The sequence below is a fragment of the Setaria italica genome, chromosome V (assembly GCF_000263155.2).
Source record: "Setaria italica strain Yugu1 chromosome V, Setaria_italica_v2.0, whole genome shotgun sequence".
Lineage (NCBI taxonomy): Eukaryota > Viridiplantae > Streptophyta > Magnoliopsida > Poales > Poaceae > Setaria > Setaria italica.
In genome coordinates, this window is record NC_028454.1 from 9,009,505 (window position 1) to 9,150,404 (window position 140,900).

Here is a 140,900-nt window from a genome sequence, read left to right on the forward strand (position 1 = left end):
TGGATCATACATTGTGATGGGGCCTGGTGTGACAAGGGGGCTGGGGTGTTTGCTATCATCACCTCACATTGGGCGTCAAAATAAGATACGCTGCAAGGCTTGATTTCACAAGCGAAGCAAGGTCCACGAACAATACCACCGAATATGAAGCATTGCTATAACAACCTAGCCTAATTAAACCATGCTCAATCTTAAGTAAAGTCATTAGAGCATAAAGAAGAACAATTGGCAGTTGTGAAGACAAGTAAAAATGACACTTTTGCCCTCACAAGATAAACAAATTTTTAAACCATAACTCAAATTTTTGCTTGAGAACTTAAAAATCTATCCAACTAAGAGTTGTAGAACTCAAATTTCCTAACAACTTTTTTTTTGGTGTTTTGCTTGAATCCAAGCAAAAGACCTTCAAAAACTTAAAGTTCAAAACTATGTCAATTTAAGAAAAACAGATAAAGCCCAATTTCGGAGCTCTTTATCTAAAATTTTCCAAAATAAACTCAACCTCAAATCTCTACAAAGGTTTTAGAGCTTCAAGCCCTTAACAACTTTGACTAAAGGAGTATGGTCGAAATCTGCACAAAAGGCTTCCAAAACCCAAGTCAAGGTCAGCTAGTTTGGAAACCCAGCCCCAATCAGCAATCTAGGCATAGTCTGGAATCAGTTCAACCATGCATTTTGGCTTAAGCTTATCTCACAAAACTTGAACAAAATGCCAGCAAAACCCTTTCTAAGAGTTTGAGAGCTAGGTTTATACAATAACTTCCTCAATTGGACTCTAGTCAAATTCACATCAGAAACTTTTCAAATTGGGGCTCAAGTCAGCCAAAAACCTAGAAATCTGCCAAACTGCCGTTTTTGCCTAAGTCTAAAAATCCGGCATTCCTCCAAACTTTGAAGCTTTGTATCTTCAAATCTGCTATGAATTTGAACTCAGTTCAATTACAAAAGTTGAACTTGGATCTGAGGACTACAACTTTTGCAAAGGGAGTAAATGCTGCGCAGTTCAAGAATCGGGAGTTAATCGCGCTTGAAGATCGGCCCGGTGATGCAATCCTTCAAATCGATCGGCAAGAGCGTGCCAAAGCACACGCGCCGCACGCTCCATAGCGCTGCCGCCGCGTGGCACGGCTTCACCAGTGAAGCTGTCTTGCCCGGTCTCCGGCCCCGGCAAGATGCCGCCTCGCACGCCCCGCCGCCAGTAAGCGCCGTGGTCCCTATGCTTCCATCAGCCCCGCCTCGCCCGAGGGCACGCCCCGCCTCCTGCAGTTGCTTTGCCCGCACGCGTGCCCACGGACGCCTGCTCGATACCGCCGCCTCCGCCAACCGCCACCCCGACCGCGACGCCTCGAGCGCCCGCCTCGCCAACCCGATGCCCCGGCAAAGCCGTTCCCCACGCGCACTCTCGCTTCGCCCAGAGCCTGCCACCTCGCCTGCTGCACCCCGCCGGTCGCCTCCTCTATCCGCCAATGGCGCCACCGCCATTAATAGCCGCAACAGTGCCCCGGCTCCCCTCCGACCCCCAGCTACCAGTCCCGGCTCCACCTCGCTCGCCTGCTTCACCTGGCCCTATAAATAGAGTGCCTACACCGCCTGAGCCCCCTTCCCCACTCGCCCTTGCCACACGCTAAGCTCCCCTGCTCCGCGTCCAAGCGCCGCTGCTCGGACCTCCCGTGGAGAGCCCACCTCCACGCAGCCTCGCTCTCCGCCGCCACCGCAAATCGCTCCGCCACCACCTCGCATAGCTCGAGCCGCTGACCGTTGCCGTCACCAACCTTCAACGATGCCGGAACACTGCCGCCCAGCTCCACCGCAGCCGTAGCGCCGCCTTGCACTGTTCCGCCTCCACCGAGCCCCCTCTACGCCCCAACCGCCGCTAATCGACTCCTGGTGAGCTCCCATGCCTTTCCCGTGACTTCTTGCCCTGGATTGGCTGGCGCATCGCCGGAATTTGGCCGGACCGCCACCGTGCGCGCCGGTAAGTACACACTTGTGTCTTTTCCCTTCTTCCAGGGACCTTAGCACTAAAGTCAGGGAACTCTGCGCGTTTAACCTATAAACCTAAGGGCTAGACCGTAAGTTTGCCGCGGTTTTCTTTTAATTTCGGCAGAAAATGATCCAAATTTTGAAAATGCACCATAAATTGTAACAAAAAAAGGAAAAATATCAAACCAATTTTGCTAGACTCAGTTTAAAGTCTAGTTTCTAATAAAAATACTTTTGACATGTGTCTCTGTTGTAATTGATGTTATATGTTTTAATCCTTATTTAAGCCTTTTAAATCATAGTAAATTGCAAAACAATGCTAAAATGGTAAACCCAACTCTCAAGTGTTTGTTTCAGGAAATGGAAGCTTATAAAATGATGTGGAGCCTAGCTCAGATGTTGAAATCTCTGTTTTAGTTTTATCATGGAAATCTGAGGTTGCTTTTGTCTTTTTGCATAATAATTAAACCAGAGATGGTAAAAATGTGAAACAAATTGGAATAAGTCAGTGGTGTAGTATAGTTTGTGGGAAAAATATACAACATGATGAGAAGCAAAAATAAAACCACTTTCCTTTTTTGGGGAAGAATAATTAGGGCAAATGTATGGAAAAAGATGCCCTTCATTAAAAATTATGAAAAATTCACCAAAGGCTCTATTTCACCGCTGGAACCTATTGTTAAAATTTCATACCCAGATTCGTTATGGTTTTTGTCTTAAAAATAGTGAGGCACACACTACCTTATCATAATGAAATCATTTTAATTATTTCATTGCAACTCTAATAAGCCTCAAGTTTGTGCAATAGCTTAATCATGGCAAGATTAAGTTGCTGGTAAAGTTTCAACTTCATAGCTTACTGTTGAAAATAGAAACAAAATTTGGAGATGAACCAAATTAAATGGAAGAAAGAACCTTAAGTAAAGGTAATAGTCTTTTTCGGAAGAGGTACAAAAAAACATTCAGAAATAGGATAACTTTCGGATCTAAAGTTTAATAAAGTTAAGTTGTATATATGTACACAATCACCATCAAGTCAACCCCGGTTGTATACCATAACACACCTTACCTTATACAGATAAAGAAGGTGTAGAACCTTGTTTAGGTGAATGCGGTCATAATGTAATTTATACTTCAGTGCTAATTCGTGTTTTGCATCCTATATGAGAAAGCATGGAAGTTGAACTTGATGCATTTGCATTTTGTGTAGAGCTGAACCTTGCTGACGGAACATACGAGCTTCACCCGTCGCCGGAAGAAGAAGCCATAGCGGATCTGCATCAAGTCGGAGCCGAGCCCGTACCGAAGCAAGCCGAGGACCAGTTCGCTAACTCCCCGTGTGAAGGCAAGCCCCGGAGCATGATTTCCTATCTTTAAATACTTGCAATACAATTGATTGCTTTGATTGCGCATTTACGTTCTAGGAGTTGATTGAAACCATAAATGCATGAATATAGTACCCTTGATCTGAACACGAGTATGTTAAGTCGAGTTGTTGCAATGCTTAATAGGACTCGGTAAAAGTCGAGTGCTTAACTATCACTCACAAGTTATAGGAGTTGTTTGCTTTCCTTTTGTTGTAACTATAAGGACGATGGACGGGGCCGGGCTTATGCTCGGTACTCGGTGGTTTGCCCCGTCTGTCTACATGAAACTAGACTAAGGTCGAGATGTGATAGTGTTCGTGATCAAGTGTTTGAAAGTACTAATCTCAAAGCCTAGTACCTGATTGAATCGAAACGTGAGCGAATCGTTCCACTATCTCTGGAACGGAGTTCCCTTGCGGCTGCATGTGGTGACAAGTGCGGTCATAGAACGACAGAGGCCGGGTCTATGGAGCCTTGTACCAAGGGAAGTGGGCCCGACATGGGTCTGGGAATTGATGGGGACGACTGACAAATGAAGCAACCACTCGTGGTGTGCGGATGTCGTGGTATTAGGTTCGCCATGCATGGTTAAGAAATTCGAATCAATTCGTCTGCCTCTCACAGCTTGGGACTACTTGATCGCTATGCTACACTGAGTAAGAATGAAAGATGATGATGATCTAATATTGTTACCTGCATTAATTACTTGGAAACTATGCTTGTTTAGTATAGTTGCTAACTTAGAATGGTAAACAACAATAGAACTTGTGGCTAAAATGTTGAAAGTAAGGACCTACACTAGTCTCTTTTGGCAAAAACAAACCCAGAACCAAAAAGCTTGCATGTCTAGGTGTTGGTGGAGTAGTACCACCGGTCAGTTATGTCTTGTTGAGCGTAGTCGCTCAGCCTTGTTGTGGCACATCTTTTCAGGTGATGTTGATACCCCTGAGCTTGCTACAAGTGGCACTTGGCCTCCCCAACTTCCTCCTAGTTGGACGGTTGAGTGCGATCCCTCCTTGGACGACGAGGACTGGGATCATTGATGTCATGACTGGCTTCTTCATGATATCATGCAACGACGTCTAGCTTCCGCTTATTTATTTCCGCTGCTTGAAAACCTACAAAATATGTTTGAATTTCGAAACTGATGTTGTAATAAATCAATGCACTTTGTTAAATCTGGATGGACTGTTGTAATCTCTATAACCACTCACCATCGTGTGAATCTTGCTTTCTAAATCCTGAGATAAGTGGTTTATCGGAGAAATCTGACGGATGACTAAATTGATTTGTTTAAAGTACATGATTGCGTATTAAGCGGCGTAAGTGTGCTTTAGCCAAGTTAATTTGGGCGGTTCCACCACAGCTGATACCAGAGCTTGAAAGCAGGACAGAGAAAACAATAGATCTTAAACACCTTTTCTAAATAAAACTTGCAAGAAATTAATTTGAAAATCTTGTATGGTCGTTACGGATGAACTTAGTGCGAGAAGCCCTAGGGGAATTTTGGGTTATTTAAGGCGGCTATTACCTATTGGTTAGTTGTACTGACTCCCAGCACTTTCGCCCATGTGTATCATACGTGCGCAGAGTTCCGCATCACGAGTATGCGAGGGGTGATAGGAATTCTATTCCACAGAACCTGTCATCACGGTTGTTTTCGCCCACATTTATTACACGTGCACAAGGTTTCGTATGTAAAGCATGCGAAGTGTGGTATGGTTCAATTCCAACAAGCCTATCATCACAGTTGTTCGCCCACGTCTATGATACGTGCGCATGATTCCGCATCATGAGTATGCGAAGGGTTATATGGTTCTATTCAAAGGGACTTAGTTCCACGGTTGTTGCGCTGTCCATGTAGTGTTAAATGCATGGGTGTCATTTCTATAGCAAACGGTAATGAATGGGGACGCTTTAGTGAGTGCTAGCACAAAAGGTTCAAGTTATATTGTGTTTTTCTGCAAGTACACTAACCACGTTTACATAGAAAACGATATTAGAAACCCAACTAGTTATTATAGGGAGAGACGAAATTGTTGCTTACCACCGGCACTAACCACGTAAGTCCAAACCTTTTTGGCAATTGTTTCGGTTGAGAGGACGATGTATGTTGTGCATGCATCATGAAATAAAATCCCTGAAACCAAAACGCTAAATTATCCTCGCATATGTGTTTAAAGTTTTATCCCGCGTTAAGGATTTTCTAGCTGTCCTTTTCAGCAAATGATCGCCTTGTAAAAATGTTTTGGGTTCTTTTCATGTGTTATCTCCAGAATCTTTATATAAAAAAGTTGTGTAAAAACCTTTAATTAGGATGCTGGTAAAATTTGTTAAATTTTGCCCAAAAGAATTGTAAGCTATGGTCAGTGTCATAACTCCTTGATGTTGAAAAATCCAGTTTGTATACCTGTTGAAGTTTTACTTTTTCGACTTCTTTAAGGACATTTTCTGCTAGGCACTGCTTAAGCAATGTTTTGAAGCACTGAATGGAGAATATTTTTTTAAAATTTCGGCTTATTTGGATCTCTGGTTTGAGAGTTATGCTCAAATTTCTGCTATACTGTCTCTGAAATTGCTGCATGTACCACCTGTTAAAAACCTAAGCATATCATCCTGTTAGGATCTGTTTTCACTCACCTCTGAATACCAAACTTGCTACCAAATTTCTGAAGAACATGCTGGTAAAATTTGAGAATTTTTGGATGAATGCTTGTTGAGTTATGAGCTTTTCTCTAACTTACCAGAATCTGTTGCTCGTTTTCGAGTTTTTAATCCCATGTCTCACTTATTGAACTTTGGTTCCAGAGGGCCACTCCTAGGCATGTGGTTTTCAGCACGGATGGCACCTCCCACTCCATGTGCCTACACTTTGAGGTCTTTCCCGCTATCATGTGGGATACCTTGCGGTGATTTGGGTACCAGTCGACGCCTATCTATGCGGGACGTGAGTACCAGGAGCACGGGGTTCAGAGGTGCAGCGTACGCGTGATTGTACCCCCGTCCCTGGAGCAGCCACAGCGGCCACCGATCGAGGTTTTGGCCTATGGACAGACACTTGAGGACACATGGGAGTCTACTGCCCTGCAAGCACTAACTCAGTTTTGTAGGCTACACCCTTTTGAGATTTTCTTGGATCCGATTGGCTTGTTCCCCATTAGGGACAAGCGGGATGCGGATTGGATTGACAGGATGAATAATATGGAGGTGTTCGCTGCCATAAACCTGCAGCGCACGATCTTCACCTCAGCTCGGTGCATGAATGCGCTATTCTGACTGGACGAGCTACAGGGTAGAGCTATGGCTACCTTGGCTAGGTTGGTCATGGACTCCCAAGAGACTCTTACCACCACTAAGAGAGACTTAGTGGACCAGTCGCTTGAGCTCATTCAGAGGGGCATACAGATTTCTGACATGGAGACACGGATCACTGAGCTGGAGGGAGAGGTAGCAGATATGGAGCATGACATGCAGGTACTCACAGAGGAGAAGTTGGATGTTGAGATGGAGTTAGCTATTGCCAACGCGCACTTGGACGAGCACCATGCCGAGTTAAATGCGATCCACGCGCTTGAGCAGTAGGGGGAGAATGAGCCGATGGAGGAGGAGGAGGAGGAAGAAGATCTCGAGGAGATCGAGGGTGTCTCGACTATGGACTTTCAGGGCGTTCAGTCTCAGCCCCGAGTTGGTGACGCTCCTTCTCCGGCGCATAGCGCTACCTCCGTGGGCAACTTAGATGACTTTTAGGTGTTTGTTGTTTTGAGTCAGTCTTTTTGTTTAGTCCTTAGCAACCTATATTTTGGATGGTGATGTAATAGGTTAGCCTCAAGTTGAGTACCCCTCTTGTATTGAAGAACTTGTCGCAAGCCCGGACTTGCTTTGTCATGAAGTAATTGTAATGTTCGGAATCTTGGCAGATTTCAGTTGCTGTTTTGATCTCACTTTTACTCCCACTTCTGTCCACTTTTGAGATGAGTTTTGAATACCAAAGTTGTGCAAAAACTTGTGTTCTAACCGCTTGTAAAATTTTGGCTCCTTTGGAACTGTTAAACTCGTGTTAGAACCAAATTTCCACCGCTCAGCTTGCTGAAAAACAGCATGCATAGCAACGCGCTAACCTCGCTCTTCGACCATGATACTTTCTAGTTCGGACAGCAAGCGTGAGATGAAACTCACTGAGTACAGAGTGATCTAACCATTGACCAAGGATGGGAAGAAGAGATATGCACCTACTCAATAAAAAATAAGAAACCATGTGCATAACAAAGAAGAGATATGCACTTACTCAATAAAGGATCTTATTGCTGTTTTTCTTACTATTGGCAAGATGGATGCTTATGATTCAGCACACAATTTTTACTTGTGATTAAGCAAGCTTTGAGATTATGTGACTAATGGAAAAGTACACTCTTGTAGATGGTGCGCAGCACTCGTTCGGGATCACTCCCAATTGGTGGTGGGGATAACCAAGCACCACCTCCACCACCGCCCCTTCCGCCGTCGCTGGCAGACATTCTGCTATGCAAACTGAGCTCTTACGACACCTGGTCTAGGGGCAGCAGCAGCAACAGCAGTAGCCCTAGGGAGGATGAGGTCCCCCGTAGCCCTAGGTCACTCGTTATGAGGATTTCCTGGGCACACAACCCCAACATTCCACAAGTCGGAGGACCCTCTGGATGCAGATGCTTGGACTCACACGATTGAGTCAAAATTTGAGCTTCTCACTGCTCCATGTGCGGATCTAAACAAGGCCCGGTTCGCAGCCCAGCAGCTGCATGGTTCCGCCCGCCTCTGGTGGGACCACTACCTCGCCATGCTGACGGCTACCACGTCGTCAGCTGGAACGAGTTCAAGACTGCTTTTCAGGGGCCACCATATCCCTGAAGGCCTACTAGAGCGTAAGCTCAATGAGTTCCTGGCTCTTACCCAGGGAACCCGTGACATCCTGTATTACATGCAGGCCTTCAACGACCTGTGTCGCTACGCCGGCTATCACGCAGATTCGGATGAAAAGAAAAGAGATCGGTTCCGCAGAGGCTTGAGTCTTGAGCTCAAGGAAAGGCTAAACCCCACCAACGTGGACTCCTACAACGAGCTGGTAAACCTGGCGATTTCCTAGGAAGACTGTATGAAGGCCCTCAAGGCCAACATGAAGCGGAAGGCTCCAATGCTATCACCTAGCCCGCCTGCTCGGAAGTTCAGGATGGTTCCCCCTTCAGCACTTCATAGGCTAGCATAGCCTGGGAGATGCGTTACTCGTCCTCCACCGCCGGCAGCACCTCGTTTCCCCGGTTTCCAGCCACAGGCACCTCGACCCAACCTTCCACCACCGTCATGCCCTGCAAACGGTAACTGTTGCTTCACCTGTGGCAACGTGGGACATTTTGCCAAGGACTGCCCCAAGAACAAGAATCAATGCCCTGGTCAGAGTAATGCCATGGACAACAAAGGGAAGAAGCCCAAGGTGCAGATTCGACAAGGAAGGTTGAACTTCACCAATCTGGCAGAACTCCTAGAAGGTGCGCTAGTAATGACGGGTACATTCCTTGTTCATAATCAACCTGTCCTTATTTGTTTGGTTTGGGAGCGTCTTATAGTTTCATTGGAAATAAAATTGGTGATAGATGCGGGTTGAGTGTTTGTCACACAAAAGGGTCGTATATGATTTCGACCCCAGGTGGAAAAATAGCCTCCGACCAAATAAATCACTTTGTACCTATCAAGTTAGGCAAAATTATTTTTAAGGAAAACCTCATCATTCTTGACCTAGGGTGGACAGATATCATCTTGGGTATGGACTGGATGACTCGACACCAAGTGATGCTAGATACCTCTGCCCGAGCTATCCACATAAACTCACCCCTACACGGCAGCTCTACCTTACACTTGCCCCACCAAGAGTGCGTAAATTCTTGTGCCTATTCAGTAATGGAAACCCGGTTGGAAGATATCCCTATTGTCTATGAGTATCCTGATGTATTTTCAGATGACCTGCCAGGCATGCCACCAGATAGGAATATTGAGTTTGCTATTGAGTTACAGCTAAGCATGGCACCGATATCAAAAAGGCCATATCGAATGCCACCCGCGAAACTGGCAGAATTGAAGACCCAATTGCATGAACTATTGGAGAAGGGTTTCATTCGACCAAGTACATCACCATGGGGCTGTCCAGCATTGTTTGTGAAGAAGAAGGATGAGAGTCTATGCATGTGTGTGGACTACCGACCTCTCAATACGGTCACTATCAAAAATAAGTACCCTCTTCACCGCATTGATGTGTTGTTTGATCAATTAGCTGGAGCCAGAGTATTCTTTAAGATAAACCTTTGCTCCGGTTATCATCAAATCAAGATCCAATCGTGTGATATTCCCAAAACGGCTTTCTCTACACGGTATGGACTCTATGAGTAGTAGTTATGTCTTTTGGGCTCACTAATGCACCTGCTTATTTCATGTATCTCATGAATTCGGTGTTCATGCCCGAATTGGACAAATTCATCGTGGTATTCATTGACAATATCCTGGTATACTCGAAGAGTGATGAGGAACATGCCGAGCATCTTCGCATAGTTCTTCAGCGCCTAAGGGATCATCAGTTGTATGCCATGTTCTCCAAGTGTGAGTTCTAGTTAGAGAGTGTTAAATTCTTGGGACACACTATCTCTCAAGATGGCATTGCAGTCGACCCCAGCAAAGTGCAAGAGGTCATGGATTGGAAGCCACCCACCTTGGTTCATCATATCCGAAGCTTTCTCGATCTAGCAGGCTACTATCGGCGATTCATCCTAGATTTCTCAAAGATAGCTAAGCCTATGACTGAGTTGTTGAAGAAAGGAGTCAAATTCAAATGGAGTGACAAATGTGAAGAAGCTTTCCACACCTTGAGAAGACTTTTGACTTCCACCCCGATCCTAGCTCAACCTAACACTACTAAGCCGTTCGACGTTTATTGTCACACCTCTGGCACTGGACTCGGATGTGTTCTTATGCAAGACAACCGAGTCATTGCCTATGCCTCACGAGCGTTACGGCCACATGAGCTGAACTACTCTACACATGATCTTGAATTGGCAGCCGTAATCCACACTCTAAAGATGTGGAGACACTATCTTATGGGCACTCACTGCAATATCTACACTGATCACAAAAAGCCTTAAATACATCTTTACTCAAGCAGATCTTAATATGCGGCAAAGAAGATGGTTGGAATTAATCAAAGATTATGATTTAGAAGTGCATTATCACCCCGGCAAAGCAAATGTAGTTGCGGATGCTCTCAGTCGCAAGGCCCATCGTAATTGTTTGTCGGCAACAAAATTTGCAGAAACCTTATGTCATGAGATGAGAAAGCTCAGTTTGAAAATTATTCCCAATGGCACATTAGGTCATATTTCCATTGAATCTACCTTAGAGGACCAAATTGGACCAGCACAATTAGAAGATAAGGAAGTAAAGCTCATTAAGAAGAAGATTGCACTGAGAGATGAGGGGTATAAGCATTTTTGAAAGGATCGGAAGGGAATAGTACATTATGAAGGTCGACTCTTGGTTCCATCTAACCCCGACCTTAGGAGGCAAATTATGGATAAAGCACATCTCTCCAAGTTCTCAATTCATCCCGGTAGTAATAAGATGTATCATGACCTCTGGCAAAATTTTTGGTGGAGTGGCATGAAACCAGAAATTGCGCGCTATGTCTTGGAGTGCGACACGTGTCAACGTGTCAAGGCAAACCACTTGAAGGTAGCTGGCACCTTGCAACCGCTACCTATTCCATCTTGGAAATGGGAGGATATCACCATGGATTTCAATGTGGGATTACCCATTACCTCTCAGCGCCATGACTCTATTTGGGTTATAGTGGACCGCCTCACTAAGACAGCGCATTTCCTTCCCATTCACACCACCTACGCAACTCGGAAATATACGGAGTTGTATCTTGACCGTATTGTTTCCCTGCATGGTATCCCAAAGACGATCATCTCTGATCGAGGTGCTCAATTTGTGGCACGCTTCTGGGAACAATTACAGTCATCACTTGGCACCAAACTAATTCGTAGCTCCACTTACCACCCTCAGATTGATGGTCAAACGGAAAGGGTGAACCAAATTCTAGAAGATATGCTACGTTCTTGTGTCATACATTTTGACAAAAATTGGGACAAGTGCTTGCCTTTAGCAGAATTCTCTTACAACAATAGCTACCAGTCTAGCTTGAAAATGGCACCATTTGAAGCCTTGTATGGCCGAAGGTGTCGAACACCTTTGAGTTGTTCACAAGCAGGAGAAAGACGGACCTACGGACCTGATCTAGTGATTGAAGCTGAAGAACAAGTAAAGATAATCCGAACACATCTCAAGGCCGCTCAGTCACGATAGAAAAGTTACTCCGACAAAAGGAGAAGACCCTTACAGTTTGATATTGGTGATCATGTATACCTCCGAGTCTCCCCGACGAAAGGTGTACAACGGTTTGGGGTCAAAGGAAAATTGGCTCCCCATTACATTGGCCCCTATGAAATTGTGAAGATATGCGGACCCGTCGCATACCAGTTCAAACTTCCCGAGAAGCTTTTAGCCATTCATGACATCTTCCATATCTCTCAACTTAAGAAGTGTGTTCAAACCCCAATAGAAATTTTGGAGCAAGAGCATCTCGAAATCGAGCCCAATTTATCCTATGCGGAGTATTCTGTAAAGGTCCTCGATCTAAGGAGAGATACACCCGAAGACAAGTTGAGGATGTATAAAATTCAGTGGAGTAACCACACGAAAGATGAAGTGACATGGGAAATAAAGGAATACCTTAATAATCACTTCCGCGGTTTTCTTTTTGACCAGGGAAGTAAGGCACGAAAGCCACACTAGTTCATATTTTCACTCGAATCTCAGGACGAGATTCCTTTTAAGGGGGGTAGGCTGTAACAACCTAGCCTAATTAAACCATGCTCAATATTAAGTAAAGTCATTAGAACATAAAGAAGAACAATTGGCAGTTGTGAAGACAAGTAAAAATGACACTTTTACCCTCACAAGATAAACAACATTTTAGACCATAACTCAATTTTTTGCTGAAGAACTTAAAAATCTGTCCAACTAAGAGTTGTAGAACTCAACTTTCCTAACAACTTTTATTTTTGGTATTTTGCTTATCCGAGCAGAAGACCTTCAAAAACTCGAAGTTCAAAATTGTATCAATTTAAGAAAAACAGATAAAGTCCAACTTTGGAGCTCGTTATCTAAAATTTTCTAAAATAAACTCAACCTCAACTCTATACAAAAGTTTTAGAGATTCAAGCCCTTAACAACTTTGACTAAAGGAGTATGATCGAAATCTGCACAGAAGGCTTCCAAAACCCAGGTCAAGGTCAACTATTTTGATCATCCCAGCCCGAATCAGCAATCTAGGCGAAGTCTGGAATCAGTTCAACCATGCATATCGGCTTAAACTTATCTCACAAAACTTGAACAAAATGCCAGCAAAACCCTTTCTAAGAGTTTGAGAGCTAAGTTTATACAACAACTTCCTCAATTGGACTCTGGTCAAATTCACATCAGAAACTTTTCAAATTGGGGCTCAAGTCAGCCAAAAACCTAGAAATCTGCCAAACTGCCGTTTTTGCCTAAGTCTGAAAATCCGGCGTTCCTCCAAACTTTGAAGCTTTGTATCTTCAAATCTGATGTGAATTTGAACTCAGTTTAATTACAAAAGTTGAACTTATATATGAGGGCTACAACTTTTGCAAAGGGAGTAAATGCTGCGCAGTTCAAAAATGGGGAGTTAATCGCGCTTGAAGATCGGCCCGGCGATGCAATCCTGCAAATCTCTCGGCCAGAGCGCGCCAGAGCACGCGCGCCGCATGCTCCAGAGCGTCGCCGCCGCATGGCATGGCTTCACCAGCGAAGCTGTCTTGCCCAGTCTCCGGCCCCGGCAAGATGACGCCTCGCGCGCCACGCCGCCAGTAAGCGTCATGGTCCTCCCATCTCCCGTCAGCCTCGCCTCGCCCAAGGGCACGCCCCGCCTCCTGCCACTGCTCTACCCACGCGTGCACCCACGGACGCCTGCTCAAGATCGTCGCCTCTGCCAACCACCACCCCGCCCGCGACGCCTTGAGCGCCCGCCTTGCCAACCCGACGTCCCGGCAAAGCTAGCCCCACGCGCACGCTCGCTCCGCCCAGAGCCTGCCACTCCCCGTCGGTCACCTCCTCTGTCCGCCAATGGTGCCGCCGCCATTAATGGCCGCAGCAGCGCCCCGGCTCCCCTCCGACTCCCAGCTACCAGTCTCGGAATGAGAAAGCATCCTATATGAGGTGAATGCAGTCATAATGCAGGGACACCCCAGTTCACCCTTCCTCTCTACCCGTATAATGTTCTCAGCTGAAGGATAGTTTGTTTTATCTGTCAGAGGATCCTTTCTGAGTTGTTGCACTTGTTTGGCACAGATCCTCCAAGGGGGAGCAAGGATATTATTTTTTGGAGAAGGGGCAAAGAGAAAGCAAATGATCCATCAGTGCAGCCTAGGAGATCTCATAGGACCACCGTCACATGGGAACTATCCAGAGGGACCATTCACATTGAAAATCCCAGCAATGATGACAGTGACACATCTAGTGATGATGAGGAGACTGAGGATGACACATATGTGGAGCCACCTCGTGAGAGTTTGAAGAGGAAAGGCAAAGCCATAAGGACCAGCAGCCATGAGGACAGTCAAGGTACAGGCAGTAGTAACAATGAAGAAGAAGGTGATGATTTTGATGTGCCTACATCTTGTTCTCAACCTTCTCAATCAGATGTCCTTAGAGAAGCAAGGATGAGAGAAACTCAAGCAGCTATTTACAGAGTAAAAGTAAACTACAAGACTGCAGGAATGACTAAAATTTGCTGGAAAGAAAGAGCAAAGAATCCCTAGAAAATTGGAAAGGCAAATGTGGATTATAGATTCTACACGAATTTTCACCAAAATTTCTATGAGAGTACTATTCTTGCTAAAGGTATTCCCATTGCTTGCTCTCAATTCAATGATTGGTCTCACTTGGCAAATTTGGGAGACCCCATGGTAGATGAAGTAATACAAGCTTGCAAGGACAAAACTATTTATCACATCATGGGCTTTGAGCATAGTTGAAATAGTGAAATCATTGCTCAATTCTATGCCACTTGCTACTTTACTGAGAAGAACAATGTGAGGTGGGTGTATTGGATGACGGAAGGAAATTGGTATGAAATATCCATAAGGGATTTTGCTACTCTCCTTGGCTTTCTCACGGATGATCTTGACCTTGTGAGGATTCACATTAGTAAAAAAACTCTCAAAAGGAGAAATGTTCAGAGTGTATCTCACATCTCAACTGGTCAACTATGGAGAGACACACAACATGATCCCATTCTATGGCTGTCTAAACCGGTTGTTTAGAAAGACACTCGCACCAAGAGAAGGTGATGCTAGCAAGATAACCTTTTATGGTCAAAATTTGCTTGAGGCCATGTCACCTAGTGCAAGTGATTTTATTGTGGTGGATTACATTTGGGAGGAGATAAAAGATATTGCTAGCTCTCCACCAAAGTGTTGTGGATATGCTCCCTATCTTATGCATGTGATTGAGCATGTGACATGGCTTAGATTTAAATATGATCATCCTCACAAGCCTTATCATTTGAAGCATGACATTGTTGGGCCAACACTTGAACAGTTTTTCAACCCTCCCAGAGGTGTTTCTAGCCCATCTATTGAGCTGGAGGAACCTTCTAGTGTTGTTGCCCCTTCCGATGCTCCTTCTAGGGCTGCTGCACCATCTAGGGCAGCAAGGACTACATCTACACAAGGTGGTGCTAATGGCTCTCAAGAAAGGTATAAGCCTCCCTCCCCTCTTTGCAAGATGTTCAATTTCTTCACGGGCAAGTGCAATTCTATGAATATCAAGTTGCACAAAGAGAGGCAAAAGAGAAAGAAGGACACCATTTGGCGCAAGCAAATGCAAGAGCTCAACAGGCCAAACAACCCTCCCTCTCCCATTGGCTCGGATGGTCAAGAAAGTGAGCCGAAAACAATTGAACAACAGTGGGAGAATGCTCAATCCACTGATTATTGGGGAAGGACTTTTGGTTACCATAATCTCACTTTTGGAACTATGCCAAGTGGTGGTGGTTCGTCCTCCGGTGATCCTTTTCTTGGTACAGGGACTCCTCAGCCCTCCACTATTGATCCTAACATCCCAAGAGATGCAGCACAGCAGCTTACTTCCATGATATTTGGATTTCTACAGCATCCTCCTCCTCCTCCTTTTAGCGGCCAGAGTGGAAATGATGGTGATAAGGAACCCCATAATGCTCCAGCTGAAGACTAGAACCTGAGAAAAGCCCCCAAGAACTTTTGTGGTGATGGATGACAAAGGGGGAGAAGAAGTTACGATTAAAGCTTCGGGTTCAAGTTTCTATCAGTAGCTGTCTAGCAAAACCGGAGGTTCCGGTTTCCAAAACCGGATGTTCCAATTTTTGGCTGTTGGATGCAACAGGCCCTTGTAATACATTCTATCCTAGCTCTTATGGACTTGAGAATTTATGCGATGTGTGCTACTATGTGTCTTGAACCTGTTTAAGATTTGTTAAACTCATTTGCATGGTAGTGTGATTTTATTGATTGATGAATGTCTTTGGTAAGTGCTGTCACGTAGAAAACGGTAGTTCCGGTTTTTCAGAATCAGAAGTTCCGGTCTTGGCCTAGCAGACAACACCACTTTCTCTCATTTTATTTGATTTCTGATTATATGCTGCATGCATGACATGTTAATTGTTCACACACTTGTTTTGCACCCCACGGATGCTGAGATTTAGGGGGAGTTCCATGCTTGTCTTGAAAATGTGCAAATTGGCATTTTAGGCTAAAATTTATGAAAAATAATTCTATGGACATGTTGAGGGGGAGCACTATCTAAATCTTAGTACTCAAAAGCTTTAATAATATATCTTTTGTAAGCTTTAATCAAGGTTGTCATCAATCACCAAAAAGAGGGAGATCGAAAGAGCATGTAGGTCCCTAGTTGATTTTGGTGTGTTGAATGACAACGTGATTAAAGGTCTAATGAACTTGTTAAGTCTATGAGCAGGTGTAATTCTATTGATAAATAATCTTTGTGGAAAAGATTGTATTAAATAGCTCATACAATGAAAAGAATAAGTATGGCATATGGCATTGTTCATCCAAGCAAGCAATGATGTAAAAGAGAGATTATTGGTAGGTAGCCTCACATTGCAAGATTGCTTGAGTTGAAGATGAATGTCATAAAAAGGAATATTATGTGAATCCCATGATAGTTATATGCGATATATGACAAGCAAATTGAAGAAAATATAGAGGCATGATGGCATTGGGATATTGGTTGGTCTCTAAATAAAATAAGAAGCTTGTCATAAATAAATGGGATATAGAAGTCAAAAGAAGATATGATCTCAAGAGTGTTTCATTCATAATGTCAAAACATTGCTAGACTCAAATGTGGCAGCGATGGGATGAAGAAATCAAGCAAAGTGATTAGCTACGAGATACTAAGCAAGATTTGGTCAAGTAATGACTTGGGCTATGAGCTTTGCTAGGGTGCAGTGGCTAGTGCTTAAAGGATTTTGAGGTATGAAGTCAAGCCTTACCAAGTATAGTAATGGGATGCATCAAATGTTTATTGAGTCGTATGAAGAAGTGACTTGTGATATTGGGTTTCATTCATATGTGGTTGAATATTGATCCAAGTCACTAGCTCAAAGTTGAAGTGCTCAAACCAAAGAGCCAAAGATCGATGCAGCTCTCAAGTGGATATGCTTATCAAGTATGGTACGATTCATGGTAATGAAGCACAAGAAGATGAACATGATGTTTATATTTTGATCTTGAGTATAGATATGCCGTACTATCAATAGGGATTTATCACATGGTCATTTGACATAGTCTCTGTGCTCAAGTATCCTATGTGAGGGAAGAGAGACACAAAAGCCGCACGTACACACTAATGGTTAGAAAGTTCCGAAAGTTTCTAGAGAAGTTTCTGGAAGTTCTAGAGTTTCTGAAAAAAGTTCTGAAAAATTCTGGAACTCAACTCTTAACGGCTAGTTGGTTTGAAAAACCGGAGGTTCCGATTTTGGGAAACCGGAAGGTCCGGTTTTGGTCTGACACTTCTAACGGTTAGTTTTTGGGGAGTAGAATATTTATACCCCATGACCCCCTCAGTTGCTAGTGTGCTTCTTGCCTGTTCTAAGCTGAGCAAAAGCCAAACAGATTTCCCCAACCCCTCTTTGTGAGTTAGTGTGATCTTTGCTAAGATCCTGTGTGTTGGGTAGTAGAGAAGAGTTATTTGAGAGCAGTAGAAGAGTACTCATACGCTTGAGCACTGGTGTGCCTTGTCAAGTTTCAAGTGAAGCATTTGTTACTCTTGGAGGTGTTTCTCCTAGACGGCTACGCGTCGCCCAAAAGCTCCTAAGGTGTGGTAAGCCACGAGACAGCTTGTGCAGGTCAAGATTCGCCTCCGAAAGGGAAGAAGCTAACTAGTGAAGTGGGTAAAGGGTTGAGTGCAATCCGGCTTCTTTGGAAGCACCCAACAGAGATGTAGGATTTGCCCGGAGGTGAATCTAAACTTCGGTGAAACAAATCATTATGTTTCCTCACTGGTTTGCTTACATTTGCCTTGCACTTCCACTTCATTATTGATCTCGTAACATTAGTTGATCTACTTGGGTGTTAGTGTTTGTGAAGTACAGGAGCTTAGTGATCTTGCTAAGATACACCATCTGAGCATACTCTCTAATCTAGTTTGATCTTTACCTCACTTGCATTGCATAAGGTTTAAGGGGTTCTGTCTACCCGAGTTAAAATCGGAGGCTCCGGTTTTGAAACCGAAAATTCCAATTTCCAAGTAGACAGATTTTATTCCGCTGCTTAAGGTGTGTGTTTCCTATCTTCGGAGATTCCATAATTTGCGGAATCTCCGGAAGTATTTTCGGAAAAATTCGAAAGTCTCTGATAAACTTGTTTTAAGGGGCGACGATTTTCAGGTGACCCCTATTCCCCCCCCCCCCCCCTCTAGGCCGACATCAAGATCCTTTCAGCGTTGCGGGCATAGAGCTCTTAACAACCTTGGGTTTCTTGCCAAAGATGCGTAGCTGTTGATCATTAGAAGAGCCTTGGCCGAGCAAGCCCTTCTTTTTAAGAGCCTCGAGGCTGAAGATCTTGGACTTCTTGCTAACCTCGTTCCCAGGCTTAGAGGCCAAGTCCTCAGATTTCTTCTTATTCCATTTGCAACCATTCCCACCAATTTCAAGTGAGCCAATTGTTGGAGGTATGCCCTAGAGGCAATCATAGAGATGATGATATTCCATTTGTATCCATGATTTGTATATTGTGTTCATTGAATATCCATTAAAGGCTACGTGAATTGATTTGCAATTATGTGAATTGTATGTGAAACTCTTTACTTGTATGGTTATTCTAAAGTTGTCCCTAGTCGGAGTTCATGTGAGGATACACATGAATATTAGACTAGCACATGTATTAGTTGATGACTATGTTTCACAAGTCATGGACATGAAGATGTTAAACTAATAATGTGGGCACATGTGGAGACATGTGCTAGGACTGACCCAACACGAGAAGTAGTTCTCTCTTTACACGACATGTACGCTTTGTCCTTAGACCTGAGATTGTCGCATGTACTCAAGATATGGATCGACTTACTTAGGGGCTATCAAACGCTACACCGTGACAGGGTAGTTAAAAAGGTAGCTTTCAGGTTTGTCAAGAAGCATGCTATGAGACATGGTCAATCAAGATGGGATTTGCTCCTCTCTGATTGAGAGTGATATCTCTGGGCCCCTTGAGTGATCGGATCCGAAAATGCATGGTCATGCTACGTACGGTTAAGAGTTAACCTACAAAGGGATTCTGAATCACAGGATCGAGAAAGAGCGGTCGGCTTGGAGCTAGACCAAATATCATGAGGCAAAGGGAATAGCATGTACATAATGTTGTGATGGTTCGTCTGATATGATCTTCGTGTGCGTATAGGAGTTGGTACGTCTTGCTAGAGGCCGCTACCGACTATTGGGCTGAGTAGGAGTACTCGGGCCATGTCTATACGTATCCGAACCCATAGGGTCACACACTTAAGGGGCTGGAAGCCCAATTCGGATGTGATCCGAGTTGGATTAGGTTTGGAAGTACTAATGGGCCTCGGACCCAGAGGCCCGTTAGGAACCTCTATAAATAGAGGGGTGGGGGCGCCCTAGGGTTCACACCTTTTGGTGAAACACATCTGCCGCGCTTCCCACACCCTCGCCCTGTTGCATCTCGCGGACCTAGCAGTCCGGCTTGCGACGCTTCCTCCCTGCACGTGTGGATACCTTGGAGGTGTTGCGCCTGCAGCACTTGGACGAGCCGCCGACGAGCCACGACGAGCCGACGACGAGCCGCGGCACGATCTTGTTGCACATGGACGAGCTGCTGGGATGTCGACGTGATCGACTACGTTCGACTACGCGGATTGACTTCGCTGCATCGACGCAAATCTACATCTTCCGCATCAGTGCGTCGAGTGGTAATCCCGTGATCCTTATACGACAGTTTTCCTGGTTTACGCGGTAGAAATTTTTGATTTGCGCTAGTGTAGCCTACCTCGTATCCCAACACCAGTCATGCCAGCCTCGCACATCTGCTTGGAGGGCTTACGAGGCTTGGCGTGAGGCTCGACCTCAATACCCATCTCCAATAGAACACGGTTTACTCGGAGACCATCTGTAATAAACTTACAAGCAGACAAGTATTCACTCTCATGATAGGGTCCAATAATATCCATGGCCCGCCTTTCAACCTCGTTGACAAAAACGCCGGCGTTAACCCCCTCCGGCAAACTCAATCCAAATATGGGATAAGGGAGTAGCCTAGGGTACCACAGTACAGGCTTCATGACAATTTCCTTTGGTGCCTATCTGCTAGAAAGGGGCCAAATAGGCACCAAATGTCTACCACCAAAAATTCCTCAACTAAATCTCGCCCAGCAATTGACGAGGAGGCAAGGACAAAAGCATCTTTGCATTCTCGGATATCTTTTGACCTTATGAATGGAGGAGCAGTTGTAACATCCAAAGGCAACAACGAGGTAAAAAATGGATAAAATGGCTGACCATAGCCGGAAGTCTCGGACATATCCATCTTAATATAAAACCAATAGCTAAGCCACTCATAGTCCCACCTATTCTTTTGTGCTGAAGAAAGCTCAACTCTGGAAATCTTTCTACTTTGATTCTTCCTTCGCATCGTGAACGTGCAACAACCAAATTGCATTTCAAAAACACCATCCTCATCATCAAACTCAACCCTTTTCTTCTGTGCATGAAGCTCAAACAACCTCGCAAATCCATCAACATCGATCACACCTCCAAAAGTACGTTGCACCTAGTAAAACTTGGAAAGTGCTATGACGTTGCACCTAGTAAAACTTGGAAAGTGCCATGAAAGAGTTAGGGGTAAGCTGGTGAAGCTTGGCATTATATCTTTCCAAGATCACAGGTAATGTTTTCTCGCAGGGAAATCGCATGCCAGCGGTAAAGAAGTCCCTAAATACCACAGCCTCGCCAATTTGTGGTTTCGACACAACCTTATCACCAGGAGACCTAGCAACACCCTCGGGAAAGTATCCTTTGCTCACATAGAAATCAATAGTGTTCTGCGAAGCCAATGATCGCCCGAAGCGCAGAGTAGGAGGGTAATCGTCCTTGCTAGCCATTAATTCTGATGGGTCAGCCTCTACATTTGAAAGATCCTCCCCACTCTCAATATTGGAAGAAACCAAAACTTCACCAACCTCACCAAACCCTTGTCCCTCAGTAGCGTCGTCACGTAACCTCGTTTATTCCGCTTATTCTTCGAAAGACATCAACCTCGCTTTTTGCATAATCCGAGCCAGCTGAAAAACATACGAGCAGAAAATCAAAACAACATAATAAAACAAAAGTTAAGCAAGAATGAAAAATATAGATAACATCAATACCTTTGAAGCTTTGAAGATCAAGGAGAACAGCAGAAGAAGCACGAATCTTAAAGCGGACAATGCGCAAAGTAACAGGAAGATGCGAGGGTAGTCCAAGGAGACTCGCACCCCTGCCTTTTATAGGCACGTTACGGGTGCGAACGAGCATCTCTAACCTCGAACGGAAGCCAAAGCATCAGCCAATCAAAAGTCGACGCGTAAGGTGCAAAAAGTAACCGTCGGCTCATCTCTTCTCCGACGCTCGAGGGTGACGTTTTTTGGTAGAGCGATCCTTTGTCACGGGTTCGGCCTGTCGAAGTCAACCCTCGCCCACGAGGGGCCACTATTGGGGATCGCCCAAAAACTACACAACTTCGAGTGCCATTAGTAGGCAAGAATAGCTTAACCTCGCAACTTCTTAGTCAAAATTCGAAACTCCTTAACCTTGTTAACTCTGGACTAACAAAATGAACTCACCTAACCTCGCACACTCTTTGCTATTTTGATACTTCGAAGCTGACAGCTATTGAGCTACAATCTAACTTACCCTCAAGTGTTCGAAGCTAGTCTTGAGCACCGAGCTTTCAACTCTACTTTTTACTCGGATTGGAATTGAACCAGGCGCCACAAGGTTAAGCACCTCTCATGGGCCAAGGAAGAAGGCACGAGGGTAAGGGCTTCGCCCAGCTCGAGGGTGGCGGTTCGAAGCTTAAAACTCGATCTGCTGCAGAGAAAAAGTCTCGAGGTTAAAAGAAGATGATGGCGTGAGAAACGTGACTACATGAAGGCGTGACAAGCGTGACTACATGAAGGCGTGACAAGCGTGACTACATGAAGGAGTGAGAAGCGTGACTGCATAGGAGAATTCAATTTGTACACGTTACTCCAATGAGTGACTGCATAGGAGAATTCAATTTGTACACGTTACTCCAATGAGTGACTGCATAGGAGAATTCAACCTTTATGATCGGCATATCCTATAAATATAGTAGGTGATAAAGGATATTTTCAGAATATAAAATAGCTCACGGGTCACTATAAAAGGGAGCCCCACGTGGGATTGATTGTTTTTCAAAGTTACAAGTTTTTTCCCATTCCACCGGCTAAGCTCGAATTTCTTTGAGATCAAGATTGACGTGGCGCTGTCCGTGTGCGGTATGCACAGCAAACAAATCTAAGGGAAAAAAAAAAAGCTTTTGTCTTCATGAATTGTAGTTCAGGTACGCAGGAAACCGAGCTGCTTGTTAACCAACCTTGTGCTAACCTGACTGATAAAAATGCATTGCTCCCAGTATATATTTTGGAAAAAAAGAATATGCACACCAGAAAAAGCTTTAGTTGCCCGGCTGAAAATAGAAATTATAAGGATTCCTGATAAAGTTCAAAGATGTACTTATATGCCTTTTTGCGTTTTGCAATTTTCTGAAAATCCGCCCGGCGCAAACTGGGAAAGAAAAACAGCGGCCACCGCCCACCAGCCCCAGTGTCACCGCCACCGCTCATAGTCCAGCAGCTAGCGCCGACGACGCCAGCCGAGCGAGCGGTCGATCGAGGCGTCGCAGAGGTTTGCCCATGACGCCTGCTCTCCCCATTGATCTTCCTCAAATCTTCCTATTCTGCATCTCCCCAATCCATGCCGGCCGCCACTTGCTTCCGCCGACGGCCCCCGCAGAGGCGTGCACGCCCGCTCCACCGAGCGACTTCGTGGCCTAGCTAACAAGCTCAAGCTTCGGCGGCGGTTGTGCCCGGCCGGCCGCTTCATCCAACAACTTGCTTGTGGAGGCCCAGATTGTGCCCTCCTCAAGACTTGACTTTGCCCCAATCCTCTTCCCCCATCACAGCCCCAAATTCACAATCGATCCCCTGCTTGGACGGCTATTTTGTTGTTAATCCATTTTCACTACTTTTGCATATCATCTTTTCAAATTGATGCAGAATCTGCCCCCCAAACCATCGCCGGCTACAGATCGATTGTGGATTGGGCAACCTTTCTGCGAATTTGGTTGTAATCTGGGGTCTTGAGGCTAATTACAGGTAATCTGATACCTACTCTTCTGTCCCCCTTCAATTATTTTGTACATTGCTCTGACGACTGAGATGTATGGTTTGATTGCTTCAACTCATTAGCAAGATTTCACCACTGACCCCAAGCTTTTCATACTCCTAATCAATTGACTTGCTGACCTGTAGGTTTTTCTTCTTGATTGTATGGCAGTCATATACCCAGATTACATATGTTTGATTCTTAAATTACATTCTACATTTTCTGGAGCGGTCTACAATTTCTTAGGAAAAATATTTTCTTGCTAACCATTTTGTTAGTCACATTAAGCTATATGACCATATGGATGAGAAAAAAAATTCCAGTTCTTTTCCTTAATGCAGAATCATAAAGTGGGCAGATATGAGTATGCTAGTGCCATTATTTTCTGAAAGCATGTACTGGTTTCCCTAAAAAAATGTTGCATAGTTTCACAGTATTAACAGGTTATGGATTCTGTTTGTTTTCATTCTTGCCATTTTCTTGATTGATTGTGCATGTTCTTCCTCTTGCACACCCTTTGCACCCAAGCTGTTTCTATGTTGGAAAGAAAAGCTACTGACAGAATTACTATCCTTTCATCTAGTAATAGATGCCAGTTCTTCAAGCAGATTGAATTGCTACTGTATCATTTTCGTGTCCAACTTTTTTTTCTGTCCAGGCTTTTATATTTGCCATGAAGCTATCTAACAAAATAACACCATGTAGCTGGAGGACAATATTTAATGTTAGTCCTGCTCGATCCACTTGATAGAATGTCCGTTGATGGTCCAGCAACCTATTATATGCTTTATTTTTCCAGTTAGAGGATGATTAAAAATGCACACATCTCAGTCTACACAATATCTGCTTCCAGCTAAAACCATTTCCTTTTGTTGGACTTAGTAGTTCATTGCTTGAAGGCTGCAGTATTGCGATTTTTTTTCCTCCAGTTCTCACTGCAATATGTGGTGTTTTTAATGTACTCATATCGCTAGTTCACATTGCTGCATCCTGCTAGGAATCTACTAGTCTACTGAAGTTCTATAAGCTTTAGGCTTTTGGGCTGAGGTGAATGTCTCATTTGGGGTTTTGGAGCTGAAGGTACATCAATCCAACTCTTCATGCAAATCTGAGCTAGGTGAAGATACAGAGCCTAAGTGGTGGTAAATTGATGCCTATGTTCCATATAACATTGTAGCAAAATTTCATACACAACTTGCTGGAACTTTTTGTCAGTTGTTTTTCTTCAGCTAAAGAGATCAATATGTTTGTGTTTCACAGCTGAGGCTATTTTGGCTATTGATTACATTTTTTCATGGAAGACCCAACCTTATATTTCTTTAAATCGAGAATATTTGTTGGAGTAATAATAAAAAATGATTTTCTTCTTGTGCTACATAGCATTTTTGAAACTTCCAATCATGGAGGAAATCCCTGATGCTTGTTAAATGAAATTTCAATATTTTTCCATCTTCTAATGGCAGGCAGAACATGGCTTCCTTGCCATTGGCCACCGCCGAAGCATGTGATGCTAATGCTGGTTTAATTCTGAATGGCGATCTTCGTGCCCTCCAACCAATCTTCCGTATCTACGGAAGGCGGCAGATTTTTGCTGGCCCTGTTGTAACACTGAAGATCTTCGAGGACAATGTTCTGCTGCGTGAGTTCCTCGAGGAGAAAGGTCACGAAAGGGTCCTGGTGGTCGATGCTGGTGGGAGCATGCGGTGTGCTGTTTTGGGCGGCAACCTCGCCCAGCTAGCACAGAACAATGGGTGGGCTGGCATTGTGATCAATGGCTGCATCAGGGATGTCGATGAGATCAATGGCTGCGACGTTGGTGTCCGGGCTCTAAACTCGCACCCAATGAAGTCGAACAAGAAAGGTGTGGGCGAGAAGCATGTCCCTGTTACTTTTGCAGGAACCAGAATATGCGACGGTGAGTGGCTCTATGCTGATTCTGATGGCATCCTTCTCTCAACGTCGGAATTGACCGTGTAGACCCGTTCCATACCTTTAATGCATGTATATGAATTGAGAGCTTAAAAGTAGGGCATGTCTCTTGTCATCTTGGTGTTATATATCGTCTGAACTTTTCGTAACTAGTATTTCTGTTGAATCGCATGACTACTGTGAATAATTCATGCTTCCATAGTTACTAAGTTTTTTTCGCTTCGATGTATTTTTGAACTTTGTTCTTGTTCCCCTGCTTTCATTTTTTTTCCCAGCACGGCCACTTTCATGTCTAGGACTAGGAGTGAATTTGTAATTGAATTTTGGCAGACCACAAACTGGGCTTGGTTTCTTTGGCCAACGATTTGGTAGGAAGAAAATTCCGTGCCTGCAATGGAATCCAGGTGTTCCTTGTCACAAGGACAGAAAAAGAAAAGGATGAGTGTGGTGCACAAAGCAATAATAGTACTGGTGAGTCGTGCATGTCTTATTCGCACGCTACATGTGCAGATCAAAAGGTATCCAAATTCTCGATTCCCAGAGCTTTCCACTTGGGCAGCCATCAAGCTCCACTACAGCATTCGTATTCCCGGCTCAAGAATGCAGCGCAACAAACTACAATGGCAGTATGCATGTGCATGCACAGAGACACTACACACTGTGAACACTGAAGACACCCTGAAAACTGAAGCAACCAGCATGGCAATACGCTCAACGCTGCTGCTGTTGCTGCTGCTATCGGCCTTCGCCTTCATATCGGCCCTGGCGGTCGGAGAAGCCGATGACGACGTGGCTGCGCTGCTGGCGTTCAAGGCGGCGGCGATCGGCAGCGGAGACGACGACCCGCTTCCTTCGTGGAACGGCAGCGGTGTCGGCGGCATCTGCGGCTTGGAAGGGGTCAGCTGTGGACGAAAGCACCGGCGAGTGGTGGCGCTGACCCTGCCCTCCTACGGCCTCGCCGGCACCCTCTCTCCGGCCATCGGGAACCTCAGCTTCCTCCGAGCCCTGAACCTGAGCTCCAACTGGTTCCATGGGAGCATCCCTTCAAGCATCGGCCGCCTAGCTCGCCTGCAGCGGCTTGACCTGAGCTACAACACGCTCACTGGAGAGCTGCCTGCCAACCTGAGCTCCTGTGCCAGCTTACTCAACTTGAGGATCCGCAGCAACCATCTCCATGGGCGTATCCCTGCCGAGCTTGGCCACAAGCTCACGAGCCTCAAGGAATTGTCGTTACCAAACAACAGCTTCTTGACGCGGACTATAGCGGGATCAATAGCCAACATGTCATCTCTCCTCTTACTTGATCTCAGTAGAAACAAGCTTGAGGGTTCCATCCCACCTGAGCTCGGAAGCATGGCGGGCCTGATGTCCCTTGGGCTATTCTGCAACGAGTTTTCCGGTGTGCTTCCAAACTCCCTGTACAATCTGTCCTTGCTGAAGGCGTTTCAGGTAGGCTGGAACATGCTGTCAGGAACCATCCCTGCTGATATCGGCGATAGATTCCCTGCCATCGAAATTCTTCACTATTCTGACAACTGGTTCAGTGGGACCATCCCGCCTTCAGTCTCCAACCTCTCTGCTACTCTCACATGGCTTCTCCTCGATGTGAATAGCTTCAGTGGATATGTGCCTCCTGGTTTGGGGAGGTTGCAAAGCCTCACTCACCTGTGCTTGGACGTCAACAAGCTGGAAGCAGATGACAGGCAGGGATGGGAGTTCATCACGTTCCTGAGAAACTGCAGCCAGCTTCAGTATCTGGTTCTTAGTAACAACTCTTTTACTGGAAAGCTGCCCGGTTCAATCACAAACCTGTCGGCAAGTCTCCAATCTCTTTATTTGGGAGGAAGTAGGATTTCTGGGGTTATTCCACCAAACATCGGCAATTTGGTTGGTCTAGAAATACTGGACATAGGGAATTGCTTTGTATCTGGACAAATTCCAGATAGCATTGGTAAGCTAGAAAACTTAAGCGAGTTAAGACTCTACAACACTGGCTTGTCAGGCATCGTACCTTCCTCACTAGGAAAATTTGGAGGGCCCAATTCCAGCAAGCTTGGGGAACTTAAAGAATCTGTATGTCTTTGACCTCTCAAAAAACGGACTCAATGGTTCGATTCCCAGAGAGGTATTGAAACTTCCTGCACTTTCCTACTACTTGGACTTAGCATACAATTCGTTGTCTGGGTCACTTCCTACTGAAGTTGGAGGCTTGGCATACCTTAGCATACTGTTACTATCAGGTAACCAGTTGTCTGGCAACATGCCTGATAGTATTGGAAATTGTATATCATTGGAATGGTTGATGCTGGACCAGAACTCATTTGAGGGAGGCATACCCCAATCTCTGAAAAATGTAAAAGGTCTTTATCTACTGGACCTGACAATGAATAAGCTGTCTGGCAATATTCCTGATGCCCTTTGTAGTATTGGTGCCGAAACAGTTATATCTTGATCACAACAACTTGTCAGGTATGATACCTTCGTGTTTACAGAATTTGACGTCGTTGAATAAATTGGATATATCCTTCAATGATCTGCATGGTGATGTACCAAAAGGGGGTGTCTTTGCAAATGCAATTCCGTGTTAATTTATGGAAACAATGAGCTTTGTGGTGGAATACCTCAACTTCATTTAGCTCCCTGCTCCGTGCCTGTTCACACGATTAAAAGGAAACTGTCAAAATCCCTTATGGTTACCCTAACATCAATAAGTGCATCTATGTTCTTGGTTTTAGTTGCTTTGATTTGGTTAATCCACAAGAAGCTCAGAAAAAAGCATGAAAGTCAGCACACACCTACAACTGAGGAACAATATGAGAAAATTTCTTATCATGCATTGTCAAATGGGACCAATGGATTTTCAGAGGCCAATTTGCTTGGACAAGGAAGCTACGGTGCGGTTTATAAATGTACTTTACATGATCAAGACACTATTGTAGCTGTAAAGGTGTTTAACATACAACAATCTAGGTCTACTAGAAGTTTTGTGGCTGAATGTGAGGCACTAAGAAGGGTGCGTCATCGTGGTCTAATAAAGATCATCACCTGCTGCTCAAGCATCAATCACCAAGGGATGGAGTTCAAGGCACTGGTTTTTGAGTTCATGCCAAATGGTAGCCTAAATGGTTGGCTTCACCTAGAGTCTGACATGCACACTCGGACAAATACTCTTAGCCTAGAACAAAGGCTACACATTGCCGTTGATATCATGGATGCTTTGGACTATCTCCATAATTACTGTCAACCACCTATAATTCATTGTGATATCAAGCCAAGCAACATCCTTCTTGCATTAGACATGAGTGCCCGAGTTGGAGACTTCGGTATATCAAGAATCCTTCCAGAAAGTGTTAGTAAAACCCTGCGTAATTTAAATAGCACATTTGGAGTGAAAGGCTCCATTGGTTATGTTGCCCCAGGTAATTGAAATGGTTGATTTTGGTATTTGACCATTTGTTCACATTCCTAATTCTTATAGAAACATGGCATGCTGATTTTTTTGTTGTGCATTTGTAGAGTATGGTGAAGGATCTTCTGTCTCAAGTCAAGGTGATGTTTTCAGCCTCGGCATATTGCTGCTCGAGATGTTTACTGGAAGGAGTCCAGTGGATGACATGTTCAGTGGTTCATTTGTTTTGCACAAGTTTTCGGAGAACGCTCTTCCAGAGAGAATATGGGTGGAAGGAGTCCAGTGGATGACATGTTCAGTGGTTCATTTGTTTTGCACAAGTTTTCGGAGAACGCTCTTCCAGAGAGAATATGGGAGATAGTTGATCCGACAATATGGATGCACATCGATGCCCATAACAACACTACGAGAAGTGGAATTCAGAATTGCTTGGTTTCTGCCATTGATCTTGGAGTATCCTGCTCGAAGAAACAACCTAGAGAGAGGATACTGATGCGGGATGCAGCTATCAAGATGCGTGCTATTAGAGATTCGTATCTAAAGTTTGCCTGAACTCTACTGGTGGAACATGGAGTAGCAACAATTATGAAGTGATTTTCGAAAACAGTAAATACGTCGGCTTGAAAATGGGCAAGATGCCTGCAGGTGGTCACTGAACTGATGAATGAACATGCTTCAGCTCTATCATTCTTTCCTTTATATTCTTATATTATTTGTTTACACAAGATATATATAAGTATAAAGGACATTTAGAAAACGTGTCAAATAAAAAAGATTAGACCCAGAGTTTTACATGTTGTCTGTATGACACGATTTTGTATAGAATTCAGTAAGATGTATGAGTCAAAATACAAGCAATGCTCTGCAAAATCTGAACTTACATATCATGATTGGAATAATGGCTCCATTGGTTACTATGTTGCTCCAGACAACCCAGATTATTGTGTTGATCCCTGTGGTTTGCTCCATCGTACACATGATCTTCATGATCGGTTGTGTTTGCATATTTTGCAGAGTAAGGGGAAGGCTCTGAGGTCTCAACTTAGAGGCCCACTGGATCTGCATAGTCTCTCACCAAGGATGCATCCAGGGAACGAAACAACAGTGAACCCCCCCCCCCCCCCCCCCCCCCCCCCACAGAGGTTTCATCTTGAACAGACAAATTGAAATGTTTTTCGTTATCTGTTGGCCGGCAGAACAGGACTGAAGGCAACATGGCTTCCTGCCATTGGCCACTGCCCAAGTCTGTGATGGTAACTCTGCTCTAATTCTGAATGGTGACCTTCGTTCCCTCCCAGACAGTCTTCAAAATCTGCGGACGGCAGCAGATTTTTGCCGGCCCTGTTGTGAGACTGAAGATCTTCGTGGACAATGTTTTACTCAGCGAGTTGATGGTGGCGGGAGCATGCGCTGCGCCGTTTTGGGTGGCAACCTTGCCCAGCTCGCACAGAAGAACAGGGACTTACATCGTTGAGATAAAATGCTGACGGTTGGCACCTCTTCCATCAATGTGTGTGTGCATAAGAACCGGGCGTTCCTGTCCTCTTGTGTTCTAAGTATGGACCTGTAATGGTGCATTCTGTTTTTTTTTAAATATATACGCATGAGTAAAGTCCAGCGGTCCTCAAAAACTGTCTCGTTGTGTCATCCTGATCCCTGAAGTTGCATTGCAACTTCAGATTTAAACCTTTAAACTTAGCTCCGGATGTCAGTCTCTAAACTCGCAAATTGCAAATTTAACTTCCTAAATTTAATTTAACTTAATTTCAGTATCATCTCAGTCCCAGATGGAGTGGGTTGAATGCGTTAGACTCAGATAGACCAGCTTTTGGTTTGGGATAAACCAGGAGGGAATATTTGGTTGCATTCCTCCGGATTGGTACGGACCAACCCACTTCGTCTCTGTCGTTTCCGTCGTTTCCTCCGTCACCAAATCGAGCGCAGAGGAGGTCGCGGGGAGGCCGCCGGCAAGCTCCGGCTTCACCCAGGGGACCTCTGCCGGCTGGCCGGGGCGAGCTCGGGCTCCACCCACCGGTGCTGGGCCGAAGGCGGGGCCGCGGAGGCCGCCGGCGCTGGGGCCGAGGGAAGGCGGCGGAGCAGGGTGGCCGTCGGCGCTGGGGCTGAGCGGGCAGGAGGCCGCGGGAGGCCGCCGGTCGCCGGTGCTGGGGCCGAGGGGAGGTGGCGGAGCAGGGCGGCCGCCGGCGCTGGGGCCGAGCGGAGGCGGCGGAGTAGGGGGGTGCCGGTCGCCAGCGCTTGGGCCGACAGGTGGCGGCGGAGCAGGGGCCGGCGGTGAGGTTGGTGGAGGCGGAGGAACAGAGGCGGCAGTGGATGGCGAGACAGGAGGCAGGCCTCCGCTTGATGAAAGAGATAAGGCTCGGGTAGTAGGTGGATGACATGCGGGCTCCATGGATGACATGTGGGGTCCACCGGTGGCTGCTGCTAACACCATTAGGGCACGTACAATCCATAGACGGCTGCCATCTTTTTTTCCGCCACGCAAGCAAACCCATCCTCCGTGGCGCCTCGTTCAACCCTCGCCAGCGTCTCGTTCGACAGCACGAGCTCGTGCTCCCACGCGAGGCGACGGCTCCTGGGGCGCGTTGTAGGAGTCGTTGCCGTTCGTTGCCGGCGGCGGGGATCCGATGCGCTCAGCGCCGCACGCGCGCTTTTCCCTTTCGCGCCAGATCCCTCGTCAGCAGTCATCCCTATCCCCGCACAACCGTCGACCGGCCGGCCTCCCATCCCATGGCGGGCTACCACGGCGGCTCCTCCTCCGCCAACGGATGCTGCTCCACTGGCGCGGCGGTATGCGGGACCCGGTCGGCGCCGCATGGCCCGCCGAGACACAGCCCGCTCGGATCCTTGTCCTCCGCTGGGGGAGGAGGCTCCTACTTCGCCGTCTCCTCCTCCTCCTACGTGGTAGCAGACTGAGCTGAGATCCTCAACCGAAGTGATTGGGGAAGTAGTAGTCTCACTCTCACATCGATCCCACCTCCCATCCGCTGACTGTTCTTGGTTCCTGTCTGTTCTTGCAATTTGACGTGATGCTAGCTGATTTCAGAATCTCGATCTGTGCCTGAGTCTCTAGCAATACTACTGCCTTGGTCTAATTTCAGAATCCAACCACATTGTGGCATCGATTGTCAGCAAACACATGAGAGCAAATTATTTTTGAACCTGCTAGAGCATATGGATGCTAATTTACTTTTTCATTATGAACCAAGAGAACCTGCTGGAACTAACTAAAAGCATGCAGTAGTTATGAATGAACTATTTCATAGTTACTGGATAAATTTTTTGGTAGTAGCTTATAATTGTGTTGGTTGTCTTGGTGATAGACTGGTAATAATATTTCCCTAGCTATGAATGAACTTGTCAGTATGAATCTAATATGTGATCTGCTAATTCTTATTTGAACTGACTGAAAGCATGTAGTCTTGTGCAGAGATAGTTATCTGCTCCATTAACTTCTAAAAGTGTGGGATATTTCTAATATGGTGTACATCTAAAGGATATTTCTAATATAGTGTACATCTAAAATTTTGTACTAAGAACCAAAATGTACTGTGTTTGGTCAATTTCTTCTTGAGAGTTGTTTACAGTTCAGTTGAGTTACAGAAGTTCAGATTGTCTAATTATTCTCCTGTTGTCCTGTATACGCCTTTAACTTACAAAATTAATGTCCACTTCATTTTTACTGTTGGTTCTTGAGTGTTAATAATTGTTACTGTTGGTTCTTTGTAACATTAGTGGAAGCATGTGGATTCTGGAATGGTTCTTGGTTGGTGATGCTGATTTTCTGGTTATATATGTCTTGGCTGGTGATGCTAATTTTCTGCTTATATATGTAACAGAATTGTCCCTTATTAAGTTGTTGTAGTATCCATTAGTTAACGTGAAACAATTTTTACCATGGGAATAGGATATAGATATGTCATTTCAGAAACAATTAGGTAGTATTATTTCCCTTTTGCCAACTGGAGGTTGTAACGAAAAAATCATTTGAGTTAACTACCTAAACATTTATGTTTTCTCAAAAATCTAACAATCTATTTTTCATTGTTGTATTTGGAGTACCGATTGATATAAATATATATTATATTTATGTTTTTTAAAGATTTTATGCGATTTAATTTAATATCATGCATTCTACCAATTGAGTACCGAAATGGCTACAAAGATCAAGTGTATATTTGATCACCGTTTCTGTGAATCATTTAAATAGCTTGCAGACAGCTAAATAGACAGCTCACTGTACAAGCTCACTATACAAGCTGTCTTTTTAGCTGTTTGAATCTGACATGGCAAATCAAATAGACAACCGCTGTCTAAACTGTTATACGTGCCCTTAAAATAGCATCTATCTGATCCCTCTCAACCCCTCCAACCAAATAAAAAATTAGAATGGATCCATCCCTCCTAACTAAAGGGATGTTTAGCAACACTCCACTCAAAAAACACAGCTCCACTCTACCAACTCCATCCTTTTGCAGCTCCACTTTACCAACTCCGCAAAAATATGAAGTTATTTTACGTGTTTGGCTGATTGCAATACTCCAGATTCAGAAACATGAGAACTTGTCGTGAATAATTTATTTTACTTTTTATGAATGGTCCCACGTGTCGGTCTCTCATCTTTTCCCCCTTCCTCTGCTAGCGCTTGCCTTGCGGACGACGACGAACTGCGCGTGAACCGCCGGCAAAACAATACACGCAGCTGCAAGACGAAACAATCTGTCGACGCATTTCAGGAGCAGCTGGGAAAGATCGATTCGAAGAAGCTTATCCGCAACCTTTGGGATTGTCGTCTGCACGAACAGTCTGCGGCCAGACCGGCAGAGGCGAAGCACGTAAAGACCGGTGGCCGCCGGCGAGCATCTGAGCATGACGAGTCGACGATGACGATCACCAACTCCAAAGTGCCACTCACCAGTCTGTTTTGCAGACGCCCGGCCTGACACCGATCCAGGCAGCGAAGAAGAATCACGAAGCCAGCGGAGCACCGCGCCACGGCCGCCGGCGTCGACTCTGACGAGGCAGAGCGCCTTTGGCCTCCCCGTACGCGATTGAGCCGATCTGGACCGCCAATGCCGCATCGGACGGCAGGTAGGCAACCAGGGTTGGACGGTATCTCAAATACAGTCCACCCATTGGGGGTCCTCCTCCCGCCGCGGCTCACCGGAGCGCCGCCGTGCTCAGGCGTATCTGGCTTCCGTCCCCTTCCACTCCATCCATCCCATGTCCTGCGGCCGCTGGAGATACGGCGCTCTAGTGATCCCAGCCACCGGCAGCCTCCAGTCCTCCTCCTACTCTTCCTCTTGACGCCGGCAGGAGCCCCGCGGGCCACGGCGCTGCAGGGGGCCGCGCCTGGGGGACAGGGGGCAGGGGCGGCCCAGCCTGACCTCGCCGCAGGCCGCAGGGGACAAGGGCGGCTCGGCAGGGGGCCTCCGTTGGGGCCTATCGCTGCAGGGGGCAGGGGCGGCGCGCCCCTGTGCAGCCCGGCGCCGCCGCAAGCCGCATGGGCGGCGCAGCCCTGCAGGCATGGTCGACGGGGTCAGGGGGCAGGGGCGGCGCAACCTCGGCGGTCGGAGTCTATTTTGGGGGTAGCGGGCCGGTGGGGTTGCTCCAGCACCGTCTATAGCCGACGGCGGCGCCCTCCTGCAGCTGGTTCGGCCTCATGGTCTTTTCTCCGTGAGGCGCGAGGAAGAAGAGGAGGTCGGAGAGTCTCGGGAAAATAGAAACGTTGTCGTGGGTAAATACGCATCAATTCCGTCTGAAATTGGAGTTTTTGAACCGCTCGTTCTTCGCTATAATAGTATTTGTTGTTAACACATGCGGGAAAATAGAAATATTGTGTAATCATGATGGGTAAATATGCATCAACTTCATGAGGATATCTGAAATTGAAAGTTTTTGAACCACTCGTTCTTCACTATAATAGTATTTGTTGTTAACACATGCAGTTCATAAATTTTCTTTGTTCTAAGTATAAATTAAGCCATGTAATTACTGTAAAATAACGAGATACTAATTCAATAGAAATTGTTTGCTATCTTGTCTAAAGATTATGTGAGAATGTAGAAAATCATTATTAAACAACGCCAATGCAGTGGATTCCCTGCTAGGCAGCGTGCTATTTAACTCGACAGTAAGTGCGACGCGTACAATTGCCCACTTCAATTTAATTTGACAGCCATGCGTATCAGTATTTTAACTTTCGGAGAATCCGCACAAATCTTCGGAGAATTCGCATCTACATAGTTTCCGAAAAATTCTCCGATGAATCCGTAAAAATCTCTCGAATTTTCACAACTCCAAAAACAGCATGCGTGAAGAAGTTGGAAAAATCCAAAACTTAATCAAACGACCTCCAAACCTCACAAAATTTGAACCGTAAGCTCATAACAACATACCAAGGCTATTCCCAAATGCTCACTTCAACAAGTCCAAGAATTGATTACCAGATTCAAAGTATTCGGAGAGGGGCGCAAAGAGTTCAAGAACTTGAAATTGAGTCAAACAGGATTCAAAACGAACGAAACTTCAGCTGTATCTTCACATATACATGGTGAATCTTTGTCCAAAAGATCTATCCAAGAAAATAAAGACTTCATCATGAATTTCATATGCTTGGCCAAGAACATAAGAGAAAGAGAGTTTTGGTGAAAACCAAATCGAGCCAAGTCTGAGAGGGATTGGAGGCGGGAAATACTTCAATTGTGAGCAACAACAAAAGTCCCCAACAAATCTCACGAATTTCGCAGCCAAACGCGAAGAATGAAAAAACTCAAAAAATACCTTCGAAAATACCAAAAAGATAAATTTCAGATTCAAAGAGGATGGAACAAGATGGCACGAAATTGATCTTTGGATTACTCCACCATATTTGGTTACAAGCCACTCTTAAGCACAATCAAAGCTAAGATGGTAAAAAGATCAAATCAAAGATCTCTCATCTCTCTCCCTCTCTCATCTCCCAAAGGCTCTCAAACACAAATGAGAAGCCCACCACCTAACAATCTCTGAGATGTGGCTGCCCTAACAGCCCACTCCTCATATATATAGATATTTCGCAAATGTCCAAAATACCCTTACATTAAGCATACAATCCAAATACCCCATAGGGGTAAAAACGTCCAACTTTTTATCGATACATCGGACGGACCCGATACTTTCACGACTTCGCTTCACCTCGAGGCAAGCTTCGCGATGATGCCACGCATCCTTCGACTCGACGTTGTCTAGCCGCACCGGACTCGTCCCCCGGTTTTGAGGTCAAACCGGTCAAACCCTCTTGCACACCCCGCAAGCATGACTCACCCCGGTTTTGAGGTCAAACCCTCTTGCACGCCGCACACGACGTGACTTACCAATGTCGACACGTGTCCGGTCTCCGCCAAGCCTTCACGCCTTCAAGTCTTTCGCTCCCGGCTCCCGGGCTGCCTACTCGACTCGCCTCCGTCATGTTTGACTCGACCGACGCCGTCTCCATCCCGTCCGTGTACTTTTGCTCTTCTGTGCACCATGTGGATCACCCATAACTCCGTCCGAACTCCTAGAGTCTCTCGGTCCAAGCCTACTCGTGTCCACCCTTCACAACCATAGTACATCGGCATGAATCTTTCGCTTGACCTTCACCTCATGCCGTCGATGGCAATGTCACATCCTACACCTGCACGTCACAAGTCAAGAGACACAACACAGAAGATATGTTTTACACACACCACAACACAACATCTCCGGTTAGCCTTTAGCATAAATATTCACATATGAAATATGGACACAACCGAAAAACCTCGAATTATCTAATCAATCATTTATCATAAATAGACCAAGACACCCAACTTGTCTCGTGCGAATACAGGGATCTCTGGTAGCATCACTGCATCCATCGGCAATTGTTCAACCTCGTCTTACTCGTTCTGCGTGATACTTCCATGTCCGGAGCCATTCCAAAGAGCATCGGCAAACCGGCAAACCTGGTTGGTTGGGTTTGTACGACACCGATTTGTCAGGCCCCGTACCTTCATCCATTGGAATTCTCTCAAAGTTGACAGACCTTTCGGCATACAGTACACACCTGGAGGGGCCAGTTCCTACAAGCAAAGGGAAGCTGCAGAATCTATATATCCTTGATTTGTCGAGGAACCGCCCGAACGGATCAATTCCCACCGAGACTTTCAATTTGACACGCCTCTCTTTCTACTTAGCCCTTGTTCACTTTACTCCCAACTCCCAACTTTAACACTATGCAAAAAGAAGATTCCCCATCACATCAAACTTGCGGTACATGTATGGAGTACTAAATGTAGATGAAATTAAAAACTAATTGCACAGTTTTGTTGTACTTTGCGAGATGAATCTTTTGAGCCTAATTAGTCAATGTTTGGACAATAATTCACAAATACAAACGAAACGCTACAGTGTTGCTACAGTAATTTGGCACCTCCCAATTTGACCAAGTAAACAAGGGCTTAGACTTATCATACAATTCACTGTCAGGATCCCTTGGTTATGAGGTTAGTAGCTAGGTGAACCTTAACAACTTATATATCTCAGGAAATCAAGTTGTCGGGTGAGATACCTGAGAGTATTGGGGGCTGCACCGTCCTACAACTTATGTTGGACAGTAACTCATTTGAGGGGAGTATACCTCAATCTCTGAAGAACCTAAAGGGTCTCAGTGAACTCAACCTGTCCGTTAACAAGCTGTCTGGTACAACTCCTGATGCCATAGGAACTATAGATAACCTACAAGAGTTGTATTTGGCACACAACAGCTTGTCAGGGCCAATCCCCACATTTCTACAGAATCTAACATCATTGTCAAAAATGGATCTCTCCTTCAACAACAATCTGCAAGGTGAAGTGCCCAAAAATGGAATTTTCACAAATTGGACTAACTTTATAATCACAGGAAATAGACAAATAGAATACGATATCTTCAATTTAACATGACACAGCATGTTTTCATGTTAGCTCAGAAGACATCAGTAGAATACGATATGTTGCAGATGCATGCAGTTACTTGAAATAATTGAAGCCATACATGCTGTATGAATTAGGTCTTGTTTGGTTCTTATAGACTAAACTTTAATCTACTATTTTTATGCACTTTTAGTCCTGAACATTCAAACAGGTGGACTAAAGTTTGAACTAAACACTTTAGTCCTCCTGTCCACGAAATTGGAATAAACTGGACTGAAAGCGTGGGGACATCCCTACCCCTCGTTCGCTGCCCTTCCTCCCGCTCGGCTCCCTCCCGCCGCCTCCCGCCCAGCCCCCGCCGCCATCCCGCCCGCCGCCGGCCTCCCTCCCCCCGGCCCCCGCCGCCGCGGCGGACTGCTTCCTTCGTGCCGTCGACGACCCGCGCCGCCTCACGTCGCCGTCGCCTGCGGCCGTCGGGAGCCCGCGCTGCCTCTCCTCGTCCTCGTGGTCCTCCTCCACCACGGCCGGGAGCGGCGCCGTGCAGGTCGCCATGGTGCGGCGCGAGGATGCCGCCGCATGCCGGGAGAAGCGCCGCCGCTGCAGCTTGCCCGTCCACGCTGGACCTCGCGCCGCCACCGCTTGCCCGGCCGCAGCTCACCGTGTTCCGGCCCACCATCGATCCGAAGCTGGCCGCCTTGTGTGCGAGACTGCAAACCTGAAGAGGGTCTCCGCGGATTTGCCAGGGCTGCAGAAGACAATCTTGCTCTTGGTGCGCTGAGTCAGGAATGGGCTCATCACCTTGTTTGCCGCAAGGTACCACCACGGCACATTGATGAACACCTGCAATTGATCAATGATCCGACCAAATCAATTTCCCCGATTCAGAAGCTCATTCAACACCTGAGTGACATAGCTGAAATCACAGTAGCCTCGCAGCAGAAGTATCTGAATGCCATTTTGTGGCAAGAAGCATGTGGGGGAAAAGCAGTTACACAAGACTGGCAAGCAGCAGTGTGTAAAAGAAGGAAACGGGAAGGGGGTGAAAATGATTTCAGCTCTGCTTGCACCGCCGTATGTGGTTATGGTACTAGATTACTGAACTTTACTAGGCAGAAAGAAGCAAGACGGAATGGAGAATGAAAGATCCTATTAAGGATAAGGGAAGATAGATGAGAGGTGGGAAATTGTAAAAGGGTCTTTGTTCAATTGTATTAATTGACTTTAGTCCATAGAACCAAACAGGTGTGGACTAAAGTTTAATCCTTGGACTAAGTAACCATACACCACCTTAGCATCTCTCTTTTGGATCCCTATTTCTTTTCATAAGTGTGAACAGAAGAGTAAAATGCATGCACATGAGCTATTTAATGTTTGAATCTGCACATCGACATAAATCATAAATGAAAAGCATTAACTAACCAATGACATTTTTGGATGGGAAGAGCATTAACTAACCAATGACTTTTGTGTGTTCGCGAGAGGCCGCGGATCTTCCTATCTCAATCACGGCCCATCCCTGTGCAGTGCGCCTTGACCTTTCGTCTCTCCACCTAATCACCTTCTTTCGGACCGGCCATGCCAATTGTCAAAGAGCTGACAACTTTCAAAGCTGGCGAGCAGCCCTACACATGTCCCTGACAGTACGTGTCATGACCACGGCGTCCCGTACAAATCGCATCAGCAACAAAGCCCCATTTCAGTTGCCGATGACCGACAGAGGCCAGCCGACGAGGTCGAGCTCGAGCACCTACCTACCAAAGCAACCGGAATGGCAACGCGCACAGGAACAGTGAGCTCGCTGCTGCTTCTGCTCCTGTCCGGCTCGATGTCCGTCTGGACCATCTCGACTCTAGCGGTGGCGGCCGCAGAGGCCGACGACGAGGCCGCGCTGCTCGCCTTCAAGGCCGCGGCGATCGGCAGCAGCGGCCACGGCGACCTGCTTCCTTCGTGGAACGGCAGCAGCAGCACCAGCGCCGGCGGGTTCTGCGGCTGGGAGGGGGTGACGTGCGGGGCCAGGCATCGGCGGCGAGTGGTGGCGCTGCGCCTTCCCTTCCACCGGCTCGCCGGCGTCCTCTCCCCTGCCATCGGCAACCTGTCGTTCCTCAGGGTCCTCGACCTGAGCTCCAACAGCTTCGCCGGAGAAATCCCCTCGGCCATCGGGCGCCTGCGCCGCCTGCGGTCCCTCAACCTGAGCAGCAACGCCTTCGCCGGCGAGCTGCCGGCCAACCTGACCTCATGCGCCGCACTAGAGGTGATGACCCTCCAGACCAACCAGCTCCGCGGGCACATTCCCCCGGAGCTCGGCAACAAGCTGCCGCGCCTCGAGGTGATCGTGCTGTGGCAGAACAACCTCACCGGCGCCATCCCGGCGTCCTTGGCCAACTTGTCTTCGCTGAGGATCTTCGCCGTCGGATTCAACCAGCTCCAGGGCACCATCCCTCCGTTCTTTGAAGGTACCCTGGGCCTCCAACACCTCGACCTTGCATACAATCGACTCTCCGGTGAGCTCCCGCAATCCCTGTACAACATGTCTTCGCTGAAATCGCTGCAGGTTCAGGGGAACATGTTCCGTGGACGCATCCCGGCCGACATCGGCACCAAGTTCCCCAACTTGCCGATCCTTAGTTTTGGTGTCAACCAGTTCACCGGATCCATCCCTGCTTCACTCTCCAACCTCACCAATCTCCAAGTGCTCGACCTTTCAAGAAACAGGCTTAGTGGATATGTGCCTCGCACACTTGGGAGGCTGCAAGCTCTGCGTACCTTGAGACTGCACAACAACAGGCTAGAAGCAAACAACAGGGAAGGGTGGGAATTCATCACTTCATTATCAAACTGCAGTAACCTCCAGGTATTGGAAATTAATGGGAACACTGATTTCACCGGGCAGCTCCCAAGTTCAATAGCGAATCTGTCGACAACCTTGCAAATCCTCCTTCTGGGTAAAACTGGGATCTCAGGAAGCATCCCCTCTGCCATAAGCAATCTGATCGGCCTTCAAGTCCTCGCTGTGACAGATACTTTTATGTCAGGAGTTATTCCAGAGAGCATAGGAAAGCTGGAAAACTTGGGTTCACTCGGCCTATACAACACTAACGTGTCAGGCCTCATACCCACATCCATTGGAAATCTCTCAAATTTGATTGAATTGTATGCAAATAATGCCAACCTAGAGGGAGCGATTCCAACAAGCTTAGGGAAGCTCAAGAATTTGATAACCCTTAATCTGTCCCTAAACCGCTTCAACGGTTCAATTCCGACTGAAATTTTCAAACAACCCCAGCTCTCTAGATACTTAGACTTGTCATACAATTCGCTGTCGGGACCCCTTCCTTCTGAAGTTGGTAGCTTACAGAATGTTAACCAACTATTTCTTTCTGGAAACCAATTGTCTGGTGAGATACCTCATAGTATCGGGGAGTGCACCGTGCTGCAGGAACTTTGGTTGGACAATAACTCATTCGAAGGAAGAATACCTCAATCTCTGAACAAGATAAAGGGTCTGAGTACACTCAACTTGTCCATGAATAGATTGTCTGGTTCTGTTCCTGACGCAATTGGAAGTATCCAAAACTTGCAACAATTAAACCTGGCACACAACAATTTATCAGGGACGATTCCTACAAATCTGCAGAAGTTGACATCACTGACAGAATTGGATCTGTCCTTCAATAATCTGGAAGGGGAAGTGCCAAAAGAGGGCATTTTCAGAAATTTGGCTAACTTATCGATCATCGGAAATAATGGGCTTTGTGGTGGAATACCTCAGCTTCACTTAGCTCCATGCCATATGACCTCTGTGAAAAATAATAGAAAGCGGCGGTTGGTGTCTCTTCCAATAGCTCTGACAGTAATGGGTGCACTCTTGTTCTTAGTGTTTGTTGTTATCCTCATTCTGTTTAACTACAAGAAACTTAAACAAAAGCAGAAGAACCAATTCCAACCACCAATGCTTGAGGAACAGTTTGGTAGAATTTCTTATGATGCATTAGCAAATGGAACCAATGGCTTTTCAGAAGATAATTTGCTTGGAAAAGGAAGCTTTGGGGAGGTCTATAAATGCGATTTTCAGGATAACAGAACTATTGTTGCTGTGAAGGTTTTTAACCTCAAACAATCTGGATCTGCTAGAAGTTTTATTGCGGAATGTGAGGCACTGAGAAGCGTGCGTCACCGTTGTCTCATAAATATCATCACATGCTGCTCAAGCATCGATCACCAAGGTCAAGAGTTCAAGGCACTAATTTATGAGTTCATGCCAAATGGTAGCTTAAATGATTGGATTCATCCAAAATCTGGCATGCCCACAGTGAGTAACACTCTCAGCCTAGCACAAAGGCTCGATATTTCTGTTGATATCATGGATGCATTGGACTATCTTCATAATCACTGCCAACCACCAATCGTTCACTGCGATCTCAAGCCGACCAACATCCTTCTTGCAGAAGACATGAGTGCCCGAGTTGGTGACTTTGGTTTATCAAGAATCCTTCCAGAAAGTGCAAGTAAAACCCTGCAAAATTCAAATAGCATGACTGGCATAAGAGGCTCCATTGGTTATATTCCTCCAGGTAGCTGAAAATTCTATAGTTGTTTCCTTGTACCTTGCTCCATGCTACAGATAAAATTTATGATAAGATATTTTTGCAATTTTTGTAGAGTATGGTGAAGGCTCTGCAGTCTCAACTATAGGTGATGTGTATAGTCTCGGTATATTATTGCTTGAGATGTTTACTGGAAGGAGTCCCACAGATGACATGTTTGGAGACACGGTGCATCTGCATAAGTATGCCGAGCATGCCCTTAGAGAAAGAATCTTGAATATTGCTGATTCAACCATCTGGCTGCATGTAGAGTCAAAAGATAGCAATATAAGGAGCAGAATCAAGGATTGCTTGGTTTCTGTTTTCAGGCTTGCCATATCCTGCTCAAAGCAACATCCAAGGGACCGGATGATGATGAGAGATGCATCAGCAGAAATGCATGCAATCAGAGATTCATATACCACATGTTTTCCTGCTAGCTTGAGATCACAAAAACTGCAGTAATTTACAAGAGCAATGATCTCAGCTATAGGTAGAACAGGATACACGGTATATGTAATCTGTTACCTGAAATAAATGAAGCCATATATGCTCAGAGCCGTCATTCTTTCTGTAAGAGAGGTGAAAACTAAAAGGTAACATTATGCAAATTTTACATACTTAGACATGCAATGTTTGAAGCTACAGAACAGCATAGGAGAAAGCATAGCAAACCGACACTATTTCTGGGATATTTAAGTTAGCTATACATGGACCAGCATGCAAGAGAACTATGTGCATTTTTCAGTTCAAACCTACCTAGCCATGCGAGCACTATGTGGCCTTTTTAGTTCAAGCCTAGTCATGCGAGTAGCAAGCAAATAACATTCTTGCCCAGATATTTGCCACACAGTTCATTATGCAATAGCTTACAATCAAGTTCATTCACACAGTCAGACCATTATATAACAGAAATCACAAAAGACAAAACCATAGAATAAGTAACATTAATCACAAAATCCATGAGGAACTAGTGGCCCGTAAGCACGACCACACTTCTTATCGCAAGGCACACAGAAACCATCATCCATCCATCCAATTTCATTCACACTTCAATGCTGCTGCAATCAGACAAAATGCACCACAACAATCAGCAGCGCCCAACAACCACTACAAGTACCAGTGGCGAGAGGGAGGCAACCTAAGGGGATGTGAACCTGGTGACAACCTTGATGCCCTCGGAGATGGCGTGCTTCACGAGCTCAAGGACAATGTTTACACTTTAGCTCCGGTAGTTCCTCGAGGGGAAGCAATCCCTGTGTGCGGGATCCACATGACATGGCTAATGGGAACAATAGGACACTTGTAAGTTGTAACAAAGTATCTTCAGTTGAATTTTCTTTAGTCATGAACATTATTATTCTTGTGAAGCTTCATGTAACATGATTAGTCGTTGAACTTGATATCTTCTATCATGCATGTATAAGACCAGGCTGAGCTGGAGACACTTTGTTTTCAATTTATTTCTCATTCTCAAATCCAACTAACCAAATACTGGTGGATAAGCTAATAAAATACATGGGGATAAGGCTAGCCATAGCACGCTGGTTTGACTTGTATGCCTGGTCAGCATTAGCTCAACACTCAATCATTAACTATAAACAATCTTACACTAACACGCTACTCCACTAGTTTAATTACTAAAAGGGTGTCGATCCTAAAACGTTGTCCATCTATAGTGATTGGGCTTTGTCTGCAGTAATTGGGAAAAGAGAAACAAAAAAGGCAGGAAAAAAATGATACTTCTACTCCCTCCGTTCCAAATTGGAAGTCGTTCCAAATTGGAAGTCGTTCCAAGAATCTTGAAGAGTCAAAGTATCTTAAGTTTGACCAAATTTATATGATAATATAATAACATTTATGATGTCAACTAAGTATCATTAGATTCTTTATCAATTATATTTTCATAGTATATCTATTTGATGTCATAAATCTTTATATTTTTCTCTATAATTTTGGTCAAATTTGAGATGCTTTGACTCTCCAAGATTCTTAGAATGACTTACAATTTAGGACGAAGGGAGTACATAGTTACAAATACCAGGCCTGGAGTGGGAAGTGTGGGTCTGCGTATGTGGGACCAAAAAGGAACTGCTACAACCGGAAAAATGTGGAATGCCAGCGTGTAGAAAATGCCACGCGGACTCTGTCCAAGTCAAGAGTAAACGCTATGCGGTGATCACTATAATATTTTGCAAGCAAATGCACGTGTCATGATGGTACGATCAAGGCTTAGTATAAATAGTAACACCAGCAAGGCAGAATCAACTTACCAGATAGCACCCAGACACCAATCACTGCCCTTCGATCATCCTCGCGTACAAAGCAACCGGCATGGCAATGGGCTCACTGAGCTTGCTGCTGCTCTTGTTGATATCCACCGCATCAGCAGACGACGAGGCCGCGCTGCTGGCCTTCAAGGCTGCGGCGATCGGCGGCAACAGGTACGGAGACCCACTTGCTTTGTGGAACAAGAGCAGCGCCGGTGGGTACTGCAGCTGGGAGGGGGTGAGGTGCCAGCAGCGACAAGTTGTGGAGCTGAGCCTGACCTCCCGCGGGCTAGAAGGTGTCCTCTCGCCAGCCATCGGTAACCTGTCATCTCTTAGAGTTCTAAACCTGAGCAACAACGCGTTCCACAAGGACATACCCGCGAGCCTCGGGCGCCTGCGCCACCTCCACACCGTTGACCTAAGCAGCAATGTTTTCTCCGGTAAGATCCCTGCCAACCTCAGCTCCTGCCCCAACCTAACCACCCTGTTATTCTACTCCAACCAGCTCAGTGGGTCCGTACCTTTCGAGCTTGGTGACAAGCTAACACGCCTCAAGAATCTCATAGTGTACAAAAACAACCTCATCGGCGGCATTCCAGCGTCGTTGGCTAACTTGTCATCATTACTTGTGCTGTCTCTCTCATTCAACCAGCTCGAGGGTACCATCCCTCCGGGCCTTGGTGGCATCCTCAGCCTCCGGCACCTCGACCTCGCCTTTAACAGACTCTCTGGTGATCCCCCAGCCTCACTGTACAACCTATCTTCATTGGAGATGTTGCAAATTCAAGGAAACATGCTCCGTGGAAGCATTCCTGTGGACATTGGAAAAAGGTTCCCCAGCATGTTGATTCTTAGACTTGCTACGAACCAGTTCACCGGGTCCATCCCTGCTTCACTTTCCAACCTCACAACACTTAAAGAACTTGAACTTCAAGAAAACGGGCTCAGTGGACATGTACCTAGCACCATGGGGAAACTTCAAGGGCTGCGACGTCTGAACCTGCAGCACACCAACCTAGAAGCAGACAATAAGGAGGGGTGGGAGTTCATGACTTCACTATCAAATTGCAGCCAGCTCCAGCATTTACTTATCGGCAGTAACACTGCCTTCACTGGGCAGATTCCTAGTTCAATAGGGAACCTCTCAACAACCCTGCGAACCCTCATGTTGGCCGACACTGGAATATCAGGGACCATACCCTCATCCATTGGCAACTTGGTGAACCTTGAATACCTCCATATGGCGAATAATACCATATATGGTGTGATTCCTGAGAGCATCGGTAAGCTAGGAAACTTGGTTATGCTAGCTTTATACAACACAGATTTGTCAGGCTTCATACCTCCATCTATCGGAAATCTCACAAGGTTGATTAGCCTTAATGCATACAGTGGCAATTTGGAGGGGCCGATTCCAGCAAGTTTAGGGAAGCTGAAGAATCTGGTAGCCCTGGATCTATCAATGAATCGGCTAAACGGTTCCATTCCCATAGAGATATTCAGACTGCCACTTCTTTCTAGGTACTTAGCTTTCGTATACAATTCACTATCAGGACCTCTTCCTTCAGAAGTTGGTAGATTACGGAACCTTAACGCCCTGGCTTTGACTGGAAATCAATTGTCCGGTACGATACCTGATAGTATTGGGGAGTGCACTGTGCTACAAAGCCTTTGGTTGGACAATAATTCATTCGAAGGAAGCATACCTCCATCTGTAAGAAATTTGAAAGGTCTGACTACACTCGATCTGTCAATGAATAAGTTATCTGGTATTATTCCTGATGCCATCGGAAGTATCAGCAACCTTCAAGTGCTATTTCTTGCTGACAACAATCTTTCAGGACCAATCCCTACACTACTGCAGAATGTAACGTCACTGATAGCATTGAATCTATCATTCAATAATCTGCAAGGGGAAGTGCCGAAAGAAGGCATTTTCAGATATGTGGCTAACTTTTCAATCACTGGAAATAGTGAGCTTTGTGGTGGAATACCTCAGCTTAATTTAGCTCCATGCAGCACAATATCTGTTAAGAATAATAGAAAAGGGAGGTTGCAGTCCCTTAAAATAGCTATGCCAATCATCGGTGCACTCTTGTTATTAGGTATCATTATTGTACTCTTTCATCTGACCAATAAGACTAGAAGAAGGCAGAAGAGGCCATTCTTATCACCAATAACTGAGAAACAAAATGAAAGAGTTTCTTATCAGGCACTAGCAAATGGTACTGATGGATTTTCAGAAGCCAACTTGCTTGGTAAAGGAAGCTTTGGGGCGGTCTACAAATGCACTTTCCAAGATGAGGGAACTATTGTTGCAGTGAAGGTCTTTAACCTCGAACAATCAGGATCCACTCGAAGTTTTGTGGCTGAATGTGAGGCTCTGAGCAGGGCACGGCATCGGTGTCTTATTAAAATCATCACCTGCTGCTCAAGCATTAATCACCAAGGTCAAGAGTTCAAGGCATTAGTTTTTGAGTTCATGCCAAACGGTAGCTTGAATGCTTGGCTTAATCCAAACTCTGACATGCCCAATCTGACAAATACTCTAAGCCTAGAGCAAAGGCTAGACATTGCTGTAGATGTCATGGATGCTTTAGACTATCTTCACAATCACTGTCAGACACCAATTGTTCACTGCGATCTGAAACCAAGCAACATCCTTCTTGCAGAAGACATGAGTGCCCGAGTTGGAGATTTTGGCATATCTAGAATCCTTCCAGAAAGTGCAAGTAGAACCTTGCAAAATTCAAATAGCACAATTGGAATAAGAGGCTCCATTGGTTATGTTGCGCCAGGTAACTGAAGTCCCTTTGTTGTTTCCTTTTAATTAGCCCCATGATATAGATGAAATTCATGATTAGGTATGTTTGCAAATTCTGTAGAGTATGGTGAAGGCTCTGCGATCTCCACTATTGGCGATGTGTATAGTCTCGGTATATTATTACTTGAGATGTTTACTGGAAGGAGCCCCACAGATGACATGTTCAGAGAGGTGGATCTGCATCAGTATTCCAAGCAAGGGCTTAGTGAAAGAATATTGGATATTGCTGATTCGACAATCTGGCTGCATGTAGAGTCAAAGGATAGCATTATAAGGAGCACAATAAAAAATTGCTTGGTTTCTGTTTTCAGGCTTGCCATATCCTGCTCAAAGCGAAATCCAAGGGACCGAATGATGATGAAAGATGCAGTAGTAGAGATGCACGCAATCAGAGATTCTTACCACAAGTTTTCCTGCTAGGTTGAGAAGACACACCACTTAGGTCATTTGCATGAGAAATGATCACAGCTGGAGGTAGAACAGAATATGCTGTAGATGTAATCAGTAACCTGAAATAAATGAAGCCTTATGTTCTCTGATCTGTAGTTCTTTCCATATGTGTGAAAACGAAAAGGTAAATTTTATGTCATATTTTCCTTCTTAATGCATGCAAATATGCAGTGCTTGAAGTTCTGCAACAGTGGGTATAACATCCCTCAAATAAAATGTGAAGCAAACTAAAACAGATGATTGGTCTGAAAATTTAATGATATATGACTACGGTTCAAAATAACCACCTTGCACAAAACAACAGCACTGCCCACCGAAATTTGATCACTAATCAAGTAGGCAACGTCCAGCTCAAACTGACATTATGGCAATCTGGGTGTGCACAAAAGCCAATAGTAGCACTAAAAGATGCTTAAATTCAGGACCATTCTGTTCTCTTTTGACTTGCAAGAGAGATTATAAGTGATCGATGCAGAGGTGGAGATTACTGCAATTAAATTACCAATTAGCAGGTAGGAGAATATCGAGAAGAGAGAGAGAGAGAGAGAGAGAGAGAGAGAGAGAGAGAGAGAGAGAGAGAGAGAGAGAGAGAGAGAGTATAACTCAGCAGAGAATCACAATAGCAGAAAATCTATACGAAACAAGTATCACCATGGATGTCCACAAGAGCACCTAGGTTAAATATCTTTTGCATGTTCTCAAGATTTCAGAATGCAAATGTTGCCCAAATTTATCGCTCAATTCACAAGCATTGCCTTTTTTTCTAGAATACGCAGGAGAGCTGCGTATCTTTTCATTTAAGAAGAAAGTTTTGTTACAGCGCGGACTAACCGGACGCGCGCACACGGGATAGTGGTAGATGTTCGGTGTTACATGGTTACACGACACAACGGTTACAAAGATCAACAAAAGTACAAAGCTAGCTCCCTAGTGGCTCGGTACTGCCGGCCAACTGAAATGCGTTAGGATGCTGGCCCGGCCGCACACCTCGAGTCAGCTCTGCGGGATTCTTCTCTGCTGCACGATCAAAGACGCGAATGTTGAGATTCGTCGTATCCATGGAACCTGATCACGACCAATTGTGTTGCTTGCCGCGCCGGCGGTCACACACTCACCGTTCCAGCGCTGCTCGCGATCTGCATGAGTTGATCATTAGTCAGATCGTTAGCCAGCGGAAAGATGTCCCGTAGCGCTGTAAAATGTTGCGGCTGCATCGTTGTCTTTAGAAACTTGTTAGAATCTTTTGCGGCAACATGGTCGGCGTCTGCATAGCGATCGATTATCCCAAATTTGCGCATGGCGAGCACCTCGCCCTTCTTTGAAGGTCGGACAGTGATGTTCAACGGCTTGCTAGCGAGGCGGCCGCTTCGTCTTGGCGTCGGCGCCGTGCTCTCAGCTGGCGCCCTGGCTGGCGGCCTGTCCACGAGAGGGAGCTGTATTGCTAGACGGACGGAGCTTATGAAAGCCGCTGTCTTTTCTTTGGCAATCGTGGAGGAGCCTGGCGCCGCCGTCGGTAGTGGGGTGGCCTGAGCAGCGGTTAGAGTCCGTGGCGTGTTTCTTGAAGCGCTTCGTGATTGCGACGCCGTCGGCCCCCGGTTCGCCAAGGGTGTCCAGGAATCATTCTCCGTGGGCGCCTGCGGGGATGGCTGACCGGCTTCAACGTGCCTTTCGCGTTCCGCACCACAACGTGCCCGGCAGCAGTAGGTTCGAATTGGCGTTGCAAACTTTGCTAACTCGGGAATCACACGGAGAGAGGCAGCGGACCCGGTCGCGCTCGGGGTGGCCGCTGGGGCCGGTTGGATCCGGAGGACCGCTTCGAATCTCATCGGGTCCACAGCACGGCTATCTGAGCAGCGGCGTGGCGGCAGGAGCTGTTCAGGCGCTAGCTCAAGGCCATATTCCGTAGGTCCCCGTGACCTGCCAGTACGCGTGCACCGTGGCGACGTGGGTGAGGTAGGGGATGGGCTCGGCGCAGACTGGGGTGCGCCGGTCGTGCACGTCGCGTCGCGGCACAGGCGGGGTCACGGGTTGCTGCAGCGGAGCGGCGCATTTCAAATTGCCGCCGAAATGGCTTGTCACGTTCGTTGCCCTCGGGGATCGAGTCAAGGATCGTTGCCCCGCCATCGTTTCCGTTGGTGAGCGTCTCCTGGTTGCGGAGGGGTAAGCTGCGCCTGCCAGCGGCGCCGTGCAAGACGGCGGCGGCCCAGACGCAAGCCCCCTGGAGCGCTCCCCCGCCGACGCACCCTCAACAGCGGCGCAACTGTCCGCCACGCCGGCTCTGGTGAAGAACCCATGCAGACGAGGCCCGCAACCCCGAGACTCACCGTAGCCACGGTCAGGGTCGCCATCATGGCCGGAGTCGCCGTCGCTCGACGGCGGTGATGGTCCCGGCGACGGAGACGGAGAACGGGAACGAAAGTCGGCGATGTGGCGTAGGCGGACGATGATGTCGTAGGCGAGGACCTTCTTTTGCCGTAGGTATGGGGGCAGATTACCAAACACTCGCCGCATAACCGGATCATCGTACTCGATCTGTTGCTCATGCATGCTCCGCGATCAACAACTTCACCTCTCTTGGTATGCGTCTGGGGTCATCCGTCCATGCCTGGACTTTCAGCTTGCTCATGTCCGTGCGCTCTTCTTCCACTTGTTCAACTCGCTCGATCCAACAGGACGTAGAGAGGAGCTTTCGAGCGGTGCGAGCGCAGCAGGCATGTGCCGGCACGCCGTCGAGCTCGAGCGAGACACGGAACTGGAGCGTCCGCGCGTCTGCCCGAACAAGGCGCGTCCACGGCCGAAAAAAGAAGCGAAGCTCGCCGACGGGGACACTGCCGGCGCTCATGGCGGCATCCCGCGCCCGCTGTGTCGTGAAGGTCACGATGAAGCTCTCCGGCCAGAATTTTTTGATGCTGAACTTGTCCGCCCCCGCGACTGGTAGCTCGGAAATGGCGCGGCGTAGCCCGTCAATCGACGCATCAGGCGGGGCACCTGGCGCCGCCGCCAGCAGCGAGAGCCGCAGTCGACCTTCCTCGGCGTCTAACGCGGCGTCCCGGCTAAGGTAGCATACTTCCTCCGTCGGGCGAGAGTCGGGATGACCAGGCGGCGTGTCATCGTCGACGTAGAAGAGCGCCCCCCCGTGTCGCCGTCATCGCTTCTAGAACCTGACGGCCCCTCCCTCAAGGGCGGCCGCGGCAGGTTCGTGGTTTGATGCGGTGGCGCGAGCCCGCCACGCTGGGTGCGTGCAGGGCTGCCAGCGCCGGAGCGAGCACGGACACGGCCAACCTGGCTAGCGTGGCTAACAGCCGGGGAGTGGGTCCTGCCGAAGGCGTCCCGTCCTTGTGGCGTTGGCGGTGAGCTGCGTCTCTGCCGGATAATGCGTCGTCCGCCACCCTCTGCTGATGAAACCGAGATGACGGGGCTGCGCGGGCGTTTGCAGTCGCGGGCGAGGTGCCAAAAGCCGTGGCAGCGGAAGCATCTCGTCGGCCGGCGGCATTGCGCAATGAAGTGGGTGGACGAAAGGCAGTTGAAGCATCTGCCTGAAAGTTCCGGCGGAATGCGCTTCACTGGCGGCTGCGCTTGTTCTACCGCCATCCATTGTTGCTGAGCCAGGATCTGGTGCGTCTGCTTTCAGCCTTCGTCCAGCCGTCCTCGTCGGTCTCTGGGGCAGGCGCAGGAGCGGGCTGAGCCAGGACGGATTGAATCCGGCCGTGCTTCCTGGCGTGCTCCGTGATTCACAAGCATTGCAGCTGCAAGAAACAAGAATTTATCATCTCCATAAAAAATCAGTACAATCAAAACCAGTGCATATTGCAAAACCCCACAAATGCACAGACATGGACCAGCATGCAAGAAGAACCACAAAAATTGCACATTTCTTATAAGCATTAGAGGAATTTCACATTTCAATCCAAGCTCATAAGAATCTTGATACCAAAATTTGCCAATCATGTTGTATAATAATCACCATTTCAGTAACAATGATGACACAATCAGAGCAATCTATCATTAATCTTAATTTTTGTTTTTTTGCATAATAGTCATTAATGTACAGAAATCGCGCACTATCACAGATGCATAATAGGGACCAGTGTCTAATAGCACAAAACTACAAAAGCCAGAATGCCAGATAGAGACCCAGTTACGCACAAACCATTACCCATCAACTTCCATTTCCATTAACTTCTGCCACTTTTGCTAGCAGATAATCTGCGCTACCGCTAGAAACACCACCCTGCTACTGGCCTACTGCAACAAGTACCAGAGGGGGGGATTGGGGAAACCTAAGACGGTGAGACTTGAGAGCACGCCCTTGTAGATAGCGAGGACGAGGCGATGCGGGCGGCCTCCTGGCTGACCACCTCTCGAAGAAGTCTCCGACGAAGGAACTCGAGATGGTTGGCGGTGAGGTAATGGGCATGGAGCCCGACAATTTTTTTTTCGTTTTTTTTTTTTTTTGTTTTGAGAAGGTGAAGTTGAGTTTTTTTTTTAGTTGAGAGAGGGGACGGCCAGAAAACAAGAAATTCTGTCTGGATGACGAGTGTGGGCTGCAAGGCCCAAAAACTTGGACGTCGTGGCCACGTGCGCGCACGCAGAGCAGACCGTTTTGCTTTGTATCGAAAGGCCCGGCCCAAGTTTGAGTCTGTTGAAGCATCAAGTTTTTGGAACGAATTTAATTTTTTTTTAAACGAATGTTGAAGCATCCAGTTGTTTATCAGAAAGAAAACATCAAGGAATGGCGGAGAAGTCAAATGGTCAGACGTTGACTATATTTATTTCACTGTGCGGAATAATGCCAATGAACTCAAGACACCTCCAAATTGACAGATAATGCAAGGGAATAAGGAATAACGATAATGATGCCGAAAATATGCAAAAGACGGAATATTGGTTTTACTGGGAAGCTGCCGGCTTCAATCGTGAATCTCTCAACGACAATGGAAGGCCTCATGTTGGCTGACACTGGGATCGTTGGAAGCACTCCCTTGGCCACCGGCAATCTGTTTAACCTCCAATTCTTCAGCATATCTGGAGAAGTTCCAGATAGCATTGGCAAGCTGCTAAACTTGGCTCAACTAGGTTTGTACAATACTCACTTGTCAGGGCTTATACCTTCATCTATTGGGAATCTCTCAAAGGTGACTGCGCTTGCTGTATTCAACACCAATCTAGAAGGGACCAATTCCAAAAAGCATAGGGAGGCTAAAGAATCTGTACGCCATTGATATGAAAAGGAACCGTCTCAATGGTTCAATTCCCATGGAGATTTTCAAACTACCACTCCTTTCTAGATACTTAAGCTTGTCATACAATTTACTATCGGGGCCCCTTTCCTTCTGGGTCTATCCGGAAACCAATTGCCTGGTGAGATACCTGATAGCATTGGGGAGTGCGGACACTTTGGCTAGACAATAACTTATTCGAGGGAAGAATACCCCAATCTTTGCATAAGATTAAGGGCTTGAGTACACTCGACTTGTCCATGAATAAGTCATTCCCGAAGGCCTTGGTAGCAATCGTGAGCTTCAACAATTGTATCTGGCACACAACAATTTGTCCGGGACAACCCCAAAAGCTTCAACAATTGTATCTGCCACACAACAATTTGTCCGGGGCAACCCCAAAAGCATTACAAAATTTGGCAATCTGCAAGGGGAAGTGCCAAAAGAGGGGATATTCAAAAATTTGGCAAATTTGTCAATCACTGGAAATAATGATCTTTGTGCAGTGGTGGGATACCTCAACTTCATTTAGCTCCATGCCACATGAACGCTGTGAAAAGTAACATAAAAGGGAAGTTGAAGTCTCTTACAATAGTGCTAGCAACAACAGGTGCACTCTTGCTTTTAGCTTTTGCTATTCTGTGTCAATTAATCAATAAGAAGCTTAGACGAAGGCAGACTAGCCCATTCCTACCTCCAAAAATTGAGGATCACTATGAAAGAGTTTCCTACCATGCATTAGCAAATGGAACCAATGGATTTTCGGAAGCTAATTTGCTTGGTAAAGGAAGCTTTGGGGAAGTATATAAATGCACTTTTCAAGATGAAGGAACTACTATTGCTGCTCTGAAGGTTTTTAACCTTGAACAGTCTAGATCTATCAAAAGTTTTGTGGCTGAATGTGAAGCACTAAAAAGGGTGCGTCACCGTTGCCTCATAACTTAGTATCCTTTTTCTTATAAAAAGAATGTCAATATAATATATGAGTCGAATTCTACCATATAAAAGCTGAAAATTTCCATGCTCCCTCACTAATCCACAGATCCCATGAACTAATAAATTCAGCAAACATTCAGACCAGTGGCGGAGGTTGGACGGGACATTTTGAGCTCGAGCTTATTACTAGGTTGCTTATTTTGGTTTTGTTTAAGAATGCGAGTTCTTCGTATTTGAGTTTTGCTTGATTAGAGGCCTGTGCCCAAAAAAAACTACGGCCGTGGTGCCTGTATACTGAACTGAGGGTCTCAGTCCGAATCTGCATTGACAAAGCTCAATCTTTGTGATGAGCGTGCAAGTCAGCGAAAGAAATGGCATGCAGCCTTACTTTTCTTTCAGCAAGACAGAAAACATCATCAAGTGAAAGAGCCATTATATCTTGCCCCCAACGTCATCGACGTCAGTCACCGCGCCGGCGGCTATCTGCTATGGAGCCGAAGAGCCTTCATAAACCATGACTCCTCGCGAAGAAAAAGATCCATGATTCAACGACGCGTCCACGTCATGCGCTGCAGTCCTTTGACACATTCTAAGTCCACTACTGCCATACGTGTAATTTTTTGACATATCTACGTTGATACCTGAGTTCAACTTTCCAACTATCAACATACATATGTTATAATTTCTGTTAAAAATCTTAGTCTGATTGGATATGAAAAATCTAATAAAAAAATGAACGCGAAGAACTGGTGACCAATTAATTTGTCAACCACGCGCGCCTACATCATGTCACGGCTGCTCATGATGTATTAAGTTCAATTGTATAATCTAGATATCATATAATCTATTTTATAGGCTCAATCATTATTAGTAACAATGGCTCATTTGATCGAATTTGCATCTACATCATCCACTAATGCCCACTTATGCTATTATTAGCATACGAGAAAACATAGTCGTTTGATTGGGTACCGATTCAAAGTCAAATATCAACAGCATTGTTAAACAACAGCTTGACGGGAGCTATCCCAGCATCGCTATCCAACATGTCATCTCTGAACTTTCTTGCTCTAGGTAGAAAACCAGCTCGAGGGGCCCATACCATCCGAACTTGGCAGCATTGGAGGCCTACAAGCCCTTGATCTCTCCCGGAACAACCTCTCAGGTGTGCTTCCACACACACTGTACAATTTGTCCATGCTGAAAGGCTTCTTGGTAAACAGTAATTTGCTTTCTGGAACTATTCCTGCTGATATTGGCAATAGGTTGCACAATATTGGCTTCATAAACTTCTCTTCCAACCGATTTCATGGAACTATCCCACCTTCAGTCTCCAATCTCTCTGCCCTCGCAACCCTTGCCCTTGATGGTAACAATCTTAGTGGATATGTGCCTTCTATTTTGGGGAGGTTGCAATCTCTTATTGGCCTGTACTTGAATGACAATAAGCTAGAAGCAAATGACAGGGAGGGCTGGGAATTCGTCCATATGCTCGCAAACTGCAGCCAGCTTCAGAGACTGATTCTTCGCAATAACTCTTTCAGTGGGAAACTTCCCAGTTCAATTGCAAATCTGTCGACAACTCTCAAAGTTCTTGATCTTTCAGACAATAGAATCTCCGGATCTATTCCACCCAACATCGATAATTTGGTTGGTCTGGAAACACTTGTGATGGCGAATACTTCTATATCTGGAGTGATTCCGGAGAGCATTGGTAGGCTAACAAACTTGGCTACATTAGGCATTTACAACACTAGCTTGTCAGGCCTCGTACCTCCATCACTAGGAAATCTCACACAGTTGAATATTCTTTATGCATACTGTAGCAACTTGGAGGGGCCAATCCCAGCAAGCTTGGGAAAATTAGAGAATCTAATTGTCCTTGATCTCTCAACAAATCGACTCAATGGTTCAATTCCCGGAGAGGTCTTAAAACTTCCCGCACTTTCCTACTACTTAGACTTATCATACAATTCGTTGTCTGGGCCACTTCCTACTGAAGTTGGTAGCTTGACAAAACTTAACCAACTGATTCTGTCAGGAAACCAGTTGTCTGGCAACATAACCGACAGTATCCGAAAATGTGCATCGTTGGAATGGCTCTTGCTAGACCATAACTCGTTTGAGGGAAGCATACCTCAATCTCTGAAAAATTTACAAGGTCTAGCTCTACTGAACCTAACAATGAATAAGTTAACCGGCAATATTCCTGATGCCCTTTCTAGTATTGGTGGCCTAAAACAATTATATCTAGCACACAACAACTTGTCCGGTTTGATACCTCAGGTTTACAGAGCTTGACATCCTTGTCCAGACTGGATCTGTCCTTCAATGATCTCCAAGGTGAAGTACCAAAAGGGGGTGTTTTTGCAAATGCAACTTACATATCAATTTACGGAAATGAAAAGCTTTGTGGTGGAACACCTCAACTTCAATTAGCTCCATGTTCCATGCCTGTTGTGGAAAAGAAGAGGAAAATGTCAAAATCTCTTATGGTCACTTTAACATCAATCAGCACACTTGTAATCTTGGTTCTAGTGGCTGCTCTTGTTCAGTTGATCCCCAAGAAGCTCAAAAAAAGGCGTCAAAGTCAAATCATACCCACAATCGAGGAACAATATGAAAGAGTTTCTTATCAAGAATTGTCAAATGGGACCAATGGTTCGTCAAAGGATAATTTGGTTGGACAAGGAAGTTATGGCGTGGTTTATAAATGTACTTTACAAAATCAGGGCACTACGTCAGCTGTAAAGGTGTTTAACATACAACAACCTGGATCTGCTAGGAGTTTTGAAGCTGAATGTGAGGCATTGAGAAGGGTGCGTCACCATTGTCTCATGAACATCATCACCTGCTGCTCAAGCATCAATCATCAAGGTTAAGAGTTCAAGGCACTTGTTTTTGAGTTCATGCCAAATGGTAGCCTGAATGATTGGCTTCACCCAAAGTCTGACACATTTGCTCAAACAAACACTCTTAGCCTAGTTCAAAGGTTACACATTGCTGTAAATATCGTGGATGCTTTGGACTATCTTCATAATCATTGTGAGCCATCAATCATTCATTGCGATCTCAAACCGAGCAACATCCTTCTTGCAGAAGACATGAGTGCTCGAGTTGGAGACTTTGGCATATCAAGAATCCTTCAAGAAAATCCTAGTAACACAGTACAAAATTCGAATAGCACAATTGGAATACGAGGCTCTATTGATTATGTTGCCCCAGGCAATTGTAATACGAGGTCAAAGACTGCACAGTGAACTCTAGACCCGTCAAAGAAGTAACGATATAATTTATTCCGCCTAGGAATCAAGGAAGAATGACCCTCTGATGGTCCTTGCTCCTGCAACAGAAACTAGTACAAGTCAAACACGATGTCCCCATCACTCTTTGGCAGCTAGCCACTCACATATGGACATCACAGGATCAAGATAGCACATCAAGCAACATAGTTACCACACCAACAGATATGGACATGCAGTCAGCAACGACCTTGCTCCTGCTATCCGCCTCCATATTCATCTCCATCCCAGCGGCTGCAGAAGCCGACGACCAGGCCACACTGCTCGCATTCAAGGCCGCGGCAACTCGCGGTGGCCATGGCAACGCACTTGCTTCGTGGAACAGCAGCAGCGCCGGCGGGTTCTGCAGCTGGGAGGGTGTTACCTGCGGGAGCAGGCACCGGAGAGTGGTGGCGCTGAGCCTGCGTTCCCACGGGCTCACCGGCGTCCTCTCGCCGGTGATCGGGAACCTGTCATTCCTCAGGACTCTCAACCTGAGCAAGAACGGGTTCAACGGGAACGTTCCCGCGAGCCTTGGCCGTTTGCGCCACCTGCAGGCCCTCAACTTGAGCTACAACGCCTTCTCCGGTGAGCTCCCAGCCAACCTGTCCTCATGCACTAGTTTAACGATCATGGCCCTCCAGTCCAACCATCTCCAAGGGTACATACCTCCCGAGCTCGGTGACAATCTAGCACGCCTCACGAGGCTCCAACTGCGGGAAAACAACCTGATTGGAACCATTCCAGCATCACTTGGCAACTTGTCGTCACTGCGTATGCTGGACCTCGCATCCAACCAGTTCGACGGCGCCATCCCTCCCAGTCTTGGTAGCATCCTCGGCCTCCAGTATCTTAATCTCGCCTTCAACAACCTCTCCGGCGAGTTCCCCAACTCATTGTACAACTTGTCTTCGTTGCAAGTGTTGGAAACTCTATCCAACGTGCTCGAGGGAAGCATTCCTGCAGACATCGGAAGTAGATTCCCCAAGATGTGGTTACTTACCTTTGCTCATAACAGGTTCACCGGAACCATCCCATCTTCGTTCTCCAACCTCACTTCTCTCCAAGGACTAGACCTCTCTGTAAACATGCTCAGTGGATATTTGCCTCCCACACTTGGTAGGCTACCAGCTCTGCAAGGTCTATACTTGTACGGCAACATGTTGGAAACAGACAAAATGCAGCTACGGGAATTCATTACTTCGTTGTCAAACTGTAGTCAACTCCGGCTATTAATGCTCAATGACAATGCCGGTCTCGCTGGGCAGCTGCCAAGTTCAGTAGTGAATCTCTCAACAAGCCTCCAAGTTCTCCGCTTCGATTTCACAAGTATCTCGGGGACAATTCCCTCAGCCATCAGCAATTTGGTCAACCTCCGAATCTTCATTGCAGGGGCTACTTCCATATCTGGATTAATTCCAAAGAGCATTGGAGAACTGACAAACTTGGGATGGCTAGGTTTGCACCAAACTAACTTGTCGGGTCGAATACCTTCATCTATTGGAAATCTCTCAAATTTAGTTAGCCTTCTTGCCCACGACAGCAATCTGGAGGGACCAATTCCAGCAAGCATAGTGAACATGACTAATTTATTGAAACTCGATCTAGCAATGAACCGTCTGAATGGTTCGCTTCCCAAAGAGATTTTCAAATTACCAGTAATCTCTATTTACTTAAACCTGTCATACAATTCACTATCAGGATCACTCCCCTCTGAAGTTGGTAGCTTTGGAAACCTTAACAGCCTGGTTCTCTCCGGAAACCAATTTTCCGGTGAGATACCAAATACTATTGGGGGATGCATTGTGCTTCAACAACTTAGATTGGACAATAACTTATTTGAAGGAAGCATACCTCAATCTCTCAACAATATAAAGGGCCTGAGCGAACTCAACCTATCATTGAATAGGTTGTCTGGTTCTATTCCTAATGCCATTGGAAGCATATATAACGTACAACAGTTGTATCTAGCATACAACAATTTGTCAGGGCCGATACCTTCAGTTCTGCAAAATTTGACATCATTATCAAGGTTGGACCTGTCCTTTAACAATCTGGAAGGGGAAGTGCCAAAAGATGGCATTTTTAGAAACTTGACCAACCTGTCGATTTCTGGAAACAATGAACTTTGTGGTGGAATACCTCAGCTTCATTTAGCACCATGCAAAATGGACTCTGTGAAAAAGAATAGAGAAGGGCGGTCAAAGTCTCTAACAATAGCTCTGACAACTATTGGTGCGATCTTTTTCTTAACTTTGGTTACAGTTTCAATTCAGATCATCTCTAAGAAACTTAGACGAAAGCAACAGAGCCCATTCCAACCACCAATAGTTGATGAACAGTATGAAAGAGTTTCTTATCAAGCAATAGCAAATGGAACCAATGGTTTTTCAGAAGCCAATTTGCTAGGTAAAGGAAGTTTTGGCATGGTCTATAAATGCACTTTCCAAGATGAGGGAACTATTGCTGCAGTGAAGGTTTTTAACCTTGAGCAATCCGGATCTACTAGAAGTTTTGTGGCTGAATGTGAAGCGCTTAGAAGGGTGCGGCACCGTAGTCTCATAAAGATCATTACATGCTGCTCAAGCATCAATCACCAAGGCCAAGAGTTCAAGGCTCTAGTTTTCGAGTTTATGCCAAATGGTAGCTTAAGTGATTGGCTTCATAAAAAATCTGGCATGCCTACAGTGACCAATACTCTCAACCTAGCACAAAGGCTCGATATTTCTGTTGATATCATGGATGCTTTGGATTATCTTCACAATCACTGCCAGCCATCAATCATTCATTGCGATCTCAAGCCAAGCAACATCCTTCTTGCAGAAGACATGAGTGCCAGAGTTGGAGACTTCGGCATATCAAGAATCCTTCCCAAAAGAGCAAGTCAAACCCTACAAAATTCAAACAGCACAATTGGAATAAGAGGCTCTATTGGTTATGTTGCTCCAGGTAACTAAAATAATGGTGTTTTGGTTTTTGTTATAATTCCTAGTTCTTAATACACATTCGTGCTGATTATTTTTTTTTGGCACAATTACAGAGTACGGTGAAGGTTCTTCTGTTTCAGGTCTTGGAGATGTTTATAGCCTCGGCATATTGCTGCTTGAGATGTTTACAGGAAGGAGCCCAACTGATGACATATTCAGAGGGTCACTGGATCTGCATAAGTTTTCAGAGGATGCTCTTCCAGATCGAATCTGGGAGATAGTTGACACAAAAATGTGGTTGCATACAGATGCCTGTGACGAAACCACAAGAAATAGAATTGAAAATTGCTTGGTTGCTATCGTTGCTCTCGGAATATCCTGCTCAAAGAAACAACCAAGAGAGAGGATATCGATACAAGATGCGGTCACTGAGATGCATGCTATCAGAGATTCATACCTTATGTTTGGCAGACCTTTGCGGTAGAACATGGAGTAGTAGCAACAATTCTGCGGTAATTTGCAACGCTTCAACTCTATTATTCTGTAATTAACATTTAACAATCTGCAATTCTTTACATCAGATTTATGCAAGTGGATTATATTGATTATGTAAAATGTTCCCAACAGTACATAAAACAAATAAAAGAAATGTGTTGTTTCCCTGTAGTTTGCTCCATGGTATAGATGAACTCTAAGATCAGTTGTTGCACATTTTGTAGCATATGGGGGAATGCTCTGAGATCTTAGCGACTAGTGATGTATATAGTCTGATCATATTCTTGCTTGAGATATTTACATGAATCCCAATGGATGCGTTTGGAGATTGAACCTTAGGCATTGCTGTTTTGACAATCTGTTTGCATGCGGAGTGCAGATCCAATGACTGAATGATGATGAGAGATGCACACAATATCCTGTTAGCTCGAGAAGACACCATTTGCAGTCTTTTGAAAGAACTATGATCACAGCTGAAGGTAGATTAGGATATGTTGTAATCTTGTAGATATATGTAGTCACCTGAAACAATGGAAGAGAAAGCCGTATTTGCTGTCAGAATTGAAGTCTCCATTTGGTTCTGCACTTCTTTCCCATAAGAGTGAAAAAAAAGGAAAGTAAAATGCATCCAAATTTATGAAATGTTTGAACCTCCCCCAACAGTGGACATGGACTGTCTCCACATCCTCATATCAATCATGGACCAAAATTTGAAAATGAATGACTTGAAATTTTAGATATGGAATGTTCAAATCATGGATCAAAAATTATGAAAATAAATAGCTTGTAAAATTAGACATAGACCTTTCAAATGACTACAGGTTCAGGGGAAAAACACCTCGAACAAAAGAACAATAAAGTTTCAACAGGAATTTAATCAATAACCAAGCAGCCTACAGCTCAAACGGCAACCAGGAAGCAGACAGATGAGAGCAGTACAAGATGTTAAAATTCAGAAAATATCCTATAGGCTACGGGATCACTAGCCGAGCACGTCCATTTTTATTCACACTTTCACTTCCGGTGCTGGCTGCTGCTTGCAGTCTGCAGATAAAAATGGAGCACAACGACAGTCACAGCACCGAACAACCACTACAAGTACCAGAGGCGCAGAAGGAAGCAACCGAAGGGGATGTGAACTTGGTGATGACCTCGGTGCCCTCTGAGACGGCGTGCTTGGCGTCTGGCAAGTTCGCTGGGGGACGACGAGGCGGCGGACGGAGGTTCGGATCCGCGGAATGTGATGCTAGGCTCCTTGCTATAACGAGCAACCGGCCTCCGCGGCCAGCTTCTCGACGACCCCCCTCGCCGCCGCCGCACGCCGCCATTTTCGCCCTCGCCCGCGGCGACTTCCGTGGCCTTCGTTGCCAGCAAGTTCAGTATTTGGGCCTACAAATTATCTATGGGTTCCAGAGAGAAAGAGATACGGCCTGGTGGATTGGAAACGCGTTTGCTTTGTACACTGCTGGGCCCAAGCCATGAGGCCTATTTTGCTCGGTCCACTCTCTTGTTTCCACTTCAGTGGGCGGTATACTAGGGACATTACTTAAGGCTCGCTGCATATATTTCCATGATTCCAGGGCACAAAGTTATTGGGAAGAATTCATCAGAGTGCAAATCTCAACTGACCCAGAGCTGCATGTACAGATACAACTACAGCTTAAATCTGGACAACCACAAGAAGGAGAAGACCCCAACCCAAATTTGCAGTAGTCACTAAATTTGCAGCTTGAACAAATTAAACAACAAATTTATCTCTCAAAGTGTAAAACGGACAATACGGCAATCTGGATGCACTCAGAATCCAATGATAGCAGTAGATGCTATTATTCCATGAATATTTTGGTTGTCATTGAGGCCTGGTTTGGTTCCGGTTGCTTATTTTTAGCACCCGTCACATCAAATGTTTAGATACTAATTAGGAGTATTAAAAGTAGACTATTTACAAAACTCATTACATACGACGAATCTACACGGCGGATTCTAAGTACTGTGCTCCATGAGTCCATGATTTGACAATGTGTCCTATCCCTGGCATGAAACAAATGATGGATTAATTAGACTTAATAGATTCGTCTCGCCGTTTAGCCTCCACTTATGTAATGGGTTTTGTAAATAGTCTACGTTTAATACTTCTAATTAGTATCTAAACATTCGATATGACACGTGCTAAAAATAAGCAAAGGGAACCAAACGGCCTCTAAGATTGCCAGCTGGGCTCTAAGTGATACCCCAGAGAAAGTATACCAGTGCACGATGTAGCCATATATAGAAAGCTGATAGGAGAAGATCATGAAAAAGAAACGACATCACTAGGAGAAGTGGAGAACTACAACTGCACAATAAACAATAGGGGCTGATGGTTGAGCAAGATGCACGTTTCAGGCTTCCCAGCAAAATTTTTATTAGGTTAGATTGCCAGGGAGATGGAACAGAGAGCGAAGCCTCTACACAGCAGACATTTCGAAACAGCAACAAAGAAGGATGCTGGTGGTACCCTGGTACATGATCCTGAAATAACCAAAGCCACATGTGATACATTTCAGTTAGCATAGCTATGTTCTCTGGAACATCAGAAAAATTATAAATGGCAAGCAATTTAGCAATACACGTCAAAATTAAAAGCTTCACGATATATAGCAAAAAAGCAACCAATATACGGTATACAATTGTAAATAAGCTTATCACACATCCTTAAGATTTGATAATGCAAATGATGGCGAAATGTACTGCTAGCCTTGCCAAAGCAGTACAGCTGCAAAAGACCAAAACTTCTCCCCTCCAAGCAATTCTAGACTCAGAAATTTAAGAATCCAAGAAGAAAAAATCCAAAGTATGAACGGACAAATGCAAAAGACAATATCAAGCATGCAGCAGTAACCTCTGAAATTTTACATTTTACAGCACTTCAGAAGTGTAAAGATCAATTGAAATGCAACTACCAAGCACAACACTTCTGGTCCAAATTTTTGCCATGCAGTTTTTCACATAGCAAAAACTAACCACCAAGCACAGCACAATCACAATAAGCTGCAGAGAAGAACTAAGAAGCTAATAAACAGGAACCGCCACTATTCCAGATCCATTTAGGAACAAAATCTCAGAATTTGAAGCTCCAGAATAGCAGAACAGCAATGCCCAGCCGTAGTCCATAGATCACCTAAAACCTAAATGGCGAGATAACAATATATAAAACGGTTTGTGTGCACCCATGAACGCCTAGTTAGTTTGTGTCTTTAGGCTAGGCATATCCTGCTCAAATCAAGTTAGTTTTGATGACGAATGCAGCAGCAGCAGCAGAGACGCACGCAGTCATCAGGGTTCAGGATATTACATTAGTACTTACAGTAGTTTGCAAGAATACCCGATGCAATGGCTTTGCTCGTCTTTGTTTTTGGATTCTTTGTGATGTACTAGTGAGTGTTCTTTCTCAATAAAAAAGGGGGGCAATCATCCCAGGTCCCAGCCTTCTTTGCAGGCTATTTTGTAGGTGCCACGAATGATGTTATACACAGATGGTAAATTTTAAATTAATATATGATGTTTCATTCAAGCTCCACAACAATGGGCATACCAAAGCTTAGGCTTATCATACATACCTGGAATAAATTGAGAAGCAAAATATAATAGATGATATGGCAAAAAATAATTTGACTTATGTTTAATATAACCACCTTTTTTTTAACAAAGCAACAGTAGTGTCCACCGAAAGTTCACCAGTAATCCAGCGAATGGTGGCGCTGAGCTTGCCTTCCCGCGGGCTCACCGGCGTCCTCTCCCCTGCCATCGGCAACCTGTCCTTCCTCAGGACCCTCGACCTGAGCTCCAACGGCCTCAGCGGGGGCATCCCTGCAAGCATCGGCAACCTGCGCCGCCTCCAGACGCTCAACCTCAGCGACAACGCCTTGTCCGGCGAGCTCCCGGCCAACCTGAGCTCCTGCACCGGGCTCACGGTCATGGCCATCCGCCTCAACAGGCTCCAAGGGCGCGTGCCATCGGAGCTCGGAGATAAACTGGCGAGCCTCCGAGTGCTCGACTTGCGGAACAACAACCTCACAGGCACCATCCCGGTATCCATAGCCAACTTGTCATCGTTGAGTTACTTGTCACTCGCATTCAACCAGATTCAGGGAAACATACCTGACCTCGACGGCATTCTGGGCCTCAAGGGTCTGGACCTCGCCTACAACAGTCTCTCCGGTGCCCTCCCAAGCTCCATTTACAACTTGTCTTCCCTGCAAATGTTTCAGATTCAGGGGAACATGTTCCATGGAGGTATTCCTGCCGACTTCGGCAGCAGGTTCCCTGGCATGAGGATCCTTGACTTCTCTAGGAACCAGTTCACAGGACCCATCCCAGCTTCATTCTCCAACCTCACTAATCTGCAATTTATCTTACTCTCTTCAAATAGGCTTACTGGATATGTGCCTCCCACACTAGGGAGACTCCAGGCTCTGCAAGGCCTATACCTGTATAACAACAGGCTACAAGCAGATGACGAGGCAGGGTGGGAATTCATCGCCTCGCTGTCAAACTGCAGCCAACTCCAGCAATTAACCCTTGACAGCAACGCTGGTTTAACTGGGCAGGTGCCAAGCGAAATAGGGAATCTACCAACGACACTACAAGTTCTCCTCTTGGATGACACTGGAATATCAGGGAGAATCCCCTCCTCTATCGGCAATCTGGCTGGCCTACAAGTCCTCAATCTGGACAATACTTCCATAACCGGAGTGATTCCAGAGAGCATTGGTAAGCTAGGAAACTTGGGTGTGCTCCATCTGTACAACACAGGCTTATCAGGCTGCATACCTTCATCTATAGGAAATCTCTCAAACTTGTTTCAACTATCTGCATACAATACCAGCCTTGAGGGTGCAATTCCGGCAAGCTTAGGGAAGCTGACGGATCTGCAAAGCCTTGATCTATCAATGAACCGTCTGAATGGTTCGATTCCCATAGAAATTTTCAGACTATCAATCATTTCTATGTACCTAAACTTATCACACAATTTGCTATCGGGATTCCTTCCTGCTGAAGTTGGTAAATTGAGTAACCTTAACATCCTGGATCTGTCTGGAAACAAGCTGTCTGGAGGGATACCTGATAATATTGGTGAGTGTATTGTGCTGCAAGGACTTTGGCTGGACAATAACTCATTCGAGGGAAGCATACCTCAGTCTCTGAACAATATAAAGGGTCTGACTACACTCAATCTATCCATGAATAAATTGTCCGGTAAAATTCCTGATACAATTGGTAGTATCCGCAATCTGCAACAACTGTATCTAGCGCATAACAATTTGTCCGGGCTGATACCAGCAGTACTACAGAATTTGACATCACTGTCAGAATTGGATCTGTCCTTCAACAATCTGCAAGGTGAAGTACCAAAAGAGGGAATATTTAGAAATTTGTCAACCTTGTCAATCACCGGAAATAATGGACTTTGTGGAGGAATACCTCAGCTTAATTTAGATCCATGCCACACCAGTTCTATCAAAAAGAACACAAAGGGGTGGTTGAAGTCTCTTACAATAGCTTTGGCAACAATCAGTGCATTCCTGTTCTTAGCTTTCATGATCGCACTCATTCGGTTAAAAGGTAATAAGCTTAGACGAAGGAAGAAAAGCCCATTCCTACCACCAATCACTGATGAGCAGTATGAAAGAGTTTCTTATCATGCATTAGCAAATGGAACCAATGGATTTGATGAAGTCAATTTGCTTGGTAAAGGAAGCTTTGGGGCAGTTTATAAATGCACATTTCAAGATGAGGGAACTATTGTTGCAGTGAAGGTTTTCAACCTTGAACAGGTTGGATCTACTAGAAGTTTTGTAGCCGAATGTGAGGCACTAAGAAGGGTGCGTCACCGTTGTCTCATGAAGATCATCACGTGCTGCTCAAGCATCAATCACCAAGGTCAAGAGTTCAAGGCTCTGGTTTTTGAGTACATGCCCAATGGCAGCTTAGATGGTTGGCTTCATCCAAAATCTGAGACACCCACTCAGACAAACACTCTTAGCCTAGAACAAAGGCTACACATTGCTGTTGATATCATGGATGCTATGGACTATCTTCATAATCACTGCAATCCACCAGTCCTCCATTGCGATCTCAAGCCAAGCAACATCCTTCTTGCAGAAGACATGAGTGCCCGAATTGGAGACTTTGGTATATCAAAAATCCTGCCAGAATGTGCTAGTAAAACCCTGCAAAATTCAAATAGCACAATTGGGATAAGAGGCTCTATAGGTTATGTGGCTCCAGGTAACTGAATAGTGTTTTTGGTATTTGATTATCAATCAAAGTTATTACATAAACATTGCATGATCAAAAGTTTGTTTTGGCACAATTGTAGAGTATGGTGAAGGTTCTTCTGTCTCAACTCTTGGTGATGTTTATAGCCTCGGCATATTACTACTTGAGATGTTTACAGGAAGAAGCCCAACAGATGATATTTTTAGAGGTTCATTGGATCTGCACAAGTTTTCAGAGGATGCTCTTCCAGAGAGAATCTTGAAGATAGCTGATACAACAATGTGGCTGCACACAGACGCCTATGAAGCACTACAAGAAGTAAAGTTGAGAATTGTTTGGTTTCAGTTATTGCTCTTGGGGTATCCTGCTCCAGTAAACAACCTAGAGAGAGGACACCGATAAAGGATGCAGCCATTGAGATGCATGCTATCAGAGATACATACCTCATGTTTTCCACGCCTCTTGTTGTGGAACAAGGAGTAACAAGAGATCTGCAGTGATTTCTAGCAAGCAGAGGTTAAAAATGGGCAAGATGCCTGCAGAACGTAACATGCATTTATTTACATCTACACTCTTTCTGTCGAGAACTGTCGATAAGATGTTTGAGTCGAATCCACCATTCCTTTCTGACCAATCCGCGTCTGTTTGAATCAGATAAAGGACATTATGTAAATGTGTCACATAGAGAAAGAAAATTCAGAGTTCTACAAGCTACCAGTATGCATCTTCTGTTGACAATTGTCAATAACTTTTCAAGTTTGCGTCAAATTCTATCATTCCTCTATTTTTTGAAAGCGCAGCAAAAGCTTTGCTGCAAATTTATTAGAAGGAGAAAAAAACAAAGTGCTAGCCCAGTTTTTTAAGGAAAAAACCGAGCCCATTGGTAGTATCCGCAATCTGCAACAACTGTATCTAGCGCATAACAATTTGTCCGGGCTGATACCAGCAGTACTACAGAATTTGACATCACTGTCAGAATTGGATCTATCCTTCAACAATCTGCAAGGTGAAGTGCCAAAAGAGGGAATATTCAGACATTTAACTAACTTTTCAATTAGTGGAAACAATGAGCTTTGTGGTGGAATACCTCAGCTTCATTTATCTCCATGCCACACAAATTTCACGGAAAAGAAAAGAAAAGGATGATTAAGGTGTCTTACAGTAGCTCTTTCGACAATTGGTGCAGTCTTGTTATTTGCTTTCATGATTGTACTCATTCAGTTAAAAAGTAAGAAGCTTAGACAAAGGAAGCAAAGCCCATTCCTACCACCAATGATTGAGGGGCAGTATGACAGAATTTCTTACCATTCATTAGCAATTGGAACCAACGGATTTGCTGAAGCCAATTTGCTTGGTAAAGGAAGCTTTGGGTCAGTCTATAAATGCACATTTCAAGACGAGGAAACTATTGTTGCAGTGAAGGTTTTCAACCTTGAACAATCTGGTTCCACTAGAAGTTTTGTAGCAGAATGTGAAGCACTAAGAAGGGTGCGCCACCATTGTCTCATAAAGATCATCACATGCTGCTCAAGCACAAACCATCAAGGTCAAGAGTTCAAGGCACTTGTTTTGGAGTATATGCGCAATGGTAGCTTAAATGATTGGCTTCACAAAAGATCTGATATGCCTGCTCCAGGAAATACTCTAAGCCTAGAACAAAGGCTAGACATTACTGTTGATATTGTGGATGCTTTGGACTATCTTCATAACCGTTGCCAGCCACCAATCATTGCGATCTCAAGCCAAGCAACATACTTCTCGCAGAAGACATGAGTGCCCGAGTTGGAGACTTCGGCATATCAAGAATCCTTCCAGAAACTGCAAGTGCAACCCTGCAAAATTCAAGTCGCACAATTGGAATAAGAAGGTTCCATTGGCTATGTTGCTCCAGGTAATTCGAAGTGTTGTATTTTTGTTTTTGCCACAATTCCTAGTGAAAGTTTGTGTGTAAACATAGCTTACTAATCGAGACAAATTTTGCACAATCACAGAGTGCGGTGAAGGTCCTCCCGTCTCAACTCTTGGTGACGTTTATAGCTTCGGCATATTGCTACTTGAGATGTTTACAGGAAGGAGCCAACGGATGATATGTTCAAAGGTTCAATGGATCTGCACAAGTTTTCAGAGGATGCTCTTACTGATAGAATCTGGGAGATAGCTGATATGACAATGCGGCCGCACATTGAAGCCAACGACAGCACTACAAGAAGTAGAATTGAGAATTGCTTGGTCTCCATCATTGCTCTGGGGATATCCTGCTCAAAGAAACAACCTAGAGAGCGGACACCAATAAAGGATGCAGTCACCAAGATGCATGCTATCAGATATTCATACAAAAAATTATTGAACTCGAACATGGAGCAACAATAACAACTCTGCAGTGATTTACAAGAGCAGTGATCAAGTAAAAGCTCAAAACAAACAAGATGCCTGTAGTTGATCCCCTTACCTCAAATAACTGAAGACGCACTCAAGGCTTCATCTCTATCATAGTTTCTCAACATTCTACCTTTGTTGTCGGAACATGATCCTGAGATAATAGAAGCAAAAAAGGCTAGGCATATCTTTACTACAACTATGTTTCTCTGAAACACTGAAACAGCACCAGAAATTTGTAAAATATCAAATAAATTTTGCCATTGATAGCAGAACAGCAATGTTCAAGCCATAGGATCACAGCCTCTTACACATTCTCAAACGTCCACAGTATGATGCCTAAATTTAGTGTCTGGGAATTCATTCCCTCCAGGGCTCAAGGCAAATGTGTCTATGAACATGCAAAATGCAGTTCCAACTTTGCAGCACTATACAGTTACACATTTCAAATGTACTAAGAGATATTACAACTAGCAACTATTAGATAACACACTTGATCCAGAATTTGGCATATAGCTTTGTGCATATAGTTATCAGTTCACTGCCAGGCACCTGACAATTACAAAGCAAAAGCCTACCATCCTGACAGAAATCACATGTAGAACAAGCATCACCACAATTCTTACCACAAGCATCCATTTCTAGTTTCACCAATTTTGAAACATCCATTTCTACCCATTAGCATCCAGAATATAAGAATAAGGATTACCAATTTTGAACTACAGAATTTCACATTTCCATGCACTCAGATGTTTCAACTAGCAACTATCAGACACTTGTTTCGGAAACTTGACATTAGTTTTACACATATGATCATCAGATCACTGCTGGCAAAAACACGCAGTAAGAGAATCCATCCTGACAGAAATCGCATATAGAACGAGCACCGTAACCAATTCAAGATCCATAAACAAACAATGTTCCACAAGCATCACACAATTCTTAGTCTCTTACCGCAGCACAACTGCACACAGGTCAACAACGATCCATTTCAAGTTTCACCAACTACTACTACTACCACTAGCCCTACCGGATAAACTGAGCCACATCTACCAACACCACCGAGCTACTACTAGCACCAACCTAAGATGAGGTGAACTTGGTGACAGCCTTGGTGCCCTCGGAGACGGCGTGCTTGGCGAGCTCGCCGGGGAGGACGAGGCGGACGGAGGTCTGGATCTCCCGGGAGGTGATGGTGGGCTTCTTGTTGTAGCGCGCGAGCTTGGCGGCCTCACCGGCGAGCTTCTCGAAGATGTCGTTGATGAAGGAGTTCATGATGGACATGGCCTTGGAGGAGATGCCGATGTCGGGGTGCACCTGCTTCAGCACCTTGAAGATGTAGATCTTGTAGGTCTCCACCGACTTCTTCGCCTTCTTCTTCCCCTTCTTGCCCTCGCCGCCCTCCTTGCCGGCGGACTTGCCCGCGGGGAGACGCTTCTCCGCCTTGGGCTTCTTCCCCGCCGGGGCCTTCTCCGCCGCGGGCTCCTCCTCTGCGGGCTTCTTCGCCGCCGGCTTCTTCTCCGCCTTGGGGGCCATCGGTGCGGATGCCTGGGTTCGCGGCTGGGAGTGATTCGCTCGGTCTCGGTCGATTTGGGGACGGGGAATTTCGATGGCTGGGAAGAGAAGAGGTGAGGGGTGCGAGACTTTTATAGAAGGGAGCGGCGGGTGCTGATTGGTGGAGGGGTTGGTGCCGCGGATCGTTGACGTGGAGGGGTGCGATGCGCTGGGAGCTGTCGCAGCGACGGTGTGGGATGAGTTTTGACGTGGTCAGAGTGTGGGCGGGAGCCGGGAGGAAAACGGAGGGAACTGGATTTCCCGCGCGCAGAGGTGGGCGGGCGGGCTAGACGGCCTTGCTTTTGGCGGTTGGTTTTGGCTGTGTGGCTAAACGAAGGAAACCGGAACGATGAAAAACTATGAATGACGTCGACAGAACTCTTCCCGCATCCAGAACCTACCCTATTGCATTCTTCTCGGTTTTATAGATCGTAATTTTTATACTTTACAATTATTCATCCTCTTTTATCACTTTATGCGAAGCATATTCGAGGGTATTACAGAAACATTACGCCACTTTTACCACACACTTTACAACTTATCATTTTACAACTAGGATCATGTGGGCCAGTGTCTCGAAGCCATTGTCACCACTTCGTTGATTGCCGAAACCATGATTATCCTCCCGAGTTCCCACCATCAGCAAATGACTTCGCTGCCATCTCTCCGCCCTGGCTCGTGAGCCCGAAGTCCTTTGGTCGCCTCGACCGTCCATTGTGATCGCAAGGTCATCACTTTGCTTCGTGCACACTTCTCGGAGTCCTTTTCCCCAATATCCTGGCAGGCCCAGCTGTCGGTGACTACTGGATGGCATTCCCTTGGGCCCAGTAGTCTGATGCAAACATTTGTGCTCGTGCATAGCCTCTGATTTGTAGACCGTGCCCGCATTTCCACACAAAACATCAGCTATCACTAAAGTACTGCAATCAACGTGCATAAATCAGACTCTGCAACTGAAGAAACAAAAAGGTACATCTGTGAAAATGTGATGATCACAGAAGCAGGGGCAAAAGAACAACAGAACAATCAGACAATGGCAATCATCATAGCCAGTGAGCCAGCGTTGTCAATGGCACTTCCATTTTCATGATTCCATGAACCAACAAAAAGAACATATATTCCCTGAGTCCTCGAGCAGCTGACCGCTGAAACATTGATTCGGTTCCTGAAATAAAATTAATATATCTGTACTTCTTATAGCCCATTTTACCACGAAAGCTACTGGTTCATTTCGTTTTCGTGTCTCTAAGGGTTGAAGCATATACAGTACAATGTTACAGAATGGTAGTTGTTCCTACATGTAACAACAATCTGTACAGATAATGAAGAGATCTGCTGGAGCCTCCATCTTGGACGGATGAACGCAAACCACCAAGGGAGTCCAGTATCACTTAGCAGTATTCCTGAAACCAAGCAACAGTTGAAAATTGTTTATCAGATTCAGAAATACTCCTTTATTGAAGGTGAAAGTAACTGCTGTAAACAGAAGCAAACAAAGTTGAAAAAAAAATGGTGCTACAAAAATCACCTTTGCTGTAGTAAGTTTTCAGTCCCAAGAAACAAGAAAAGTTGCTTTGCAGTGAAGAAACAAATACACTGGGGACCTGGAAGTTTGGCGGCTGTATGAGTAACCGTAAAGATGTGTGGAAAATCGGCATGTTCAGTGTTTCATGGAGCAAGACGTACCATTCAACGAATAGTGTCCTGTTACAAATTACAATACACACTCAGTTTTCTTTTATTCAGCAAATAATATATTAGCTTGTTTTCATGGCTATGACGCACTGACAGGCAAAAATGTATAGGATGTAGTGATACACCGTGCAGGTATTGAAACCATGTTTGTGCTTGTTGAGCTTAGATGAGAAACAGCATATGCTCGGATATATTATCTTATGGCAATATCTTGCTGAAGCATCAAAAGTTCTGCAATCACTAAGATTCCAAGCACCAGGTTTCCCTCTGATATGCTTGGGGCCTCAAGCAAACCAGATCACTGCTGCAATGATAATAGTATGAGGTGTCACCATGTTGAACAACATGTATCTTAAAATTTCGTTCAAAAGAATGTTCAGCACATAAATCCCAGCTTGATATTTAAGTAAATGTTTAAACATGGATTTCTCCATGTCATCCATACAGTTACAGACATCAACAAAGATTTAATTAAGATGAAGTCTGTCCTATCCTTAATTCCTAATCAGCTTATTTTGGGCCAAGCAGGGCAATTACCCGCTATGCAAAGTGGCAGAAAGGAAAACAACATCAAAACATGGCTATGTTTAAACGGCAGACATCAAAAGCTGGCTATAATGAAACAGCAAAATACAATTCCCTAAACACCAATTGCAAAATACCAAGTTGATAGAAAAGTGATGATCTCAGATGTCTTACCTTAACTACCAGAGTCCATCTGTTAAAACATAGAAAAGAGTCAATATGCACATGTATGGTTTGGGCACTTGTATATGAAGCAACAGTTCAGTGACTGAATGATTTTGCCATCTGGCACCCCTTCTTGAATCAGCCGATTCCAGTATATGAGAACATGAAAAAAAATTGCTCACATCAGGTCGTCAACAGTAAAGTTTTTCCCTTCCTGGTTATCAAAGAAGCTCCTATGAAAAGAGCTCCATATGTATCCCAGTTTGGTTGCACCCCATTCTTAAGCATATCACTGTAAATTCCTAAACCCTTACAAAATTCACCATGGATACTGCACCAGCGTATCAAAATATTGTATGCCACAATATCAGGCTTCAGTCCCTTGTATAACATTTCGTTCCAAAGCTCAAATGCTTTATTTGTGTCACCCATCTTACAGAGCTCATTTATTATTGTAGAATAGCTGATGCAATCAGGAAAGAAACCGCTATCAGTAATCTTCTGCATAAGGTCAATTGCCTCTTGGATCTGCCCAACCTTACAGAACCCTTTGATCAATGTGTTAAATGTCACTGTGTTAGCTAAACAGCCTTCAAGCATGGCTGCATGTAAAACTTTAGCCTTTTCCAGCTCTCCTTCAGTTGCCATATAATTAAGAAAGCAATTATAAGTAAAGCTATTAGGTAGAAAGCGCCCAGCTAACATTTCTTTACAAAGGATCTCTGCGCTGCTCAAATATCCAGACTTGCAGAGATTATTTATTAAAACTGTATATGTGACAACATTAGGAGAGCATCCATCAGCTATCATCTTATCCCAGCAGTTTAAAGCTTGAACTATATTTGCTTCCTTTGAATGCACATCAATCATGCATGTATGGAACACATTGTCTGGCTTCACACCTTTTTCTTTCAGTTGCCTAATCAACATGGTTGCTTTTTCCTTGTCATGCTGTTTCAGAGCTGCATATACAATTACAGTAAAACTGATAAGATCAAGGTTGAACCCCCGTGCTCCCATCTCATTCCAAACATGGTATGCTTCAGTTAACCTTCCTTCTTTGCACAATCCGTGCAAAAGTGCTGTTAAGCTAAAACTATTTAGCATGGCACAGCTATTTTCTAGATCATCAACAAATTCCTTTGCTTTCGAGGCACCTAGCGTCAAACAAAGTACACTGATCAATGACCTGTAAGTGTAATTGTCAGGTGTTAGGCCCCTATCCACCATCTGATCATATAACTGGAATGCCTTCCTAACATTGCCTACACGGCAATACCCGTCTATCATGACATTAAAAGTCACTTCATTTGGTACTAGGGAGCAGTCAATCATCTTATCAAACAACCTAGCAGCTTCATCCATATTTCTGTCCTTGCAGAAACCATTGATAAGCGCTGTAAATGTATAAACATTCCCTGAAACACCATTCCTGGCCATCTCATTGTGGAGCTCCATTGCACTGGCTAGATCCCCTTTCCGGCATAAACCAGCTATAAGGGGGGAATATGATGCTGCACTCAGTGTTAATCCCTCCTTAACCATCTCATTCATCAACTTCCTTGCCTGGTCAAAATCATCGCATTGGCAGTAACCATTAATTAAAGAGTTGTATGGATAAGCTGTAACTCTGATTCCATTCTCCCTCATCCTATCAGACATGCAAAGTGCGTCATCCATCATTCCCCTCTTGCACAGGGAATGTATCAATATAGCATAGGTCACTTCATTTGGCTCTAGACCCCTGCTTCCCATCCCTGTGAAGAGCCTTTCTGCCTCACTAAATCTTCCATCCTTACACAGTTTATCAATCAATGCATTACACGCAAACAGGTTTGGTACCATGCCCAACTCACCCAAGTGACAAGCTAACCTGAAGGCCTCCTCGACACACCCTCTCTTCCGTAGCCCATCGAGCATAAAGGAGCAACTGGCCTCTGATGGCACAAACCCCAGCCTAAGCATGTCATCAGTCATTTCCAATGCCATTTCCAGTACCTCAGTCCGACAAAACCCATAAACAAGAGTCCGGTATGTAACTTCATCAGCCGTAACTCCTCTCTCCACCATGCCATTCTTCACCTCCACTGCCTCATGAACACGATTGTTTTTGCAGAGACCATACATTAGCACATTGTATGGCACAGCACTGCCCTTGATGTCCTTGCATTCCATCCTTGCCAATAGCCCCCTTGCACCATCCAAATTATTTGTCTCACAATAAGCTCGAATTCCAGCCGTGTAAATGTACTCGTCCACGCGAACACCTGTCCCAAGCATTTGATCGAACAGGTCGCGGGCAAGAGCAAACTGCCGGATCTTGATGAGAGCGAACAGTATCTGAGAAGCGGTATATTGCTTCACAGCAATGCCGGACGATAGGGATAGGCGTAGGACGGCGGCGGCGTCGCGGGCGCGGCGGAGTCGGAGGTACGAGGAGGCGAGCAGCGTGGTGGCAGCGGTGGCGGCGCCAGGACGGAACCTGGCGAGTGAATTAGCATGTGAGAGTGACGAAAATGAGGACGACGCGGACGGAGTGGATGACGCGAGGGAGAGCAGGAGGGAGGCGGCATGCGGGGAGGATGCAGAAGATGATGGGGAGGGCGAGGAGGAGAGGAAGGAGAGGGCGAGGAGGGAAAGGGAGACCGGGGAGACGAGCTCGGGTGGCAGGAGGAGGAGGAAGCGGCGGGAGAGATCGGGCCGGCGGAGAGAGGCCGGGAGGAGGAGGAGGGAGGAGACATGCGCCGGGGCGAGGCGGCTGCGCAGAAGCGGCGCGGCGAGGGCGGACGACCAGGTGGATGGGGCGGTATGGTGGAGGATGTCGCCTAGGAGCTTAACCATACCTGAATCTGAGGTAGTGGGCCCGGCGTTAGGGTGGCCGGCGGGGTCCCGGAGTGGCGGAGGAGGCATCGGGGACGGCGCGGGGGATCGCGGAGGTCGCCCCCCCGCGGGGATTTTGGGAGCGAGCTCCGGCCTCTGCCGCTGGAGACTGGAGAGAGAGAGAGAGGGGGGGGGGGGGGGGATCCCGAGTGGCTGTTAGCGCGATCACGGGTACACCACTTAAACCTGATTTGAAATCCAACGTGTAAAGAACATTCGAATTTTTACCATTTTTCTAATTGCGTAGAAGTATTTTTCATCCATAGCTTTGTCAATATGATTGAAATCCTTTTTCACAAAATATATATAATTAAAATCCAATAATATCTACAAATCAATTACAACCGTCTACGTGCAATTTGCCATCAGTAACGGGTTTAGTAGTTTACTATCAAACTTATAGCATGTATATAAATTGCTAGATCTGATGAAATTCAGGTGATACAATTGTCTCTCATACCATAGCATATGGCAGGCGGCCACACCACACGGCTACCCCACATAATTCGCACTCAATCCACCCAAGCTTGACTTTCCTATCATTGAAGCATTGCTCCTCCCAGCAATTGGGCTTTCTTGTTCTTACATCCGGCAATATTAGGCAATGAGTTAATGGTGATAAACATGATTTTTTTATTTTTTTATTTTATGATTTTGTAGAAATAAATAGTCGATCCAAAAATTTGCAGAAATAGACCCCTACCGCTGGATCAAACGGCGAAATCAAGCTACAAACAGTACACTTTTAAAAAATCATAACTAATTTATATGAACTCGGATGGAAATAAACTTATATGAAAATTGTAGATATCGACGAGATATACAACTTTGTAGTTCAAACTTTTTTCATTTGGTATCATCTTGGTGCTCAAATAATCAACACAGCTGGGCAACACACATTCAAAAATTATAACTAATTTATATGAACTCAGATAGAGATAAGTTTTATATGAAAATTGTAGATCTCAATGACGTCTACAACTTTGTAGTTCAAACTGTTTTTATTTGGTGTCATCTTGGTGCTCAAATAATTGTCGATTATTTAAGTACTAAGATGACATTAAATGAAAAAAATTTGAACTACAAAGTTGTATATCTCGTCAAGATATACAATTTTCATATAAAGTTATCTCCATCCGAGTTTATTTGAATTAGTTATGATTTTTTGAAAGTGTATTATCCAAAGGAGGGAGATTACTGCCTGTTCAACTGGCGGTAACTCGCTTCCGCCGTTTAATCTGACGATAGGGGTCTATTTCTGCAAATTTTTTAATCGACTATTTATTTCTGCAAAATCGTAAAAGAAAAGGTATAAAAATAAAAAAAATCCGATAAACATGCAGCAAGTGACACCTGAGCCCTTCTTCCTCGTGGTTGTCAATAATTCTTTTGGCTCCCTCCCTGCAACCAACCATCACCATTAGCACAATAATTCTTTTGGCTCCCTTCCTGCAATAAACCTTCATCATTGGCATGCATTGCTCCTCTTTTCTGGCTTTTCTGGTGGCATGGTGGCTACACCAAATGCACAATAAGGGTGGCATGAGGAATCCTTTGTTGATTGTTGGCAAAGCTCCATAGATTGTAGTGGTAAGGGTCTCTGTGCAATCGATCCTAGGGCGCCAGTGCTTCTAGGCAATGAAGAGTTAGTGGCGTTCATCCTTAGGACCTAAACAAGAGAAAAAAGTACAACAAGACTTAAACAAGAAAAAAAATACAACAAGAAGGAGGTGGAGGCATTATGGAGGAGGAAGATGGGGGACCGCAAAGCACTAGTCTACCGATAGCATTATGAAGTCAGAAAAAAAAAACAAAACTCTAAAAATTAAAGATAAATGGCCCGAGGAGTCATTTAATCCTTTTGCATTGTATGGTTTCCTGAATGTATTTTTTAGTTGCGAGTTTCATACAAAGGGTAGCATTTTTTGATAGAAGTTGAAACAAATGGACCTAACCAAAGGACATTTATCTATTCTTAGTGTTTTTTAAATGGTAAACTATATTCTCCATCATGTATGTGTAACTATATAGAGCTATGTATGTAACTCTTGTATGACTAGCTTGCCACATAGTAGAGCATAACAATCCCCATACATGGAAAAGATCAAAACCGACTAGTATATCCAACATGATCTCATCCATGACCATTTTGTGTACCCATACATCCTTGGCAACAATTCATTACAGTCGGATTTGTACATGACTATAGTTATGGCTAGACTAGACATTAGTGGCTATGTGCTTACACTTTTGCTACTATGACATTTGATTAAAATCTCAAGATATGGTATGTGCCCGTATTTGAAGAACTTGAACTTTGTTACATATGGTTGACCCATTGACCATAGCAGATTTCATCTTGATGAACCATGCTATTCTTTAAATTATATTCAAGGGGTTTCTTTTGCTTGTGCCTCATAAGCAATATCCACGTTTTTCACTTGCCGTGGTTCTTCTTTACATCTCCGAAATTCTATTGTTTAGGCAGCACACTTCACGCTTTAGTTGTTTCTTTTAAGCCAATGACCATAGTAGCAAGTCATGAAAGCTCGAAAAATAGAGAGTGAAGTACTTAGAAAAGGCGTAGGAGATTTAATAAATTTAGGAGCATTTCCTATTAAATGTTCTAATGTAAATTTGGGATGGAGTATAAAAGGATAAGGAATATTGGAATGGTTTCCGATCTAAATATACTAAAAAAACACATTCGAAGGTTAGAGTTTAAATCTATTATTGATTTTTTCCATCTTTCCATGATTGTCCATTTTACTAATGAATCTATCAAGGTATTAAGGATTTCCCTAGCCAACTGAAATGGTTGGCAATGTCATTTTCCCAAAGGTGAAAAAATAATGGCCTAAGCGAGAGGTGGACATTCTCACAAATGCCAAGGACAATATTTGTCTCCCTAATTTTTGCAAAATATTCAAAAGATACCTTAAAGATGACAATAACAAAAAAAAGTTATTAGTGTTTGATTACTAAATACAATAGATTAGCACTATTTGACACCGGCATGGGCATACACCACATATATACATGACTATCGCAATTTTCCATCACAATATGTATTCCAACAAAACACTATTTGGACATATGGACGACCCATACCAACCGTGACTCGTAGAAACATGACTATATGATATTGTTTAATGCAGATCTCTAGTAACAACTGATATGGCGTGGGCTGATCACAATCTTTCGATGAGAGTGAGGATAACTTGATTTGGTGGAGGATCGACGTTGTGCTGCCCGACTACAACGACCAACAGGGGCGTTGTGCCTTAGCGATAATTACACCGGCTCCGATTTGTTGTTGTTCCTGCCGTGCCAAGAACAACCTTGAACCTGCAAGCAAATCGAAGGACAAGTAAACAAGCAAACAACGCACAGACCTTGGGCATCTGATATACACGGATTTGGGGTTCTAAATCAAGTAAAACAGATGGCCTAGCTGACACACGCATTTACAAGGAAGTAGTAAAGCTAACTTGCATCTAAACAAAACCCAAATCTCAAATGGTGGCTGCTAGTTTTATTTATAGGGCGGCTGCAACCAGGAGGTCCTAGATGAGCTCTCCTAACCCTAGGATACCCTCCTCATGGGCCTGACTGAATATAAGGCTCAAATGCCAAGGGTGAGGTTGTGTTCATCCTTGAGGTCCGAACGTTCTTTGGTCGATCCTCCCAACTCCGGTCAAACCTGTGAAACTAGACTTCAAGATCTTTTCAATGAGTACTCAGTACTCATGGACCTCAGGCACCCTTCGGATTTAAGAGTTATGATCATCTCAATCTGGAGCTTCCTGCAAGTCCGAACGCGTGGTTCGAATTTCATGTCCGATCTGCAGCCTCTTTGTTCTAATCTGGTTGTTCTCTTAGCTGCCTTTATGTCGATCTGGTTCTTCCCCATTTCCCATTAACTAGACTCCATCACCATGATTTAGTAGCATCCAATTCTAAGAACAACATGTATGGATAGCTAGGAACGAATTACCTGAGAGTGAATCATGTAAGCTTAGTGTCCCATAGGTGTGGTTGTATCAAGGTGTAACATCCGCGGAAATCACCAACTAAAACCACCCATTAAAAATCGCTTTTAAAATCTTTTTACCGCAGAGCTCCTGGAAATCTAAAATCTTCTAGGCGATTTCGCCGTCCCGGCACCCAAGCCGCCCTCCATCATTTTACCCATGCCAGTAAATCTCGCCGCGTGCCGTCGTCAGACCGCCGCGCGCGTGCTCCGACCGCGTGCCGCAATCGCCGCCGGTCTCCCCCTTTCTTTTCTCTTTTTTCATCTCCCTTTTTCTTTTTCTTTTTCCTTCCTTTCTCCTTCTTCTTTCTTCTTTCTTCTTCCTCCTCCCTTCTTCTCTTTCCTCTTCCTTTCTTCTTTCTGGTTCCTGGCGCCACTTCCTTGGCCGGCCCCCACCCCCGGCGCATTCACTCCACCGGCGCCCCACCTCCACTGGCGCCATGTCGCCCGGCCCTCCGCGCGCCTGGGGCCCGCCGCCCGGCCCGGCCCCGCATGCTGCCACTCCTGCGTTGGCCGCCTTCGGCCCCGCTCCACACCGCTGCCGCCGGCCCCTACCTCCCCGCCCCGGCGCGCCACTGGTGCCGTGCCGCCTAGACCACCGCCGGCCATTGCCGGACCCCTACCCGCCGGCCACCTCGCCGGCTATAAAAGGAGGCCGCCCAGCCGCCCCTCTTCCCACACCGCGCCACACCCCGACCTCCTCCACCCGCCAACGCCTCCGGCGCCCGTGCCAAGCCGCCACCCCCACCCGAGCGCCGCCCGAGCACCGCCGCCGCCTAGACCACCGCCGGCCGCCTCTCTCCTACCCCAAGTGTCCGAGGTAAGGGGCAAAACGGGATACTCTCCCCTTTCCCCACCTCCTCCGCCACACGGCCGCCGCTGGTGAGGCCCGCCGGTCGGCCGCCGTCGGCCCCCCACCTTCCCCAACCTCCTGGCCGGCCCAGTGAAGGAGAAGGGGAAAGTTCCCCAAAATCCCGATCTGACCCCCACTTTTTCCCAAATTACGAACAGGTCCTCCCACCACTCTCATAAACCTATTCGCAGATAAGCCCCTCCACCTCCAAAAGTATTCACAAATAGGTCCCTGGTTTATCGCAAATCAGTCCTAAACCTCCTTTTTAAGCCCTTAAACCATGTTTAACTCATCATTTCATGCGCCAAACTTCCTCCAATTAATCCCAAATTTTATCACATCATCCTCCGGAATACTTTCGCCGATCCATATCCAAATTTCCCAAAAATAATCTTTCTACCTATTTTCCGTTCACATTTTCTGTTCGGAGCTCACGGTTAAAAACCGTTTTTCTTTTATTTATTTGTGTGCCCGTTTGTGTGTGCCGTAGATCGGGGATTGCTCGAGGAGGAGTCCGGGGAGGAGTTTGACCACGAGCCCGAGCCTGAGGATCAGCAGCACGAGCCGGAACTCCCGGAAGGCTTTGAAGACGGCAAGTCCAATCTCACCCTTTGATGCATACTTAATACCTAGTTTTTCAAACACAACCTATTGACCTGTTTTATAAAATGCATATTGTTTTATTGCAAGACATGGTTGGATAGCCACCCCTTGATTGTTATGAACATTCCTTGCTATCCTATGGTTGTCTCTAAATATGACCCACTCTATTTAGGCGATAACCACCACTAGAATGCTTAGGAAATTGCTACTCGACTGCACTCATTATTACAATGGTTTACTTGGAAAGCAAGTGTGTGTGTGTTTATTTGGGGAAAATGGTTTTTCGGGTTCGAAGGAAAGGGATGTGTGGATGAGATGGATGGGTGTTTCTTGTGTGAAATGCCAGGATGTTGTGCTCGTACCTTAGTGGTTGAGCAATGTCGGGAGATATCCAATTTGTCATGGTTAAGGACCGAGTTGATGTGTCATCTTTCCTAATTCCACCATCGTGCAACCACTTGACCGTGTATGGGCAACGGCTTAGCATAAATCCCACTAGCTAAACTGTTAGTCTTCAGGGGTGCTGGTGAGCAACGGGAGCCCATGGAAAAGGAGTAAGATCTTGGTGACTTAGGTCCCGGTTAGGGTCTCATGGATGGGCCGTGAACCCCTTGGGTGCTTCCGTGAGGACTAGCCAGTCGCAGCTAAGGTGGGTAATGGCTTTGTTAGGATCCGCACCGGCACTAAGGTGATCGTGCTGCGGTACCCTACTTGTGGAAAAAGTGTACAACCTCTGCAGAGTTAAAACCTATCTGGGTAGCCGTGTCCACGGCATTGGACGAGTTATGACTTGGTCACATAACTAGTACTTGGGCATGGATGGTCACGTGTGCGTGCGTGTGTGTGTGTGTTGGATTTTGGAAGTGTCTGACAATTGTGCCGTGGGCTATGGCGGACGGGGAGTCCGATAGTGATAAAACTTGGATCCTTTGTGTAGGATCAACCGCACTCAATGTTCGGTTGCCAAAGAAAAGCTTTACAAAAACTTGTTTGAAAATGAGCCTATGCATGTGTTGAAAATCTAGCTTTATTGCAAATAAACTCTAGCCTATCCTTGATTTATCCTATGCATATATTTGTTTGTATCCCCCTCCATGGATGGGGTTGGACTTGTTGAGTACGTTCGTACTCACCCTTGCTTCGTTACTACAGAGGAAGACCCGGACTTCATCGCCGAAGACCTTGAGTAGAGGTTGTGTCCGCACCCAACGCTGCCTGTGGTGTTGGCCTTTCCAAGATGCTGCTGCTGCCATGTAGTCCCGAGTGCTGTCTTTTGGCAGTCGCTTGGTTAGCCGCTGTTGTTTATTTACTTCTTATCGCTGCGTGGCTCTCACGCCCACTCCCTCGGGAGTTGTACGGTAACTGAATTTTTATCTGTCGAATAAATGTGTTATCAGCCTCCTAGGACTGATATTTGTATCACATTTAGTCTCTACCTATGTGGGGACGCTTCACAAGGGCAGTGATGTCCACATCAACAACACTTAACCATACAAAAAGGTATGCACAATCATATTTTACAATGCTTATACCAACAACACACAATTTTCTCAAATTGCCACGTGTGGATCCCTAAAATATACTCCGTACGCTCCAAAATGAAAGATGTTTAAGTTTTGTCGAAGATAAATTTCTCTAACTTTGATCAAGTTTTTTTTAGAAAAAAATGTGTCGACATATACAATACCAAATCAATCCACTCTCACAGCATATTTTGACTAATAAAAGTTACCTACCCAATTGGTTAAGTAAAATAAAATAAGTACCACGAAATCTACCATCAAATGTACTTTAGGTCCGACTTTAGATTCACCTGTATGTATAAGAATTTAATACAAGAAACAAAAAAGTGAAGCAAATGAAAAAGATACCAATGTGTCATGTTTAGGAATGGGTGTAGTATTATTACTACCTCCGTTCTTAAATATATGACACCATTTATTTTTTTTCATTTGTTTGGCTATTCGTCTTTTCTACAAATATTTTTGCAAATAGATAAATCTACAAGTTAAATCTAAAGTACATTTGACAATAGACATACTAATACGCATTTTACTTTAGTTAACTAACTCGTTCAATAGACATTGGTGGTCAAAGTTGTAGTAAAAAGTCAACGACGCCATATATTTAGGAACGGAGGGAGTATATATCTTGTACCCATATGATAGCTATCATCGACCAATGCACGATAGTTCACATCAAGTTGATGATACAAAAATTGTTCTTTAATGCTTCAAGAATCATACAATGTACTCACCATTTCACATTTTCTTTAGGTTTTTATCTCCGACCACTTTTCTTAATAAAATATAATCATAATATCTAATAAGCATGGATTATAAAAAACTTTTCAAGACAAATCTAAAGAAATAGTTGTTTCCAAACAAAGTATTTGAAGACTATTGGTGGCCAAAATTTTAAAATGTCCGACAAGATTTTGATCAAATTGTGAAGTATTTGTGATCGAATTGAGTATATTGTTAGGGTGTTTTTTCTATCACAGGGTGAAATTTGATAAGCAAAGAAGTGGTTGCCTTGAGTCTATATCACAAAACTATAAACTCCTAAAAAAATCCGAATTGAGTGGTCCATAAACAAAAATAATCGGAAATTTTTCCTAAAAAAAGATCGGAAATTATCTCCCAAAAAAGTTTTTGACTTCTCGTGGCTGTGGCTGGGACTTTTTTTAGATCTGCTCTGGCTTGGACCTGTGGTTGTGGCTGGGAATCCTCACCGACACCTGGGACCCGTGTGCAGATCCGGTTGGCGTCCACACCACGCGCCAGCACAGGAAATGAATTTCCCGCTTCCGTTCCTATGACCAGTGGGACCATTAGCCGACGACGACACATCGCGCGCCGAAAACCAATTCCCCTCCGCCTCCTTCCGCCATCATTTTCGCCACGTCAGCAATCCGCGTCTAAACCGCATCGCAGCCGTCCATCCAAAGACGCATCAACGGCCCACACCGCTCGGAGGTAGCGATCCGCGGCAATGCCTCTCCACCAATCAGCGCTCGCCTCTCTCTTTCTATAAAGTCGTCGCCCCCGTCTCCTCTCCTCCCAACAACCACCTCTCTGCCTTCGCCGCCTCCTCTTCTCCCAAATCACCGACCCAAACGCCGAGCGCAGCCGCGTCGATGGCCCCCAAGGCGGAGAAGAAGCCGGCGGCGAAGAAGCCCGCGGAGGAGGAGCCCGCGACGGAGAAGGCGGAGAAGGCCCCGGCGGGGAAGAAGCCCAAGGCGGAGAAGCGTCTCCCCGCGGGCAAGTCCGCCGGCAAGGAGGGCGGCGAGGGCAAGAAGGGGAAGAAGAAGGCGAAGAAGTCGGTGGAGACCTACAAGATCTACATCTTCAAGGTGCTGAAGCAGGTGCACCCCGACATCGGCATCTCCTCCAAGGCCATGTCCATCATGAACTCCTTCATCAACGACATCTTCGAGAAGCTCGCCGGTGAGGCCGCCAAGCTCGCGCGCTACAACAAGAAGCCCACCATCACCTCCAGGGAGATCCAGACCTCCGTCCGCCTCGTCCTCCCCGGCGAGCTAGCGAAGCACGCCGTCTCCGAGGGCACCAAGGCCGTCACCAAGTTCACCTCGTCGTAGACGATAGGTTTCCCCCTTAGCTCGTGTGGCCTGTTTTTCCTGGTAGTGATGCCTACTTCCAGGAATTTGGGTGGAATGGATGGTGTAGTTAGATGTTGGGGTTCCTGATCGTGTTCTTTCTGTATGAAGTGGAATTAAGTTTGTTATCTGATGGAATAGTAGTGGTGCTTGTTTAACTATGTGTTCAATTTAGTATCTGCTCTTGATTCTGGGTCTCCTTTAAGTTTTGTCCATCCCATTATTATGAGACACTCGCCCTTGTGAAGATTGCGTTACTTTGTAACTTCTGATCTGTGGTTTTGTGACTGGAGCAATTTCGTTTTGGTTTCTGAATTCTGATTTATTTTAGCTTTTCTGCCTGTGATCTTGTTGCGGAAAGGGTTACCTCTTGATGCTCAATCTGCCGGTCAGTTTTAGGGGTTAGTAAATTTCGCGTTAATTGGGCGCCATCTGGATTTGGTAGCTCAATTTTGACAGCCCAAGGCCTACCATTTTGGGTTTGTGAAATTGGGAGACGGAAGGTTCTGTCCTGAAATGTTTGGCGGCACCAGAATTTGGATCCACAATTCGAGAACAAAGTTACAAACAATTTGGTCTCTCCTAGTTTACTTGCAGGCTTGTTGCGTCGGGTTCAAAATTTGGGAGATGGAGCCCTGGAGGGCTCGTGAAATGTTTGGCGGGATTTGTGTTTGGAATTGTGAAACCGCCATGTGCCAGCGTGTTTTGGCGCCTCTTAAAAATTTCATAAATGGAACCCGTCTTATGAGACGTAAACCTTTTTTTGTAATATGCGTGCCGGAGGTTTTTCTCGATTACCAATCCCCAAACCCCAATTCCCTTCGCCATCATCTCCAATTGCCGCCGCCTCCGCGTCTCGCCTCTCCTGGTTCTAGCTCCCATCACCCCCGCAGCTGCCTCCCCGCCCTCCACCTTACCTCACCGCTATCTCCATCATGAGCTCCTCCATCAAATCTTCGAGAAATTCGCTGCGGAGGCCCCGCCCAGCTCCCCTGCTACAAGGGGTAAGGGGCCCATCACCGCCTCTTGCGAGATCCGCTACTCCGCCCGCCTTGTCCTCCCGGGTGTCCGAGGGCACCATTGCCGTCAGCAAGTTCCCTCCTCTTTGCTAGGTTGCCTCTACTTGTTTCAATACTACTTGGGTGGGTGTTGGCAGAGTGCCTCAGTTTATCAGTTAGCAGTTGGTAGCAGTAGAAACAGTGAATGGAGCTGGAAAGGGATAAATGGTAGTTTGTGCTTAGTAGGGATGCGGTGGGTTGTGCTGCTACTTTGGGAAATACTAATGTTGCCTGTTATACTATTTTGGGATTACTGTTTCCTGATGGTTCAACTTCGTGATTGGGTTGTGCTTTGTTGTGGATTGATGATGATTGCTGCTCAAATAACTAAAACGAGTTATGGAACATCTACATGTATTCCCTGGTTTTTGAACTGTGAAATTCCTCTAGTGATCTGGAGTCTGAAATTTATGCAGTAATGAGAGTTCCTATTCATGTAACCATGCCTACCAGGCTACTAATGCTTTCTGATCTGTCGATTCGATAGTTTACACGAGGTTAATTTGTTGTTGATTGTTGAATTTCTGTGATGACCTGCTTGCAGAGGATGAATTATTAATTTTGGCCGCTGCGTTGAATTCGGACATTAAGTTTGAACAACATTTGATTCTGATTTATTGACAGTGCATCAAAAACTATTTTTCTGTGCAAGGCTGTGCGGCAGCGCTATAGCTTTAAGTGCGTGGAGCTTCAAATCTGACATCTATGGTAAATTTGCTTGACAACAATTTCCATAGGAGCATAGCTTAGCTAACTGAATTATACAGCACGTGGCATTGGTTACTTCAGGATATGCCCCACTAGGACCATCTTTGCTTGCTGTTGCTGTTCTGAATTTCCATCCCTCCTATGAGTGCTGGTGATCTACCTGAAACATTTAACTGGCTAGTATGAGGTATGTATTGTGCCCAACATTCAGCGCTGATTGTTTGTTGCTATCACATTTCTCTGCACTGTGATATATCATCTTTCTGTTAAATGCTTTCCTATAGCTTACTGGAAATTGATTCCCATCATCCCACGTATCTCGATTCTCGACGGTCTGCATTCAACACTGGTATGCGCCATCTTAGGTGTCCCTTAGAGCATGTTTATCATGTCCTGATGTCCTGGTATGCGTATGTAATGAAATGTGAAATTTGCATACATTATTACTTTTGTTTTCAATCTTATGGATAGATATGCTATTCAAAGATGGAGATGCTAGTTCAGACTTCAGAGAGCATATGTGGCTTCAGTTATTTCAGGTAACTATACATGCTATAGTACGCTGTGTTCTACTTTCTGCTGTGATTGTTCCTCCTGCAAATTGGTGTAATTGGTGTCTCCTCAAGCTAATAGGATATTAATCTACATGTGCAAAAATTTGTGCTGCTTTAGTGGGTTCAACGCCTCCAACTGAACACCGTTCGGAGCATCATATGCCTCAGCCAAACACACAACTCGGGTTATCAAATGCTGTCGCACTCGCACTCCACTCAAGTTGGTGGCGCTCTGCATAAGAACAGAAAAGGCTGTCTTGTGTGCCTAGTTCTGAATTTGAGAGGCTTTGTACTTAGACCAGGAAAAAGAGGAACTGTAGGCTACAGTCTGTAGCTGCTCGAAGGCGTAACCTTGTCCTTAAGATTCGTGCCGAAGGAGCATCTCCCCTCTTCCTCGAATTCTCAAGTCCAAAACCCCACTTCCCCCATCCCGCTACCTTCCCCATCTCCGGTCTCCGATGGCGTCCTCCCTCCTCCGCGCCTAAAGCCCAGGCCATCCGCCCTGCACCTCCGCCGCCTCCTCCCGCTCTCCGCCACCTCGGCCTCGGCCTCGCCCGCCGGCCCCCGCGCCCCAGCTCCGAACCTTAGCGGCCGCGGCAGCCACCGACGCCGCAGCGAGCCCGCCGGAGGCGGCGGCGGTGCCAGCGGAGGCTGGTGCGAAGGTCGAGAGGCTGCAGCCGCTGCAGTGGCCGCCGAGGGACGCGCTGTGCGGCGAGCTCGGCGCCGGGGACGCCGGGCGCAGGGTGCGGCTCTGTGGATGGGTGGCGCTACGCCGCGCGCACGCCGGTCTCACCTTCCTCACCCTGCGCGACAGCTCCGGAATGGTGCAGGTGGGTCGTTTTTTAAGTCGTGGTGGCTGCGTTAGTGATGGTTTCCTGCAGTGCTGACTATGCTGGGAGTTTCAATCGTTGCAAGCTGCTACAGTACGTTTGTTTTGTGATATCGTATTTGTTAGCTCGTGATACATTGATGTAGCTGCTGCTTCTGTAGAGACAAACTCGCAATTGATGTTAATTTCACATTTCCCCTAAGCTTTCCACTGCTTGATGTGTGTTTTCTGGAATGGTTGTTGCATCACTTATTCCTGTACTGTTAATTGTTGCGCTCGGCCACTAGCATCAGCTATTGTTCCCTACCCCCAAGTGATCGGTAACCGCTTGCGGCTAACAGAAGGGCAATGGAGCAGCAGTTTGCTGTTATTAACGGCACTTGTCTTTGAATGATTTCTGCTCAGAAAGTGTGTACTTCTATGGTTGCTTACGTTTTCTTATTGTGCTTGCTACTGACGCCAAATGATCTGATATCTTCTATAGCCAAACAAGTGTTCACATTATCACTACATTACTGGCAATTCTTGTCCTATCTGATTTGTGGCTTATGGTAAAACCGTTGGCATTGATTGGCATAGTGATAATTCTTACATGATTATGTATGTAGTTGTTGTTTTAGAAGATTATGTATGTAGTTGTTATGGCTGTTGATGTTTATGTTATTATTATCAAATGATCATAGGGGTTTTTATTTGGTACTTTGTGTAGGTGACAACATTGCCAGAGTACCCAGAAGTTTACAATATAGTAAACAAGCTGAGAGTGGAGTCAGTGGTTGCTGTTGAGGGGGTGGTCCGGCCACGGCAGATGCCATCAATGCAGATATGAAGACTGGGGCTATAGAGGTACTTGCTGTTACATAGCACCTAATTACGATTGTTTTGAGATCAATAAGCTAGAGGTGACTTTTCATGGCTTGAATTTGATATTTACATTATCTACTATATTAATATTTCTGTTTAAGAAGTCCCCATTTCCTTTATGAAGTATGTTTTGGACATGCAAAATGTATGGGATAACAAACAACATAATTCATAATTTTTGTTGATTTGATTGGCATCAACTTTTCTATCTTCTTTTATGTTCACCCAGAAACCGGCATGATTCTAACTATATTGCCGTGTTGGTGCTTTGAAGGTTGCTGCAGATCGTGTTTTAGTGCTTAACTCAGTAACTCGTTCACTGCCATTTCCAGTTACAACTGCTGAAACTGTAAAAGAGAAGTTTCCGGAAGAAATTAGATTGAGGTAAATCATTTACAATCTATGGTCTCTGTCTCTACAAATTTGTTTTTGCACTTGCCTTTTTGGATATATGTGTAAGAATGGTGAATTACTCAAATTAGCTACACTTATCAAAATTGTGCTGATATGTGATTTAATGGTGTATTGAAGTACACATAAGACTTCAGGTGAGATAATGCTTATGCGGCTTAGGCATTGTCAATCACTTATTCTAGCATACCTGATATTTGCTAACTATTGGGAGCATGGCATTTGTATTTGGTATAATAAGATTCATTGTGAATGCTATGCATAGATGGCACAAATTTGCACGATGGCCTATCATACTTTGTAAATGTGAGATTGCTGTAGTAATATTCACTTCAGTATACTATATGCTTAATTATGTTCATGTATATATTTGGATTTTATTCTTTTAAGTAGTAGCTTATTTGATATTGTGATGGAGGTGTGTAGATGCAGTTTCGTCAGGTTTGCATCATTCTGAATATGCTAACTTGTAGCAACTTATTTAACTATGTCAAAGTAGTCAACCCAACCATTGGATTCTGCTGGACTAGGCTTCTTTCCACTGTCTGTAATTTGCTTCTTGACCTGCACAACAACTCTGTTCCAGATATTAATGTTCTTATCAAAAGATAGAGCATTCCTCTTAGCTGAAAGTTGATCGTATTGTTCTTATTCTTTTCTCCTTTCAGCACTTAATATTACTGTTATGATAAAAATTATATAAATGATGTGTTTATGCTCTCCCAGTTTAAGTAATGTGCTTTTCTGTAACTTCCTATCATTGAATATTTTAGGTTTAGAGTGCTGGACTCGCGTCGTCCTCAAATGCAGTCGAACTTGCGGTTGCGCCATAATGTTGTTAAACTCATTCGTCGTTACTTGGAGGATGAACATGATTTGCTGAGGTATACCGATTAATCTATTATTACACATTGATTTTACTTGAATTACCACAATATATGTCCTACTTCTTGTCATATACCTGTTATTTTCACTTAGTAATTTAGTGCTAGATGGTCAATCTTAAATCGGGGCTCTAATATTTCAGCCTCTTATGGTAGCATCATCTTTAAAGTCTGCTATTGCTTGTATCTTTTAACAAGGAATCACTAAATTTAATGCACCGCTAGTTGCTAGGACATCTCAACTACCATGAGTCTATGACTATAATAGCATTACAATTTCTAAATTTTTTTACTAAACTTTAAAACCTTCTATTATTTCTGATCTAAAGTTACATGTTAAGGTAGATTGAAACTCCAGTTTTATCCAAGTCTACACCAGAAGGTGCTCGGGACTATCTTGTACCATCAAGAGTTCAGGTGATTAAGCTATGTACAACTTTTCTGTTTCTTCACTAGCGAATTTTTGTTTCCTCTGTTAAAAGACACATTATGCCCTTTGCAACTTTGAAGATTTAATGCCTTATGTCATGTTTGGACTTTGGATGTTTTTCTGCGAAAGCAACTTTGTCCAATATCGAATACTCTTATCACAGTTTAAAATGAACATATTTAGTTACATTCTTCCTTTTTCATTGTGCTTGTTGATTCTGATGTTTGAGAAAATTACTTTTGAGGTTTTAGTTCTGGAAGACTTACCATGAGGTTCCTTTTTGGTGTTGCATTCACTTCTGTTTTTCCATTCTTTACGAAGTTGCTCCATTCGAGCATGCTACAGTAGTGTTTATAAACCATTCCGGCATTCTCTCTGTCCATCAACCTAAGGCGTATTTGAATTTGAAAATGTCGAACTCTATAACTTTTAACCAACAAAGTCAAATTATATACATTTTTAGTGTACAAATTCATAAAATGAATTATAAGATGATATTGATTTTCTAGCATTTGATACTGTATTGCAAGATACTGTATCTCAAGTGAAACTAAGAGTTGAAATCTAGTTTTGAAGAGTTTCTCCTAGAAAAAAAATACACCTTACACTGTTGGAACTTGGACAGAGTGAGTACACATTATCATGCATCAGAAATATGTTGCAAGTAACTGTTGGTGGGTTGGTCTAATAGCTAGACGGTGGTGTTTCTTACCTTTTCAATTAAGTCCTACATGTTCCCTGATTTCTTCCAATATGGTTTCTGAAGCCAGGAACATTCTATGCTCTCCCTCAAAGCCGTCAGTTGTTCAAGCAAATGTTGATGTTTCTGGCTTTGAAAAATACTATCAGATTGCAAGGTAATTGTGCTGTTTTCTAGATATAATTGTGCTTTTGCTTGTTTTACAAATTACAACTCTTCTGCCATTATCTATGTTTAGCATCCACAATTTTTTGCATATGTCAATGAGCTGATTTTTTTTAAAAAATTTATTTCCAACTCTTCCAGACTATAGGCAAAAAGCTCATGGCACATGCATATATGATCATATCCAGTTGGCATATAGCAGTATTAAACCAGTTATCTACTCTTTTAAAAGCTGCATTGCATGATTCTTATAGGTGCTTCCGGGATGAAGATTTGTGTGCAGACAGGCAACCAGAGTTTACACAACTTGATATGGAGACTGCCTTTACGTCAATGGAGGATATGTTGAACTTGAATGAAGATTTGATGAGACATGTATGCTGGTTTTGACATACGTCTGCCCTCTTTCTTTCCTATCAAATTGAAATTTTATTTGAGAGTACCTGCCCCTTTGACCCTTGCCTGTCAGTGGTTGCCATGTGTTAACTACAAATAGTGTTAAAACATGTTCTTTTTTTTTTAAATAAGACAATCTGTGACTCCATTTGCTGATTGTGTGAGTTAGTGACACATTAAATAGTTTTAGCAAATCAAGCTCTTGGTTCGTTGTTCAGAAAATGTCATTTTTTCTTCACTACCACCACTGTTTATGGTTGAATTAATGAATGATGGAAGAATTCATATTGCAGGTTTTTCAAGCGGTAGGAGATATCAAGCTGCCAAATCCATTTCCAAGGTTAACATATGCAGAGGCAATGGACCGCTATGGCACAGATAGGCCTGACCTTCGGTTTGATTGAGAGCTGAAAGATGTGAGAATTTCTGACCTTTCTGCAGACCTTTGTAATTGTGATATTAATGATTTAAGTAGTTAACTTGTGTCCAGAATTCATATTAGCACTGTTTGTGCTGTACTTGTATTGCTATACGGTTTTTTAGTGGTCTATCCTGCAGATCTTATGCTGCTTTTGCTATGCAGCATACATGTTGAACATGTGCTAAGAACTTTTCTCCTGGTTAATTTAGTCACAAAATTGATCCCCTCATTCTTATTTGGTCCAGGTTAGTGATGCATTTTTGGGAACTAGCTTCAAGGTTTTTGCCGATACATTGGAAAATGGAGGTATAATAAAGGCACTGCGTGTTCCTGGTGGTGCCACAGTGTTTTCAAACACTGACCTAAAGAAAGGAACTGTTTACACTGAAGCTTCCAAAGCTGGAGCCAAGGGCCTGCCTTTCCTCAAAGTTATGGAGAATGGTAAGACAAAAAGGTCTTTGCTCTTCTGTTAGACAAATTTTATGGCATTGCTTACAGAATTGTTTTGTATTTAAATTTATCTGCTTTCACAGGAGAGCTTGAAGGAATTGGTCTGCTGGTATCGAATCTGAAACCCGAAAATAAAGAACAGCTTGTGGAACTTCTGGATGCAAAGGCGGGTGATCTTATCCTGTTTGCACTGGGTGACCTATCATCAACTAACCGGATTCTTGGCCGGTTAAGATTATTTATTGCTCATAAGCTGGAAGTGATAGACACGGTGAGTCACGAACTGAGGAATATCCTTATTGTTGATTTGTTGTATACATTACTCATGGCATATCAATGAGATGCTGTTGTTCTTTGACATTTTTTAATATATTTTGAGAATAGTTCTGTTTCTTCTTTAAACTCCTGACATCTACCTTTGCATTTTCTAGTCAGCTCATTCAGTTCTTTGGGTGACAGATTTTCTAATATACGATGAGCATAGATATGAGGTCAGTTGTTTTTAATCTTCTATCAGGGAATTATACTGCTTAATTATTTGTACTTTTCCAAAACCAAAATGGTTATTACTTACTGTTTCTGATCACATTATTTTAGACAGCTGTCTATACTTTGTATCTTGAAAGAGCTTGATATTATATCATGTTGGCACTTGACATTACACCATTAGTAGAACTTGGTGCAGTAGGTTATGACATTTTACTACCAGAATACCCACCATTATTGGAATCAGTCTTCAGAGTTTGTACATGTAATCCTAGCACATTATGGTACGGCACACACACTAACAACAAACATATTGAAGACATACCACCAGACAATATGTTTCTTATGTTACATGCTAATGTCAATTGATTACAGCAGATGCCCACTGTTCTAAAATTAGGCCCTGTACAGTTAGAATTTGCAAGTCCCTAGAAGTAGCCTTGTCTGATTTTCTCTTTTCGGAGTATGCCTATTTTTCTGCATTTATGAACACAAGGCTCTACACCATCCTTTCACCGCACCAAATCCTGAAGATATGAATGATCTACCATCAGCTCGTGCCCTGGCTTATGACATGATTTACAATGGCGTGGAGGTGCATTCTGTTTTCATCTTTCTCAGTGTACATGTAAGCTAACTTTATATATTGCCTTAATCTCTTTTAGTCATATGATGCACCCTAAAGTTCACTATTACTACTGATCTTAGTTATTCATTTTTTTTGTTTATTAGTTGGCTTAACAAATTTTCATACCTTCTCACTGATGCAAGTCTCATCCAGCACGTGTTTCAGAAAAAAAGACTAATGCACACATTTTATTTACATATTTTACCCATGATCTATCGAATCGAGTAGCCCTTTGATTTCAAACTAATGTTTATTGTAGCATTAGACCTAGGATTTTACATAAACTTTGAATCAGGAATCTTAATCAAGTTACAGCTGAGGATACATATTGCATGCTGGCTGGCATTTGGACATATGAATCAATGCTCAATACAATTTATTTTTTATGAAGTACAAGCCGAGTTCTTATTTGATTTCTGTTGACCTTTTCTTGGATACAATATGGGTCCCTAAATGAAGATAATACTCATAAATACTTACAACCTTGACCTTACATATGGTAAATCACTTCTCTATTGAACTGCCTGAGAGTGTGCCCCCTTATTCTGGTACTAGCAATAATTTGTCAGATATATGATATATCTGTGTTACTGAAATATATGCAAAAGATTGCTAGATTTAATGATGTAGAGATAGTTGAAAAATATACGAAACATCTAATATTTGGTCCTGTTATTAATAGATTGGAGGTGGCAGTTTGAGAATCTACAAAAGTATGTACAACAAAGAGTTTTTGAGATCATTGGTATCTCACCTGAACAGGTATGACTTCAGCTGTCTGCTTGCCCTTCATAAGTTCATGCCCCCATTATGGTAACAAGCATGCTTTTAGTTCTCAAATATTGCATACATTGCGTTAGGTGAAACTGAAAAAGGCAGTAATAAATTTGTTGAGAAGAGAATGTGTCCGGCTGCTACATTTTGCCTGCTTTTGCTCACTCAAAGCATAGCAAGACATAATTCTGTATAATGGCATGTTTAAAACTTTTTATGATAATTCATCACATGACTCCTTTTCTGCCCCTCTCCACCCTCACCCCACCCGCCCAACTGTTTGGTTCATATATGTACCTCTAAATTCAGGAGAAATGCAAGTTCTCTACTTGTATGGACAATTTGTTTACTTCAAGTCCATGGTATCAACTTATGGCACCCCAGGGAATTCGAATTTGTTCCTTGAATCTTTAAATAAAATGCTCCAATCAAGTTTTGACACTAATTGTTTGGCAGCCTTGAATGGCTTATTAGATGACCAAGTTAACAGAATCGAATTCACTGTAGGTGTTTATGTTCACAAATTTGATGGCTAAAGTAATAGAATCATCAGCATCGTAGGATAATGGTATCTGAACTGGCAACTTTCTGTGAACATTGCATTTTTTAGTCCAACATTCTGCTCAAGTTTGTTAGTGTGGTGCTCATTATTTCGTGATCTCTTAACATATTGTTTCTTATTTCCAATGCAGGCAGAGGAGAAATTTGGCTACCTTTTAGAATCTTTTGACATGGGCGCTCCTCCACATGGTATGCATGTTCATTGTTGTACTTCAAAAAAAAAATCTAATATTGTATTCAGTTTTACAGTTCAGCTAGCGTGCAGAACTATCTCTTTTGTTTCTGTTGTTTCACTAAGCTGTTATTGCCCTCATATCATAGCAGTCCTTTCAAAACAATTCCACTTGTCATATGCCTTCTGACACATTCTTGATTCTTTGATAGGCCAATGCTCATGCTCACTATTCTAGAGCTATGTATATCATATGTTGCTGTACTAGTGTTTCTGTTTCCTTATTATTCTGGTGCATTGGAAATTTTACTGCAGGAGGCATTGCCTATGGATTGGACCGGTTGGTGATGCTCTTGGCCGGTGAGAGCTCAATCCGGGATGTGATAGCATTCCCGAAGACCACGGCGGCTCAGTGTGCACTCACCAAAGCACCATCTGCTGTAGACCCTCAGCAACTTAAGGATCTCGCCTTCCCAAAGCCTACTTCGTGAGACACTGTTCAAAATTTTGGGGGCTGAAGAACAGCTATAGTTGGTTCCAGTTCCTTCTATATTTTGAGCACATTCTAGTTTTGCATGGTAGGGAATGTGCTTTGTTTCACGAGAATTTTCTGACCCTGGAAAATCTATAGAAGATGCTAGACGCAAAGTTTTGGAAATATGGAATCGTGAGGGTTCCGATAGATGCTAGGCGTTTGTGTACATGTTTGTCTCTGTAAATTATTTAACAGAGTATGCATTTTTTGTGCAAAATGTGAACTGTAGTGTCCCGTTTGTTGCATCCATGACCGGGTTTTTTTTTTCCGTGCAACCAAGATTTTTTCCAGGCATGCTTGGGAATACCTGGTAACAAACAGCTCAACTCCATTTGCTCGGAACACAAATCCTGTACCACAGTTACCGAAACATGCTTCATGTTTCACTGTCAGTTTTCTCACTACAGGTTTCGTAGACTCGTATATCGGTGATGTTTTACAGATCATCTGGATGAAAAGCGTTGCCATTTGCCGTTGGGAAAAGGCCATTTTGCCTCCTTCAACTATCACGAAAGTCGGGTTTTGCTCCCTCAACTACAAAACCATATTATCCACCTTCCTGAACTCACTAAAACCGGGTTTTTTCCCTCCCAAGGTGGTTTTATCCTAGTACTAAGCTGATCTAGCGTTGATTTGCTCAGATTTGGTGAAGTTGGAGTTCAATCTGAATATAGGAATGTTCAATTTGGTAGAATTGGACCTTAGTCTGGCTAGATTTAGTAGTATCGGAGTGAAGGTAGAGGGGAACGAGTAGAGAACACAAGTGCGTGCGAGTTCACCGCGGGCAGCCTCCAACGTGCGCAGATGGACAGCTTGGATGACGATATGGATGAGGTCCTGCATGATGTTCTCCTCAAGTGGGTGGGCGGAGCTTGGCCACTCCGGAGCCGTCACGGGTGAGGTGGGATGGAGTGTGGCCGTGGACAGAGCTCGGTCGTCGCCAAGCGCAGGGTGGAGGCAGATGTGGAGCACAATCCCCCACTGTGGAGCACTAGGAGGATAAGTGCATTCACGGGGCGCGGAGCAGGGTGAGGCAGGCCGGAACATGTCTGGCTCCGACGGATCCACAACCATCGAGCTCAGGCCAAGGCAAGGGGAGAGGCTAGGCAAAGCTCACCGGGTAGTCGCACGCGAGCCAAGGTAGATGTGCTAGCGTGTAGGTGGGGCTGCAGCTATCCAGCCACTGTGGTTGAAAAGCTAAGCGGAGCAAAGACCCCTCTGAGCTGCTAGCGTAGGGTGAAGCTAAAGTCACCGGCATGGAGCAGCTCAGGTAGCATGGGAAAGAGAAGAGGTATGTGATAAAAAAATCCTGACATATGAGGCCCATTGCCACATGTCAAAAATATTGCCATGCCAACGTGGTGTTAGCTTAAAAATGGGTTCAAATCATCCTGGGAGGAAAAATATCCGGGTTTTGCAAGTTTAGGGAGGTTTGATATCTATTTTTATAGTTGAGGAATCCTTTCATGATAGTCGAGGGATGCAATAGACTTTTTCCTTTGCCATTTTACCGAAAGAAGGAAATATTTTTGATGGGCCAAAATATGTACCCCATACGATAGTTGAGGGAGGCAAAATAGACTTTTTCCTTTGCCATTTTACCGAAAGAAGGAAATATTTTTGATGGGCCAAAATATGTACCCCATACAATCCGTCCGTCTGGCCCGGCCCATAAGCCACCTTGCCGTCTTGGGATCGCGAGGCGGGGGAGGGGAACGCGATAGACTGCTTACTTGTTTCTCCAGACCCATCATCGGCGAGTGGGCGGGTGATCGTCTTCCCTGCGGCGCCGCCGGCGGGGCGGGTGATCGATCCATTCCATTCCATTGGACTCGGAGGCCAGAGAGGAGAGGGGACCACATCCCACAACGGTAGGCTCCTCGATCCCCTACTTTTCGGATGCGATGCAATCACTTTTTTCGTTCCCAGGACAAGTATTCGAAATCCTCAATCTCATATGTGTGCTTCCTTGTTCGTGTTCTTCTCGGCGGCGGAAAGGCGCGGGACGTGAACGAGAGGGACGCTATGTACGGGTACGGCTGTGGGGAAGCGGGACTGCGGAGCGGCACTGGGCGTTGCCGAAGCATAAGCATAACGAGGTTCACCGGAAGGTCGAGCCGGGAGCATATCGTCCCGCCAAATCAATCCACGTTAGAGATATGCGAGCTTCCTCTACGGTACGCTCCTTGATCCCCTTCCTGTGCGACGGTTAAGTTGTTCGTTGTCGTGAACATGAATAGGAAAAATCCTTAAATCTCATTTGTGCTCATGGCTGGTGCTGCGGAGGAGATGCAGTCGATGAGCAGTGGCAACATTGAAGGGGGCAATATTGGGGATGTGTACAAGATGAGCATAAGCGGAATGTACCAGCTGGCCACTCCGGCAGAGATCAAGCATGGTGATATGGCTGTGGAGGAAGACGAGGAGAAGGAATGGAGATTGGATGAACGGGATAAGGCTCTGATGGTGCCCAACCTCACATGGGAGAAGAAAGTGCTGAGGGTTCTTGACATGGTCCGCTGCCGAGAGTTAATTGAATTCAACCACAAGCTGAATTACTTTACTCCTACCCGCTTTTGTGAATTCAACATAGCCTTCTTCGACCTCGATAAAGAGTGTGAGTACATTCACATCATAGCCTTGTTGATTTGTCTTCCTTGTTCCTCCTCATTCAGTTGCATACATGTATATATCCTAGGAATATTGTATGGATGCATGCTCTTTGGCTATTTGTTCATCATATACATTGATTATAAACTTGTGCACAGAATAATATTCTAGGTTTGTTTTCTGTCTGTGGCTTTAATTTTACAGCGGAAGTTATGCATGGACCACTGTTTTATGATATCCCTGAGTCTGATTAGTGGCGCTTGGATGATTCAATCAATGTCATCTCAATCACGGTCGCTGAGTCTGAATTGAGTGGCACCATTAACATATATGGCACCGTGCTAGCAAGGGATCAGTATGACTATAGATGCGTACATTTATTCAAGCGTGGTAGGGAGGATTCCCAACCCATCTCACCGAAGGTCTGTATACGCTATTCCTTTTAGTAGATTATAATACTATTTACTGATCAAATCAGAATGCTGTTGTCAGTACTATTAATTAATTTGAATCATCATATCTCTAAGAACTGTTTGACCATTGCTACTATGTAGTTTTTACAGTATTCAATTCTAAAATTTTGACAGCATTATGAAGTGAAATTCAGAGAGTTACGTAGTTTCATAGGGTTCACACAAATATGCTAGTCATTCCGCCCACACATTCCTGTGTTATTTTCAAGAGCAGTACAGTGGTTTGGCTCCTGGTCAGGGAAAATCCTTCTGCCATATATTTAACGATGCCATCAATCTCTTACTGTCTGATCGAATTCCCAAAATGTCTTTGGGTGCATGCTACAATAGCAAAGCTATCGTTCCACTTCATCAATAGAATAGGTTTGTGGATTACTGAGTACAGTTACAAGGACTCTTGCTTCCCTGATTCTTGTGACTTGTGAGATTGAATTGCATGATTCCTATCTCAATGCCCTGGTGCTTTAACACATATTTTTCTTTATTCCATTGTAAATGCAATGGTTTTTTATCATCAGGCATCATATTTAGATGTTTGGTGGAAATGAAAGAATTTGTCTTGGTGCCTTGTTTGTGTCCACGCGTATGTTGCTAGCAACAAAATCGATTGTGCCCTTGTTTTTTAGTATAAGAGTGGGAAACATACCACCCAAAGATCCCAACCTTTGAAATTTATACCTTGAGTAGACACTGGCATGGCTTCGTTATCCACCAAAAGAATTGATTCATCCCAAAGAAATACCACCTGTATTCTCTCTGCAAACTTTTGGCTCATTGAAAACAAGATTTGGTCCTCAATGTTTGAGAGAATCTGATTCACACATACATACAGCGCTCTCTCTTCTCTTGGAAAAAGGAAGAATCCTGTACAATAAGTCGCATAATATCATAATCCAGTTGGCTCTCATTACCTGATTTACAGGGTGAGACAGAAGCTGACAGTTGTTATAATTTATCATGTCTTGTGTCTTCTGCTGTTATTTATGTGAACCTAACTCTTTTCTTGGTAAATACATAGAGCTCATATCTTTGTGTGGTATCTACCCAGGTTTATCATGACATAACCTTGAATATGGTCTGAATTACATTTGACTTATCGAGCTTGGTTCCTTTTTATGCCATTTTTTTTTACATGTTTTCACCTAATTTACTTTGCAAGATAATACGCTAACTTTAACAGGCCCAAATCAAGCACTTGCTGGATTAGCCGGTATGTATTTTGAGTTCCATTTAAAGGTCAAGGGCGAGGGGGCAGTCGACCAAGATTTCAGCAAAGGTTTGATGGCTAGCAATGAAAACGGACGGAAACGGGCGGCAAAACCCCTCTCCCGTTTTCACTCCCGCACTTCATCGTCGGAAGCGGGAGCGGGACAGCCGGGAGCGGGTTATACAGGTGTATGGAAACAAACCAATACGGTCGGAAACTCAACGGAAACGGATGGGAACCGGGAACTTTAGTCGGGATACACAGACCACACTAACCATAGTTAGACACGCACGGCACAAAAACACTGCTATTGCCATGCTGTTGCTGCGCGTGTGCTGGCGTGCTGCTATGCCTATGCAGTGCACCAGTGCATGCGCTGTGTGCCTGTGTCTGTGAGACCGTGACTGCATCTCACAAGTCACAAGACTAGCACAGCAACAAGCATTCAGGCAACAGGCCAACAACAAGTCAGCACCAGGCCAACAGCCAAGAGCCAACGCCCAACAGCAAAACAACCATATGTTAGTATCGGACGGACGTGGGTTGTTGGGCTGTAGTTAGCTGATGGCCGAATATCCAGGTCAAATCCGGGTTAAATTTGGATCCATCCTGATCAAATACGGGACCAGGAATCCGACTGGGATGGAGCCTCTCTCGTTTCCATCCCGCTCCCGCAGCCTGTTGACCCGTGACCCAGCCCGAAAACGGGACAGGTCAGGATGGGATTTTACGGTCCGTTTTCAACCTTATTGATGGCACGCAATGCTTGCTGTGATACAGGTGAACCCAGGACTTTATCAGTAGAAAGTTACCTAAGTAAAGTTGATATGGTGTATACACCTGTTTCTTATGCTGTGGAAGCTTCTCTTGGAATCAATATTTTGAATGGGAAATCTAATTTCATTGGCAAAGTAATTGCTCAGACTACAAATGATGAAAACGAAATCATTCTGTATGACAGTGGAGTGGCAGGCACCGAGACAGAACTTGGATACGGTGGATTTGTTAAGTTAGCACGTTCTGTAGTAGCAGTCCCACGGGATGAAAAACTGATGCTCAGGTTTACTGTTTCTGGGGGTGACCATAAATCTTTAAGCCTTCTGCTTCCCCGATGGAATAGTGTTGAAGCACTTATCACCAAGCTAGGCCCTTACAAGATGCAGTTGAAAATTATTTATAAGGGTGTCTTAATGCAGCGCCCCAACCTGTTTGGGGATTTTGGGGACAGTTTAGTGTTACGGTGATATGATGTGAACATATGTGGGAATGCTGTTAACATCAAATGGGCCGTTCGCTCTGACACTTCAGTGGTAGTAGTTGGAGAGTATGGTCGGCTGTAGGTTTATATTAAACGACTAAGCTAACAGAATGGAAGTCATTGTAGGTGTGTATGTTTGAACAAATTCGATGGTCAAAATTATGAAACTACCAGCATCGTAGGGTAATGGTATTTGAACAGGCAATCTTCTGCAAAGAGCAAACGTTGTGTTCTTTTTTCCACTTTCTGCCCAAGATTGTTAGTGCTGAGAACATGCTGATGGCTGATGCTGTATTTTGGTGATGCTCGTTCTTCACCAAAATACAGCATGCTTGGAAACAAATGTTAGAACAAACAGCACACCTTCATCTGTTTCGAACTCAAACCATGCACCCAGCTAGCTACAGAAGATGCTTCTGCGAGTTTCATTTGCACCGTACAGCCATCCAGACGAAAAGCATTCGACATTTAATTTGCTACTTTGCTAGAGACTCGAACTCGATGAGCATGGTAGTACTCGATTAGCTTGCTACCGATAAGAAGTTACGAACACAGCAACCAGAAACATGACAGCTACTAATTCCATCTCCTCGATCTCAATCAACCTAGCAAAGTCTTCCTCGAGGAATTACTACTCCCGAACGACCGCTGATCAGAGCCGCCGCCGGCGGCGCGCTGCCGGGGCGACGGCGGGAAGGAAGACGTCGGTGAGCGCCGTCTTGGAGTTCACCGCAGCCAAGAGCAGGCTCAGGCCCTGGAAAGCAGCACGGTACAACGAACAACAGGCGATTAAGCTTCAGCAGCGCAGCAAACATGATACGAGCGACGTGATCGTGAATCCTAGCAACGACGAGGAGGCGACAGACGACGAGACGGCACCTACCTCCTTGTACCCGAAGAGCACGGTCTCCTCGCGCACGTCGTCCGCGTCGGCCGCGACGCCGAGGGCGGAGAGCAGCGAGGCGCCGGTCAGGCCGGCGGCCACGGGCCTGACGGTGAGGTCGTCCATGATCGCGTAGCTGGTAGTAGTAGTAGGAGGAGGAGCCCCGTCCTCGACGCCGGACCCCGCGTCCGGCCGCGCGGAGATGGCGGAGGAGCCCTCGGCGTCGCCGGCCTTGGCGGCGCACTTGACCGCCACGGTGGTCCGGCCGCCGCACAGCGGGCACTCGACGCCGCGCTCGTCCGTGACGCGGAACCGGCACGGGAAGACGTCGCGGCCGGCGCCGGCGCCGCCGCGCCTCTCGCCGCGCGGCAGCGGAAGAAGGTGTCCCCGCTCCGCCCGGCGCCGCGGACCCGTCGGGGCGGCGGTAGAAGTAGGCCTCGAGGAAGTGCAGCTCCGCATCGCGCCTGGTGGCGGCGCCGGCGCAGGACGGGGACTTGCAGGGGCACGCGGAGCCGGCCTCCCGCGACGCGACGTCGATGCAGCGGCACCCGAGGTGGGCGCACCGGAAGAGGCGCCGCGCCATGATGCCCATGACCCTCGGCGCGGAGGCTGTCGACGCCGGTGGAGGCAGCGCGCGGGAGGAGGAGGAGGTGGTGGTGGTGGAGGCGGCGGTGGTCGTGGAGGGCGGCATCTCGTGGAAGCGCGGGGAGCACGCAACCACCACCCAACCCAACGACGACGAGCTAGGGCTCAAAACATAGGAATATGAAAAATGTAGGATTAGAGTTGATTGTCAATTGCAATCTTATAGGAATTTAGAATATAAGAAACTTTCCAATTGGTGTTTGGAACATAGGGAAAACATAGGAATTTGTGTAGAGATAGACAAAAAAAGTTTCTAAAAAATTGGACGTCATGTTAGATTTCCTCCAAAATCCTTATAGATTGGGATATTTTGTAGGAATTTTATATGATTCTTGATGTCCAATCCTTTGTTCCAAAAGGATATATAGGAACCGTTCCTATAGGACTCAATTCCCATAAAATTTATACCTTAAACGTTTGAGATTTAGTTATGTCTCAATTACTTTTTTGACTGTTCGATTGCATATGAATAGCTCAGGTCTGCTTTCTCCCCCCCTCTCACCTATCTTCTTTCCAGCCGCCTCCTTTCTCCTCTTCATCTCCCCCGATACCGCATCCTTCCCTCTCTCCCCCGATGCCGCCACCGCCTCGCTAGCGCCGTCCCGAGTGCCGGCAAGGTCCGCCGTCGAGCCCCCGCCCCCACCGCTCTCCCTTCTCCCCCCCCTCCTACTCCACCACCGATGACCGCTCGCCCCCGCCTTTGCCGCCGCCCTACTCGTCTCCGGCGGCGGGGCCGCCGGATCCACCGCCGCCATCTCGACCACTCCCGCGCTAACCCGTTGATGGCGCTCGCCCCCGCCTAGACAGAGGTCCTCCGCCGCTCGGCTCCGGTAGCGCCCACGCCACCTCCGCTCTCCCGCCATCTCGATCGCCAACACCGCCAGCTGACTAGCCGCACCGAAGCCTCCTCTAGGCCTGAAGACCACAGGTAACCCCACTCTCCAACCCCAAACCCAGAATCCGAACTCTAGAGCTCGCCCGATGCTATTGCCGGAGCTAGAGGAGACAACTCATAAAAAAGTGATTGAGACAAACTGAAAAACCAAGCATTTGAACTCTAGCAAATCTATTGTTCCAAAGGAGGGTTTAAACCGGAGGAGCATAAGGCAGGCAGGCGGCGGGCTCCTCTGTCGCTGCGGCCGCGAGTGGCGTACAGCAGAAGCCAGAATGCACTCGGGTGCGTTGCGTTGGAAGAGACGCTGAGGCAGGAGGGGAGGACAGCGGGGAGCGGGCCGGGGAGGCGCAGGCGGCCGGCAGAGGGAGGCTGGCTGGGTGGGCTTGCGGGAGAAGCAGGCCGCGCTAGGCCTGCAGGTGGGCTTGGCATGCAGACAGAGTAGCCTTTTGCATTCAGGCACGGTTCCCGCAGCATCCACCGTCATGCCGCTTGAGGCCAAATCCGTTTCGCCAAAGAAAAAAAAAAAACGGTTCCACCATCCACACACAAACCGGAAAAGAGTGTGTGTACAGTTGTACACGTTCCGTGCCGTTACAGCAAAATTACCATGACGAATTTTTAGTGCAAAGTATCCGTCCGAGCCCTAGGCCTTTTCCCGTACCCGTACACTAGCTAGGCAAGGGGTAATTTGTGTTTAGGGTTCGCATTAGAGAGATGGCACCGGCATCTCCAGCAGTGTTAGGGACGAGTAAAACGACGGAAACGCGAGTTCATCAATCAGGATCGCTAGATAAAAATAATTAAACTGGTCATGTTATATTTGATGAGTTTGCATTGATGAATGATCCGTCACAAATAGTTTATTGATTATTGAGTAAAATTAATAAAAAACATATTATTTAACTTGTTGTCATAATGATTCAACCACCAATCAGTTTAATGCCCAAATACATTATGGCTCCACAAGTAAATTAGTAAAATAAGAGTAGTCTAATAGCACGATCACATAAGAATAGCCACAACACTTGAATACACACAATATACAGACAGAAAAAAACACAAATAGTTAGATCAATAGTTGCACAAAGACGTAGTAACAATTAAAAAAAAATTACCACTTTTTGTTAAATCAAACGTGTCGTGTAAACCACTAAAACTTAAAGTTCCATAAAATTATCTCGATGGCTCAATACTTTCATTAAATGTTATCCAATCCCTCTCAAAGTCCTTTAAGTTCAAATTTATAAAAATAAAATTTCCATAACCTGAGTATGCACTTTGTTTGGATTTATTTTGAACATCTTTGGATTCCTTAGTGGAGTCTGAACTTAAACTTGGCTCATTCAAACTTATCAGTACTTTTGAAAAGAAAACAAAGAAGTCTACTTCATTTATGTCTTCTCACTGAATTCGTACTTGTAAAAATGGAGATATTTTTTTTCCATTTCCATATTTCATATCTACTTGCCAATTTGAGAACTTTTTCTAATATCCAAGCCATAACTCTCAACCCCCTTCATCTTTTGGCTTGTAAACTGTATATATCTCACTAACCATCGTTACTTCTTAATAGAGACTCCAAGCTCCGCGCCGTTCCTTAGTACTCCCTCCATCCCAAATTATAAGTCGCTTTGACTTTTTTGGTACATCCACTTTGCTATGCATCTAGACATATTGTTATATCTATATACATAGCAAAGTGAATCTATCAAAAAAGTCAAAGCGACTTATAATTTGGGATGGAGGGAGTACATGTTACTGCCGGATCATTGTTGTTAATACCAAGGGCGTCATATTAAAGCATGCACGCAATGAAAGTTCACTATATGTATATCCACGAGGAGAGTTTGGTTTGAGGAGGATCGTCGATAGTTCATTCGTATCGTAAGGTCTAAGCTTTAACTAAACCAATTTGTTTACTTTTAGAATGCCAATAGATTGATGTTTCACCAACTTATTTTCGCAGCCCTATAAATAGCATCTTAATCCCTCAAGCTAAACACATCATTAGTCACTGTAGGAAAGCTGGCTCAAGAAGAAGGCGGGCGTCTATGTTCGAAGCTGAGAGGCCATAGAGCTTGATAACCCCTCTACTGTTTATGCGACTGCGAACCACCCCTCTGCTATTTATGCGACTGCGAACCTCCGCAACAGAGATACCCCTCTACTATCTAAGCTAGAACTTGCAGTAGAGATTACCCCTCTACCGGCAACCGCGTGATTTCGCAGTAGAGATACCTCTCTACCATCTAAACAATACCCCACAATAATAGAGATTACCCCTCTACCATCTAGGTAAGCGCTCGACTCTGCAGCAGAGATACCCCTCTACCATCTCAGCAAGTGCTCAAACCGCAATAGAGAGTACCCCTCTATCATCTAGGCAAGCGCTCGACTCTGCAACAGAGATACCCCTCTACTATCGCAGCAAGCGCTCAACCCGCAATATAGATTACCCCTCTACCATCTAAGCAAGCGCTACCCCACACTAGAGTTGGAGTAGAAGGCACATGTGGCTTCAGGAAGCAGATCAGTCAGATCACTCACGGTCTATATATCCTTGCTCCATTCTCACCCCAAATCTATGTATCCTAGCTTGCTCTAGCTCCATCTGTCGGAGCGCACACGTCTATCATCCAAGCGCGTCCAATGGCTTGCGAAAGCATTCGGTTGACGGCCGCCGCCTATGCTTGCGAAGCACACGAGTGCACCCGTATGGCTGTGGGTTTGCCATGGGCCATGGCCCATGGCGAATGGTGCTCTATATATTCGTGCAACGAGATCCCTCACTTATCCATCGAGCAACCAGCTTACAGCTTGCGAGCCAGCAAGCTCTAACATTCGATCGGATGGCAACCACCAACATGACGACGCTTAGCATGAAGCTCCTCATCGACAGGAAGGCGCAGCGCCTGCTGTTCGCGGAGGCGAGCAAGGACGTCGTGGACTTCCTCTTCTCCCTCCTCGTCCTGCCCGTCGGCGCCGCCGTCAAGCTGCTGGGGAAGGAGGCCGCGGCTGGCAGCGTCGGCAACCTCTACGGCAGCGTCGAGGGCCTCGACTACGCCTACGTCCAGCCCGGCGCGGCCAAGGACGCGCTCCTCCGCCCCGCCGTGCTCTCCTCGCCCGACGGTTCCTCCCTCCTCCGCTTGCCGGCGCCGCCGCCGTGCGGGCAGCCCAGGAGCCTGTACAGGTGCACGAGCATCTTCAACAGCAGCTGCCGCACCTACATCACGGACGCGTACGGCAAGGCGTGCCCGACCTGCGGCAACCAGATGGCGGCGGCGGCGCAGTACCTCCCGCCGGCGGGGCAGCAGGTGGCCGCGGCGGCGGGGTTCGTGCAGGGCGTCGTGACGTACACGGTGATGGACGACCTGACGGTGACGCCCATGTCCGCCATCTCCACCTTCACGCTGCTCAACGCCTTCGCGGTCACCGACCTCGCCGCGCTGCAGGAGAAGACCGTGCAGCTTGGCTACAACGAGGTGAGAGGGGGATCAGATCGATCGCTGGACATGTTCTGAGTTACGTACTCGTCTCTTTTGTTTTATGTCTTGTATCGACTGTGAAACATTGTTGACGTGATTTGCTGCAGGGTTTAGAGATTCTCAGGGCCTCGCTGCAGTCCAAAACCGTACTCACTGATGTTTTCCTCGGCATGAAGGGTCCCGGTGAAGGTGCCTGAACCTCATCAGTGCAGACAGCATGCTGTTTGCCTGAGCCTGACGCGTACTTCTGCATGGGTTTTATACTTCACGAATTACATGCTGTTTGCATGTCTGATGATACTATAATTTAATGCTTACATTATCATATGTTTGAGCTACGTGTTAATGCTTGTGCAATATAATAGTATCTCCATCCTTGCATATATGACACGGTTAAAACTCAAACTTCAACCAATAAATGTTTATTTAATCAATTAGTTTGGTAAATTAAAATGAGTATCATTAGAGCTGACACCAAAACTACTTTAAACTTAACTTATGTATTTATCTATTTGCATAAATATCCGTAGGAAAGATAAAAAGTCAAACGAATAAAAAAAGTCAATAGTATCATGTATTTAAGATGAAGGAAGTATCACCAGCGTCTGATAGAATTGTCATGACAAACTAAACAGTTTATAGGAAATAAAAGTTGTTTCACTTGTGGCCAAGTTTATTGCAGCGAGAGCAACACATGACTTTGAGATTTCAAAAGGTAATTGGTCGATGGAATCAAATTGGAGCACATGTATTTCACTTTCCAAGGCGTATTCTGAGTGAACTTAAAGAGACTACAAGTCTTTTTGCCAGTGTTATTAAAAAATGGGATAACAGCAAATTTGTCATAATTTTGAACCATTATTGCAAAGCTACTACTAGAAATTTGCAAATACTGTCACTAAAGTGGAAATCTTGAAAAAAGAAAGAAAAACAGTAGCAATTTTGCAGATGCCATAAAAACTACTCCCTCTGTTTCCCACTGTATGCCTACCGGGACATATGGTTTTTTAGTATTACACTTTGATCAATAATATTTATAAAAGTATATTATTATAAAAAAAGGCTACATATGGTGAAAATACGTATTATATATATATATATATATATATATATATATATATATATATATATATATAGGCAACAATACGATAATTTATATAACTTTTTTTAATTATCGATGGTCAGAGCTAAATTGGTTAACTTATTTAGAACAAAGTTAAATAAGACTTATATTCATGGATGTTAGGTTGGAACGAGTCTAATTTAACTCACTGCTCCCTCCATCCCAAAATGTAAATCTATGTATAGAAAAGCTAAAATAGCTAAAAACAACCTGCGTAGCAAAATCTATATATTAGAAAATTAAAACAACCAGCAGGTACTTAACCCTGAATTATTCAATACCATCTGGATTATCCCCAGGCTCCAAAGGTGGTTTTTAGATCCAGTTATTGTTGTACTCCGTCGTTAGTCTAGAATGGTGCAGAGATGACCAGCGAGACATGCTTGTGTGTGCGTGGGAGAGGGACGGAGTGAATGCCACAATCCACATCATGTTTCATATAGGGTGGTGGTGCATCGTGGAGCGTCGTGCACAGCACACGATGATCACCAGCTTCAAGAAACTCTCAGACCACCGTCTGTTCAGCACACGCATCATTTGCTTGCTCAGTTGGTCTTGCACGTCCTCTCCCATCCACGGTCAAGTCGGTTCCAGCTCTCGCCGCTCGCTGCAGTTGCCTCGCTGGGCGTGGACGCGTGGAGTCGCGCGAGCGCCCACACGAGTGCGCGGTGCATGCGGTCGTGTCGCCATCCATGCTTCTTTATATACCCTCCGAGATGGCACGCTTTGCCATCGTCCCGTTGCCGAGTTCCTAGTGTGCTACTACTACCAGTCCTACCACACCAAGAACGCTACCAGCAGCGGTCTGTCAGTCTGTGAGCTCTCCGAGATGGCAACCGCCGCTGCGCTGCGCATGAAGCTCCTCATCGACAAGAAGGCGCAGCGGGTGCTGTTCGCGGAGGCGAGCAAGGACGTCGTCGACTTCCTCTTCTCCCTCCTCGCCATGCCCATCGCCACGGCCGTCAAGCTTCTTGGGAAGGAATCCATGGTCGGCTGCGTCGGCAACCTCTACGCCAGCGTCGACAAGCTCGAATCAATCTACGTCCAGAACGGCGCCTCCAAGGACGCGCTGCTCTGCCCCACCGTGCTCTCGTCCAGCAACTCGCTTCTCTGCCTGCCGGAGAAGTCCCTGTACACCAACACTGGCCACGCCAACTGCGGCTTGTACATCACGGCACGGCGCGGCAGCGCGTGCCTGACCTGTTACTCCGGGATGACGGCGGCGGCTCAGGTTCTCCCGGCGGCGGCGCATGGGTTCGTGCTGGGCATCGTGACGTTCATGGTGAAGGACGACCTCTCCGTCACCTCCATGTCCGCCGTCTCCACCCTGCTCAACACCTTCGCCGTGAGGGACGTCGGCGATCTCCAGGAGAAGACGGTGCAGCTCGGCTACAACGAGGTCGGTCACTCGGTCTACAGTACTGGATCATTAGTAATCCGTTCTCGGTTATGCCTCGTTTTCCTGTTTGTGCTTAAAAACTAAACCGTGTAAAGTTCGATGGTTTTGCAACAGGGTTTGGCGATTCTGAAGGCCTCGCTGCAGTCCAAGACCGTCCTGACCGATGTCTTCCTCGGCGACAAGAAGGCTCCCGTTCTTGCTGCTTGAAGGGCGGGCAAGTGTGTCTGACTACACCAGCAGCATGGGTTAAGTAGTGTTCTAATTAGGTTCGTCTTCTCTGATGCTTCAACTGGCTGAAATCATCTCTGGTGCCTGGCGGCACTCCTTGCCTTAGAACTAGTACAGATGATGCTTCGCCATGGTTCTTTTGCTGCAATATGTTGCAGTAAAAGTTTGGTGGGTGGGAAGGCGGGTAGAAGTAGAATGGAACCGTGTCTGTGGCCCGTGGGCAGCTAGCCTAGGAATCTTGTTTCCCTGTGTTGTTGTGTGCCTGTGGCCATGTGTGACACAGTAGTAGCTAGCACTTCCTACAGTGTACTGTGTACGTTGTGGTACGAAAGCTGTGCCTGTGGTTATGTTAATGTTTTGGTTAGCCTTTAATTCGTTGGTGACGAGCTGATGTTTGAACACTGGCATGGATTGACAGAGTGACAACTGCGTTGTTCATAGGGCCCGTTTGGGAGGGCTCCGGCTTCGCCCTAGACTTTGTTGCTTCGGTGGAGAAGCTCCGCGAACCGCGCTGACTCCCTGCGGTGGTTCGCGCTGACTCCCCGCGGCTCCTCCCCGTCATTTGCCATCCACCTCCCTGGAAGAAGAGGTGGGGGAAGGAGGCGGAGGTCTGCTTGCCGCGGCGAGCAATAGCAGCTCAGGGAGGTGGCCGGCGGGCGCGCGGTCGCGGGTCGCGGCGGCACGGGCGACGGGCCGGGCTAGCAGATGGCCGCGGCGGTGTGGGCGAGGCGGCCGCGTGAGCCTTGCCGCGGCGGCACGGGTGTAGGGAGACGGGGTGGATGGAGGCGACAGAGAAGAGATCAGGAAGGGCAGAGAACATATAAGAGAATGGAAAATAAAGAAAAAAGAATGGGAAGGAAAAAGGAAAATAAAAGAAGAAAAGAGAAAAAAATAAGGGTATTTTGGACATTTCATCTTTCTATCGTTTCAAACAACCAGGAGAAGCCGCCGAAGTCTTTTTTTTTAAAACGTTTCCTAAAAATAAGGGTATCCATTTTAAACAATCAGTTTTTTCAATCAGATCAGCTGCAGCCGAAACAACCACGGTCCGGCAGCCTCCCGGCCTCTCCCCCAGTCTCCTCCACAGCTAAGCCTATGCTATCTGTCCGCGTTTCCGTGTCTCTCGTTTCCTTTCATGAAAACACAGCCAGCCCCAGAGTGAGCTAGTTACGGCCCAAGCGCAGAGGTCATGCCCGATGTTTACCCGGTACCCTGCTGGCCTGCACTGGACTTGATCCTGCAATGGTTGCACTGAACTTTTTGGAAGATTAATTCCCACCAATTTCTACGTTACTAGTCTTTACCATGCATGTACTAGGCTAAGTGCTCCTGTTCATTCTGTACACGTTCATGCAATTCTAAGTTCAACAAAGAAAAAGAGGGAAATAAAGGAAAAGCATGCATGCTATACGACGGGTTGAATTGCACATTCGCTTAGCTGAACATTTCAAATAAAACCCACGAGGTTCATCAAAATCTGGAATGCTCATCGAAGCGTAGAAAAACGAAACCATGCGCTTGTTTGGGAAGCTAATGCGCTCGCCAACACAAGTCAATGAGAGCCTGCTCTTCCAGCACGGTCTCCAAGCTATGGAATCGAAGTCTTTTGCTTGGGAAGCAAGCTCCGCCACTCTCTGCTCAAGCACGTCGTCCAGGTTCTCCCATCAATGCAGAGCTGTGTTCCATCCGTATTCCCTATGGGTTCGACGCGCATTTATACGGAGGAGCCGGCGCCAACCTCTGCTCCATTCCATTCCACCGAGCACGAAGGCAAAGCTCAATGGCGGCCTCCAGGAGCCTCACCACGCTGAGGATGAAGCTCCTCGTCGACACGCGGGGCCAGCGCGTGCTGTTCGCGGAGGCGAGCAAGGAGGTCGTCGATTTCCTCTTCTCCCTCCTCGCGCTGCCGGTGGGCGCGGTGGCCATGCTGCTCGGGCAGGAGGACGCCGCTGCGACCGGCGGCAGCGTCGGCGGCCTCTACCGCAGCGTCGTGAACCTCGAGCGCTCCTTCGCCCAGCCCGGCGCCGACATGGACGCGCTCCTCCTCCCCGCCGTGCCACCGCCGGCGGCCGGCTGCGTCGGCTCCCTCCTCCGGCTTCCCGACGCGAGCGCGCGCCCCAGGTGCCCGTCCTGCGGCGGCCGGCCGCCACTGGCAGAGAGTGGCGTGCAGCCCAGCCGGTCGTCGGTACCGAACGGTTCCCCCGCGGACGCGGGAGGGTTCGTGCGGGGCAACATGACGTACATGGTGAGGGACGACCTCGCCGTCGCGCCCATGTCCACCATCTCCAGCATCTCCGTGTTCAACGCCCTGGCGGTGAGGGGTCTCGGCGCTGTGCACGAGAGGACCGTGCAGATCGGGCACACGGAGGCTCTCAAGATTCTCAAGGCCTCGTTCGAGTCCAAGACCGTCCTCACCGATGTCTTCCTCCGCGGCAGAGCTCCAGCTCCAGGCACGCTAGCTCGCTAGCTGATGAAGATGTGGTGTGGTGCACGCTGCTGCACGGAGTCGATAGCTAGGCGCGGCATGGGCTTCCTTGCCCCTTATGGAGTGAATTATTCGCTAGCTGTTTGCTTGTCTTCGTGTGATTAGGAGAGATCATCTTTTGGTACTCGAACCATATACGTAGTTACAGTACGTAGTATCAATCTTTTAATTTGGGCAGCCACGATGAAAATAAAAGTCATCCTTATATAGCTGTATGGCAACGGACAATTTGCCCGCGCATACAGTCTTGATACGCCCGCACCCGCGAGCAAAATCTTATGCCCGATCCGCCACGGACAGCACACTGTGCCCGCGCGCTCCACCTGCGGGCATGTGTTACCCACGGGCATACCCATATACCCGCCAGCTGTTCATAGCAAAAGATATGCGCATATAACATTACAGATCGACGTACATCGATGTGAAATATTTCATCGTCACTTCAACAGTTCATCAGTTCATCATACATTGGCCCTTCCGCACACAAACAAGACACAGCTATGTCCTCCTTTAGTAGCACGTGCAGCCGCAAAAAGGACTAGTCCTATGGGAGGCTGGCACTCGAAGCTACTACTCCGTATCAAGAAATTAACAAATTGTTAGGATCTCGATTGAATCTAGCCTAAAACCTAAGAACAAATGAGTAGATTGCAGAATAAAATTAGGAATAAAATTAGGGGATGAACCATGGACGCCGCGGGGTGAGGTCTCCCGCCAGGGGACGGCGGCGCGTGGGCCTCCGTGGGAGCTCCCTTGCAGGGGAGTGCTGGCTCCCCTTGCAAGGATGGCACCCCGGCGAGCCGCGAGTCGGCGCGCTCCGTCCACCAGGGGAGCAGCGGCGGGTGCGGCGGTGGAGGGGCGGCAACCCCGGCGAGGTCTGCCGGGCATAGCGGAGGGCCCGATGAGCTCCGCCGCCGTGTTGTGCGGCGGAGAGCCCCGACGAGCTCTACAGGCCGGATCCCGACGGCTGCGGGGCGTGGCAGCGGGCCCCGACGAGCTCCTCCATGCTGGATCTCGACGGCCGGGGGGGGGGAGGGGGTGAGTTCCCCGGGTCAGATCCCGACTGCCGCGGCGGCGTTGGTGGGGCTGACATTTTTTCTTTTTCAAATATTTGTGTCCGACTTTTGTTATAGTTTTTTTGACAAATTTTTTACCAAACTTTTTTTTTCCAATTTTTGACAAAATCTTTATGCCTACATTTTTTTCAAACTTTTTTCCAAAATTTTTCTTTTCAAACTTTTGGTTATCTGATTTTTTTTCGATATATTTTTTGAAAAATTTTATTTTTGAATTTTTTTTTTCTTCCGGTGTCAGGACCACGTGCATGCATACATGAGGGAGTGGGAGTGAGGAGATCGATTGGTGGGAGGCTACGTTCTAAGGGAGTGTTTGGCTCCCACGTGCTAAAGTTTAGCCCCTGTCACATCGGATATTTGGATACTAATTATAAGTATTAAACATAATCTAATTACAAAACTAACTACACATATGGAGTCTAATTCATGTGACGAATCTATTAAACCTAATTAGTCCATGATTTGATAATGTGGTGCTACAGTAACTATTTTGCTAATGATGGATTAATTAATCTTAATAGATTTATCTCGCGAATTAGCCAAAAGTTCGACAATTAATTTTATAATTATTAGCATCCGAACATCCGATGTAACTCCGGACTCCCGAGTAATCACGTAGCACTGCCCTGGGGCTTGGGCTCTGAAGCGCCAATAGGCTCCTTGGCCAACGCTGCCTAGATCATCCAGCTATCGCTAGACCCTCTGCAATCTTGTGCTTGTGCAGCCGGAGCCGTCGAGCTGGCACATCATCACATTACCAGACGTCCGGATCGTAAGGCCTGGTTTGGTTCCATTTGCTTATTTTTAAGCAAGTGTCACATTAATGTTTAGATACTAATTAGGAGTATTAAACGTAGACTATTTACAAAATCCATTACATAAGTGGAGGCTAAACAGCGAGACGAATCTATTAAGCCTAATTAGTCCATGATTTGACAATGTGTTGCTACAGTAAACATTTGCTAATGAACTGAATTGTTCCATCACAAGCGTGCCGTGCTCATCATCACCCCAAGCGTTCCGCACTCCATTACTGACAGATTGGATGCAAGGTTTGACTGGAGCGTCGTGGAGACGAAGGGTCACCTGCGCGTGCAGTACTCACCGGGGTTCGCTTCTCCGCGGCTTCAAGAAGTTGTCAGATGACACATGACAGTCAGACACTGTAGCCACGGCGCCACGCTTGGAGTGGAGCCGCCCAATCAGCCACATGAGTGCAGGCAGGCTATGCGGTGGAACGGCCGGCCGGCCGGGGACGATGCCTCTCTTTATATATATATATTCCAGTGAAGCCGCGCGTGCCTACGCCCGAGACCCAGTTTAGCGCTAGTCCTGCAGCCCTGCAACAAGAGGGACAGCTTGCGAGCGAGGTTCTCTCCGAGATGGCAACCACGACCACCGCCGCCGCGCTGAGCATGAAGCTCCTCATCGACCGGAAGGCGCAGCGGGTGCTGTTCGCGGAGACGAGCAAGGAGGTCGTCGACTTCCTCTTCTCCCTCCTCGCCCTCCCCGTCGCCACGGTGGTGAAGCTGGTGGGGAAGGAAGCCATGGTGGGCTGCGTCGGCAACCTCTACGCCAGCGTCGACAAGCTCGACTCCACCTACTTCCAGCCCGGCGCCGCCAAGGACGCGCTCCTCTACCCCACCGTGCTTTCGTCGGCGGCAAGCGCCACCCTCCTCCGCCTGCCGGCGGCGCCGCCGTCCCCCGGGCAGCCGAAGACCTCGTACAGATGCACGAACACCTACAACAGCAACTGCCGCACCTACATCGCTGACACGCACGGCAAGGCGTGCCCGACCTGCGGCATCCAGATGACGACGGCAGCGCAGTATCTCCAGTCGACGGGGCCCGACGGCTCCGGCCAGGCGGTGCCGAAGCCCGAGCAATCGAAAGGTTTCGTGCAGGGCATCGTGACGTACACGGTGCTGGACAACCTGACGGTGACGCCCATGTCCACCATCTCTGGCATCACCATGCTCAACACCTTTGCGGTTACGGACCTCGGCGATCTCCAGGAGAAGACTGTCAAGCTCGGCTACAACGAGGTAAATGTAAACCGCTGCTGGATCTTTCATTTCTTCTCGCTTGTTGTTCGATTTTTGAGATTGTGCATCCACGTTCTACGTTCTTAAAGGTTGCTGGTTTTGGTGCAGGGCTTGGCGATCCTCAAGGCGTCGCTGCAGTCCAAGACCGTCCTCACCGACGTCTTCCTCACCAGCAACAAGAAGTCCTCCGCCCGCGGTCGTGCTTGAAGGGCGCTGCTGGTCCTTGCGCGTGTGGGTGTGGCTGACATGGATGGCATGGGTGATGGGTCAAGTTTTCTTTTGTTATGCTTCATTTTCTTGCGGTGTGATCCGTCCAAGCCTTTTGGGTTGTAGTGAAATCATCTGGTAGCTGTGTCCTGGCACTTCTTGCCTCACTAGTAGTAGTAGCAGCAGCTCGTCATGGGTGTTTTGGCTTTGAATGTGCTGCGGCAAGCAGTTTCTTCCTTTGTGTGATAACTGAACTTTGTAGAAACCCCCTGCTGTGCTGTTTAACATCCTTGGCTTGTTTGCTGTCTGCATGTATTGTGGACAGTATCATTCTGTTACTGTGTGGTTATATGTCAATGGTTTGTTCAGCCTTTGGTTGATTTGCTGGTGACGGCACTGATGCTTCAACTTGAACAATGAACCAGCTCTAAAACTGATGACTTGTGCACGCTACTGGCTTTCACTTTTCCATGACACTGGTTTTGGATTCTTGCCGATTTTTGGTGCGCACTCGCCCAGATCAGTAGCAGTAAGGAGCAGGAGAGGTAGCCAGCGGGTCAGGCCCATGGGTATATAGATATTGATCGATAAATCTGCACTTGGTATAGAGATATTGATTGATAAATCTGCATGGTGCTGATTGGGCGTGTTAGGGTGGCCGTTAGTGGATCCTCCTTAACTAACACAAACTGCGTTTGGTAGCTTGCATAGGGGAGAGATTTTCTCACCACACATAGGCGTTTGGTAGCTTGCATAGGGGAGAGATTTCCTCACCACACGCAGGCGCTGGTGAAGGTTACCCCTTCTCCTCAGATACAAAAACATACTGAAAAAATGATGTACACTTAAATTGAATTAATTTACAACTAAATAGGGAGGTCAACAGTACAAATGTTTACAGAGGAACGTATTTACATCAACTTTAGAAGGTAATTAGCATCCGACATAACATAATTAGGATATAATTAGGACCTTTCTTGCATGATAGTTGCAAGAAAATTGGAGCAGGAACATGATAGAGGATAATAGTCACTTGCAAATACCAATATGAATCAAACACCACACAAGGAGAACCACAACGACAATAAAATTGAGATCGAAGCATGTCCACCAAACCATGAATCTACAATATGAACAACAAATCGATCAGGATTGAGAAAAAATGACAACCAATTTATGAGAATTGCATAAAATCAACTCATCACCACCTCAAAATAGCTCAGGCTAGTGAGCATAAGAACCTGAGCAGGTTTCCATGTGCCTTACCAGCAGGCAACATCTCCTAGCCTCATTACCAAACGAAAAGCATCAACATGGGCAACATAACCAAAATCAAGTTAATGAAATCAGATAAGAGTGAACAAAAGCTTCAGACATAATCCATTTGGTCAGTCATCATTGGCAACAAAATGATACATGACTCAGATCAAGTGTAGTACTTGCCTAACAAATAGGACAGATGCAGGAGTTGCCTCCTAGTGAGGCAGTCAGATGAACCCCTGACCATATCACTAGGAACTAACACCTGCTAGAGTCCTAAGGGGTGCATTTGCTAACCGGTGTGATCATCGTCATCATCATCGCCATCCATAGGAACAACATTACTGTAAATCAACTCAACAAGGCAGTAGCATAAGAGACAAGTGGGTTCTTATTTAGGCTCAATTCAGGTGCAGATGCATGTGCCAAGAAGCTGCCTAATAGTGAGGCAATCAAGGCAAGGTATACCTTGTTTGCCTCAATATGTAGGCAGCATCTTGTGGCATGCATGCTACCACCTTTACATCATTGCCAAGAATTACATAGAGGCGTCGGAGAGGGTTGATTGTGGCATATTGAGAGGTCCTACTCGCCAAGCTCGAGTGGATGTTGCTCAAGTCACCATAAGGCATGTTGACCAAGGTCCACATCGAGCTTGGGGAATACAACCTACCAAGAGTACTCGCCAGCCTGTCATCATCCACATACATTACAGTAAAACCTTAAGAGCAAATACAAAAAAAATAGAAGTCTCACCATAATGAAAGCATTTGCTTCACCAATCTGATATCCTACCTCAAACACTTGCATTCAAACAATTGTAGTTCGATCACAAAAAGCGACAAGGTCAGATCCACATCTAGCTGGGTCAGAGAAAAAAATTTAGACTCATCATCCCTAAACAAGCAGTCATAACAAAAAAGCAGCCAACATGAGATTGCCTCAGTACAAGTGCATCACAGGCATGGAAAGATGTATATTGGGCCTCAGATTAGAAATTAAATCTCCACCTAATGTCATACAGACATGTGGACTCAAAAGTGGTATGAAAAGAGCAGAAAAAAGAGTATAACAGAGACGATAAAGGTTACATACACCAAACAAAGAACAGCATGAAAAACAACCAGAATAGAAGTGCCACTTCATCATTGTCCTACTCATTACTAATCATCAAAGGCCAAAGAACAGGAAAACAACAACAAGAAAAAAGTAACTGAAACATGTCAACAACTTTAGCAAGTTAAAGAATAACAAATTAAGCATGGTAGCAAATTAAAAAGCATCTGAAAGAATAGTAAAATAACAACAAGTTAAAGAACAATTAATTAAACATGGTAGCAAATTAAATAGCATCTTAAAGAACAACAAAATAAACTGCAAGTTAAAGAACAGCAGGAACATGATAACATATGAAACAACAAGTTAAAGCAGAGCAGAAACAAGTCAACATGGCAACAAATTAGGTAAAGTAAATAGTATATCATCTAAACAGGCATACATGGCATCACATCACAAGCATCACAGGCATATAGCAATATTAGATCCATCATATTACAATACTTACTTACCATGCAGTTTCTTAGCAAATAGTTACTAGCAATGTTCTTAACCTTGCCATGCTGCCATAAAACTTACTTAGTAATTAGCCACCCCATGTGAAACCAAAAACCACCACAAAAGGTCAGGTGCAAGTGAGGCTACACCGTAATAGGTCAGACCTACGAATATGGAGATCTGTGCAAAAGAAGGGAGTGGTCAGGGATGAAGACTTGCTCAACTGTTTTCCCTAAGCTAGAAGGCACTAACAGCTAGCACATGACTAGTAGTAGTGCTTGCCCAGCTATGTCCTGAGCCAAAGGTGCGGAGGTGTTCCCCTATCTTAACAAATGCATTGCCCTGAGACTTGTTGTCCAGGAGGTGGCTAAAAAAACGATCAGGGCCTCCTCAGAGAAGCCAGGGTCAGCATCACAACATTGTAGAGGTAGGGGTGCACATGCTCAGGCCCAGTTTCCCTCAATGCAGCTGCCACATTATTCATAGCATCGGTCATGTTGGTAAGGACAAGTACCTCCTCCTCAGACATGGCGACCCTCTTCTTCTTGCTCCCAGTGTAGTATGCAGCGGCCTTGGAACCCTCCCCGGAGCCAGCAGGCTTGTTGACCGTCTTCTGGTCCACCTGCTGCTCAATCGAAGTCAAGTCAACCAGGTGCTACTTGTCCACCTTCTTCTCAGCTGTGTCCCCAAACCCAGAGAACACACCAAGCGCTTCACCAGAACCTATGGCCCAATGACCTATTGTCATGCCCCTTCCAAAGATGATCTCCATCTGGGTGTAGTGCTCAATGAGCTTGTTGAGTAGCTCTGCATTCTTGGGATGATCCTGCAAAATAGAAGACCAACTGTAGGATTTAGGATACCGACTAGAGGGGGGTGAATAGGCGGTTTCAACTAAAATCACAACACTAAATAAATTTAATTAGTAACACAAGAGGAAAATTATTTCTAGCTACTTTATAACTAGGTGAGGGTTTGTAACCTAGGGTGATAAGGTACAAATCAAACTCTAGTAATATATTTGCTCAAAGTAAATTGCAATAAAGAGATTGAGCAAAGAGAAGACCGAACACAAGAGATGAATTTTTCTCGTGGTGTCGATGACTTGCCGGTCACCCCTAATCCATGTTGAGGTGGATTTAATGTTTCAACCACTCCTGTGTCAAGACACCGCTTGATGTTTGAGCTGGCTTGAAACAATGAACCTCTCCAAACCTCGATTCCACTAATGTTGCTCTTCACCACTCCGGCGAGGTGAGCACAAACACCTCACAAGAATAGTTAGGGCTCTTCACAATCTTCGTTGAAGGGCTCAACGGCTCCACAGCCTCCAAGCCGTCTAGGAGACGGCAACCTCCAAGAGTTACAAGCCAATGGCGCTTGCTTGAAGACTCCCTAGTGCCACAAAGCTCAAACTCTTGATGCAATGCACTAGGATGCTCTCAATCTCACAAGAATGCAATCTCTAAGCAAAGTGAGTGAGTGAGAGGTGGAAGAATGCTTAAGAATATCAAACAAGCTTTCCAAAGTGCTAAGAGAGCTCACCCATGCCCGGAGGTGAAGTATATATGGCGCCTTCTTCCAAAACTAGCCGTTGGATTACAAACTCGTGAAAATTGGGGACTGGCGGACCATCCGCCTCACAGGGGCCAGACCATCCGCCGTTCAAGTCTAACGGCCACTTCAGCATTTAATGTGTATCAGACTGTAATGTTACAGAGGTGGCGGACCGTCCGCCCTTATAGGGACGGACCGTCCGCGGTATATATTTTAGCGTGGTCAGTTCGAGCTTCTGAACTGCGGACCATCCGCCCTTATAGGGCTGGAACGTCCGCGGTATATATTTCAGCACGGTCAGTTCGAGCTTCTGAACTGCAGACCGTCCGCCCTTATAGGGCCGGACCGTCCACGGTATATATTTCAGCACGGTCAGTTCAAGTTTCTGAACTGCAGACAGTCCGCTAAAACACTTGCAGACTGTCCGCCTCTAAACAAATGCCCCTAAGCCTGAAAATATGTCTCTATATAAGTTAGCATGACCATCCGCCTTTAAGGCGCGGACCATCCACATTTATGTAGTCAACACTCTTCTAGATCATATTTTTCTTCTCAATTTTTTCACTTTCTCCAACTATGTTAGTCCATATGCATGCAATGCAATTGTTTGAGCAAAGTGGTACTATTGAACCGTCAAGCAAATGAAATTGACCCCTCTTGATAGTATGGCTATCTAGCCTATTAATCTGGTCAATTTACATCCACTAAGCACCTCTTGACCGATAAAAATAGAAAACTCTACCATATACCTTTGCCTTGAGCTTTCCAAGGTACAAACCATCCAAGCTATCACAATAGCATCCTTTGAAGCTCAATTTAATTTCGAGACTAACCTATACTCATATTCTCAATGAAATTGTTAGTCCATCAAGATCGTCATTAATTACCAAAACACAACTTAGGGACCTAGATGCTTTCACCAACAACAAATTGAGTTAAAACTTAGCAATGGAAAATGAGGATAGTTATTGAAAAAATAGAATGCATAATATGGCACTAACCTTGTAGTGGCCCAGGTAGTGCTCCTGCTCAAGAGTGATGCTACATGTGTCACCATCCTAAAGAGCACCACTGAGATCCCTCAGCTTGCACACCCTCCTCCACCTCTGCCGCCACTTACACAGGTGGTTGTACACCTGAGTGGCGGTGACATGCTCCACAGTCCAGTCCCACGGCGCCTTTGCCACCTTGTTCACATGTACCTACTTGAAGCCCTTCTCAGGCCTCACACCACTACCAATCAGCTCACACATGCGACGCAGCACAAACCTGGAGGTGGCAGTGGTCCACCTCATAGAAGGACAAGGAAGACCACCACCAACACCACCCTGTCCCTGAGCACCACCACCAGTACCAGCACCCTATCCCTGAGCATCACCACCAGCAGTAGCATCCCCCAATCCCGCAGGACCACCACCACCATCACCACCACCACCAAGGACCTGAGCAACAGGACCAACACCACCAGCAGCACCCACACCACCAATGTTAGCAGCCTGACCTAGGCTAGAGGCAGTAGCAACAGCATCATGACCAGCAAGTAGGTGACCAACACTACCAAACCTAGCAGCAGCAGCAGAACCAAAAAACACATCCTCCTCAGCCATTGGCCTAGGTAACCAATAGCAGAGATCGCAGCACACACCATTAAGTACCAAACACATGATAGGTTAGGTCATTGCATCCATTTGTGTCCCCAAAGCAACAACAAAGTAACCTCAAGGTGATGAAAACAAAATTGAAAGCAATGTGCAGATAGAAACTACATTTGAAGAACATCAGATGTAGGGAGAAAGCAAATTAAATTTAGTACAGTAGAGGTTTAGCCCAGACCCCACCTTGTGTGGGAGCTTTCGCACTGGGTATGCCCTTTTAGAGGTCTCAGCAAGTTCCAGCCAGCATCACATGACTGCCACACCATGGTTCCTTACAATTTCACTAAAATAGACAAGACACTACACCCTAGAAGACCCCTTATAGTGCCACATATCCAAAGCCCACTCAACCCTCTAAACACCTCAGGCCCTAGCTTCCGGAGACATGGCTGCATGAGTTGGTGCAGGCTGTGATTGTGAGGGTGGTGGGGAGAAATCCTCCCCTGGGACAACTTCATCTACCCCAAATCCCAAGATCCAGTTATGCAGAATACAACAAGCAACGACAACCTTAACTTATGAGGGGTATGGATGGTAAGCTTATTGTCTAGCATTCGAAACCTACCCTTAAGAGCCTTAAATGCCCTCTCAACTATTGTATGAAGGGATGAGTGTCTTAGGTTGAACAATTTCTTGACATTGCTAGGGGTTATTTTACCCTCAAACTCCGACATGTGGTACCGAATAGCCCAATACGAAGGAAGGAGCCATGCTGCAAAGTGTAGCCAGCATCAGCAAGGTAGAATTTGCCTACAAATGAATGGATTTAGGGTACATGAGCTACCTAGTTGAAGAAAACAAAAAACTGGTGCAGGTAACAAGCTGGGTGGACAATGTACCTTGTGGCACCCTCAACCCATCATCCCGCTCTAACACATCAGTTAGGATCAGCACATCATGAGCTGATCCTTCCCACCCAGCAAGGACATAGGTAAACCTCATGTCGAAATCAACAGCGGCAAGCACATTCTGTGGTGTGCTGCTCTTATGGCCTCTAAAAGCAGCCTGCATCTTAAATGGAACTCTAGCAAGAATGTGGGTACCATCAATAGCTCCTTGTGACGACCGGCCCCAAATCTTCAAAGTTAATCTTAATCCGATCCCCTGATCACCAGTCTTAGCTTTCCAAGCCTAAGTGTTCAACCTCCCGACCGGTCCCGACCCCTGAGACCCGACCCCTCCCCGCTTGTCTCTAGTTCCGACCCCGCCAACCCCAACTCACCGTCAGATCCTTCTAAGTCTTTCCCAAAACGTCTATTCTATCTGACTGGTGGACCCACGAGATCTTTTTCCCCCTAGATCTTCCGCGACAAGCGCACTCGAGTTGCATGCCCGCTTCAGAGTTTAACCGCCGCGTGGCTCAACTTCTCCGACGCCCGCCGCTCCGCCTCGTCTCTGGCCCGCGACCGAATGGATTCTCGCGCCCCTTCCCCAATTGCAGCAGAAGCCCCTCTGCAACCTTTTTGCAACGCCTCGCCTCCCGCGCCCATCATCACATCGCCAGATCCCGGCCGCAGAGCTCGATGTCGCCCGTCTTTTCCGTCACCTCGACACAGTCGCGCCGCCTGGTCTTCGCTGCCCGACGATTCCTCCTCCGCCAACCCTGACCACGGCAGCGACAGCTCCTTTCCCCGCCCTGTCAGAAGCCGCCTAACAATCTGTTGCTCCGCGCTCGCCCGCGCACCTGCGGCTGCCTGTCTTCTCACCTGTGCGCCCTCGATTCTAACACCGTTAACCCGGTCACTTCCATCAGCTCTACCGCACGACGACACCCGCCTCCGCCAAATTTCAACCACCGGCATACCCGCTCCTGCGCCGCCCTGACGCCAGAGCCCAATGACCGCTGGCGTCATCCCCGAAGTCCTGCTCCACCGCCCTCGTCGCTCAATCGCCGCCCAGGCAGAGCACTCCATTGCTTCTTCCCCGGCCTTCGCGCCTCTCCCCTTCTCACTCCCGCGCCGCTTCCCTTCTCCCTTCCCAGCCGCTATAAAAGGGAATGCGCGAACCCCGTCGGAGTTCCCTTTGCCATTGCTGCCTTTCCGCCTTTCCGCTTGCTCCCTGCTCGAGCTCCCAGCGCCACACACTAAGTTCCTGAGGAACTCTCCTCTCCGCTCCACTCCGTTTTCCCCAAGCCATCCAGCCGCTTGCTCCTCCGTGCTGCGTAAGAGCTCACTTGTGATCCACAAGAAGCACTGCCGCCGCCGGAGTACTGCAGGACCTAGCCGTTGTTCAAAACCTTAGCCCCTCCGCCCAGGCCTGTTTCTTCCCGACCCCAAGCTTTCCTTGTAGGAAGAAGGTAAGCTGCCGACCCCTGGTCTGCCTCGTCCGACCCTTTTCCGCTTCGCCCGACCCCTCTTATCCGCCCGACCCCGGTTCCGTCTCGCCCGACCCTGTCTGTTCCGCCGACCCTTCTCCGCCTCACCCGAGGGCTCGGCTGTAACCTTTTTCTTCAAACCAAGGGTGTATGTGTAAAACTTGGGAACCCTTCAGCGTTAAGTTTGAGGATCCCTAGCACACCAACCCTCTAGTTTAAGGGTCAGATCACAAGTTCCTTTCCTCGGACCCTTACCTCTTGATCTCCACCAGCTCCCTTGAACCTTCCCACCCTCCTGCTTTTTGTCACGAGTTTCTGGGCTCAGACTTGCAAGTGTTGCTGTTGAAATAACCGTCTATGCTAACTAATTCATTGCATTCGTGTAGAGCTGCGCCTCGCCGACGGCTTCTACAAGCTGCACCCGGCGCCAGAAGACGACGGTGTAGCTGAGCTCCTGCCCTCTGAATCCGAAGCCGCCCCAGAAGTCGAGCAATTCTCTTCCTCCTTGCTCGAAGGCAAGCCCCGGTTGCATGAAAACCCTGTGTTGTTTTACCAAACTTGCGCATGCCTTCTTTAACATGCTTGTGCATTTACGTATAGGATTTGTTTGGAACCCTAAATGCATATCGTAGCTTCCCTGATCTGAACACTAGCTGTTGGACCAAGTAGCTACTTGCTTAAATAGGAAGCGGTAAAAGTCGAGTGATTTCCTGTCACTCGCGAGTTGTAGGAGTTGGTTGTCTACCCTTCTATTACAACTGTAAGGATGATGGACGGGGCAGGATTTGGGTAACTCTTTGGTGGTCGGTTGATCGCCCCGTCTATCTATGAAACTTGACTAAGGCCCGACAGTGGTGGTGTTCGTGATCAAGTGTTTGAAAGTACTAACCTCATACTTAGTATGTGATGAGGAAGCCTAGTACCGGATTAAACTAAACGTGAGTGGTCGCCCCATTGTTCTTGGAACGGAGTTTCCCCTGCTGGATGTCGCACGTGGTGGCATGCGTGGTCACAGAACGGCAGAGGCTGGGTCTGTGGAACCTTGCACCAAAGGAAATGGGCCCGACACGGGTTAGGGGATTGATGGGGAAGGCCGACACAGGAAGCGACCTCCGGGTGCGCGGATGTCGTGAGGTTAGGTTCACCATGCATGGTTAAAGAACTCGAATCGATTCGTCTGCCTCTCACAGTTTGAGACTGCTTGATCGCTATGTCACCCTGAGTAAATGAGGAATCTGATGATGACATGGTTTTGTTGATATATATACATACCTTGGTTGGTTCTATGATTGTTTAGCATAGTTGCAAAACCTAGACCGGATAATGAACTTAGAACCTGAGCTAAAACTTGAAACTAAGGTTCTATTTAGTGCTTTTGGCAAACAAAACCTTCAGCCAAAAGCCTTGCATGTCTAGAAGTGTGGAGTAGCTTTACTCCTGTCGGTTAAGTCTTGTTGAGCTTAGTAGCTCAGCCTTGTTGTGGCTCCTGTTTTTCAGGTGAAGTTGCTGCTCCTGACCCTTCTCCCGCTGGCACTTGGCCGCCCCAGCTCCCTCCGGGTTGGACGGTCGAGTGGGATCCCTCCTCGGACGGCGAGGAGAGGGATCAGTGATGTCCCGGCTGGCCTCACCAGGGACGTCCGACCCCGACGTTTTGCTTCCGCTAGTGGTTTTATCTTCTGTTGTCTTTCTTGAAAACCTTGTAAAACTCTGATGTTTATTTCCTAACCAAAATAAGTGGTTAAGTTGTTAACTCGGCGGACTTGTTGTATTCTCTGGAATCGCTCACCTTCATGTGGGTCTGCTAAAATGGTCCTGTTCAAGTGGTTAAATCGGAGGAAATCCGATGGCACTTCGTGTTTACTCGGCTCAGGCATGAGCGTCGTGTATTAGGCGGCTAAATCATGTTTAACCAAGTAGATCCGAAGTGGATCCGCCACAGCTGGTACCAGAGCAGGTTTAGCAGTACCGAGAACACAACAAGCCCTAACACTTCTTTGAAAAGATAAAAGTTGCAAGAAACTTTTTGAAAAATCTCGTACGATCGTTAAGGATGACTTTAGTGCGAGAGACCCTAGGGGATTTTGGGGTTGTTTTAGGTGGCTAATATTTTATTTGGTTACCTCGCTAACCCTTCCAGCACTTCGCCACGTTTATCATACGTGTGCCGAGTTCCGCATCACGAGTATGCGTCGGTTGATAGGGAGTTCTATTCGAAGGACCCTATCATCGGGGTTGTTTTCGCCCACGTCTATCATACGTGCGCAGGTTCCGTATGTAATCCATATGAAGGTTGGTACGGTTCGATTCCAATGAACCTATCAGCACGGTTGATTCGCCACGTCTATCACACGTGTGCTAATTCCGCATCACGAGTATGCGAAGTGTTATACGGTTCCATTCAAAGGGAACCTATTTCCACGGTTGAGTGCTGTCCATGCAGCCTTAAACGCATGGGTGTCGTTCCTATAGTGAGCGGTAATGTTTGGGAACGCTTTCGTGGGTGCTGGCATGAAAGGTTTGTGTGGTGGTGTTTTCTGCAGGTACACTAACCGCGTTCGCTTAGGAGACGTTGCTAGAACCGACTAGCTATTATAGGGAGAGACGTACTTGTTTCCTTGCCACCGGCACTGACCGCGTAAGACCCAAGTTTTGAGCAGTTGTTTTGGTTAAGAGTAAGGTAGGCCGTGCATACGTCATAAGCAAAAATCTGTAAAGTCACTCTCCTCAAAAGCAACCTTGCTCGGAAAAGCTCTTCTTCGGTTCTAAGGATTTCTAGTTTCTTCTAGTTGCTCTCGGTTAAAACCGAATGCTTCTCTATCCGACCCCTGACCCTTGGAGTCTATCTCACGTGGTTTTGGTTTCTTGGTTCCAGATGGCCGTTCCCGGACACGTTCTGTTTGGAGCGGATGGTACCTTCCAGTCAACCTGTCTACACTTCGAGGGCTTCCCCGCAATTTTGTGGGACACTTTGAAATGGTTCGGGTACCAGTCCCCACCATTGTACACAGGACGACTGTACCTAGAGCAGGGCATCCAGACGTGCAACGTACAGGCGGTGGTACCTCCTCCTCCTGTGCGGCCCGACTGGCCCTCCTTCGGAATATCAGCCTACAGTCTTGCTCCGGAGGACACCTGGGAGTCCGCCGCTCTTCAGCTTCTTACCCAGTTTTGTCAGTTGCATCCCCTGGAGGTCACACTAGACCCCATCGGCCTGTTCCCCGCCAGGAACCGGTTGGATCCGGCGTGGCTCGATCGCGTCGGAAATATCGAGGTGCTGGCCACCACTTACTCCATGGTCACAATCTCCACCAACGTCAGATGCATGACAGCCCTCTATTGGCTAATCAAGCTCCAAGGGAGAGCCATGACCCTCCTTGCCCGGACTGCAGTGGATGCTCAAGGACACCTCCAGTCAGCCAGGAGAGACATGGTAGGCCAAACCTACCGGCTTATCCAACGAGGCATTCAGATACATGACATGCAAGACAGGATCTCCGAGCTCGAAGGAGAAGTAGCCGACCTGGTGGACGGCATGATCGAGCTGTCAGAGGAGAAAATGGAAATAGAGATGGAGCTGGCGGTTGCCAATGCTCACTTGGATGAGCATCAAGCTGAGCTCGACGATATGCACGCCCTCCATATGCAACTCGAAGCTCAAGATGACCCCGAGGAGGATGAGGGAGCGTCCAGTATGGACATTGAAGAAGACAGCGCCCCTTCTCCTACTCATAGTGTCCATTTGTAGATAAAGAGTTACAAGGGACTCATTCTTTTGTTGTACTTCTCGGCAGCCTAAATTTTGGAAGGAATTGTAATAGGTTAGCCTTGAGTCGAGTACTCCCTGTGTTTGGAACACCGCTGTAAATAAAGTCAATTCCTGAGTCTGGCCTTTAACTCTTGCAAAGTGTTGGAATGTTAGACTAAGTGAGTTGTGCCGCGACCACACACGCCGTTTTCTGTGAGTCTGTTAAAGTTGGCCGACCCCGGTTCGCGAGATCGGATGCGCCGACCTTTCGAGGTAGTCTCCGCCTCGCCCAACCCCTTTTTAGTATGGATCGTTGCCGACCCTTTTTCTCAGGAGGATCGCCTAGCCCGACCCCGTGGCTTAAGTGTGGATTCTAGGAGTCTGGGTAGGGTATGATTCGCCCGAAGTTGAGTACAAGGCTAAGATAAACGCTAACTAACATGAGGATGAGAAGAGTGTATCTCCCCTATGAGGACGTGTGTTGCATTAGCAGCAAGAGTGGCATTGGAGAATTTAACTCATGCGTTCCATCTGTTGGAGTACTTCTAAGTTTTGGAATTTAATGGAACGATAACTCTTGCAGATGGCGCATCGCACCAGATCTGGTTCTGTGCCCGGCTGCAGCGAGCAGAGACAGGATCTTCCCCCACCCCCGCCCTCGTCTCCACTAGAGGCAATCCTAGCGGCTCAAACCGAGCTGCTGAGGCACCTTGTACAAGGACAACAGCAGCAGCCCCATGGTGGAAGGGCTCAGCAGCAGCCGCATGTTGCTCGCTATGAGGACTTTTTGGGGACGCAGCCTCCTTTGTTTCAGAAGATACTAGAACCGCTCGACGCCGACGCCTGAGTTCGTACGACCAAATCCAAGTTCGAGCTTCTCACCGCCCCGTGCCCCAACCATAACAAGGCTCGGTTCGCAGCTCAACAGCTGCGTGGCTCTGCACGGCTCTAGTGGGACCACTACCATGCCATGTTGCCGGCTGGCCATGTGGTCAGCTGGAATGAGTTCAAGACCGCGTTTAAAGCGCATCACATCCCGGAAGGTCTCCTAGAGTGCAAGCTCAACGAGTTCCTGGCTCTTACCCAGGGAACCCGAGATGTCCTGCACTACGCCCAAGCTTTCAATGATCTGTGCCATTATGCCGGCTATCATGCGGACACCGACGAGAAGAAGCGGGACAGATTCTGCCAAGGACTGAGCTTGGAGCTCAGAGAAAGGTTGAACCCCATCAAGGTGGACACCTATAACGAGTTGGTCAATCTGGCCATCTCCCAAGAGGATTGCATGCAGGCTCTCAAAGCCGACCAGAAGAGGAAGGCCTCCGTGGCATTTCCGAGCCAGCCAACCCGAAGGTTCAGGATGGTTCCTCCACAAGCCCCCGGCTGACCCCAGCAGTCGGGAAGGTGGATTGCCTGACCCCCACCAGCAGCAGCGCCCCATTTTTCCGGCTTCCAACCACAGGCGCCCCGGCCGACCCCACCAGCACCACCCCGCCCTGCAACTAGTAGCCGCTACTTCACCTGCGGCAATGAAGGGCATTTTGCTAAAGACTGCCCCAGGAACAAGAATCAGCAGCAAGGCCAGAACCCCATGGTGAACAGAGGAAGAAGGCCCAAGGTGCAAGTTTGACAAGGCCGACTCAACTACACCAGCTTGACCGAACTCCCCGAAGGTGCGCCAGTAATGACGGGTACTTTCTTTGTCTTAAATCAAGCTGTTGTTGTGTTGTTTGGTTCGGGAGCCTCTCATAGCTTTATCGGGAGTAAGGCTAGAGAAAGATGTGAGCTGGATGTCGGTCACACTAAGGAATCCTATGTGATCGCCACTCCGGGAGGGAAGATAGCCTCGGATCAGATCGTTACTCTTGTACCTCTCCAGCTAGGCCCAACTCTTTTCAAGGAAAACCTTATCATCCTTGACCTGGAAGGAATAGATATGATCCTCGGGATGGATTGGATGGCCAGACACCAAGTGGTTCTAGATACAGCCGCCCGAACTCTCCACATCAACTCACCCTTCCATGGCAGTTCTACCCTATCCTTGAAACCTCCTAAGTCCGCACTCCCTTGTGTGTACCCTCTATTGGGAGCCTGACTAGAAAGCCTCCCTGTTGTCTGTGAGTACCCTGACGTGTTCCCCGAAGACTTGCCTGGCATGCCACCTGATAGAGAGGTGGAGTTTTCCATAGAGTTGATCCCCGGCACCGCACCGATATCCAAGAGACCCTATCGAATGCCACCTGCTGAGTTGGCCGAGTTGAATACCCAGTTGCATGATCTGTTGAAAAAAGGCTTCATCCGACCCAGCACATCACCTTGGGGTTGTCCTGCCCTGTTTGTGAAGAAGAAGGATGGCAGTCTACGCATGTGTGTGGACTACCGACCCCCCAATGCTGTGACCATCAAGAACAAGTACCCACTGCCACACATTGATGTCTTGTTTGATCAGTTAGCTGGAGCAAAAGTGTTCTCCAAGATCGATCTTCGTTCGGGTTATCACCAAATCAAGATCCGACCCTGCGACATACCCAAGACAGCATTCTCCACAAGGTATGGACTATACGAGTACCTAGTCATGTCCTTTGGACTCACCAATGCACCCGCCTATTTCATGTACCTCATGAACTCGGTGTTCATGCCCGAGTTGGACAAGTTTGTTGTGGTGTTCATTGATGATATCCTCATGTACTCAAAGAGCGAAGAACATGCCGATCATCTTCATGTAGTTCTCCAACGGCTGAGAGATCACCAACTCTATGCCAAGTTCTCCAAGTGTGAGTTTTGGTTAGATGGTGTCAAGTTTTTGGGACACACTATCTCCAAGGATGGTATAGCCGTCGACCCCAGTAAGGTACGAGAAGTTATGGAATGGAAGCCTCCTGCCTCAGTGCACCAGATCAGAAGTTTCCTTGGACTGGCAGGCTACTATCGGCGCTTCATACCGGATTTCTCTAAGATAGCTAAGCCGATGACAGAGTTGTTAAAGAAAGGGGTCAGGTTCGCGTGGAGCGACAAGTACGAAGAAGCCTTCAAGACCCTGAAGCACTTGCTGACCACAGCCCCAGTTTTGGCTCAGCCCGACCCTTCTAGGCCGTTTGATGTGTACTGTGACGCCTCTGGCACTGGACTTGGGTGTGTTCTTATGCAAGACAACCGAGTCATTGCCTATGCCTCACGGGCATTTCGACCTCATGAGCTGAACTACCCGACCTATGATCTTGAGTTGGCAGCAGTGATTCATACCTTAAAGATATGGAGACACTATCTGATGGGCACCCACTACAACATCTACACCGACCACAAGAGCCTCAAGTACATCTTCACTCAAGCCGACCTCAACATGCGCCAAAGAAGATGGTTAGAGTTGATAAAAGACTATGACTTGGAAGTTCACTATCATCCCGGCAAGGCCAATGTGGTGGCCGATGCTCTTAGTCGCAAGAACTGTTGCAATTGCTTGTCGGCAAAAACTTTCACCGAGACTCTGTGTCATGAGATGGGGAAACTTAGTTTGGAAATTGTTCCCCATGGAACCCTCGGCCACATCACCCTTGACTCAGTTTTGGAAGACCAAATACGGTCAGCACAAGTGGAGGATGAGGAAATAAAGCGGATCATCAAGAAGATCTCATTGAAGGATGAAGGGTATAAGCATTTTCGACAGGATAAGGTTGGGAAGGTGTATTATGGAAACCGACTGGTTGTACCAGCCGACCCCGACATTAAGAAGCAGATCTTAGATGAAGCTCATCTCTCCAAGTTCTCAATCCATCCTGGCAGCAATAAGATGTACCATGATCTCCGCCAAACCTTTTGGTGGAGTGGAATGAAGTCGGAAATTGCCCGTCATGTTTTAGAATGTGATACCTGTCGACGTGTCAAAGCCAGCCATCTAAAGGTAGTGGGTACCCTGCAGCCCCTACCTATTCCCTCTTGGAAATGGGAGGATATCAGCATATACTTCATAGTTGGACTGCCCCTTACATTGCAGCGATATGACTCCATCTGGGTTATAGTGGACCGCCAGACCAAGACCGCCCACTTCCTTCCTGTCCGCACCACCCACACAGTCAAGTAGTATGCGGACTTGTACCTCGACCGCATAGTTTCCCTACACGGTGTACCCAAGACTATCATCTCTGATCGAGGAGTTCAGTTTGTGGCACGTTTTTGGGAACAGCTACAAGCATCCATGGGCACCAAGCTCATCCGTAGCTTGACATATCATCCTCAAACCGATGGTCAAACCGAAAGAGTCAACCAGATCCTTGAAGACATGTTGAGAGCTTGTGTCATCCATTATGACAAGAATTGGGACAAGTGCTTGCCCTTGGCAGAGTTCTCCTACAACAACAGCTACCAGACCAGTTTGAAGATGGCACCGTTTGAAGCCTTATATGGCCGGAGATGTCGGACACCATTGAACTGGTACCAAGCAGGAGAAAGACAGATCTATGGCCCTGACTTAGTGGCAAAAGCCGAAGAGCAAGTAAGGGTAATTCAAGCAAATCTCAAGGCTGCCCAATCTCGACAAAAGAGTTATTCCGACAGGCGAAGAAGGCCCCTACAGTTTGATATTGGTGACCATGTGTATCTTCGAGTCTCCCCGACCAAAGGAGTGCAACGGTTTGGAGTGAAAGGCAAGTTGGCTCCCCGCTACATTGGCCCTTATGAGATTGTGAAGATCTGTGGACCCGTGGCTTACCGGATCCAACTCCCAGAACAGCTATCGGCCATACACGATGTTTTCCAAGTGTCTCAACTGAAGAAATGTGTCCAAGTTCCAACCAAGATCTTAGAGCCAGAGCAGCTTCACGTAGAGCCCGACCTAACCTACGCCGAGTACCCAAACCGAGTTCTTGACCAGAAAGAGAGGCATACCCGGCGCCAAATGGTCAAAATGTACAAGATCCTTTGGAGAAACCACACGGAGGATGAAGCAACATGGGAAACAGACGAGTATCTGAACAAGCACTTACCAGGTTTTCTGTCTCGTCAAGGAGGTAAGAACGGCACACCCTACTTTGATACCTAAATCTCGGGATGAGATTCTTTTTAAGAGGGGTAGACTGTGACGATCGGCCCCAAATCTTCAAAGTTAATCTTAATCTAAGCCCCTGATCACCTGTCTTAGCTTTCCAAGCCTAAGTGTTCAACCTCCCGACCGGTCCCGACCCCGGAGACCCGACCCCTCCCCGCTTGTCTCCAGTTCCGACCCCGCCAACCCCAACTCACCATCGGATCCTTCTAAGTCTTTCCCAAAACGTCCGTTCTATCTGACCGGTGGACCCACGAGATCTTTTTTCCCCAGATCTTCCACGACAGGCGCACTGGAGTTGCATGCCCGCTTCAGAGTTTCCCCGCCGCATGCCTCAACTTCTCTGACGCCCGCTGCTCCGCCTCGTCTCTGGCCCGCGACCGAATGGATTCTTGCGCCCCTTCCCCAATTGCAGCGGAAGCCCCTCTGCAACCTTTCTGCAACGCCTCGCCTCCCGCGCCCATCATCACATCGCCAGATCCCAGCCGCAGAGCCCGATGTCGCCTGTCTTTTCCATCACCTCGACACAGTCGCGCCACCTGGTCTTCGCTACCCGACGATTCCTCTTCCGCCAACATTGACCACGGCAGCGACAGCTCCTTTCCCCGCCCTGTCAGAAGCCGCCTGACAATCTGTTGCTCCGTGCTCGCCCGCACGCCCGCGGCTGCCTGTCTTCTCACCTGTGCGCCCTCGATTCTAGCGCCGTTAACCCGGTCACTTCCATCAGCTCTACCGCATGACGACGCCCACCTCCGCCAAATTTCAACCACCGGCATACCCGCTCCTGCGCCGCCCTGACGCCAGAGCCCAATGACCGGTGGCGTCATCCCCGAAGTCCTGCTCCACCGCCCTCGTCGCTCAATCGCCGCCCAGGCAGAGCACTCCATTGCTTCTTCCCCGGCCTTCGCGCCGCTCCCCTTCTCACTCCCGCGCCGCTTCCCTTCTCCCTTCCCAGCTGCTATAAAAGGGAATGCGCGAACCCCGTCGGAGTTCCCTTCGCCATTGCTGCCTTTCCGCCTTTCCGCTTGCTCCCTGGTCGAGCTTCCAGCGCCACACACTAAGTTCCTGAGGAACTCTCCTCTCCGCTCCACTCCGTTTTCCCCAAGCCATCCAGCCGCTTGCTCCTCCGTGCTGCGTAAGAGCTCACTTGTGATCCACAAGAAGCACTGCCGCCGCCGGAGTACTGCAGGACCTAGCCATTGTTCAAAACCTTAGCCCCTCCGCCCAGGCCTGTTTCTTCCCGACCCCAAGCTTTCCTTGTAGGAAGAAGGTAAGCTGCCGACCCCTGGTCCGCCTCGTCCGACCCTTGTCCGCTTTGCCCGACCCCTCTTATCCGCCCGACCCCGGTTCCGTCTCGCCCGACCCTGTCTGTTCCGCCGACCCTTCTCCGCCTCGCCCGAGGGCTCGGCTGTAACCTTTTTCTTCAAACCAAGGGTGTATGTGTAAAACTTGGGAACCCTTCAGCGTTGAGTTTGAGGATCCCTAGCACACCAACCCTCTAGTTTAAGGGTCAGATCACAAGTTCCTTTCCTCGGACCCTTACCTCTTGTTCTCCACCAGCTCCCTTGAACCTTCCCACCCTCCTGCTTTTTGTCGCGAGTTTCTGGGCTCAGACTTGCAAGTGTTGCTGTTGAAATAACCGTCTATGCTAACTAATTCATTGCATTCGTGTAGAGCTGCGCCTCGCCGACGGCTTCTACGAGCTGCACCCGGCGCCAGAAGACGACGGTGTAGCTGAGCTCCTGCCCTCTGAATCCGAAGCCGCCCAAGAAGTCGAGCAGTTCTCTTCCTCCTTGCTCGAAGGCAAGCCCCGGTTGCATGAAAACCCTGTGTTGTTTTACCAAACTTGCGCATGCCTTCTTTAACATGCTTGTGCATTTACGTATAGGAGTTGTTTGGAACCCTAAACGCATATCGTAGCTTCCCTGATCTGAACACTAGCTGTTGGACCAAGTAGCTGCTTGCTTAAATAGGAAGCGGTAAAAGTCAAGTGATTTCCTATCACTCGCGAGTTGTAGGAGTTGGTTGTCTACCCTTCTGTTACAACTGTAAGGACGATGGACGGGGCAGGATTTGGGTAACTCTTTGGTGGTCGGTTGATCGCCCCGTCTATCTATGAAACTTGACTAAGGCCCGACAGTGGTGGTGTTCGTGATCAAGTGTTTGAAAGTACTAACCTCATACTTAGTATGTGATGAGGAAGCCTAGTACCGAATTAAACTAAACGTGAGCGGTCGCCCCATTGTTCTTGGAACGGAGTTTCCCCTGCTGGATGTCGCACGTGGTGGCATGCGTGGTCACAGAATGGCAGAGGCTGGGTCTGTGGAACCTTGCACCAAAGGAAATGGGCCCGACACGGGTTAGGGGATTGATGGGGAAGGCCGACACAGGAAGCGACCTCCGGGTGCGCGGATGTCGTGAGGTTAGGTTCACCATGCATGGTTAAAGAACTCGAATCGATTCGTCTGCCTCTCACAGTTTGAGACTGCTTGATCGCTATGTTACCCTGAGTAAATGAGGAATCTGATGATGACATGGTTTTGTTGATATATATACATACCTTGGTTGGTTCTATGATTGTTTAGCATAGTTGCAAAACCTAGACCGGATAATGAACTTAGAACCTGAGCTAAAACTTGAAACTAAGGTTCTATTTAGTGCTTTTGGCAAATAAAACCTTCAGTCAAAAAGCCTTGCATGTCTAGAAGTGTGGAGTAGCTTTACTCCTGTCGGTTAAGTCTTGTTGAGCTTAGTAGCTCAGCCTTGTTGTGGCTCCTATTTTTCAGGTGAAGTTGCTGCTTCTGACCCTTCTCCCGCTGGCACTTGGCGGCCCCAGCTCCCTCCGGGTTGGACGGTCGAGTGGGATCCCTCCTCGGACGGCGAGGAGAGGGATCAGTGATATCCCGGCTGGCCTCACCAGGGACGTCCGACCCTGACGTTTTGCTTCCGCTAGTGGTTTTATCTTCTGTTGTCTTTCTTGAAAACCTTTTAAAACTCTGATGTTTATTTCCTAACCAAAATAAGTGGTTAAGTTGTAACTCGGCGGACTTGTTGTATTCTCTGGAACCGCTCACCTTCGTGTGGGTCTGCTAAAATGGTCCTGTTCAAGTGGTTAAATCGGAGGAAATCCGACGGCACTTCGTGTTTACTCGGCTCAGGCATGAGCGTCGCGTATCAGGTGGCTAAATCATGTTTAACCAAGTAGATCCGAAGTGGATCCGCCACACTCCTGTTGCGGAGAAGTTTACACGGGAGAACTACGTCTTATGGAAGGCACAATTCCTTCCTGTTGTGCGTGGTGCGTAGCTCTTGGGGATCTTAGATGGATCCATCAAGGAGCCGGCCAAGACCATGAAATTGGTGAAGGCCGACGACAAGAAAGAAATAGTTGCCAACTCGGAGTATGATCTATTGGTCTCCAAGGATCAACAATTGCTAAGCTACCTACTCAACTCCATCATCAAAGAAGTCCTGGCGCAAGTGGCAGCGGAGACGACTTCGGAGGATGGAGTGCACTGCAGACTATGTTTGCAGCCCAGTCAAGAGCTCGTGTGACGAATTTATGCATGCGGCTATCTACTTTTAAGAAGGGTAACATGTCCTCGTCAACTTACTTCACAAAGATGGTGGCCATCAAGGATGAATTGGCCGCAGTTGGAATACTCATCGATGATGGTGAGATGGCATCTCATATTCTCAATGGGCTTGATTTTGAATATAATCCTTTTGTCTCATCGATGCTTGGTCGATCGGATCCCCTTCCTCTCTCCGAGCTATACTCTCTCTCACTTGATGTCTTACAAGATGCATCTTGAGGCTTACAACGAAGGGGGTCAGTATACGTCTTCAGCAAATTCAGCATATCGTGGAGGATTTCGAGGACGAGGCAATGGAGGCCGCAGTCGTGGGCGCAATAATGGTGGCCGTGGTGGACAGAACCATGGCAACACCAATCAGCCAAATCATCCCAAGAAAATTGTGTGCCAGATTTGCAAGAAAATCGGTCATGAAGCACCGAGATGCTGCTATAGATACGAGGACGATGATCAAGAAAACACCAAGATGGCCGGTGCTACAGCCACTGGTTTTGGTTATGATACTAATTGGTATGCGGACAGTGGCGCCACCGACCACATCACTGCAGAGCTTGACAAGCTGACTGTCAAAGACAAGTACAATGGCCGAGAACAAGTCCAAACTGCCAACATATTAGGTATGAAAATTAGTAATATTGGTCATTCAACTTTACATGACCCTAGTAGAAAATTGCATCTCAAAAATATTCTCCATGTTCCTAGTGGTCACAAGAATCTTGTTTCGGTCCATAAACTAGCATTAGACAATAATACCTTTCTTGAATTTCATCCTAAATTCTTCTTTATTAAGGATCAGGAAACGAGGAAAATCCTTCATCAAGGTAGATGCAAAGGAGGTCTTTATCCGCTTGAGTCTATCTCTTCAGATGAGACCAGCAGCAAGGAAGCTTATAGCGCCATTAAACCATCCACCTCTAAGTGGCATAGTCTGTGCAGTTATAGATCTTATCTAGGTTTGCCTACCTCTCAGCATCAACCACATCCCTAGGAACCCAAATAGAAATGTCTTCCTCATCTGAATCAGACCTGTACAGAAATGCAATGCATACAACAACAAGAGCAGCAGCTTGAGAAGCCATCCTGGCACGGTACTGATGCAAGTCCATCTACATCATTGCATGGAAATAAATAAATTTTAGAACTTGTTTACTGAAATAGAATTGAAGACATCCTACGATGTGGCAGTATACACAAACATGGCAACAAAAGGATCATTACCTTGGCTGCTACCAAAGTTGCCTCCCGGAGCCTCCTCCTGAACACATCATCGACCAAGAACCACCCAACAAACAAGTCCACAAGTCCAACAGGTATCACTACCATGGCTGCTACCAAAGTAGCCTCCCAAGGCTCCTCCTCAACACGTTATGGATAAAAATAGCCAACATACAAATAAACTTAACCAACAGGTATCATTGCCACAGCTGCTACAAAAAGTAGCCTCCCAAAGGTTCCTTCTCAACATCATCCAACAAAGAAAATCTCACAACAGCGTCATTGCCATGGCTGCTACCCAAGGTAGCCTCCAAGAGGCTCAATAGGCATCACACAACAACTATATTAGTCACTGCATGCGCCGCCTCAGCCACCGGGCCGCCTCCTCATCGACCGTGGCCCACCGTGGGCGACGTCCTCAACTGCCGCGTAGCGCCGGCGCAAGTGGTCACCGAGCCGCCTCCTCGCTGGGCCGTGGCCCTCGCGCGCGATGTCCTCAACCGCCGCGCCACTCCGACGCCGGCCAACACTTTGCCACACGCGTGCACAGGACGCCCGCTGCCCCCGCCGGGCCGGCAAAGCGCCACCTTCCTTGTCGAAGTCGCCAAGCCCCCCCCCCCTCCAACACCCCGTCGGCAGCTGCTCCGCGTAGATCCGGCCCTGGGGGCATCGAATCCGGTTCCCAGAATGCCGGATTTGCCGCCCCGGGCCGCCGCCGTCGCCTCCATAGCCGGTGCTGCCGCATCGTAAGGGCGGAAGCGGCCCGGGCCGACGGTAGGAGCCCTGCCGTCGCCTTCCTAGTAGACACACAGACTTTCGGTGCCCTGCTCCGGTGGCGGCGAGGTGGAGAGGGGGGCCGTGAGGGGGAGGCGGTGGCGGAGGGTGGGGCGCCGCCCGAGTCGCCCCTAGGGAATTGCAAATCCATAGCCAGTTCGATTATTTCAAAAAAATGATAGCCAGTTCTCTTCAGAAAACACCATCATTTCAGAACGGACCTTTCACAAAACTGACGAGCAAAACGAATCAGAGAGTGCTTGCTGAACAGTCTACATGACCCTAAGCTGCTGAACAGGAGATCGCCTTGAACAGATTAAGAAGCTTCGGCACACCGTGAGAATTACATTTGCATCAGAATTCTGAATCAAACCGAAGTTCAGAAGAAGCAGAGATCCCTACGAGCTATGAATCTGACTGATCAATCCTGAGCTTGTCTATACTAGTACCATGTATACTCCAGCCAAAACTTGGAATTTCAAATCAACTCATAAGAACTGTGGGTACTGGTAACCAAAATCTGACCCAGAGGGTTTGTCTGAAATCTGAACAAAATAATAGCCTGTTTTCTTCGGAAAATATCTTCATTCAGAACGGTCGTTTCACAGAGCTGACCATCAAAACGAATAAGAGAATGCATGTACAGACAAAGATGATGTTTGGAACCAAAAAAAAAAATGACACAAGTATACAGCTATTCTGCGTTAGCCTACGCTGTTGAACCGGTGATCGACTAGAACAGATTAAGAAGATCCCTACAAACTGAATTCTGCGTTGCTGAACAAACTGACAAAATCGTTTGCATCTGAATTCTGAATGAAACTAAAGTTCAGAAGAAGAGGTGATTCCCTACAAACTATCTAATGGATCAATCCTGAGCTTAGCTCACTTATTTTACCGTTCATGGCAATCAACAGAGCACATGTTCATCCGCAGCAGAAAACGAAACTCTGACGACGCTCAGAAACATTCGATCGACAAAGCTACAAGGTCAGATATGAGTTGAGACTTATCGAGTTGGCTGTTCGCCACTTCGCCCTCGCAGCGCGTGCTTCGAGACGCCACTCGCCTAGACATCCTCTTCGGCAACCAGACTCCTCGCCTCGCCGTGCTCCACCGAGATGGCCAAGCCCATCTTGCTCGCCTCCCCCTCCGCCGCCGCGACCTCGATCCTGGCGTAGCACGCGAGCTGCTCCGCCGCGAGCATCGACGTGATCCAGCCAGCGCTCATGCGAGGGTACGCGGCGGCCCTGTCGACGGCCCTGACGCTCGCCTTGAACAGCTCCAGGGCGTGGCGCAGCCGCTGGATGGCCTCGGCCACGTGCGCGGCGGTGGCGTCGTGGCACATGCGCCACGCCTCCCACCACGGCGAGCTCCTCCGGAGGTTCGGGCGGCGCACGGCGCCGTAGAGGAAGAGGACGGTGGCGGCCCCGGCGTGGACCCCGGCCGCGTACGCCAGGCTGTGGAGGGCGCCCTGGAGGTACACCCCGGCGCTGATCCCCACCGTGCGCACGTCGATCTCGGCGAGGTCTATCTGGTGGGGCGGAACCCCGTCAAGGAGCCTGCGCAGCACTAGCCTGAGCGTGAGGAGCCTCCGTTGGGCGTCGCCGATGTGGAACCGGATGACCGTCGTGTGGCGGACCGCCTCGAGGGCGTGCTGCGCGAACAGCGCCGCCTGCCTCGACGACGGGTCCATTGGCGTCCACGCGCCGAGGCTCCCGAGGAGTTCCAGCGCGATCTGCCTCCACGGATCCATTGCGGCCCGAGCGCTCTCTCTTTCTCTCCCTCGGGCCTCGGTCCCTCCCTCCCTCGCTCGCTCGCTCTCTGGTTTGTTGGCGAACGCGTGACGGGGCCGATGAACTATGAAGAAGACGAAGACGGGGAGGGACTTTATAGGGCGTGGCGTGGGAGGTGTGACGGTAAGAA

At 46.5% G+C, this 140,900-nt stretch overlaps 13 protein-coding genes, 1 long non-coding RNA gene and 4 pseudogenes across 26 annotated transcripts; 15 read left to right on the forward strand and 3 right to left on the reverse strand.

Annotated features, from left to right (window-relative positions):
• The first annotated feature begins 22,785 nt into the window (after window positions 1-22,785).
• On the forward strand, window positions 22,786-25,544 carry LOC101757713 (putative 4-hydroxy-4-methyl-2-oxoglutarate aldolase 2). 4 transcript variants are annotated; one of them, XM_022826910.1, is made up of 4 exons: window positions 22,786-22,926; window positions 23,298-23,396; window positions 24,404-24,548; window positions 24,870-25,544. In XM_022826910.1, exon 4 carries the CDS (start codon window positions 24,877-24,879, stop codon window positions 25,381-25,383), a length of 507 nt encoding a protein of 168 aa, XP_022682645.1. In that variant the 5' UTR covers window positions 22,786-22,926; window positions 23,298-23,396; window positions 24,404-24,548; window positions 24,870-24,876; the 3' UTR covers window positions 25,384-25,544. The 4 variants fall into 4 exon arrangements, with proteins under 4 accessions (XP_022682645.1, XP_022682646.1, XP_004968239.1 ...); XM_022826911.1 differs by having other exon boundaries at window positions 24,404-24,523; XM_004968182.2 differs by having other exon boundaries at window positions 24,404-24,486.
• Window positions 25,545-25,688: 144 nt separating this feature from the next.
• Window positions 25,689-30,356, forward strand: LOC101757310 (annotated as a pseudogene).
• Window positions 30,357-39,357: 9,001 nt separating this feature from the next.
• Window positions 39,358-43,714, forward strand: LOC101758943 (probable LRR receptor-like serine/threonine-protein kinase At3g47570). Of its 2 annotated transcripts, XR_001393215.2 has the most exons (3): window positions 39,358-42,243; window positions 42,332-42,851; window positions 43,327-43,714. XR_001393215.2 is itself a non-coding variant. In XM_014805291.2 (2 exons), the coding sequence occupies exons 1-2, from the start codon at window positions 39,441-39,443 to the stop codon at window positions 42,718-42,720; spliced, it is 3,192 nt and encodes a 1,063-aa protein (XP_014660777.1). In that variant the 5' UTR covers window positions 39,358-39,440; the 3' UTR covers window positions 42,721-43,714. The 2 variants fall into 2 exon arrangements, 1 of the variants encoding a protein (XP_014660777.1); XM_014805291.2 differs by having other exon boundaries at window positions 42,332-43,714.
• Window positions 43,715-44,534: 820 nt separating this feature from the next.
• LOC101759635 (probable LRR receptor-like serine/threonine-protein kinase At3g47570) lies at window positions 44,535-47,832 on the forward strand. Its single transcript, XM_022826389.1, has 2 exons — window positions 44,535-47,323; window positions 47,411-47,832. The coding sequence occupies exons 1-2, from the start codon at window positions 44,590-44,592 to the stop codon at window positions 47,767-47,769; spliced, it is 3,093 nt and encodes a 1,030-aa protein (XP_022682124.1). The 5' UTR covers window positions 44,535-44,589; the 3' UTR covers window positions 47,770-47,832.
• A 7,282-nt stretch (window positions 47,833-55,114) lies between these two features.
• Window positions 55,115-56,830, forward strand: LOC101760039 (receptor kinase-like protein Xa21). Its single transcript, XM_022826390.1, has one exon. It carries the CDS (start codon window positions 55,152-55,154, stop codon window positions 56,253-56,255), a length of 1,104 nt encoding a protein of 367 aa, XP_022682125.1. The 5' UTR covers window positions 55,115-55,151; the 3' UTR covers window positions 56,256-56,830.
• A 403-nt stretch (window positions 56,831-57,233) lies between these two features.
• On the forward strand, window positions 57,234-60,680 carry LOC101759343 (probable LRR receptor-like serine/threonine-protein kinase At3g47570). The gene is made up of 2 exons (XM_022826388.1): window positions 57,234-60,184; window positions 60,276-60,680. The coding sequence occupies exons 1-2, from the start codon at window positions 57,424-57,426 to the stop codon at window positions 60,644-60,646; spliced, it is 3,132 nt and encodes a 1,043-aa protein (XP_022682123.1). The 5' UTR covers window positions 57,234-57,423; the 3' UTR covers window positions 60,647-60,680.
• On the reverse strand, window positions 60,004-62,206 carry LOC111257220. 2 transcript variants are annotated; one of them, XR_002677624.1, is made up of 3 exons: window positions 61,809-62,206; window positions 60,620-61,701; window positions 60,004-60,126 (listed from the first exon to the last, which is right to left on the reverse strand). It is a non-coding gene; the product is annotated as an uncharacterized LOC111257220 (long non-coding RNA). The 2 variants fall into 2 exon arrangements; XR_002677625.1 differs by having other exon boundaries at window positions 60,620-61,179; window positions 61,809-62,202.
• A 2,162-nt stretch (window positions 62,207-64,368) lies between these two features.
• On the forward strand, window positions 64,369-67,587 carry LOC101760438 (annotated as a pseudogene).
• A 511-nt stretch (window positions 67,588-68,098) lies between these two features.
• Window positions 68,099-69,146, forward strand: LOC111255718 (annotated as a pseudogene).
• Window positions 69,147-70,153: 1,007 nt separating this feature from the next.
• On the reverse strand, window positions 70,154-70,918 carry LOC101759746 (histone H2B.2). Its single transcript, XM_004968184.3, has one exon. The coding sequence runs from the start codon at window positions 70,828-70,830 to the stop codon at window positions 70,378-70,380; it is 453 nt and encodes a 150-aa protein (XP_004968241.1). The 5' UTR covers window positions 70,831-70,918; the 3' UTR covers window positions 70,154-70,377.
• Window positions 70,919-71,943: 1,025 nt separating this feature from the next.
• LOC101760156 (putative pentatricopeptide repeat-containing protein At5g59900) lies at window positions 71,944-76,232 on the reverse strand. 8 transcript variants are annotated; one of them, XM_022827170.1, is made up of 5 exons: window positions 73,243-76,232; window positions 72,669-72,847; window positions 72,535-72,552; window positions 72,377-72,452; window positions 71,944-72,251 (listed from the first exon to the last, which is right to left on the reverse strand). In XM_022827170.1, exon 1 carries the CDS (start codon window positions 76,141-76,143, stop codon window positions 73,417-73,419), a length of 2,727 nt encoding a protein of 908 aa, XP_022682905.1. In that variant the 5' UTR covers window positions 76,144-76,232; the 3' UTR covers window positions 71,944-72,251; window positions 72,377-72,452; window positions 72,535-72,552; window positions 72,669-72,847; window positions 73,243-73,416. The 8 variants fall into 8 exon arrangements, with proteins under 8 accessions (XP_022682905.1, XP_022682906.1, XP_012701234.1 ...); XM_022827171.1 differs by having other exon boundaries at window positions 72,638-72,847; XM_012845780.2 differs by lacking the exon at window positions 72,669-72,847.
• An 8,427-nt stretch (window positions 76,233-84,659) lies between these two features.
• LOC101761632 (histone H2B.3) lies at window positions 84,660-85,418 on the forward strand. Its single transcript, XM_004968190.4, has one exon. It carries the CDS (start codon window positions 84,742-84,744, stop codon window positions 85,201-85,203), a length of 462 nt encoding a protein of 153 aa, XP_004968247.1. The 5' UTR covers window positions 84,660-84,741; the 3' UTR covers window positions 85,204-85,418.
• Window positions 85,419-85,993: 575 nt separating this feature from the next.
• On the forward strand, window positions 85,994-96,492 carry LOC101761259 (annotated as a pseudogene).
• A 768-nt stretch (window positions 96,493-97,260) lies between these two features.
• LOC101762045 lies at window positions 97,261-99,397 on the forward strand. The gene is made up of 4 exons (XM_004968191.3): window positions 97,261-98,118; window positions 98,246-98,424; window positions 98,543-98,864; window positions 99,062-99,397. The coding sequence occupies exons 2-4, from the start codon at window positions 98,407-98,409 to the stop codon at window positions 99,109-99,111; spliced, it is 390 nt and encodes a 129-aa protein (XP_004968248.1). The 5' UTR covers window positions 97,261-98,118; window positions 98,246-98,406; the 3' UTR covers window positions 99,112-99,397.
• A 7,685-nt stretch (window positions 99,398-107,082) lies between these two features.
• LOC101762065 lies at window positions 107,083-107,900 on the forward strand. The gene is made up of 2 exons (XM_004971610.3): window positions 107,083-107,700; window positions 107,811-107,900. Exons 1-2 carry the CDS (start codon window positions 107,083-107,085, stop codon window positions 107,898-107,900), a joined length of 708 nt encoding a protein of 235 aa, XP_004971667.3.
• A 1,755-nt stretch (window positions 107,901-109,655) lies between these two features.
• LOC101762481 lies at window positions 109,656-110,432 on the forward strand. The gene is made up of 2 exons (XM_004971611.1): window positions 109,656-110,225; window positions 110,340-110,432. Exons 1-2 carry the CDS (start codon window positions 109,656-109,658, stop codon window positions 110,430-110,432), a joined length of 663 nt encoding a protein of 220 aa, XP_004971668.1.
• A 1,801-nt stretch (window positions 110,433-112,233) lies between these two features.
• Window positions 112,234-112,920, forward strand: LOC101762882. The gene has a single exon (XM_004971612.1). It carries the CDS (start codon window positions 112,234-112,236, stop codon window positions 112,918-112,920), a length of 687 nt encoding a protein of 228 aa, XP_004971669.1.
• Window positions 112,921-115,396: 2,476 nt separating this feature from the next.
• LOC101763293 lies at window positions 115,397-116,266 on the forward strand. The gene is made up of 2 exons (XM_004971613.1): window positions 115,397-116,059; window positions 116,168-116,266. Exons 1-2 carry the CDS (start codon window positions 115,397-115,399, stop codon window positions 116,264-116,266), a joined length of 762 nt encoding a protein of 253 aa, XP_004971670.1.
• The last annotated feature ends 24,634 nt before the right edge of the window (window positions 116,267-140,900 follow it).

Excerpts from the sequence above, each read along its gene's own strand:
- LOC101757713 (XM_022826910.1), top strand. The coding sequence starts at position 24,877 with ATGGCTTCCTTGCCATTGGCCACCGCCGAAGCATGTGATGCTAATGCT.
- LOC101758943 (XM_014805291.2), top strand. The coding sequence starts at position 39,441 with ATGGCAACGCGCACAGGAACAGTGAGCTCGCTGCTGCTTCTGCTCCTG. Across the intron at positions 42,244-42,331 it reads CATTGGTTATATTCCTCCAG|AGTATGGTGAAGGCTCTGCA; the intron begins GTAGCTGAAAAT and ends CAATTTTTGTAG.
- LOC101759635 (XM_022826389.1), top strand. The coding sequence starts at position 44,590 with ATGGCAATGGGCTCACTGAGCTTGCTGCTGCTCTTGTTGATATCCACC. Across the intron at positions 47,324-47,410 it reads CATTGGTTATGTTGCGCCAG|AGTATGGTGAAGGCTCTGCG; the intron begins GTAACTGAAGTC and ends CAAATTCTGTAG.
- LOC101760039 (XM_022826390.1), top strand. The coding sequence starts at position 55,152 with ATGCTGAAAGGCTTCTTGGTAAACAGTAATTTGCTTTCTGGAACTATT.
- LOC101759343 (XM_022826388.1), top strand. The coding sequence starts at position 57,424 with ATGGACATGCAGTCAGCAACGACCTTGCTCCTGCTATCCGCCTCCATA. Across the intron at positions 60,185-60,275 it reads TATTGGTTATGTTGCTCCAG|AGTACGGTGAAGGTTCTTCT; the intron begins GTAACTAAAATA and ends GCACAATTACAG.
- LOC101759746 (XM_004968184.3), bottom strand. The coding sequence starts at position 70,830 with ATGGCCCCCAAGGCGGAGAAGAAGCCGGCGGCGAAGAAGCCCGCAGAG.
- LOC101760156 (XM_012845780.2), bottom strand. The coding sequence starts at position 76,143 with ATGCCTCCTCCGCCACTCCGGGACCCCGCCGGCCACCCTAACGCCGGG.
- LOC101761632 (XM_004968190.4), top strand. The coding sequence starts at position 84,742 with ATGGCCCCCAAGGCGGAGAAGAAGCCGGCGGCGAAGAAGCCCGCGGAG.
- LOC101762045 (XM_004968191.3), top strand. Across the intron at positions 98,865-99,061 it reads CTTCGACCTCGATAAAGAGT|CGGAAGTTATGCATGGACCA; the intron begins GTGAGTACATTC and ends TTAATTTTACAG.
- LOC101762065 (XM_004971610.3), top strand. The coding sequence starts at position 107,083 with ATGACGACGCTTAGCATGAAGCTCCTCATCGACAGGAAGGCGCAGCGC. Across the intron at positions 107,701-107,810 it reads TGCAGCTTGGCTACAACGAG|GGTTTAGAGATTCTCAGGGC; the intron begins GTGAGAGGGGGA and ends GATTTGCTGCAG.
- LOC101762481 (XM_004971611.1), top strand. The coding sequence starts at position 109,656 with ATGGCAACCGCCGCTGCGCTGCGCATGAAGCTCCTCATCGACAAGAAG. Across the intron at positions 110,226-110,339 it reads TGCAGCTCGGCTACAACGAG|GGTTTGGCGATTCTGAAGGC; the intron begins GTCGGTCACTCG and ends GTTTTGCAACAG.
- LOC101762882 (XM_004971612.1), top strand. The coding sequence starts at position 112,234 with ATGGCGGCCTCCAGGAGCCTCACCACGCTGAGGATGAAGCTCCTCGTC.
- LOC101763293 (XM_004971613.1), top strand. The coding sequence starts at position 115,397 with ATGGCAACCACGACCACCGCCGCCGCGCTGAGCATGAAGCTCCTCATC. Across the intron at positions 116,060-116,167 it reads TCAAGCTCGGCTACAACGAG|GGCTTGGCGATCCTCAAGGC; the intron begins GTAAATGTAAAC and ends GTTTTGGTGCAG.